The sequence below is a fragment of the Myotis yumanensis genome, unplaced genomic scaffold (genome assembly GCF_028538775.1).
Source record: "Myotis yumanensis isolate MYYU_CA2020_CCGP unplaced genomic scaffold, mMyoYum1.0.hap1 SCAF_17, whole genome shotgun sequence".
NCBI lineage: Eukaryota > Metazoa > Chordata > Mammalia > Chiroptera > Vespertilionidae > Myotis > Myotis yumanensis.
The window spans coordinates 7,469,197-7,613,375 of record NW_027223768.1 but is presented as its reverse complement, the minus strand read 5'-3'; the positions used below and the strand labels follow the sequence as shown (position 1 = coordinate 7,613,375).

General features: G+C 47.0%; 1 protein-coding gene across 5 annotated transcripts; it reads right to left on the bottom strand.

Annotated features, from left to right (window-relative positions):
- Nucleotides 1-89,687: 89,687 nt before the first annotated feature.
- LRIG2 (leucine rich repeats and immunoglobulin like domains 2) lies at nt 89,688-131,188 on the bottom strand. Of its 5 annotated transcripts, XM_070397455.1 has the most exons (19): nt 130,774-131,188; nt 111,584-111,649; nt 109,608-109,682; nt 109,300-109,434; nt 108,636-108,779; nt 108,375-108,518; nt 107,723-107,866; nt 107,374-107,517; nt 106,192-106,272; nt 105,201-105,272; nt 104,995-105,063; nt 98,828-98,991; nt 98,049-98,369; nt 96,792-97,073; nt 95,012-95,461; nt 94,240-94,389; nt 92,382-92,672; nt 92,242-92,290; nt 90,911-90,960 (listed from the first exon to the last, which is right to left on the bottom strand). In XM_070397455.1, coding segments are annotated over exons 1-19 (3,018 nt in total). In that variant the 5' UTR covers nt 131,010-131,188; the 3' UTR covers nt 90,911-90,959. The 5 variants fall into 5 exon arrangements, with proteins under 5 accessions (XP_070253554.1, XP_070253555.1, XP_070253558.1 ...); XM_070397453.1 differs by lacking the exon at nt 92,242-92,290 and having other exon boundaries at nt 89,688-90,960; XM_070397454.1 differs by lacking the exons at nt 92,242-92,290; nt 130,774-131,188 and adding an exon at nt 127,019-127,283 and having other exon boundaries at nt 89,688-90,960.
- Nucleotides 131,189-144,179: the final 12,991 nt, after the last annotated feature.

Here is a 144,179-nt window from a genome sequence, read left to right as displayed (position 1 = left end):
TGCAGGCTTCTATACCAAGTCCTATGCTAGTCTACAGAGCCTGCAAACTCTGATTTAGATGGGGCGGGGGAAGGGGTGGCAGGGGAGGGGTCAGTCACATAACCTTCAAGCACCACCACATTTCAGGACTAGGTTTTGATGTAAGGTTCTTATTGCCACAATGATAATCCTACTTGAAATACACCAAAGCTATCAAGTCCAGGGAAGAACAATAAATTCTTAAAGGAGGGGGTCCTTTAAGGTTATTTTTTTTAAATATATTTTTATTGATTTCAAAGAGGAAGGGAGAGATGGAGAGAGATAGAAACATCAATAATGAGAGAGAATCATCAACCGGCTGCCTCCTGCACATCCCTCCCTGGGGATCAAGACCGCAACCTGAGCATGTGCCCTGACTGGGAATCGAACCTTGACCTTCTGGTTCATAGGTCAACGTTCAACCACTGAGCCAGGCCGGTTGGGCTCAGGCTATTTAGTCTCTGCCAAGTGTTTGTCTAATGTAGGTCCTTCAGTGCCCACTTCACCCCACCAGCCTTCTCAGGCTCCGGTATAAACTCAGAGACGGGTTCTCTCCACTAATTTAGAACACAGACTACTAACAACAGCCCACTGCCTGTCAGCAAGAATCTCACCTGGCCGGAACAGCTGCCCATAAATCTCCCCTTTCATGTGATTCCTCCAACATTAAGAAGATGGGAAATGGTGTTGAAGAGGAAATTGACTGTGAGGTTCTCCCTGGCGGTGGTGCAGAGGGTTCTTGCTGGCCCTTCTGTCTCTGAATTACTGCTTCGCTTTCTGCCTGGACACCTGGAAAGGAGCAGCCTTTGGGGACACGGCCAGAGAGCGCTGGCTCACCCCGGATTCCTGACCGATGCTTTGCCCAAGAATAGACTCCAAGGGGGGGATGCTAGAGAGCGGAGTGGAACTCTAAGTGGGCATTTTGCTCACTTTCTCCAATAAACTCCTCTGATTTAAGAAGTGAATCAAGTTCTGGCGTGAGGCCATACAGGACGGAGAGTAAAGAGTGCTGGAGGAATGACAGGCACTTCTGAGAAAGCTCTGCTATTAAAGGAATGTGAGGAACGAGATGGCCAAATCTCATTCCTCCACCAAGGCATCAGGGTGGGAGGCCGGTCAGCTGCTCTTATGGAAGATGGAGACAGGGAAATGTCAAATTCAAATCCTCTCTTGGAATGCTGATCCCATCATGGCCAAGGGCATTTTCCACTTCATCTCCACGTCTCTTTTCCCACCTCCATAAAGAGGAGGTAATCAAGGGTGTTGCTGGGGTTTCATTAGGTCATACTTGTAAAGTGCTTTGAAGAGGAAGATTATTACATATCCACGGGAAAGCCCTCTTTTAAGAACTGTGGGTGGAAGTCAAGGCTTAACAAATCTTTGTCCCAAAATCGTGTGGGGCAAACGGAGGTGCTTTAGTTCTGGTGGGTGACCTTCCCTGACATTTCATTACTCAGATACTGAACCCCGGGGGCGGGGGGGTGGGGCCCTCTTCTAGGGCTTCTCAGAATTACATTGAGAGGAACTAGTTTGTCTCCAGCAGGATAAGGAATCAGGGACTCTAAAGAACAGCAAAAGTGGATACAAATCTTCCAATGAGTCTCCACACGCCCTGACCTGCAGCTGGGTTTTCCCAGACCCTCGGACCAAAGGGCTGTGCGTGGTGTCATCAAACAGACAGCGGAGAGCAGTGGAGAGAGACGGTGGGTCCCGGGTTCACCGCGGCACCTTGTAGCTGTGGGAGGCTGAGCGAGGTACTGCACTTCCCGTGACCTTGGTCTCTTCCTCAGCCAAATGAGGACCATTCCTTCCTCCCAGGGAGGAGAGCCTGGGAGAGCTGGTAGGAAGTGCCTGGCCTAGGGTTTCTCTCTTTCTATGATTATGTTCCTCCTATTTCTCCTCCTTCAGCGCAGGTCGTCCTTCTCAGAAGCTTCTCAGATGCCATCGCGTTGGATGATCGTCTTCGCTTCGGAGCTGCGGGGCGCTCTGTGTACTTCCCTCGCTTTCACGGGAGGATCCCAAAGGCTCAGTTCCACCAGGAAGCCCATTCCAGGGAAGGAGGCTGCTTCCTGCCACGGTCGTCTCAGGGGGGAGCTCAAGTTTACAACAGACATCTGTACCTCGGTCATTCCGTAAGTCCCAGATCTCCACGCAGCTGCCTTTCCATCCCACTGTCTTGCAACTGCCATCCTGGTGTGACATTCCTGAGCGTGAAAGCCCTCCGAACACGCATAGCTCACCGAGGGGGGAGGCCTGGGACGGCGACGTGCGTGCGGTTTAGTCTGTGTCTGTTGTCAAGGTGACCGAGGGCCTCTTTCCCGGGGAGCTTTCGGGAGGCAGCATTCTGTTCCCAACGAATCCCAGCCACAGCCCTCGCAGAGATTCACAGGGACCCAGGATGGTTAGCGTTGGGGGAGTTTAGAGATGGTGAAGTGGCCCCCCTGCCCCCATCACTGATGGAGAGACAGAGTTCCAGGCTCCCCAGAGATGTACATACACCATACATCAGGGTCATTCACCGGCAGATAAATATCACTCGGCCCTACCCACCCACGAGCCAGTTTGTCAATGTGGGACCACGGCTGTAGGAAAATGTCACCAGGATAGACGGGTAGAGCTACTGATGTCTGAAAAGCATGCATGAACCAACACCTTCCGGAATGGATGGGACAGGTGTCAGGGAGGGACCGTGAGTGTGATACCTGGACAGTTGAGAGATGAGCATGGAATGGCTGCTCTCCCCGCTCCTCTCCTGGCTCCTCGTTTATACTATGAATGCTGGCAGCACTGGCATCTCTGAGCGCAGAGGACAAAGAGGGAACGCCATGCAGAGATAGAACTGGACACATTTTGTGCGTTGGCTATGCCGTCGGTGTCTGCCCACACACCAGCTCTGCCGGTGGCGCACCTGCTGCAGCCTGGTTCATAAAGGAATTCGTTGTAGAGGGAAGAGGTTTGCTGGCGTCCTTGGTACCAGGCTCCCAGTTTGAGTTACAGGGATGGGCAGGAGGGAGAGAACAAGCAAGGAAGCTTGTACCACGCCACACACCCCAGATGTCCTGCCTGTCTCCAGGATGCGTCACCGTGGGTGGACTGAGACAGCTCCGCTCCTAAGCCTTGGGCTGTCAGCGAGTAAAGAGCATCCCTGCCGTTCATTCACCAGTGAGATGGGGTCTGGGCTGTCATCAAGGACGTGCTGCAGCCCGAGCCGTCACGGGGGCAGGAGACCTGGCCTTGATTCCTCTGCATGGCTCGGCATCACATGTTTTTTTTTTGTTTTGTTTTGTTTTTTTAGAAAACAACCTTCTTAAAAATATATATTTTTATTGATTTTTTACAGAGAGGAAGGGAGAGGGATAGAGAGTTAGAAACATCGATGAGAGAGAAACATCGACCAGCTGCCTCCTGCACACCTCCTACTGGGGATGTGCCCACAACCAAGGTATATGCTCTTGACCGGAATCGAACCTGGGACCTTTCAGTCCGCAGGCCGACGCTCTATCCACTGAGCCAAACCGGTTTTGGCGGCATCCCATGTTTTTTACATAATGCTCTTCACTTCGGATCTGTTCCAACCCGAGTTATATTATTTCTTATTGTCATCTGACCCTGCTGTCACCTGTCATCCCACCTCAGGAGTAGCCTACACAAGGCCAAGGACGTTTCCTGAAGTCTCTCGTGCTGGTAACGGGATGCTGTGAGCTCGGGTTCACTCTCGCGTCACCAGCCACCACCTCCAAGGCCCTCGACCCCTCCTGGGGGCTCCACTCACCGGATATTGCATCAGAGGGAAACGGTTAAATGAGCCTTTTCGAGGGCAGGAAATTTGGGTATGTGTCTTAGGGAAAAAAACAGGGCATAATTGCATTTAATGAGGAGAGTAATTCATTGCACCCGGATAAAATGGAAACAATGGAAATAAATTATTTCATCCATACACAATCCACACACACACACACCGGCGTAAAGGATGCCGTTCGGTTAACAGTATTAAGGCCATAAAGCACATTTCATAGAGTGTGGTTTCTCCACAAAGCCACTTGACAAGGTACTCTGGGATTCACGTCACACGAGGGAAGGGGTGACGAAGGGGAAGACGAGGTGAGGGAAGGTGGGGTGGCAGCAGATAAGACCCAGGGACAAGGGTGACAACAACCTCTGTAGCACTTGGCCTGAGGGGCCCCTACCCTCGATCTCATGACAACACCCACTTAGCAAAAAAACAGCACACACACGAAACTAAACTAGAGCCATTACCCAGCGCTTCAGAAAAGCCTTGCCCTCCGCCCTGCGCCTCGCTGACATTCATTATGGATCAGCGCCATCTCACTAAATAGAGAATCGATAGATGAAAACAGAAAAGACCTGCGGGAATGACCATGCCAAGCCAAGGGACAGCTTCTCCTGGAACTGCCCACGAGGCCTGGATCTGTGTCTGGCTTCCCGCTCGCCCCTATTGATTCCGCCCGGGAGAGAGAGGCTCGCCTCCCTCACAACGCAATTTGCAACCATCTGCCTCATTCGAACCCTTACCTCTGGAGTCTTTATTCTGATCGGAGAAGCCATGAAGGAATTGGGCTTTGCTCTCAGAAGTCTGCCTCTAATTACTTTTCGTGTCAAATGGTTCCAAAAGCCAGAACATAATGATGTGGCGGGATAAAAACCTCGGATAATAGGTTTGAATACAGAGCACAACCGGCCGTGCTTGGAGGCGGAGAAAGGAGGGCCCGGGATACAAGGAAGAGAAAGGAAGGCGGCCTGGCCCGATCAGCCTCTGCTGGGCGTGCCTCCCAGTCTGGCTCTTTATTCTCCCTCCTGGCTTACTGGCCCGTCTTCCATGAGGAAGGACCATTCTTTGGGATATGGCTTCATCTCCAGCCGCTTTTCATTTGATAAAGGAGGTCATTGTGGGTGGGATAAAGACCGTTTTTCTAGTGTAATTCAACAAGCATCTGTAGAGAGATCAAGCGCCACCACCAGACACTGGAGGGTCCAAGTTCATCCGTCAAATGTTTACTGAGCGCCTGCTCTTTGCGAGGCAGTGGGCTAGGTGCTGGCGACGTAATGATGAGTGAGGCAACCTTCCTGTCTTAGTCCAGTCGGGCTGCTATAAGAAAAACACCATCGATTGGGCGGCTTATAAACAGCAGAAGTGCATTTCTCATGGTTCTGGAGATAAAAGTCTAAGATCAAGGTGCTGGCTGATTTGGTGCCTGGGGAAGGGGGATGGGGCAGCTTCCTGGTTCATAGCTGTCCATCTTCTCCTTGTATCTTGGCATGGCTGAAGGGAGCTCTCCAGAGTCTCTGTTATAAGGGCACTAATCCCATTCATGAGGGCTCCACCCTTACGACCTCATGACCTCCCAAAGGTCCCGCCTCCTTTCCCATTCCATTGGGGGGGAGGGCAGGGTTTCGACACAACCATTCCATCGATAGCACCTTCCTTATGGAGGTTATAGCCTGGCACGGAAGACAGTGAAGTAATTCAATGACATTGTGGAAATCGATGGAGATGTCCAGGTGGTATGGAAAAGCATGAGGAGGGTCCGGTCTGAGTGCTGAGGAAGGTTTCCCAGAGGAGGTGATGATTAAGCTGAGAACTAAAGGAGTCAGCTCGGTGAGGGAGGGGCACCTTGGGAGGTGGGAGGTTGCATGGATTCTCTCTCCCAAAGCTCCCAATAGAGTGAGCGGCGAGCCAGAAGCATGAGTGAGTAGTTCTGGTCCCATCTAGACTGAGTGCCATCCTGGAGATGCAGTGGGTGGGGTGGTCTGTGAATGGACTGCTGCAGGGTGAGCCTGCTTGAGTCTCACCCGAACCCCTGGCTGCAGTGTGGGAGCGGGGAAATGAATGAGGGGATCCATGGGCCAAGGTGACACCATCCAACAAAAACCAGACAGAGATATATTCCCCTTGTCTTATCGGCTGAAGTGCTGTCGATGCTCAGTAAATGGAAAATAATATGATCACCCTTGTTACCATTTCCTCACTTGGATAAGCACTTCAGCTTTTAATCTCCTTTTGAAAGATGAAAATGAGGACTTGGCAAAGATGCCACATATTTTAGATCTGAAACATTTAAAAATTCTCCTCCTTTAGCTCAACTGTAACAAAATATGCCACGGTGACTGTTATTATTTTTTTAAGCAGGATGGTTTTATGAGGTAATGGAATGTGTGACTGAAAGGCCAAATGTGTGGGTTGATTCTGTGAGCTTTTCTTTTTTTATTTTATTTTATTGATTTCAGAAAGGAAGGGAGAGGGAGAGAGAAAGAGAAACATCAATGATGAGAGAGAATCATTGATCAGCTGCCTCCTGCACGCCCCACACTGGGGATCGAGCCCACAATCTGGCAGGTGCCCTGACCAGGAATCAAACCGTGACTGCCTGGTTTATAGATCGATGTTCAACCACTGAGCCATGCCAGCTGGGCGCCATCTTAAAATTTTTTAATACTATTTTTTGAGTTGTGATTCCTAAGTGATGGGACAATGTGTTGTGGCCTTGAAGCCTGAGCTCTCATGTGACCCCACCCCCTGCCACCCCCATTGGGTTCTCGGCTGCCCACACCCCCAGGACCCATGCCACTCCGGCCACCCTCTGCCCAGTGGGAGCTGGGCGCAGGCACAGGGAGTCAGGGTGCGGCATCTATGAATGTTAGCCCAGGAGTGTCCCTGTGCCCAGAGGAGCATGACATTCAGTGGCCAATCAAATACCCCATGGTGGACAAGAAAGACCGTGGAAGGAAGGAAAGTTTTGCTCTCTGCTTTTGGAACAGGGCCCTGCCCTGCATTTTCACGTGTCCACAGCCTGCACATTACATGGCTATTGCTGCCTCTCGGGGAGGGGTCATCTGAGCAGAGACCTGAAGCGAGGGGCGATGTGGGTGTCAGCACCCCAAGCCGAGGAGACCTTAAGTGCTAAGGCCCTCGGCCTGGGCCAAGCATGACAGTGCGGTGTTCTTAATTTGCTAGCCCCTGCCGGCCCATGCCTCTCTCCCTACCTCTCTGACCACCACAGTCTTTATCTTTGCAGCTTTCTCCTTCCCTCAGTCCCTCACCATGGGCACTGACTGACACGCACTCTGGCTCATTGCCCAGCCCAGTCACCTCGTCAGGGAGCTCATCTACTGTCCTGCCATCAACTGTTCCAACTAACATGGCCTCCCGGCTGAGTGGAGGTAGATGACTTCCAAACACACCTTTAGCCCAAGCTTTCTCTCCCATTCCAACCTTAAATCACCATGTCTAAGAAGAGCTCAGAAACTTTTTATAAAGATATCTTTTCATGTTTCTCAAAAAAATTAAAACTAGAATTACCACAGGATCCAGCAATTCCCACTTCTGAGTATAGACCCCCCAAAGAGTTGAAAGCAGGGACTCGAAGAAATATTTGTACACCCTTGTCCATAGCAGCATTATTCACAGCAGCCCAAGCTGCTTCCCGTTGAGGGATGAATGGATAACTAAAAGGTGATGTATCCATAGAATGGAATAGTATTGGGCCTTAAACAGGCAGGAGGTTCTGACACATGCTATAACATGGATGAACCTTGGGGACAGTGTGCCGAATAAAATCAGCCAGCCACAAAATGACAAATACTGTATGACTTCATCTATGTTAGATATCTAGAATAGTCAAATTCATAGAGACAGAAAGTATAACGGCGGTTGCCAGGGGCTCTGGGAAGGGGAGGATGGGGGGTCAGCAGTTGATGGGTACAGAGATTCAGTTCGCGAGGTGGAAAGAGCTCTGTGAATGGATGTGGTGATGTTTGCCCAACAATGTGAATGTACTGAATCCACTGAGCTGTACACTGTATGATGGTCAAGATGGTAAAACATTCATTTTACCATAATTTTTAAAAATCACTTTTCAGTTTCTAAACTTCTACCAGTCATCACTCCCTGAAACGATTATATTTATTTATTTGTTTCTAGCTGGACTCCACCATGCTCTCAACTGTGGAGCTAATTTTTACGGGGCCCCACCCTTATCCTCTCATGCATGTGTCTCACCCATTTTGTCCTCGTAGCCATCACAGATATTTCCTTCTTCATTCCTATCAACTCATCCACCTAAGGTGCAGTCTTTGCAGTGACCTCAGAGGTCTAGCCTCCCCTTCCTCCTTAGACTGGAAGCCTCTTTAATGTCCCTGCCCAAGATGATCCAGTCACTTAGTCATTCAACAAATATTTGAGTCCCTATTAGATATATTGGGACTACAGTGCTGGACAAAGAAGGCAAGATTCGGGCCATCATAAAGTGTGGTTATAGTTAAGCAGGTCGACAATAAATAAGTAAATACGTATCATCATTTTAGACAGCGATAACTGGTAGAGAAAACAAAACTGTAATGTAGGAAGCGATGGTGGAGGAGGTGGGATGGAATTCTTCCAATCGAGTGGTCAGGGAAGTCCCTTCTGAGAAAGTGACATTTCCGTTCTCCCAGATGAACTGAAGGAGAGAATCATGTGAGCTCCAGGGGAGCCGGGCAGAAGACATCTGGCGTGAAGGCCCTTGGCAATGAACCTGGCTCGTTTGGGAAACCAATCAAGGCTGGTGTGGTGTGAGTGCAGTGAGCTAAGTGGGGAACCATAAAAGATGAGTCTGACTCAGCTGGGATGGCTCAGTTGGTTGAACATCATCTCATGCACCAAGAGATCGCTGGTTCAATTCCTGGTCAGGGTACATGCCCGGGTTGTAGGCTCGATCCCTGGTAGGGGGTGTTTAGGAGGCAGCCAATGGATGGTTCTCTCTCTCTCTCTCTCTCCCCCCCCCCCCCTCTTTTCCTTTCCTCCTCCCTTCTTCCCTCTCTCCCTAAAAACTCAATAAAAACATTTTTTAAAAGATGGGTCTGAAGAGGCAGCCATGGCCAAGCCATATGGGGCTTCCTAGGCTAGCCTGAGGGGTTGGAGCTTGACTCTAAGTTCAAGGTAAAGCCCTAGGAGGGTTTTAAGCAAGGCAGGGATGTGATTTGTTTGGCTTTTTCCTGTAAGATCACTCTGGCTACTTCCTGAACGGAGAATGGATTGTGAGGCTCATGAAAGAAAAAGCAATTAGGAGGCAGTGGCAGGAGTCCAGCTGACAGACGAGGTGGCCTGGCCGGGGTGAGGGCAGTGGGGTGAGGGCAAGTAGACAAATATATCTTGAAAATAATCTGGAGGTAGAAATGACAGGATTTGCTGAAAAAATCAGATATGGGGATAAAGGAAAGGGAGGAATCAAGGGTGACTCCTGGGTTTTGGCTTAAGTAATGGGTGGAGAGGGATGTCATTTCCCGAGATGGGGAAGTCTGGGTAATCCAATATCTAATTGCATACTCCTAACAGTGGGACACTCATTGCTCAGATATTAGAATAGCCATATATGGAGCCCAAATCTGTTTCCCTGAAAATTTACTCATTCATCCTAATTCTTCTTCCGTAAAATGAATCGTCTTTCCTACATGACAGTCCTTGTCTTTACCCATGTTAGGGAGAAATGCTATCGCCTTCTAAGTCTTCTCTCCTCCGAGCTCAATATCCCCAACTTACTCCAATTCTTTTCTTCTACAGACTCCAACTAGTCTTCCTTCTCCCTCATCCCAGTCCATCCTGCCGACTCCAGCTAAGTCCACCTTCCCCCAGCACCAGTCATTCATCCCGAGGGCCAGGCCCTGTCCTGGGGAGAGACGGCAGTCGGTGCTGAAACTGGATTCTCCTGCCTCCGTGTTGCCAGGGCAGGAAGACAACAGGGCCATCTCTTCAAAACACCACCATGCAAGCATTTCAGTTAGCGGCCAGGCAGACGCTGAAGCGCTGCCCACATCTTTAAGGTAGGAGTTGAGAATGGGGATGGAGAGATCTGTGTGAAGGACAACGTGTGGCCTGGCTGGGAATCCCATTTCTCCCAAGGGTGGGGGGAGCGCTGCTGCCCCTTCCCCTCAGGTCAAGAGAAGGGGGCCTCGGGCGATCATTGGCGAGCTTGACGTGAGACCCCAGGGTTAGGGGGCCCCACAGACCGGTGTCTGACTCCTGCCTGGAAAGTCTAAGAGTACAGGTGGGCTGGCTGTCTAGCCGCTCTGAAGGCCAAGGTGAAGGCGTAGATGTTGCCCGGGCCGCCTGCCCTGCAGAGTGTGTGGGGCACAGACCGTGAGGATGTTTCTCGTGGAACTCACGTGCACCACGTGGGGCTGGGGATGCCTTCTAGACTAAATCTCAGCTCCTGAGCAAGAGCCTGATGCCCTCCACGACCCGCTCTCATGCCTATTTCCCAACGAAACCTCCCACGGTTCCACATAGAACATTCGCCTTCGGTCCAGTGGCCCTCAGTGTTTTGTGACCCAGGTACTGTTGGGGGGAAGTTTATATCATTTCATCCTCACAACAACTCTTGAGGTAGGTATTATCATTCTTACCACCTTTTACGGATGAAGAATCTGAAGTCGCTCATCAAGGGTGTGTCCGGGATTGGAACCCAGCAGTCTGACTCCTGAGTCACCTAATGGCTAAGACATTGCGTCCTCTGTCTACATGCGTGTTTCCTTCGCTCCCAACCTGCTTTGGTCCTGTCTCCCTGTCCGTCCGCCCCCGCCCCCCCCCCCGCCCCCCGCCTCTCTGCTTATGCCATCCCAGGCATCTTGCAAATCTCCGCTCTAACTCCTCCCCTGTGAGGCCTTCCCTGACTCCTGCACAGTTATCCGGCCCCTCTGGACTCCCCAGACATGTCATCCCTGTGCAAGGACTTTAAAACTTGAACTTGCGCCGTGTGTTTCTCTATTTGTTGTTTCGGGCAAGTCACCTGCGTCAGCCCCTTCCAGGATGAGGCCTGCCTGGGCTCCGTGCTGCTCTTGTACGCACCAGAGCGGTGGCCCTCCAACCTCAGTACAGAAAGCTATCCACAGACAGCCGGCAGAATAAGAAATGTAAATGACATTTAAATGTATGGAAAGATGCCGGGCCTCATTATCATAAGAGACAGGCAAAGTCCCACTGGGTTACTCTTTATCATCTGTCAGACAAAAATTTTAGAGTATGACAACATATTCCGGTGACAAGACTGGGGAAATGAGATCTCTCTCCTGCATTGCTGGTGGGAATGCAAAATGTTTTCCCTCTCGTAGCAAGGAATTTGGCAGCGCCTCCCAATGTTACGTGTGCATTCCTTTTGACCCAGTAATCCCACTTTTGGGACTCCGTCCTAAAGATACACTGGCAAAGAAGTCTGCAGTGCTGGATGTTCAAAGCTATTCTTGGCAATATAATTCATAACAGCAACGGCTGGAGGAAAGCCCCAGTGCCGATCACTGAGGCCCAGCTGAGCAAGGGGGTACTTCCGTGTGGAAGAGCGTGTGCAGGACTGAGGAAGGCGTGCCACAGGCTCCCTGCATCTCGCCAGGATCTATTGTTCAGTGCACAAAGCGGAGTGAAGAGGAAGGTGTGCCGTATTCCATCACTCGCGTAAGAAAGGCAGGAAAGTGGCTATCGATATATTCACTGACTTTTCTCAAGGAAACAATGGACAAAGAAAGTAGTCGCTGATGAAAATCGTTACCTCCGATGGGAAGAAATCAGTGGGAGGCAACTGGGATAAGGCCGCTCTCCCTGAAGGTGCCTTGCTTTATGGTTTTGACTTTTGGGACTCAGTATTGTATATAATTCCAAAACAAGTCAACCAAAACAAAACGTTGGAAACAAACTACAACAGCTCTACGTAGCTACTGAAATGAAACCATGAAGGAAATAGCTGGGAGCCGGGTGTCTGGCTGCTGGAATGGGAGGTTACAGAAGAGCAAGAGGAGGAAGCCAGCATGATCCGTGTGGTAATGAACTAAAGTTGGCGACATTAGTATGAACTCATATTTAGCTTAATATTAGCTATTCTGTTGGTCAACATAGACACAGCTGATTATACATAAAATATTTATAGATATGTACGCATACACAGTTAGTATGCATGCCCAGGTTCATACACAAACACAGGTTAGTACACATACACAGATTAGTCTACACACAGGTTAGTATACATACACAGGTTAGTACACACACACAGGTTAGTACACACACACAAGTTAGTACACACACACAGGTTAGTACATATACACAGGTTAGTACACACACACAGATAAGCATAGATTCACAGGTTAGTACACACACACAGATAAGTATAGATTCACAGGTTAGTACACACACACAGGTTAATACACACACACAGGTTAGTACATATACACAGGTTAGTACACACACACAGATTAATATAGATTCACAGGTTAGTACACACACACAAGTTAGTACACACACACAGGTTAGTACATATACACAGGTTAGTACACACACACAGATTAATATAGATTCACAGGTTAGTACACACACACACAGGTTAGTAAATATACACAGGTTAGTACACACACAGATTAGTATAGATTCACAGGTTAGTACACATACAGGTTAGTTCACACACACAGGTTAGTATACATACACAATTAGTACACATTCACAGGTCAGCATTATTTCCTTGGTCTGTCAGCTGAGAGGGCCTGAAAGAATGACACCCCAAGAGCAACCAGCATACCCAACACTGAGACCCATTGTCCAACGAAAGGAGCCAGGCCCCTTGCAGAGATGTTGGGTTCTAGACCTGAGGCAGAGAATATACAAGCTAAGCCTGGAGAATCTTGTGGTGCCAGAAAGCAAGCAAGTGCTCCAAAAAAATCGTGCGGTTGTATCAAAGGGACACAAAAGCCAACTCAAGAACCCCCAATGGCCAAAACTGGACCAATTTGAGCAACAAAATAAAGTAGAATTGGATTACAACCCAAAGTATAAATATCTACGCATTCATAGTGTCACAAAACAATTGACTTAATCAACTGACCAATCAACGGAGGAGAGACAAATCACTCATGTAAAAGAATTCCAAGTGATTTATGTAGATGTCCACCCTCAAGGAGATGGAGCATAACTCCCCACTCCTTCAGGGTGGGCTGCACGGTGACTCCTTCCAAGGAGTACAGTACGGAAAGGAGGGGAAAGGAGTACGTATACTGTAGAGAAACCTGACACACCTGACCTTGGCCAGGCGACCAAGGTTAATGTCAGCAGTGACAAGTCAGGATGATAGTATGTGTCCTTGATACGACGTGATGAGAATGGCACTTCTGTAGTCTTCCTCCCCAAAACACATAATCCCACCCTCAGCATGAGAAGACTGTCAGACAAATCGCAATTGAGGGATGTTCTACAAAATAGCTGACCAGTACTTTTCAAAATTATCAAGGTTATCAAAGCCAGGGGGAGTCTGAGAAACTATGGTGACTGAACATACTGTGCTGTCCTACAGAGGGTTCCAGAACAGAAACAGGATGTTAGGTAAAAAGCAAAGAAGTTTGAATCAAGTGTGGACTTCAGAAATGTATCGATATGGGTTCATTAATTGTGACAAATGCACCACATCAATATATGATTTAATTATAGTGGAAACGGGATGTGGGATAGATGGGAACTCTTTGTACTATCTTTAGAATTTTCTTGTAAATCTAAGACTGTACTAAAGTTAAAAGTTGATTGAAAAAAATCTAAGACAAATAAACCTAGCTGTATAAGATTTGGAAACAGCCTAAGTGCCCATCAGCAGATGAGTGGATTAGAAAACTGTGGTACATCTACACAAGGGAATACTATACTGCCATAAAAAAAAGAAGGAACCCTGCTGAAACCGGTTTGGCTCAGTGGATAGAGCGTCGGCCTGCGGACTGAAAGGTCCCAGGTTCGATTCCGGTCAGGGGCATGTACCTTGGTTGCGGGCACATCCCCAGTAGGGGGTGTGCAGGAGGCAGCTGGTCGATGTCTTCTCTCTCATAGATGTTTCTAACTCTCTATCTCTCTCCCTTCCTCTCTGTAAAAAATCAATAAAATATATATTTTTTTAAATATTTTTTTCTTGAAAAAAATAATAAATAAACTTAGCTGTATATCAAGTTGATTATACAAACATAAAGAAAAGAATTATTTTAAGTAACTTTAAAACACAATATCAGAGTACAAACTTACATACAAGAAAATATTAGCTTGCCTTCAATGTTATTAGTGCTGGTTACTGTATAGGTTTCCCATAGTGGCTGCACCAATTCATATTTCACCACAGTCCGCAAGGATTCCTTTACCCTAATCCTTACCAACATGTTATTTCTTGTCCTTGTGATAACTGTTAGTCCTCCTAACAGGTGTGAGGTGATGGCTCATTGTGGTTTTGATTTGCATGTCTCCAATGATTACTTATGTTGAACGTCTTTTCATGCACCTGTCGGCCATTTGTATGTCTTATTGGGGAAAATATCTATTCAGATCTTCTGCCCATTTTTCGTTAGGATTGTGGTGTGTGTTGTTGTTGTTGTTTTTCCTATTGAGTTGTATGGATTCTTTATATATTTTGGATATTAGTTCCTTCTCAGATATATGATCCGCAAATGTTTTCCCCCATTCATTTTGTTGATGTTCCTTTATCGTGCAGAGCTTCTTAGTTTGATGTAGTCCCATGTGGTCCCCACAAATACGTGGAGAAAAGGAACCGTTGTGCACTGTTGGTGCGATTGTAAACTGGTGCAGCCACTATGGAATACAGTATGAAAGTTCCTCAAAAAATAAAAGTAGAACTACACTGTGACCTAGCAATTCCATCAGTGATGAAAGCAAGAATTCAAAAGATGTACACACCCCCATGTTCACTGCAGCATTGCTTACAATAACCAGGGTATGGAAACAATCTAAGTATGCATCAGTGGATGAGTGGATAAAGAAATTGTGGTATAGAGATGCACAATTGAATATTACCTATAATAATAAAAGCGTAATATGCTAATTAGACTGAATGTCCTTCCGGATGTCCTTCCGGGCGACCTTCTGGACAAAGCCACGGTGGTGGCAGGGGGGGTGAAGCAGAGGCAGCTGCCGCGGCGAGTAGGGGCTGAGGCAGCCACCGCAGTGGTGGGGGCCGAGCCCCTCGCACGAATTTCGTACATCGGGCCTCTAGTTCATCCATAAAAGGAAGAAAATCTTGCCATTGGCAACCACACGATGGACCTAGCGAGCATGTGCTCAGTGAAATAAGTGAGACGGAGAAAGACAGCTACCACATGATCTTCCTCAGATGTGGAATCTAAAAACATACATTAAAAAAAAAACACCTTAAAACTCACAGATACAAAGAGTTAGTTGGTGGTTGCCAGAGGTGGGTGGAAATAGGAGAAATGGGTGTTTTTGTTTTGTTTGTTTGTTTATGTTAAATAAACTAAATTCTTAAGAAACAAAAAATTAAAATATAGTTTTATATACTTTTCTTTCTTAAAAATATTAAGTCATATGACATAGATGTTTCTTAAAGCGTCACTGTAGTGTTGGAGAAGAGAAATGTAGAAAGCATAATAAATTAATTTTTTTCAAGAAATATATTTGCTATTATTTTTACCAATCAATCAATAAGTGAATCATTCTCTGGGGGGAAAAAAAAAAAAGAATTATCTAGAGAACTTGGAAATATTTAACCCAGAGAAGCAAATGAACTATACTAAAAACATGCTTATTTCTTCCCATCTCCCCTACATCTTACTACTATATTTGAATGTTCCCAGAATTCATTCTTTGTCCTTCTCTCTTTTCCGTGTATCCTAATTCCCTCGGTCATTGAACCTGGTCTCATGGCTTTAAATACCATCAATAGGCTGAGAACATATAAATCTCCACCCCTGACCCTTCGCAAGAACTCAGGCGCTCTCCTATTCAACTATTTACTTGATGTCCCCACGTGGCTACATCGTAGATGTTTCGAACCCACTATGACCAAAACTGGACTCCTGCTTGGCTGCGCTCACTCCCTTCGTGGGCAGTCTCCCCACCTAAGTCAGCGACAGCTGCATCCTTCGCTTGGTTGGGTCAAAACTCCTGGAGCCAGGCTTGATTCCACACAGCAAAGGGGACGTGATGTCCCACAGGTGAGCGGGAGAAAGAGAGAGGACACAGAGAGATCCAGTGGGAGTCAATCTCCTCTCAGCACGGCCGCAGGAAGCCTTTAAAGTGTGTGTTCGGAGCGACATGTGACAGTGACGGCTCAGCCCTGGCTGTGCATGTTGAGGAGGATCCTGCCGTCTGGGCCCCTGCTGCTCTGGCAGGGGCTGTGGATGAGGGAGATCACGCGGGATGAAGTTAGATTCTAAAATGGCTAGCCTCCCAGAGAGGCTGTTCCCTGAGGTTTGGGAAGTCTCATCCTCTGAACGCACTCCAGCCACGGGGAGCCTACCGTGAGGCCTGTTGGTGAGACTGAGAACGAAGCTTCTCACAGCCGTTTCATCCTCAGTGTGCAATGCAAAACCCAGCACGCGTGGCTGCTCGGTCTTCGGTTATTGTGGAAGGAGCTGCCTTAGTCACGGGACACGATCATCCACAACATTTCTCAGCAGAAAAAAGAAACCAAGCCTGCCTTCTCTTGGTTCAATTTCCGGAGCAAAATTCAACAGATTTACTGTTCTACAAAAACACACACACCAAAAAAACTCAGTAACTGAAATGACAACTCAGATGCATGGGAAATGCCTACGGATCTCACTGAAGATATTTATTTTTAATTTTCCCTCTCGTTTGTCTTTTTTATAGATATAGCGAATTTTAAAAGCTAGCATTCAACTTACTATAATTGTTCATTGTTCTGAGTATTTGATGATCATTCATTTCCCATGTGCTGACAATGCCTTTTTATAAACATGCTATCATCAATTGGAACATAATTGGAGTTTTCAATGCCCTGAGATTCAGTAGTAAGGCCCCACTGCTTTCAATGAATACAAGATGCACTCAAGTTTACTTGTGCCTAAAAAAAATAAAAATAAAAGACATACCAACAAAACACAATGTATGGATCTTTTTGGATCCTTCTATAGAAAACTGAAAATGGACACAGAATTTGATAATATTAAAACATTATAGTTAATGTTGAGTGTGATGATGGCATTGTGGTTATGTTTTAAAAAAAATTTTCAAGACCTTTTCTGTTAGAAAAACATACTAAAGAACTGATGGGTGAAAGGATAAGATGTCTGAGATTCACTTTAAAATATTCCAGCCCTCTCCCCCCCAACAAAAAAAATGGTATAGGAGAAATAAGAACAATGGAATGTTGATAGTTATTGAAGCTGAATAATGAGTACCTGGGGTCTAATATATTATTCTATGTTGCATATGTTTAAACATGTTCCTGATAGTTTTTAAATTTTTTTAAACTTAAAAATTGTGCAGGTTTGAGCACCAATGAGATTTTTATTCTAGATTGGGGGTCTTTCAAACAAGCAGCCCAGGTCATTCTGACCCCGACCGTCCAAGACGAGGTGGAGAGAATCTGCTCTGGGTGGTGAGCAAACCTCAACGGGTGCTGACTGATGGAAGATGGAGACGGCGTTGCGATCAGGAATTGACGCTGGAAAATTCTTTCCCAGTGGAGACACCTGGGGAAGATCAAATGTGCTAAGAACTGGCGAAGAGAGGCATCTCGGGGCCTGGCTGGAATGCCCAGCTCCCGGGGGTTGCATAATGCCGCCGTCGCTGTCGGAGCCCATTTCACAACAGGGCATCTGGCTTCTGCAAACTCATTAATTGAAAGGATCGGTTGGGTTCCCAAAGAATTCCGCAGTGCATGCCAACTCCATAATTCCCTTTCCTGCAGCTACTGGGCTGGGCCTGTGGACAGTGTCTGCAGTCTGGTCTGTGTCATGGCCCAGCGGTCTCCCATTCCCTTCTACCCAGATGCCAAGAAAAGCGTGTTTTCTGAGGTCTGTGGCCCTTCCATCCCCTCCATTTGCTTAGAGGCATATATTAGCTCAGTTACCGACAGCAATAAAGAAGGTGCGTCTGTACGGCGGTGCCCTGAGACCCCCGCGAAGGCAGATCTGTTTCGATAAACCAGGGCGAGAATCCTCCCGAGGCACCTGAGCTACTGAGTTTAATTGAGCCGCAGCTGCTTCCTCTCCTCCCGCACGCATCCCGGGTGCAGCCTGCACACAACAGGGATTTGCCGGTTAATGGGCTGTTCCTATGATTGTCATTCACTTAGGCACTCTTCCCTGTTCCTTGTTGCTACAAAATGCTTCTTTCAAAACCCTTTGCTCTCCTGTGGATCCTGGAGGGAAATGTACAACGCGAAGATCTTTCGGATTTGTTAGAGAGAGGCGGGCCTATCTGGGAGATGGTGCGTGTCATGGGATTTGGGTGTTGCTGCAAACAAAGAGTGGATTGGACCGGGACTGGCATCCCGGGTTATACATTATATAAAGGAGCTGGACACGTTTCAAATCCCAGAACCTGTTGGGCAGGTTGAGGGAGTTTCTTTTTATTTCTCCCCGCTCAGGTGAACAGAGGCAACTTTCAACTTCATCAGGCGAATGGTTTACTTGGAATTGTTGGGAAAGGTGAGCACGCCGGCGCTTAGGTTTCATGGCACTCTCATCCTTTCGGCGAGATCCAGGCTCCCCAAAGCAGAGGCAAGGCAGCAGAACTGAGCAAGAGGTCTCTGGGCCCACCAGCAATCAGTTCCACTTTACACCTAGACTGCCCATGGTTTTCCCACTTGGCTGGTCTCTGATATATATCTAAAAAAAAAGAAAAAAAGTGGGGGGAACCATCGCCAGAATCAATCCATCATGTTTGTCTGTGTGTCTGCCGGCCAAGGTTTGCATCGTGGTATTGGGTTTTGGTGGTCACCCCATCTCCTCTTCTTATTGCTTAGCACTCAACTGCTGCCCAACTTTTTGCCAAATGGACCCAGCACCTCGCTCCCTAACTTCTCCGATGGAAAGTTCCAGAGTAATTCTAAGGGTGCCTCTTTGGAGTGCTTTGCCATTTTTGTTTTTTAACAGGAGTCTTGCCATTCGGGAATCCGAATTGGTCCCTAGGAGATGAGATGGTCCTTTTGGCTTCCGCAACTTCTGCATTTCTGCGAACCATTCTCTGTTTACCAAATGAATACCCCAGTCCCGCAGCCAAGTGTCAGTCAGTTCTCGGCGCTCTCCACTTAAAGAAGAAAAGGTACACGTTGTAAATCGAAAAGGAAGACTGAGGGTTGGGTTTCAGTAAGAGCCTCTTTTAACTCAGGAGTATGTCTCAGTGACAGGTGAGGTCAAATGAAGTAAATATCTTGCAAATATAGTACTAGACGCCCTATGCACGAAATTTGTGCAAAGGGGCTCGGCCCTCCCAGCCCCTCCCAGCCTCGGCCAGCCCTCACAGCCCCAGCTTCGTCCAGAGGATCGTCCGTTCTGCTGTTTGGTCTAATTAGCATATTAGCTCTTTATTGTATAGGATGATCCTTACCTTTTCCTTCCTTCCACTACCAGAGTGGGAAAAGGGAGAGAAACTCCAGCGCCCAGATTGCTGCCCGGCCAATTAAAGCTCTACCTCTGGGGAAGCTTTTGTTGTTGTTGGGTTTTTCTGTTTGTTTTTTTTTTGCTTTAACTCCCCAGATGATTCCAGTGTGCTCTGGAAGAAAGACCAATGGGCTGGGAATAAATGATCAACATTCAAATCCTGCCTTTGTCATTAATGAGTGTATTGGCCCATAAAATTATGGGGACTCTCTTATAAGATGATTTGAGCTCTAACATTGTATGATTCTTGCCCAGCTGGTGTGGCTCAGTGGGTTGGAGCATCGTCCTCTGCACCAAAAGGTGGTAGGTTTAATTCCCGGTCAGGGCACATACCCAGGTTTCGGGTTTGTTCCCCCATTGGGGCATATGTGGGAGGCAACTGACCAATGTTTCTCTCAAAAAAAAAAAAAAAAAATCAAGTAAAAAAATTCAGTTATCTATACTAATAAAAGAGAAAGATGCAAATTGACCATAACTTCGTGACACCCACCAGCCAATCAGGCATGAGTATGCAAATTGACCCAACAAAGATGGTGGGTTAATTTGCATATGCAAGTGCCAAGCGGCTGGGGGTGGGGCATTCCGCACAACCCCATCTGCTCTGGGCCTCTGGGCAGCGTGGGAAGGCGGAAAGGAGGCTCCGGCCGGAGCGAAGGCGGTGCTGGCAGCCAGGGGAAGGAAAGCCCATTCTTGCACAAATCTTTGTGCATTGGGCCTCTAGTGTGTGAGTATGTGTATGTGTGTGTGTGTGTGTGTGTGTGTGTGTGTGTATATATATATATATATATATATATATGTTTATATTTGTATGATTCTATTTCAAAGGGTCTCTCTCCTAGAAACAAAGAGCACACCCAGGCCAGCTCTCTTCCTGTAACACCTGGACCTTCTGTAAAGCTGTCCACAGGGTAAAAGATCTGCCTAATTGGGTCAGAGTGTTGGTGCATTCGGGTTGCCTTACAGGCTTAAGTAAATCAGCGGTGTGGTTTACACAGGAAAAACACAGGTGCCATAGTGTTTCTGATACCTATGGGCCTACCGACCCGTTTCAGGTGCGTCGTGGAAATTTTTCTTCATGCATATTTGAGTCCTCTCACCCTGCTAGTTTCCAGTTCCTCCCTCTGATAGTCAGTTAACAGGAAATACACCCTTCTCGAGAATGCCTGAAATAAAAATGGACCCCCTACTTTCCCCTGCCGGTAGAAATTTAAATACTGAGAAAGCTAAAGAGACTATGTTACCCAAAATATGCATTTTTGTCTGGCCTGGATTTTAATTAGATATTCCTCTAGGTGCCGCAATGGGTAGAGAGAAGCTCTAACTCTTGAGCTAAGGCAGCTAGTAGGGCCCGAAGGAACTGTAAAGGGACACTACAGTTGTCCACAATGTTGCTTTTCACCGTTTCCATTACCCTCAGTCAACAAAGGCCTAAAATATTAAATGGAACATTCCAGAAATACAGGAGTCATACATTTTAAATTGCGTACCATCCAGAGTAGCGTGAAGAACTCTCGCGCTGTCCCGCTCCATCCCACCCGGGTCGGGATCATCCCCCTGTCCAGCTCGCCCGCGGTGTACAGGCCGACCTCGGAGACACACGAGGTGGGTTCCAGACCAGCACAAGACAGCAGGTGGCCCAGGGAAGCCAGCTGTGATCCTTTGGCTGGTGGCGGGTCTGGCCTCCAATGTGTGAAAAATGAAACATCCATGAAGCTCAAGGAAATGATATGCCTGTATATACCCGGCCCCCCCGTCAATCACTCCGTAGCCGCCTTGGTTATCCAATCGACTGTCAAGGTATCACAACCCTTGTGGTCAAGGAAACCTTATTACTTACAGCAAGAGCACTGGCAGCCCGGACGTGCCAAAGGGAAGCCATAAAGTGTACGTACAGGGGAAAGCATAGTATAGACAGGGTCCCATACTCTCTGGGGTCTCCGGCATTCACTGGGGGTCTTGAAACATATCACCCGCGGAGTAGGGGGGATGACTGTAATTGCCTTTGAAAAGGTGAGATTGAAAAAGGTAAGTGAGAAGAGAAGCAGAAAACTGCTTGGCTGTTTGAGCAAGGGAGCGCTTGTGAAATTAGGACTAACAGACGCGGCTGACAGGAGCCCCTCACCACTTTCTCCTCCAAACAGAAATCCCACAGGCAGAGGCGGCAAGCTCCAAGGCCACCCAGCGCAGGCCAGGCTGTCTCCCAGACCCGGTGACCTGCGGGCTCGCCTTCAACCCGTGCAGCCACCCTTTGCCAGCTTACAGCGGGAACCCCGATGCTGTTAGCCAAGGTTCTCTCGGAGGGCGTCTCGTGAAACTGTCCCAACGAAGGCAGTTCAAGTTCAGTTTCATTTTTAAGTGAACCTTCAGGGCAGAGGCCAGGGGTGCCCCCTCTGGGACCTGCGTGGCCCTTCAGGGTGCGTGAGGCTCAGGATGAGCCCCATGTGTGTAGAGACCGCCCATCTATGGCTCTGGAGCAGCTGAACATGGTGTGTCACAGCCACAAAAACGTGGGGAGCCCTGACCTCGGGGCGCAGCCAGCCATGCTCTTTCGAGCAGGAGGCATTTAGAGAAATCAGCCGTCCTGCCCCCGGGAATCTTACGGCGGCTGAGCACGCGTTTGGTTTATCCGGGACTGTGTGCAAATGGCCCTCGGTTTTACCCTCACACAGCATAGCAAAACTGGGAAATATTTATCTAACACCATCCCCGGGTGACCCCCGGACATCGGCCTGCCCTAGTCGCCCTCCACCTCTCACAGCATCGGCACAGCCTGCAGCCCTGCCTTCACCGGCCCCCTCTCCCGGCTCCAACCTCAGGGCCGGCCTTCTTCCCAGACTCCTCTCTGCTGGAAAGTTGGTCCTCCTCCTCCCTGTCACTCTCCCCTTGGGCACCGCACCCCTGGCCTGGCTTTCAATGCCAGCTCCATGCTGACACCTCCCCCATCCGCATCTTCTGCTCGGACCTGGCCCTCAGCTGCACTCACACATCACTGCCTGTTCCCTGTGTCTGCTTGGGGGCCTAACAGGCATCTCTTCCCTGACTCCTGCCCCCCCCCCCCCCACCCCGTGCTCTCCATTAAGTGAAGTGGGACCAGCTGGCAGCTCCCACCAAACCTCATAGTCACCCTCACTTCTCCCCTTTCCCTCCTCCCCACATTTAATCCATCAGCCAGTTCTGCCGGTTTTCTCTGCAAAATATAGTATCCCTAATCCTCCCGCTCATGGCCATTTCCACACTCCCATCATCTCTCGCCCCGGATTACCGTAACAGCCTCCCCCCCGGCTGACCTGCCGGCCTCACTCTCACTCCTCTGCGAGGCATTCTCCACAGACCAGCCCGGCCGAACTTCTCAAAACAAAAATCAGATCGTGTTCTTGACGCCATCAGAGCCCTGCGATGCTACCCCGGGAATGCCAGGCTCTCTGGTTCTGTAAAACGCCAAGGACGGGGTTAAAGGACCCACACTGCACCATCACGCATGAACTCATACGCGTATATGCATAGCCCACAGGCACAGACAATAGGGTGGTGAAGGCTTGGGTCGGGGGGAGGGCAATGGGGGGACAAGCGGGGCATACATAATACTTTCAACAATAAAGATTTATTTTTAAAAGAAATCACAAAACACTCAGGTTTTCTCGTGGCTAAAACTCTTGGCAACCCAGAAATAGAAGAGAACTCCCTTTGTCTGGTAGAGGGTACGCCTATTGAAATGCTGAGACAAACAATCCTATTTAATGGTCAGGCTTGAGAACCACGTCCCCTGGAGTCAGAAAGAAAAGAAACGTAACTTCTACCACGGCTTCCAGTAGGCACTGTCTTGGAGGTCCTGGTCAAGGTTAAACGATTCAACAAATACTTCTTTTTTCAATTCAACAAATATTTATCAAGTGCTTACTATGGGCAAAGCAGTGCGAGGCGCTGAAGATTCACCAGTGGCTGAAACAGACAAGAACAACACCAAGCACGCGGCAGTGGAGGGAGGCAGAAAACAACAACAGATATTGCCGCGGCCTAAGCTGCGCTCCCTCCACTTTAATTTCTCCCCCAGAACTTTAGAATATGACTTGGTGACAAGGTCTTTAAAGAGATTAAAGAGACAATTAAGTGAAAATGAGACCATTAGGATGGGTCCTAATAAAATCTGACTGGGGTCCTTATCAGAAGGGGAAATTGGGGCACACAGGAGACCCCAGGGATGTGTGCAGAGGAAAGACCACGTGAGGACAGAGAGAGGCACTACCTACAGGCCATGGCGGGAGACCTCAGGAGAAGCCAGGCCTGCCCACACCTAGTCCTTGGATGGCTCAGCCTCCGGAATTGCGAGAAAATAGACATGTGTTGTTCAAGCCACCAAGGCAATGGCATTTGGTGATGGCAGTCCTAGCGAGCTTGGCAACTGGACATGGGTGGGTTTATCATTTCAAGAGCCCATGAGCTTTGTGAGAATAAGACATGGACCCCAGTGAGGAATTCCTGGGCGGGGACAATGCGTGGCATATACACACTCACCATGGACTGAATATTTTATGCCCCCAAATGCATCTGTGGGAATCCTAGCCCCCCATGTGATGGTATTAGGAGGGGCCTTTGGGAGCTAATTAGGTCAGGAGGGTGAGGCCCTGGTGAATGGGATTAGTGCCCTTCTAAAAGGACCCCAGGGAGCCCTCTCTAGCCCAGACACCTTGAGCTACCTGCAGGCCCAGACCCTTGCAGCCTCTTTCTTCGGGCCCCCAATGTTTTATACATTTTCCTCTCCTTGGAACATCATGGGGCCTTGTCCTCCAGGCCTCCTCTTAAAAGTCACCCCCTGCTGTGGACACCGGCCTGTCACCGCTCTGCCACTGGCTCCCCTGGCCCACATTTCGGTGTGTGGTTGCCTCTACCGCGGAGCTCCCTGGCAGGAATTGGGTCTGATTCACAGCCTCGGTCCCACTGCCTACTGACCCCTCCCTCCCCCCCACCCCGGGACGCCAGTCACCCCGGTTTATTTTGTATTAAATGGGCAGGTAGGTGGGAAGGAAAAGGCTGAGGCTCCGCTGAGGTCAGATCCTGTTTGCTCCCGCAGACTCCTGTGTGGGGAATTTCCAAGAATCTGAGCTGCCAGGGGGTCGAGAGCAGCAGGAAATGCAAGTGCAAGGACAGGGGTGAGTCAGAGAGGCCCCGAGTCCACTGAGGAGCAAGCAGGTGGGTGGGGCCGGGAGAACGGGTCTGGCCTCTCCTTGCCTTTACAGCCTGGCTGTGCGGGGGCCGGGCCCCAGCTCCTGCCCCCGGGGCACCTGAAAGGAACCTCAGGAACTCTGAGTCCAGGTTCAAAGGTGGGAAAGTACAAGGTGTGTTTGGGGCGTGGGAAAGAACTGTGACTACAGTGTTGCCTGAGAGTGAATAGAGAAGGGGCCCGAGGGGCAGGTGGGGGCAGGGGGCAGGGGGCAGGAAGGCCAGCTGGGAGGCAGGTTTTATCTGAGGCCGTGGGAGATCGAACCCACCGGGGAGGGTGGCTGCAGCCATGGCCCCATGGGAGTGTGCACATTCTGGTATGTTTTTCTAGAAGGAAGACCATAGCTTTTATCAGATTCTCAAGAATGCTGTGCCCACGGCCGGTGAGCAAACACTGTCGGAGGCTTTGGGGAGCACAGCCTGGCAGCGTGTGCGCGGTGGAATGGAGTCCTGCTGGTTCCGGGGTGGAACCAGGCTCCATGGCAGGACACTGAGCAAATATTTGAGGTCTGACATTTGCTTGTTTCATAAGCTTGCCTGCCGCTCCACATTCGAGCTGCAATTTTTATTTTCTCCTAGAAGCAGCCCCCGACGTAACACACACGCCTGTTCTGTTCCCGGGGACCTAGCCGCCCAGCTGTCTCGGACAGGGACACCCTTCCCTCTGTCCCTCACCCCCTCGGACTTGGACGCTGCCTGGGGCTCCCAGCCGACCCTGCTGCTCATCTCCCTCCAGGCTGGTCCCAGCTAAGTCACTTATTTGTTTGTCCAACAAATATTTTTTTTTCTTTTGGGCGCTGATTAGGTGCTAAGCGCGGTGCTAGGTGATAAGTCCTGCTCCTTGACCTCGAGGGACCCGCAAAGCAGCGAGGGAGGTGGGTGGGGAGGCGGGGAATTACAGTGTGGGGTGAGGGGGGAGTGCAGGGTCCACTCCAGCTCTAGCCGCCTGGGCCTCCGAGGCAGGACCCACGCCAGTGAGGGGGAGGGGATGCCACCCCGGTGAGCCTGGCCCTCTCTGTGCCAAGGTGCCCAGTGGGCCCCTGAGTTTGACTCTCCTCGAACATGAATTGGATCCCATGGCAGCCCCCTGCGTGGTCTAAGACCAGCCACTGCTGGCGTCTGCACGTCTTGGGTTTTCCTTTCCTTTTCCTGAGAGGTGCTGGGAGGTAGCGAGAGAAAGAAGCTGACCTGCTGTGCTGCCGTGCCATCGGGTTCACTGCTTTGGAGAATGAAGGCCTGCGCCTCCCTCCCTCCCTCCCAGGATCGTCCAGCGGCCTCTGCTCGCACCTGCACCGCTGCTGACATCTGTGCCCTGGTCACCCGGGGCCATGGTGAGGCAGCTGCCCCCCCACCCCCCACCCCGTCCTGATGCTCCACCCGACACGATGGCACCCACGGCCTTGATGTGTCAGACTCATCCCTGTGCTCGGGGGTAGCGGGGGGATTGTGACATCAGGGGGAAACCGTAAACTGTCCGCATCATGTGATTTCCTGGCTCCGAGAGGAAGGCACAGAGCGTCCCACGCTCCTAAGGCAGCCCGAGATCTCACATTTCTCATCTTATTCTCTGGTCCTCGGTCCCCCTCCTCCAGGCCCACAGCACAGATACCCCCCCTCCCCTCTAGGGAGTCCCTTTCTCTACACACAGCGCTGGTTTCACCCTAGAATACATCCTCCTCCTCTCTCGGGTGATTCCCAGCAGTGGACTTGACCCTGATACACTCAGACCAAAGCCGGATGGGTGTGGGCCTCAGCGGACAGCGTCTGCGTCTGCGTCTGCGAGCTCCTGTCCCGTGGCTGGTTCAGACCTGTTGGCCCACTGGTACCCATCATTCAGATACAGAGAACGCCTCCTACAGACCCTTCTCGCCCGTGACCTCTGGGATAGCTCACCTGATAGCGAACCTGGAGGGTACCATTGCGTAAGGTCACTTCCTGTACTGAATGCCCCATGGCCTGGCCTCAGCTTTGCAAAGACACTGCCTGGCACCTGACGACACATTCCTTCTTTTTTTTTTTTCTTTTTTTAAAATATATTTTATTGATTTTTTACAGAGAGGAAGGGAGAGGGATAGAGAGTTAGGAACATCGATGAGAGAGAAACATTGATCAGCTGCCTCCTGCACACTCCTTACTGGGGATGTGCCCGCAACCAAGGTACATGCCCTTGACCGGAATCGAACCTGGGACCCTTGAGTCCGCAGGCCGACGCTCTATCCACTGAGCCAAACCGGTTAGGGCGACACATTCCTTCTTACTCTCTGTGGGCGCGGCTCTGAAGGAGCTCAGGAGGCTTTTGTCAGCTCGTGTGGGGGCAGAACTAGCACATATAACACGGCTTTCCTGCGGGACATGCACGACGAATCTGAACTAATCTGCTCTCAGTCTCATCCTCACCTGCACCGCCACGGCCCCGGAATTCACACGCGTCCATACACTCCGTGTGTGTGGAAAGGGCCCCGCTGCCTCCTAACCTGCCCGCCCCCTCCACACAAGGTGCACGCGGCGAGGTGGCACCTAGTAGCTGAGATGCCGCGAGTCCCCGGGGCAGAATCGACGCCTCGTCTTCACGCCTTCTTCTCCATGTACCCTTGCGACACCCAGTAAGCTGGGAGTGCGAGAAACAGCATAATCACCTCTCACTTCCCACTCACACCTTCTCCCTGGAGCGGGGGAGGGGCGGTTGTGGAGGGTGGGTGCTGGGGAAGAGTGTGGGCGGCTGTGCACACAGCCACCCGCCCACGGTACCCCACTCACCCTCACGGAGGGCGAGCCAGGACGTAATTATCCTCCTGCTCCTTTCACTGACATTATCCTGCCTGGCTTCGTTCTCTCGTCTTCACGGTAGAGGAGGGCTTTCTGCCCTTCAGAAGGAATGTTGTAACAGGGAAAAGAGCCCGTTTACTAGAGTCTAAACGTCTTGAATGACCAGAACATGCTCCACGATTGTGAACTACAGCGGTTCCGACAGCATACGCTATGCAAACCTTCTAAGAATAGCCTGGGAGGTTCTGGAAAATACTTCTGCGGCTCCATATATTAGAATTCGACCGTGGTTCTCAGCTGGGGACAATTCTGCCCCCCAGGGGACATCTGTCAATGTTTGGAGACATGCTGGGATTTTATGACTGGCGGGAAGGGGCCAGAAATGCTGTTAAATACCCTACTATGCACAGGACCCCCCACCACAAAGAATTATCTGGCCCAGATGTCAGTGGTGGCGAGATTCACAAACCCTAAGTTAGACGGATATATGTGTTCTGTCAATATGATGCCATTATTTAGGGAAACATCCAGAGACCATTAGCAAACTGCATATTTATGAAGATTAAAATGTATAGAAAGACCAGTCACTTTTTTCTTTTACTATGTATTGGTTTTGGGCGTACAGCTTAGTGGTTAGACCATCAGATACTTTATCTAGTGTTCCCCTTGATATTTCTAGTACCCATCTGGCACCATATACTTATCACAGTTTTATTGACTATACAATGACTTTGTTCTGAATTTTATTTCCTTAGCATTAGTTGACTGTACATGTTTCTAAACCATGATTTAAGAATTTTTAAGTTTTCTTAAAATTTTATTTTTCATTGTGAACTATTTTTCCCAAATAAGTTTGTATTACTCTATGCAAGAAATTATTGAGGGAACAGAAGAAACTATAAAGTATTGAGATAAAGTGACTTGCTCATTCACCAACTAAGATTACATTTTTGAAAATGACTGCATCAGTGTCTCCCATTCTACAAACTCTTCTATAACATGGCATTAGTATTCTTCCTATCGATGGGTGGGGCCTAGAATCTGGGAGGGTTTATGACCATGGTACAAGTTCCACTATAGGACTTCTGAGGCCGGCTCATGCAGAGAATACAGCTTCCTCGGGTTCTCTAGGAACCTAGCCACCATGCTGTGAGGAAGCTCAAGCAGCCACATATCGACGTGTCCTGGCCGACAGCCCCTGCTGAGGAGTTGAGATCCCAGCTGACGGCCAGCGTTAACCACCAGACATGTGACTGAGCAAGCAGGCCATTAGATGACCTCTGCCCTCAGCCACTGAGTCACCTCAGTCTTCGAGTCTTCTCAACGAAAGCCCCAGGCTTTGTGGGGACAGAGACAAGCTATCCCCATCATGCCCTTTCCAACTTCCCAACCCACAGCATCCACAAGTATAGTAAAGTGGTGTTTCAAATCATGAACTTTCAGGAAAGCTGATTAGTGGCCAAAACGACAAATTCTAAATTTTCAGTGTCAGAGAGGTTCAGCCAAAAAGGTAAATAATTGGCACGCATACTAACACTCTCCTATGCGTATCTCTGGCAGGCATCACTAATCAATCATAGAACATTTTCATGATGAGCAGGGATCCAGCCTGAAATCCCTTCTCCACAAAGCACATCGGCAATCACGTGACTGGGGCTGGCACACCATGGGACCCTCCCTGCCATCAATGTTCCTGTCGGAGCTGAGGCCGGTTCCCACTGGCTGATTCCCAGGCAGAAGGATTTACTCTTGTTTGACTAAGGCTGGAAGGCTGTGCAGCACCTGTTTGCAAAAATTCTGTTATATTCGCTGAGGACAAGAATATGGGGGGATCTTCTTATCATGATTTTTGAGAATTTGGCCAGAATCCAACAATAGCAATCTACCGATGCCAAGAGCCACTTTTATTAAAAACAACAAGCCCAAATCCCTAGTTCAGCAGAAAAATATTTTACTGCTTAAAAAAAAAGTAGAAGAATCCCTTTAAAAAAAAAAAAAAAAAAAAAAGACTAATGTAATAAGAAGGACCCGTCTGTCTGGTCTGTGATTGCAGATTGTCAACTCTATAGGATAATTCAGAGGTAAAAGCTTTCATTTCAGTTTGATGAGCCGAGCCCGTGGTGAAGGGGCATCGGTACATGTATTATTTTGATGTTTGCTCAGTACACATTATTAGACCAGGTCCGGGGAAGAGCACGAAGTGAGTATGCCCTCTCTTTTTCAATTTTCTTTTCGTGAATTTGATGTCTTCACCTTACCACTGACAGCTGAATTGCTCTCTCTCTTCTATCAGGGATTCTGGGAAGCCTAAAGTTGTTTATTTTTTTCAAAGAAATGTCATAACCGTTATTTGAAGAAAATGACCAAGGTGATTGGGTTCCTGGGCAGGCAGTCAAGCCGAGTGTCTGGGCTACTTTTTAACCCAAGATTTCAAGGATTCTGGAGGCGCCAGGGCACTCTTTATCTCTGCTGCTGGCTTTCTGAACTCGGAATCAAGTCCCCTGTAAAAGTCGGTGGGAGCAGGGGCAGAAAGGAGGTCACATCGATGGAAATTCTCTAATTGTCCTCTGGAGAACATGTTTGCTTTTTTCGTTTGTTTTTTTATTGATTTCAGAGAGGAATGGAGAGAGAGAGAGAGAAACATTAATGATGAGAGAGAATCATTGATAGGCTGCTGGCTCCTGCACACCCCCTACTGGGAATCGAGCTCACAACCTGGGCATGTGCCCTTGACCGGGAATTGACTCCTGACCTCCTGGTTCATAGGTCGACACTCAACCACTGAGCCACACCGGCCGGGAATAAAAACAACATGTTTTAAAGTCATAATGTAACCAAGGCGATAACCCTGGGAATATTTTAGAAACGATTAAAACTTATCTCCCGCACCTGTCTGCCTGCTTGCCGTGTCCCCTCTCACTTTCAAACACCCCACTCTCCCCCCATCCCCGTTCCAAACAAACAAGCGAACCCCTGTCTTCATGCCACTTGGACACCCGGTCTGTCCTTCTCCTCCCCCGTTCCTTTTGGGGGTCCCATGTCTGTCCCACCCCCTCCCGAAAACTGCGTGAGTCCTTGGCGAATGTGATAAACTGAGCCAAGCTGAGGTGTCATTGTGATCTTTTTCTGTCAAGAGCCACTGCCCTACAGGAAAAAAAAAAGAATCTTTTTTAAAAATTGAGAGCCATAAACATTAAAAGCATATTGATTTCCTTGTTTTACTTAAAGACTAGAAATTCCAAACCAGGTAAAAATGTCTATGGACATTACACTTTACATTCTCACAATTCTTTAAGCTATATCTGATTGGGCCCATTTTCCTGATGTGGAAATGGAGGCTTGGGCATCTCAAGAGATGGCTCCAGGTCCCAGGATTCAAACCCAGATGGACTAGACTGCAAAGCACATGCTCTTACCTCCTGTGCCTCCCAGCCTCCTGCCTCCCGTCATCCATCTTGGCTTTGAGAGCGTGAACGGGATAACCTTCCCTGGGCAACTTGGAGGAGCAAGGGCATTTCAGCATCCCCGTTCCTCACAGCGGATGTTAAAAACCACACAAGTGTATGCCTGTGGCTATGCTGGGAGCCTTAGCAAGGGGCTTGCTTTGGGCAGCTGAGGGTTTCCTAACTTAAACACCAGCTGTTAAATGTGCATGGAAATTTTTCTTAAGTATATTAAGTGTAATTTCTTGCCTTCTTAGGCTGAATATCCTAAACGTGATGTTGCCTTTAGCCTTTCCTTCTGCACTCCACGTGCTCCAATGTGAACATTAGCTACAGTTAACAAGGCTCTAAGACAGCAATGCTCCGGGGACAAGCGAAGCGCACCGGGCTATTTTAACCTACATTTTAAGTGGTCCCAGGCTACTGTGCTATTTGAGTTCTGTGTCTGCTTTTCATAGATTTCCTGCCATGCGTCGGCCTCTTGGTTGACTCTGGGAGCTATTATCTGTCTGCATTAGTCCTTCTTTGCCCTCGTAGATTTGCTATTTATAATCTGTGGCGGATGTGAAAGCAAGGTATTTAGGCATATTTTGTTAGAAAAAAAAACAACGAGCAAATACTCATTGAATGGTCAAAGGGATTTCTCGTGAGTAGGAACCATGAATTTTCATGAATGGAATTTGTAACATCTATTGGAAATTCCTGATTCTCTGAGTCAATAGTGGATGAGCTTGTTAGTTAACCAATGTACTAGACATACCCACAGCTACTTGCCTGCCCACAACCCTCTTTGAGGCGAAAGTGTTGACCTACCACAGCCCCTGCTTCATCACACTCCGCGTGAGACTGGATGAATGCAATCCGGGGCCCGAGGGCAACCAGACCACAAGCTGCCATCCATGAGGAAAAGACAGCTGCGCTGCGCTGCGCTGAGCTGAGCCATCACAGCTCTGGGGCGTTCGAGCCGGGAAGCACACGGAGGCAGGTTGCTTAGGGTGGTGTTTGAAACCAAGGTCATGAGGTAGAGTTGTGGCCTGTGAGGCCACGACATATCCAGAGCCATCAGAAGGGATACAGCAGCGGGATGTCTAAGAGAATCAGTTGAAAGAAAGAGGAAAGGTAGCAGAGAGAGAGAGAGAGAAATGGAGATGGAGATGGAGATGGAGATGATGGAGAGACAGACAGACAGACAGAGGAGCTTCTGTCCCTGTGTGTCACTTCAAACACCAGTTCTTGAGGCAACTCATGTGAGTGTCTGTATCTCCCACCCCCAAAGAAGCTAATTATAAAAATCAATGTCTCGGGAACTGAGCTGTGTGTGTAACTTCCTATGTTTTCTGGACCCTGTGGATGCAGAAAAACACAAACCTTTTAACTCTACAGGAAAAGTAACAGAATTTGAAATGGGGACACAAAGTCAGAATTCGCACAGAAGTGTGTGTGAAGAAAGAGATGATAGCTAATAATGATGCCAAAATACAGGCCCAGCACCCTGTGGCCCCTCCAACACAGAGGCCAGGCTGAAAAGTGAAGCAATCAAAAGAAAGCCCTCGAGTCCTGCTAAGGTTCCTTCTTAATTAATAAAGCAATTACAACCCGCGTGCGACTCTCGGTTACCTCTGTGTGTGCATGTGTGTGTGGGTGTGCGTGTGTGCGCGCCCGTGTGTAAGGAGAGCATCGTATTGGGGGGAAGCAGGGATGAGACGTCCCCATGAGGCCCTACAACAGCTGTGCAGAGAGGCACGGCTAGACAGGGACTCCCGTGGGAAATCCATGGGGAAGGAGGCAGCCAGAGGCAGACAGCTGCAGAAATGAGCCAAGCAAGAGGCCAAGACCCGCCGCTCACTCACTCTTGGTGGGTCTGGAGAATGTGGCTCGGTGCAGCTTTAGAACCTCGGCCGAGGTCAGTGAGGCGCCTGGAGGTGCTCTGAACTCCGGCCCTACACCCTGAGGCAGTCGACCTAAGATCAGAAAACGGTGGGCACTCATCATTCCCAGACAGCACACGGCACTCAAGCCCTCTGGCCCCACGCACAAGGCTGAGGAGAGGCAGGTGGCTGCCGTCCATCCAGGGGATGGCCAGTTCCGGAGGGTATGGGGGGGAGGTCTGGCTGGAGCAGAGAGATAGAGGCCAGGCTGAAAGGGAGCCAGGGTTGCTCCCTGGGAACGCTAGAGAATGGATCAAGTCAGGGGGCTGGGGGAGACGAGAAGCAAAAATGAGCAAGACAGCGATGGGGAGGTGAGGCATCCAGGGCCCAGTTCCTCAGGTCTGTATCTGAAAAACAGGAAGGGCGGCAGAGAGGCTGTGAGGCTGTGAGGCTGGGAGGCTGGGAGGCTGGGAGGCTGGGAGGCTGTCACCTAAAGGAGCCAGGGTGGGGATGGGCAGAAAACCATAACTTCCAGACACATTTTCTCTGCCCACAGCAGGTAGTTAAAGGAGAGGATTAAGGGGAGGAGAAAGAGAGAAGAAGTGGGGTGGGGGGTACAGAGATGGGGGGAGAGAGGGGGAGTGAAAGAGAGAGAAACCATTGAAGAGAGGACAACCAGAGCTGACAACATGGCCCAGGCTGTTACTATCTCCCCGACAAAATTCCCTTCCTTCTGACAACAAGACAACATCACCACCAAAACCTAAAACTGCCTGAGCTAATCCTCAAATAAAATGAAGCAAATAAGAGGGTTTGATGGGATCCTAATTAACCAGTCAGCGACCTTTGGTCTCGATTCTGGGAGGGAAATTTGCTTGGCCGTGGTGGCTTCACTAATCCCCCCTTGAGCCCAGTGTCAACAGAGCCGTTAGAAGTGAAACCTACGGGGCTTCAATCAGAGAGGGGGCCGTGTAACCTGCATACCTGCCCCGGGGACGCGAGTCCTACACACAGGACAGCTAAGTGCTCTCGGGTAAAGAAGGACGAGGCCCGGGAGGGGGACACTAAGGGGAACGCTGCCCCTGGACCCCCTGACATGAGAGTGGACAGAGGTGGGTGGGCTCTTTCCCCAGAGACACCGGGCATCACCCTTGGGGCTCAGCTACTGACCCATCGATGACACCTGCCCGCCTGCCCACCTGCCCTCCCTCCATTTCCCTTCCTAGATGCTTGGGTATTACACCTCCTCTGTTTTCTCTCTTCTTCCTTTGTTCATGGCTATACTTCCTCAAAGTCCTTTTCTTTTGACTTTTATTGGAAAACTGCAGATATTTATAAAAGTGCAGAGAAGAGTGCGAAGAAGGCCCCTGGGTCCCTCATGCGCCCACGGGTCTGAGCTCCATCAGTGAGGCTTTGCCCTGGACCCGCCCGCTCCCCTGCTCCGAGGGTTCCTTTGAAATAAACCCTCGTCATCACATTGGAACATGCACCTCCGAAGACCCCCTGGGAAATCATAACCTCGCTTCCACCCATCATGCTCCCCAGGCATCAACAACTCCTCCTCCACAGCGTCAGGTAGCCAGGCACTCACATCTCCCCCGTTGCCCAATGAGCGGTCCTTTCTTTTACGGTTTGAATGGAGATACAAGTGAGAGCCGCACACCGCGGCTGCTTGATATGGCTTTTAAGTGTCTTTCAACGTGGAGTCTGCCACCGCGTCTTTTTCTCCTTTTCTTACCATTTTCCTGTTGAAGAAACTAGGTTGTTTATCCTATAGAACAGTGGTTCTCAACCTTCTGGCCCTTTCAATACAGTTCCTCATGTTGTGACCCAAGCATAAAATTATTTTCGTTGCTACGTCATAACTGTAATGTTGCTACTGTTATGAATCGTCATGTAAATATCTGATATGCAGGATGGTCTGAGGCGACCCCTGTGAAAGGGCCGTTCGACCGCCAAAGGGCTCGCGACCCACAGGCTGAGAACCGCTGCTATAGAGTGTCCCACTATCTGGAGCTGGCTGGTTACATCCTGTGGTTTCTTTAACCTGTGACGCTGCCCCTTTTATGTCCTGCAAATTGGTCATTAGATCTAGAGGTTTAATTAGACTCAATTTCTCCTTGTTGGCAACACGTCATAGGCAGCGTCGGGAGAAGGTAATATGCGGTCGAGTCTTTTTAAAACGTCAGGACCCATGGACAATCACTCAGTGGTCCCGTCCATTAATTCAACAGGGACTTGCACATGGTGGCGCCCTCCCTCGCCCACTGACTGGCTGAAATGCTTCAATAAAGGAAACTCCCCGTCAGCTCTTTGGCGACTTGGAGGTATATCCCCTGCCTGGCTCGCCCAGCGCCCCTGCCCCTGGCTCAGTGACCCCTGTCATCGCGTCTCCGGGAACTCTGTTCCGCTCACAACGTGAACATGCGCCGCTGCCTGACTCTAGAACTGCTGTCAAGGCTAAAGGAAACCGTACATGCACAGGGTCTGACATGCGAGCATTTCACGGCCGGGAACTGCTGTCTTGATGTCATTGTTTGAACGAGGACGTCCTGACCCGCAGCCAGAGCACACGGGTGCCGAGCAGGTTGGGTTTCATCCCTTGCAGCCATCGGTAGACTTGTTCGCAAGGAGGAGAGCCATCCCTTCGCCTGGCGCTGCTTCCTGGTGCTGGTGACGGTATGAGCAGCCTGCTCTGCAGAGAGGGCCGCCAGGAGCCCAGCCTCCACCCAGGCGGGAGCAAGGCCAGCGGGCCAACGGGTCAGCAGGTCCTGGGGGGCCGGGCAGTCCTGCCCCTCCCCGGGGAGCGCTCCAGGAGGCAGGAAGGGTGCCCTGGTCCTCAGCGAGCTCTCTAGCCTGAGACAGACACGCTGTCTTTGGAAACTCGTGTGAGGAACTATTTACTCTGCCTCTGGTGTGGGCAAGTCTGTAAATTCATGTCACCCTTTGTTTTTATTTTCCAGAGCAGCCGGCTGCTCCTGTATAAGGATGATGATGTTAAGGATGATGCTAAAAGCCTTTGGGAAAGTCACTCGGGCATAGGCAGGGCCTAAAGGCACTCGTCTCAGCATTGACTCAGGGTCTGACTCCTGCATTTCTGTGCATATTGACTCTTTACGTGGCCACTGGCTTCCTCTTAATGGTCTGCACTTAGTGGAGGATCCTGGCGTCTTTGGGAGGAGCTATAAAAATAAGAAGCCGTTGGGAAGTCGATCGGCAGCGTCTGTTGTGAAGGTAAATCTAATTCTAGCGGCTGAACCCCAGGAGCCGAGTTCCTGAGTCTCTAAGCAGAGGCCACTCTCCAGCCTTGGGCTGGAAGAGGGCGGACTGTGTGGGCTGAGGGAGGTAACGTCCCTGAGGACACAGCCTGGGGTCCCCCCTCCTGAGGCCGAGGGAGGGAATGCTGTCCTCTCTCCTCTGTTACGAGCTGGACTTTGCATCAGACTGACCTCGCCAGCTGCTTGCCCTCTCTGAGCCTCGGTGTCCTTGTCTGTAAGGCAAGAGGAGAGATTTGCTGGGAGGCTGAAATGCGCTCAGGAGATGAGGCGCTGAGCACAGGGTCGGGAAAATTTTAATAAATCAATAACTGTTAGATGCCATTACTATTATTGCTATCACAGTTATTAAGGCTGTGGCCCTGGCTGGCCCGGCATGTCACAATTTGTGTTTAAAACCATATTTAGTTGGAATATTACTCAACAGCCCAGAGGAACAAACCCTTGCTGCATGCAACGTGGAGGGGTCCCCAGGGCATTATGCTGGGAGTGAAAAAAGCCAAGCTCAAAGTTGCTTTTGATTCTGTTTATATAACAACCTTGACATGGTAAAACTATAAAGACGGAGACCAGATGGGTGGTTGCCAGGGGAACGTTCGGGATGATGGGGGGTGGGGTGACCGTAAAGGGACATCTTTGTGGTGATGGACGAGTACTGTATCTTGGCGGCAGCAGTGGTCACGTGAATCTACACGCGTGATCAAATGGCGTGGCGCTCTGCAGACCCCATGCTCCAACGCCACTTCCTAACGGATACCGGTGTACAGCTGCGCAAGATACAACTCCTGGGGAAGACAAGGGGAAGGCTATGCGGGACCTCTGCCCTCCTTATCTTAGCAACTTCTCGTGCAGTGTAATTATTTTAAGATGTACAGCTTTAGCAAAGGATCTTTAGTATCTACACTGTAGAGTCTAAATAGAGCTCGTGGCTGAGCCACACAGTATACTCCGATGGCTTCTCTTTCCTTGTGTGATCTTTTCCCTCTAGATGTAAAAAGTGCCTATTTCATTTGCTTTTGATTGCCATTGACCTTGTACCAATTCCTCCCAAACTCTGTCGGAACTGTGAGACCCCCGTCGGTGTGGTCAAATACATTAGGAGACACAACGGTTCCGCGTTTCTCTTGGGGACATCCTCTGGGAACGCTCTACCTGCTCCAATCCAGCTCCCCAATGGCCTGCTGCGCTCCAGGCTGACTCCGGGCCTGTCTGCACAGAAAACACCGGGTGGCCTCCAGATTAGGTCTCATACTGTGGTTTTTACAAGGTGCTGAGATTTCAGATCATGTCATCTTTTGGGGGCGGTGGGGGGAGGGGGGGAATTACCTGTATTTTCTGACTTTGCTCCAATACCTCTCGCTCTGCCATCATTCTATCCCTTACCACAGAACAAGGGAGAGGGGCATACAGTCCAAAAATTAAAAAAGCAAAAGGTCTAGTTTAGCGGAGTGAGCACATACCTGGATGCAGGGACATAGTCACCCAGGCCTGCACCCCCTCCAACCGATTCCAACCCATGCGGCGAGGGGGGCCTAGGAAGGTGCTCATCTGCGTCTTAATCTTGACCCTCCCTTGCGGGTGAGGACAAGGCTCCAGTCCCGGTCTCCGGGCAGGTGCCGCGAGATCACCCCGTTCATAGCAAACCCCCCCCCCCCCCCCCCCCCCGACAACACGCTTGCATTCCTACCCTCTCATTTCCCTCCTCCAAATCCCTTAACACTGTCAGGCCCTTTGCTTCCCACCCTGCCCAGGCTCTACCCCAGCTCTAGGTCTTTTTCCGCTTTTTCTAATCCTGCAGCTGGACGGGAGGGGGAACACAAAGGAGCTGCAGACCCTGCAGCTGGAAGAAGAGGGGCGGGGCGCGGGGCGGGGGGGGGGGGGGGGCCTGGGCACGCAGAGGTCTGGCCTCAGAATGGAGGGTTTCATACGCGCAGACCTACTCCATTGCTAAACTTAACCTCCTGTGACTCTCACACCCTATCAGACCCCAGAAGTTTCACCTCAAAGATGCTCGCTCGCTCCCTACAAGCTCAGGTGGGTGGGTGCGGAGTCCGAAGCATGTGTGTGCGCTGGGAATCCTCAAGAAAAAGAGCTGTAACATTCAGGGCTCAGGTGGAAATGAGCCTCGTCGCCTCCAAATTCCGGAAGCAAAACCAGAGAGAAATCTCAGGGGCTGTCTGGGGGCAGATCTGCCGCCTCTGACACCAACACACGGGGAGCCGGCCTCAAAGGCCCCGCCGGATTTGTGCTGCGTTCATGAGCCGAGTCATTAAGGGTTTCAGGATAAGCCCCCCATTCTCCACCTCCTCTCATCTCTCAAGGTTCCTGAGTGTATTAAACCCCTTCCCAGGGACATTATAAAAAAATGATCTTCCAAAGACCAGCTCTCCGTATAACAGGATTGTTTTCTGTCCGTCCCACGGTTCCTTCTAACAAAATGTCACGACTCCAGTGCGGCGTCCCTGGGCCCCCTCCACGTGTCAGAGCGTTTTGAATTTGCTCATTTGATTTAAGAAGCCGGCCGGGTAACCTCTGCGGGAGACATATCCACTCACTAGGTCATGTTTCCTTAAGTACATGGAAGATCTTGGAACCTTCATTTAATCAGGAATGTTCCCCTCGGCCAGGGTCCCCTGCGCAGGTCGCCAGCAGTGACGGCGGGAAGACAACCTGCGCCTCTGCTTAAGCAACTAGAGCTGCGGTTCTACGGGGAGGCAGGACAAGGGCTGGTACCAGCCCGCATCCCAGTACTCAAAGTGGAGACAGAGAGCAGATCTCTGCCATAGATTGAAACGGTGTAGAGTTTCTATTAGTGTATTAGATTAGTAGCTTTCTCTCTCTTCTTCTTCTTCTCTCTCTCTCTCTTCCTCTCCTAAACCCCCACCCTTGGCATTGAGCCATTTGTATAAACACACTTTTAATAACAACAATGATTCTGCTGAAACTTTTAGAGTTTTTATTCAAAATCCCAGAAAGTCAGAGCCTTATGGGCAAAGGCATGAATCACAGGGAAGAGATGAGCTGCCCAGTGGGTGTGGCTCAGTGGTTGCCTGTGGACTCACGAACCAGGAGCTCACAGTTCAATTCCCGGTCAAGGGCACATGCCGGGGTTGTGGGCTCGGTCCCCAGTAGGGGGCGTGCAGGAGGAAGTCGATCCATGATTCTCATCATTGATGTTTCTCTTTCTCTCTCTCTCTCTCTCTCTCTCTGTCTCTCTCTTTCTCTCCCTTTCCCTCTCTGAAATCAATAAAAACATATTTGGAAAAGAAACAAACAAGACCAAAAAGTAATTTTTTAAAAAGAGATGAGCTATTCATTAATTTTATTTTTGTGCCTACGGTTGTTTCTTTAATGATGGAATAATATGGCTAAATCAAGGCCCCCTTACCTTGTCCAACATCCTTGAAAACAAGACAGAATTCCATTTCCTCTCTCCGTCCCTCCTCTCCTTCCTTCAAGCTCCGGAGCCTCTTAAAGTCTCCAGATAAGGGCTCATCTCTGTATGTGCTCATTTTCTCCCTATGCACACACGCCTGTTCACTTAAAGGAAGCCCTTTCCAGCTTCTCTTGGGCACATCCCAATCGCCAGCATCACTGCCCTTGCACATTGGGCCGTTATTGTATAAAATAGGGTCCCTTGAACACAAGCACCACAACACTATGAGGATGGACCTGCTGAGGGAGATGGCTACTAAGGGACTGTCCTCCCTCGCACTGGAAGGTTTTGTATTCCTCCGGGGGTGACGGACGGCCCCTCTCTGTTCCGTTCCCAGGAGCTGGCCCTCTCCCCGATGCTCCCTCCACTTCCTCCTATGTTGCTTCTCCTTGAAGAGTGGGCTTCGATTCTGCTTGATTCACATCTGTTTGGCTGCTGTCCCCTCCACACTACGCCTCTGGGCCTCGGGGAGTCGGCTCCTTGCGCTGAGCTCACCTAACCAGGATCAGAATGTGCTCCTGAGTCCCCCTCCCAATAGCATTTAGCCCGAATTTCCATTTTGGCTCCTCTGTATAGGAAGCTGCATTGGGATGCTGGGCCTTTGCCTTTCAGCCCTGTGAGCCCTGCAGCTTGCGCTGTGGTGTCCTCTCCGGTCACCTCCCGGGCGGGGGAAGGAGTATCTGTGTCTTCGTCTTGTTAGGCTGTGTCTCGGGGTCTCATTGGCAACGGCGAGACTAAATCTGCCTGTGATTTCACTGGTCTACTCTCAGGAAGCCGACAGCTTGCTTGAAAACGGGACGAGAACTGTGTGTGGACACAGCGCCCGGAAGCATGCAGGGTGAGACGCTCACGCGCCGCGTTTCTCACTGTCTGCTGGAGCGAACGGGTGGGCTCGAGTGGATCTCGGGGCTGGAGGAGGAGGTCCTGGCAGGCGGGCGGCCCAGCCCCCGTTGGGCTCACCCTCTCCGGGCTCCAGGCAGCGTGTGGAATCCCTGAGAACATTCTAGCACATTCTAAAGCCTGACTCCAAGTAAGCCTGAGTCTTCCTCAGGGGTAGGGGCCCCTTTGCCCTCAATTCCATTTATTTTTCCAGCACAGGAATCACCACCAATACTGCACCCATTCATACCTGAAGTCACAGAAACACAAAATTGTATTTATTTTACTGATTTCAGAGAGGAAGGGAGAGGGGGAGAGAGAGAGAAACATCAATGATGAGAGATAATCATCTATCGGCTGCCTCTTGCACGCCCCCTACTGGGGATTGAACCCACAACCCGAGCATGTGCCCTGACTGGGAATTGAACCGTGACCTCCTGGTTCAGAGGTTTGACACTCAACCACTGAGCCACGCTGGCCGGGCACAAAATTTTAGTTTTTAATGATAACATCAGAAAAGCCAAAGGATGGGCTTGGGCTCCATAAAATTCTCTCTATGCCTTTTTCTCCCTCTTTTCGTCATTTCGTGTTTTCTTTCTCGGCCTATTTTTGGATGTGGGTCAGCTTGTCCCTCTCTATTGTTCATTCTCTATATTTCATTCTTCCCACTCATTCGTGTTCCCACCCCCTCTCCCTCTTCTTAACACGCTGTCATATAGGATTCTTTCGCCTTTTACATTTCTGTTCTGGACATGGGAGAGCTGTCTGTTTCCAATTCTATAGCTTCAATTTGCTGTTCCCAATTTTAAAAGGCGATCGCTGAGATCTTTTTATGTTTTTCTCTTTAAACTATAAATGACTTTGAGTCCGTTGTTTTCTGGCTGAATTTTTCCCCTCTCTGGGCCAGAAGCTTCTGGAGGCCGGGTTTCTTGCCACAACCAAGCCTCCTTGACAAATGTTTCCAGAACGCTGCGAGGATTCCACCGTTTGCTCCGGTCTTTTCTATGTGTCCATATAGCCTTGTTCGTGGTCATTTGGAAAGTTTTATTATTAACATAAAAGTCAGATACATTTCAGCTGCAGATAAGAGAAATAGCCGCTACCATTCCCCAGGACTCGGATCCCGTCCTCTGAGCTTGGCTCCCAAGTCCCCTTTCAGCGAGCCCTCGGCCTCGCCTCTCTCCTTTGCTCTATTTTCCTCCATGATCACCTCTGTCTCACACGCTGCACTTTCCACATTCAGCTTCTTGTTTCTCCCTCTCCCGAGAATGTGCTTTGACCATCGCTGGGTCCCCTGGGACAGGCTGGCACACAGTAGGCCCTCAGGAAGTACTTATTGAATGAAGAGATGAACTCATTCGGTCTTCGTCCCATAGTCTGTCTGCTGTGACTATCCGATTACAAAGGTGAGAAAACGCAGGCACGGACCAGTTAGGCAACTGGCTATGGCTGGTAACTTCTCACGGAAAAGCTGCTATTCTGACCCGAGAAGCCTAGTTCTACAGTCCTTGTTAGCAACCAACAGTAGTCAGGTACCCACTAATCCCCACTAATCATATATATATGTTTATATATATGTTTATATGTATGTTTATATATATATGTATTTTTTAAGAAAAAAATTAAGGAAAAATACATTATAGAAACCATTGAAGGCCCCTCTCACCCCCTCCCAGTGCTGCCCCCCAGCCCTCGGCAGGTAACGCTGGCCGCAGCGGGCACGCGGCCGGAGTGTCCGTTTCACTTGGGAGCCTGGGCGAGAACAGCGCCGAGGCAGCGAGGATCCATCTACATAATTGAAAACTCCCGAGTCCATCTCTCAAGTCAAGTATCGACTGCTTTTGTTCCTCCCGCTCTCCTGTTATTTTTTTTCCTTTCCTCCTTACAGACACTCATTTTTCTCGCCGAAAATAGAAAGCCTTATCAGATTGGAATAACAGTCCTTCGTGCTGCAGTGTATTTTCCCCAAAGACGGGATGAATTTGAGCCTCGTCAGAAAGCCATCTGCTGTGTGCGCGCAGCCCTATTCAGAGCCAGGAAAAGCACACGAGGGAGGAGGAGGAAAGCCCTGGCTCGCTCTTTCCTAAAACAAAGAGCTGTGGCTTGCGAACTCGATGCCCTTGACAAAGGCTGACCACGGGACAGTGCGCACGGACTGAGTGCTGCGCCGCCCGGGGTGACCTTGCCGGACTTGGCTGCCCCTGGAGAAAAGACGGTCATGACCAGGGACGAAGGCCCCGGGCCTGGCCCTCCGGGTCTGTGCCACTTCTCCACGGAAAAGGGCCACAGGTTTGGGGCCCGCTGCCCCTCTGGTCATGGCCACCCCCACCCCCCAAGGGCTGTATGAACTCATTGTTGTTCCTGCTAGCTCAGGCCTTGCCAGGCCTGGCCGGGGACCATCATGGAGAGATGCTGAGAGGACATGGGACTGCACAGCGGCCAGGGGCCGCTCACCTGTGCTCGGAGACCAGCAGGTCCTAAGCTGAGGGCTGCCCACTCCTGGTTTCGGCTGAAGGACTTCCCTTTCTCTCCCTTGAGTCCCTTCAGCAAAAAAATAAATGGCAGCGCGGGAGCCCAGATCCCAAATCAAATATTCGCATATTCTCGAAATGCTATTCTACTTTTTCCAATTTAATTTGTAATGTCTTTGTCTTTTATAAATACAAAAGTAATACGGGCTGGTTGTAACACATTTAAATAATTTATAAACATATATGATTTAATCTAGAAAGTAGAAAGCACATATGTTTTTTGTTTTTTAACTTAGAAAGTTAAAGACCTGTGTTATCCCGCCTCAAAGGAAATGGGTGTCTATTCTTCCAGCCTTCCCCACACTGGCACAGTTTCCCTTAGGTGAGGGCTATGCTTTGTGGCACTCTGTTCTTCTCCCGGTTCACCTCTGGGCACTCCTTCGACACGTCTTTCCTGCCAGACCGCGGTCTCCATGAGCACCGGGAGCCTGTGCCTTGCTTGGCTATGGTGCCCCGTGCCCACCGCCGTGCCTGCGCACAGTGGGCACTCAGTATAAGCCACAGAAGGAACGGCCCTCCCTCTGGCCACGCGAAGCAGACAGAACAGGCCCCCTGGTGCCTTCCGCCCATAAGGACACAGACTCAGAAAGGCTTCGTGACTTGTCGCCGGTCGCAGCCATTAAGTGACTCTCAAGCCCAGCTCTCAGGTGCCTGAGCGAGAGCTCTTTCCCTCAAGTACACCTTCCGGGAACAACTGCCAGAAAACCAGGGCTCGGCTGTGCCCCCGCCCCAGCCCCCACTCCCAAGTCTCCATCTCACACAGAGGGAAATGCACCCAGTTTTGAGACTTTGGAGTTAGAAGTAAATGCGTCCCAGAGCGAAGATCACCCATCATTACTTCAGAAGGTAAAGCCGTGTTCAGGGAGCGCCTTGTACGGCTGCTTGCTGAGCAAATGACACAAACACAGAGCGCAGGTCGGTTTGGCCAGAACTGGGGGGCTCTCTTAACTCCTGGCTGGCCCCCAGCACAGCCCTGGCTGCACACAGGCACCCAGGCAAGGGTGGGTCTCCAGGTGTCCGCCAGGCGAGGACCTGCAGGCGTCCCTGCGGCACAGGGGCTCTCCACAGCCAGTGGGCGGCGGAGGACATTTCATCCCAACGCCATGGAGCTGCAATCGTCCCAGCGACTCCCTTTTGTGGTGCAATTGTGTGTGTGCGCGCGAGCGTGTGCACGCGTGTGCATGCATATGTGTGCATGTGTGTGCATGTGCGTGTGCGTATGCGTGCGCTCGGGGGTGTGCATGTGTGTGCATGCATGTGTGTGTGCGCGTGAGGTGTGCATGTGCGGGTGTGTGTGCATGTGCGTGTGCATATGTGCGCGCGCGCGGGGGTGTGCGCGGGTGTGTGCATGTGTGTGCGTGTGTGTGTGTGCGCGCGTGTGTGTGTGTGTGTGTGTGCCAATTTTACACAGAACTTAGCTCCTTTCTTTTCAGAGGGAACAATTTTCTTTGGGAGGAATTGTGCCAACTCTTCAACATTAAACTGCAACTTGGAGGACATTTGTCTTGCTTCCCCTGTTTTGATTTTGCTTTAAGCCAGTTTCAGTTAGCGATTCTGATCTAGAATAGCTAAAGGCAGTCTTTTCAACACTCCTGCTTTCATCACAGGGAAAGACAGCCTCTTCCCTCCCCACTTCCTTCCTCCCTCCGGCTCTTCCTTTCTTCCCTCCAACAGAAGGTATTTTTAAAATACTGTTTTGTAAAATGTTTTCTTCATACAAGACATTAAGCTTTTTTTTTTCCTTCAAAATTACTATGCACAACTGACTTAATCAGATATTTTTAAATCCCAGTCATTAAAGCAATGGGATTAGATGGTTTCAATCATGGACAGATCAAGACTGTAAAACTCATATGTAATTCCAAGTATACATGGGAATTAAGTACAGTATGAAAATAACATTTTTCAAATCAATAGAGAAAAGATGGACTATTCAGAAAATGGTGGTGAAAAACACTGGCTAGCCATTTGGGAAAAGCAAGCCTAAGTCCAAACCTCATTTTTTACATCAAAATAAAATCCAGAATTATCATCAAAAACTCATGTAAAAAAATGAAATCATAAAAATAGTAGAAAATGATTGAGCATTGTCATCATGTGGGGAGGAGAGAACTCTATAACATTGAAAACTTCAGAAGAGAAATAATTGGTAGATTTTTGCAGTATACAAATTAAATCTCACCAAAAGAAATGCGCATGTAAAGGAATGAAGGATAAAGGACAAATTATGAAAAATATATGCGATCTACATAAGGTTAATGTCTTCAATATACAAAATGCTTGTTTAAATCAATAAAATTTGGTTATCAATCCTGCTATCTGCGTAGTAAGATTTGGGACAATTTTTATTTTCTTCTTTACAGTTTTCTGTACTTTTGAGTTTCTGTACTATTTTCAAAACATTAAATCCATTATCAGTTTGAAAAAGCACTTTTAAAAAAATGTAGATGGGCATCTCTTTAAAAAGTACTTCAATCTAAAGCCCCAATTAATTTTTCCAACATTTTCCACTGGTTCTGCTTTGTAACCTTAATAATTACACTTAACCTTCAATGTGCAAGCTAAGAACAACTGAAAAAAAATAAGATACATAAGAAGTAGAGGAAAAACTCATAAGACAAAATAATTTTAATATGAAACAGCAGACTCCACATTGAGAACATTTGTTCTTTCAAAACCTGATTTGAATCTAAATCTTTGTATTAAAATTTGGCTTTTTGTTTGTTTGTTTAGAAAAGAGTCCATTGAACAAAAGCTCTTTCACCCCTCAAATAGCTACTTTTCTTCTTTATTTTAGAGAGAGAAGAAGGGAGAGAGAAAGAAAGAAACATCGACGTGAGAGAGAAACATCGATCAGTTGCCTCCCTGTACGCCCCAGACCAGGGATCGAACCCACAACCTGGCTATGTGCCCTGACTGGGAATCGAACCTCGACCCTTCGGTGCACAGGTCGACACTCCAACCAAGTGGACCACACCAGCCAAGGCAGTATTTTTCCTCTTAATATGGGGTAGTTCTCTCCTCTCTGCTTTTTTCTCCCTGCAATCTAAGTTGTACCATCAAATAAAATGCATGATTTAAATTTCAATTTTACTGAGGCTGTAGGTAGAATTAAAGGGATCACACAGATGAACGATTTCATTGAATGTCACTTTACATAAAGTTATGTAAAGCTGCAAAAATCTGCCCAGCCTCTAAAAATGCCTCCGAGGGAGAAAAGTGTGTGTTCACTGAGCGCTGACAGCTCGGCCCAGCCCCCGTCACACTGCTCCGTGCCCATCCCATCGGCCCTCATCCTCCTGCTCCTGTCACAGAGGTGGGCCAGGCTCTGAGACACGCAGTGATTGGCTGGATGGAAATCACACCCACCTGGTCCGAGCACCCAGGCAGGACCTCTTCCCTGCACCCAGGAGCGTTCTCCAGGCTGTCTCTTCTATGATCTAAAACAACTGGCACAGATAAGGCCCCACATGGTCCGAGGGGTCCTGGGCTGGTGTCTCGAATGGTCTGCAGACCACACACGCTGCCTCCCATGTCCAGGCTCCCTGTCCAGTTACTGGGCCCACAGCCAGAGTCCAGGGTGGGCATCTCTGGCCTCGGCCAAGGCCCCGGGGGTCCGGGCTCCCCTCAGGGCAAAATCTCACCACTAGCAGCTGCTGGCTTCAGGGACACTCGGGTTCTGTGCTTTAGTCCTTTATGTTGTATTTGCCAGGACTTAGGCCTGACACCCAGGGCCTGGCAGAAAGGCCCAGGCACTGGCCTGGCCTGCTGGTTCCTAGCTGTGTGCCCCGTGCAAGCGACAACCTCTTAAGGAGAAATGTGCCTTGTATATTACCCGGCCGAGATGCGTGAAAGTGCCCCCCACGGTGCCCGCTGCTACCTACGCGCGTCGTAAACGTGAGCTGTTGCTCCCACACCCTGGGTGACAGCCCCTCGGCCTGGTCTCTGAGACCGGCTTGATGTCAGACCTCAGAATCGCCCTTTCCCACTGATCAGGCCATTATGTCTGAACCAAACTTGTGAGCCTGGGTCCTTCCGGGCTCGCCTGGGTGCTAGGAACAAGCCTCACCTGCAGGAAGACCCCGGGCTGCCCTGGGGCCTACAGTCACCCGGGCTGATGTGCTCACGGACTCGATGTTGAGTGACATCTTTCCCTCCGACGTGCTCCAGCGGAAGGACGGTGGCTAGTTGGTGAGCATCGCCAACCAAGGGCGGGCCAGCTGCCGATGGGGCTCCTTCTACCTCTGCACCCAGCTGTCCCCCGGGGGAGGAACAGGGGTGCTGCCAGGCACCCTCTTCCCAGGTCTCTCCCGCCTCCCTCACGCCCGCTGGCTCTTCTGAACTTCCTTAGTGGTCGCTGCTAAGCGGTGGGTGCTCAGGGCTCCCTCCCATTACCAGCCTGAGAGACGGACGGGTAATTCACTACGAATTCGGTCCCCAGCTGTGACTGACCAGGACGCTAAGGCACAGAGAGGACCCGGTCCAGTCCGAGGGCTGTGTTTCCCACCCACGTGCTTCATCAATTTCTTTCCTTCACACGCCCACACCCCTTGGTTTCCAAAGGCTTGCGTGTGCTGTTCCCTCTGCGCCCAATGCTGTTCCCACCTGTGTCCTTGGAAGCCCTAGTGCCCCATCCACAGTCTCCACACCCCCACCCCTGCGAGCTGCTCGCCCTGCCGTATCAGCAACAATGCACCCCTGCGTGTGCGTGAGACCCCGTATGCTCAGCCTCCGTGCCTTCCTTTATCTTTTTTTCATTTCACACAGTTGAAAAGATTGTTCTGAGAAAAGGCCCGCGTTTCCCAGTTCAGGTGAAGCGTGTCAGGGGTGGGGGGGAGCCACGTCCGACACTGCCCAGCACAGCAGGCCTTCGGCCTGACTGGGGATCTGAGCTGGGCTGGTGTGGGCGACTGTCCCCATGGCCCTGGGACTCCAGGGCCGCTGACCCGGCCGAGACCACGCCAGGCTGGGGTCCAGCTGTGAGCCTGAACGCATCGCATCACATCGCAGCGCCTCGGGCCCCACAGAAGTTCCAACCTGGGGCTCAGCAGCTGAAGTACTGAAACACAGAGTCAGCAGGATCGCCTTTGGGCTAATTTGTCTTCCTTAGACTCCAAGGAGGAAAACCGGCCTCGTTGCTCAGCCCTTAATAAACATAAAATTCAATCTGGAGAAGCAGAAGCAGCGGCCCTGTCTGCCCAGCTCTCTGCCTGCTTCTCACGGGACCTGATGGGTGGCTGCTCGAGCAAACGGAAACCATAGCACTTCATGGCCCTCGAAAGGCCTCGTTCCGCGCTTTACCCCTCCCTGGGGATGGTCAGCAGCGAGCGGTTCATCGCCAGGGATGGAGAGGAGAACCGCAGAGACATGGCTGACGAAAGGCAAGGAGACGGAGGGGCGGGGAGGGACCAGCTGTCCGAGTCCACGGCATCCCCGACCCTGCAGTTCTCACTCGTTCTCATAGCTCCCAGCCCTCGGGCCAAGCAGGATGCTCCTCACTCACAAGGCAGGAAGCTGCGGTTCAGAGAGGGTAACCAACGTGTCCAGGCCGCACAGCTAGAGAGGAGCAGGGCCGCGTTCCGCTCGGCTTTGTCCCCGAACGACCAAGCCTGGGCGCTTCCCAATCTGTCAGGCAGCCCAGGGCGAGGGCAGCTCTGAGCTTGACCTGGATCCGAGTGACAGATGTTTGGGTCTGTCTGCCTGCCCGTGGCCCCTGGCGCTGGCTGACCCAGCCACAGTCCTTGCGGAATGGGCGAAGGAAACACCCACTCCTGCTGACAGTCAGCCGAGCAGCAGGCAAAGCAAATGCACAGACGCCCAAGCCGGCGGCCGCGCCCAGCCCGTCTCCCCCTGAATCATGAAGACAGAGCGTGGCTTTCCTGAAACCCCCCGACTCCTGGCTCGTCTTTGCTCCTCGGTGCTGCTGTCCCTCCAGCCACCGCCTTTTCTACTCTTTCCTTTCAACATTTTCACAGTGGCCGCCTCCTTTCCTATTTTCTTTTTTTTTAATCTATTTTTATTAATATGTTATTAATATGCTTTAAATGTATTTTTATTGATTTGAGAGAGCGGCAGGGAGGGAAAAAGAGAGAAACATTGATCAGCTGCCTCCTGCACGCCCACTACCAGAAATTGAACCCGCAACCCGGGCATGTGCCCTGACCGGGAATTGAACCCGTGACCTCTCGGTGCACAGGTCAACGCTCAACAAACTGAGCCACACAGTTTCTTTTCCCTCTGCCCCAGCAGAGGACTTGCTAGACGAACTCTCCCCAACTCTGCTAAGCCCTAGAGTTACCCCCTCCTCCAAGACACTTCTGTTTCCCAGGAAACAAAAAGGGCTTCCGCACAGAAATGAACTTATAACTGAGGAGTCTGGAGACGATAGGGTAGGGAATCAGAGAGAACGTCTTCCCTGGGAAGCCCTGCAGGTGCCAACAGGAAAACTAGTCCCCAGACGGGCACCCTGGGCTTGTTCTAACCACTGGCCCAGGCTCCCCTGAACTCTGCCCCGTGTCCTTCAAATCCCCGCAGGGTGCGCACGCAGCCATGTGTCCCCTCGGTGCTGAGCTTTGCCTCTGCGGCAGCTGCCGATCTGGCTGTGACCTGCAAAGGGACATGGTACCAGGCAGCGGGGGTGCGTGCTGAGCTGGTGCAGGATGTGCCTGTGTCCCGTCCCGGCCGGGACCACCTGGGAGTCAGGCTGGGTCTTCAGGGAACAGAGGCCACGCCTAGTCCCGTCCTGGGGGCTTCCCGTCCCAGGGCACGTGCCTGGCGACTCTCAAACACGTCCACATGTTTGGTCCCTGGAAGCGGGGTTCTGCCATAACAAACCCTGAAATGTGAGCCTGGCTTTGGAGCTGGGCCTCTGGAGTGACTGCATGAACAGATAGATGGCTGGTGCATGAACACTGATTTTAGAAAGAGCGTGGCACGTCCTGGGAGCTGACATGATGCTGGAATTGCTGCAGCACAGGGTCCGTGTGGATGGGCTTGCAGGAACTCCCTTCACTCAAGAGTATTTATGGGCTGTTGGCTCCTGATTCGACGCTGCCAGCGGAGGCTGTGGGCAGGGGCCCGGACCAGTCACTGAGGCTGGGCGGGTAGCTGACAGGACCCGGCACAGAAGCGCTGCCTTCCTCAGGGATCCCCCAGCTCCCCTCCTCACTCTTCAGTGTTTCGCAGGGTGTCGCTCCAAGCTCTCTGACTCTACCTCCTCATCCGTGCCATGGCCCCCAAATCTGTATTTCCGGCCCAACCCTGCCTGAGAGCTGGTCCCACACAGACAAGACCTGAGCCTGCTGGGTGGCTTGTTACACTCGCTGGGTGTGCGGCCTGATGAATAGCTCCATTCATGGGAGGGCGGAGGGGCCTCCTGGGGAAAGAGAACGGGGAGGCGGAGGGGAAAATATTTATGTTTCCACTAGCTGGTGGGCAGTGTCATTATGATTCCCTGGCTCCCCTTGAAATCTTTGGCATACTATCTGTTAATCTATATATAATACCTATTTATCATGACCGTACTATCTAATCTATTCATGTATTATTAATGATTAATGAGTAGATTATTAATAATGAATGAGGGAATGCATATATTCATTGATACTAGTGATAATACATTAATATACTATCTAGTTATAATAGAATATCCTATGTGACCGGCACAATGGTGGGGGTGGCAGAGTGTGCAATGCAGGGCTACGTACAGCATCAGGGTGGATGTGGGCAACGGCCGAGGCCTTCCATGGGGAACCCCCCATCAGAGGGTACCCCCACTCATTCCACAGATACGCATTGAGCACTGCCCTGTGCTGGTGCTCCTGTGGGTACCGGGGCTGCTGGTTGGGCCGAGGAGGCAGAAAGCCCTGCCCTCCTGGCCTGTCCGTCTACTGGCCATCTCTGGGGGTCCCTGCCCAAAGGCAAGGCACCCCATGCTGACCTCGCATACCTGCATCACCCAACATGCTGCGTTTGTGTTTTTCGTCTCTGTTTGTGGCACCTGTGCCCCAAGTCTTAGCAAAGAGCGCTCTGCGCATCACCCGCTTTTCCTCATTAACTCCGAAGGACTCGAGCTGCCGCGGCGTCATCCATCAGAGCAGCAGTAACTGCTGCCTGGCACAGAGGAGACGCTCGGTAAATGTTTACCCAGTGGAGGAGGGAAGGGATGGCAGTGAAGTCGGCCTGGATGCAACGGATGCCCCAGACCTTGGGGACCGTGCTGTCATTATCCTCCTCCTTTCATCCCTCTCCACCCCTCCTCCCTCTTCCTTTCCTTCCATCCCTCTCCCTCCTCCCTCCTCCCTCCTCCCTCCTCCTTTCCTTCCATCCCTCTCCCTCCTCCATCCTCCATTCTCCCTCCTCCCTCCTCCTTTCCTTCCATCCCTCTCCCTCCTCCCTCCTCCATCCTCCCTCCTCCCTCCTCCTTTCCTTCCATCCCTCTTCCTCCTCCCTCCTCCCGCCTGCCTCCTCCCTCCTCCCTCCCCCCTCCTCCCTCCTGCCTTTCCTAAGGTCCTGGCTCTGGTCAGTTTGCGTCCGTTACACCTGCCATTTGGCAGCATCAACCACATCACTGTCCCTGCCCCTAAAGGTCCCATCCAGCCTCTCGAACCCACGCTGCACCCCACCTTGGCTGCCTTGGCCCGGCTCCCCCTCACTCTGGGGGCACCTGCTCAGCATAAAGGAGTTTCTCAAGCAGCCGCCCCCCCCGCCATGACACTCCCCCTCCCTCCAGCAGGGGTGCAGGACGCTCTCACCAGAACCGCCAGCTCCTCTCAACTTAGCAGTGGGACGCCTCCTCCGACATCATTCATTCCTTCCCTCATTCACCCATCCATCCATTCTACTCCTCGCCTCGCTCTGGAACGCGTTTCCACAGAAATGACAAGCTGACGGAGCCACCACTCTCAGTTGTGTAAGGTGCTCACTGCACGCGAGCACACGCCGAGGGGGAAACGGGGCTGAGGCCAGCCTGCCGTCTGCTCACCGACACCTGCCTGGAGGGGCTGCTCTTTCCAGTTTGCACAGAGTCTTCCATAGCCAGGGTGAAAGGGCAGCCGGGTCATTAAGATGTAAAAGCCCCCCTCCCTCCCTATCCGCCCCCCTCCCCCCGTTGGACATGTGTCCCAATCCCTGCCCGAGTGTGTCCCCAGGGAAAAGAGAGCCATCGGTGACTTCCGAGACACATCCGTGAGCGAAGAACAACGGGAAAGGGCGAGCATGGCTGCTCTGTGGGGAGAGAGGAGGATTTCCGAGAGCGCCTGCCGCACTGCCTCGCTCTCTGGCCGCCTTGGCCTCGTTTCCCGCGACACTGGGACTGGAGAGGACAATCAGGTGCGGCAAACGCTCAGGAAGGTAGAGGCGGCGCCCTCTCCTCCTCGCGTGTTGAAACGTCAGCATCCCCGGTTCACGTGACTAGATTGACACTGGCCAGTGCTTGGGCCTGGGCGCTGGCCCCGTCCTGCCAGCCTGGCTCCCAGGCGGGCGTGGGACTGCGGTGCTTGCTGGCGACTTCCCTTGCCCGTTCCTGTTTCTGGCTCTGGTGTGGTCTGTGGGAGGGGAGAGCAGGAACTGGACCGATCCCATAAGCTACAAGGCTCTCAAGGCTGAAAGAGCGAGGTCCGTGGCAGGTCCCCGCCCGCCCAGGCCCGATCCCTCCCGACTGGCTGCCCCGCACTCGGCCGAACAATTCCAAAGAGCTTTTGCTTGAGGATCTAAGAGTCGATACCGCGGCGTGCATCTCATCCCAGCTGACCTCGTTTTATTGACATGATGATAACTCAGAGCCGGTCGAGATTTAACTCACCGATGGGTCTCAGAAAGGATTGGAACCGTCTTACTGGCACAAGCAGCTCAGATTAAGAATTGTATAAATATCTCGCTTTGTTCAGTGTGTGTAATGCCTGGGGGTAGCTATTACGATAAACCAAACGATGCTTTTGACCTAAGCCCGCATCTTGAAAGACCGATGGGCACAAGAATGTATGAACAAATGTAATCCACAACAATGACAGTCTGCCATGAACTCAGCAGGTGTTTCTGGAAGGCGACACAGCCCCTCCCCTGCCTCCCCACCGGCGAACGTGGCTGGCTTTGTGGGTGAGCTGCCTACCCCCACAGAGAGCTGGGATGAGGGAGGTTCCCACACGGCCACCTTCCTGGAGCCGATGCCAGGATCTCTAACTTCTGGGGGGTCCCCACCCAGCACCCCCACCTGCGTGCTGGCCGCCTGCCAGCCCTCAGAAGCCCGGGGCCACCTCTGCTTCTACAGCAGCTTCACCATTTCCTTCAGGTATTTTCGCAACATCTCTGAGTCTGTTCGCTTACACGGTGAGGCTAATACTCCCTCCCCGATACAAATTCTTTTGAGGGCTTTTTGGTTTGGGTTTTGAGTTCACATATGCCGAGCACTTACGGTACCTGGCATATGAACGGATCCTCAAGAAATTATAACCGTTATCAATCTCAGCAGAAACACAAGGGTAGAGGGCAGGGGTTAGGATCTGGTCCTCTCCTGAGCTCCTTCCCTGGGTTGGCTGGCACTCAGAAGCTACAGCAGAAAGCGGCATCTGCCTGCTGCACGCTGTGCGCTGCACGCAGTGAAGACCTGTGTGCGGGACTCGGGCAGGGCAGGCTGCGTGTATTCATGTTGCCGAGGGGCTAGAACAGTGATGGTGAACCTATGACACACGTGTCAGAGGTGACACTCGAACTCATTTTTTGGGTTGATTTTTCTTTGTTAAATGGCATTTAAATATATAAAATAAATATCAAAAATATAAGCCTTTTTTTACTATGGTTACAAATATCAAAAAATTTCTATATGTGACACGGCACCAGAGTTAAGTTAGGGTTTTTCAAAATGCTGACACGCCGAGCTCAAGAGGTTCGCCATCACTGGGCTAGAGGTTGAACACGCCTGGAGAAAGGTGTCCGGCTCTGACCTGCATGAGCAGGCGAGGCTCCGGGAAGAGTGATCTTCCTCGGTAATAAAAGGCTTTTTATGCAGATGGGGCAGAAGACACACCACCACGTTTTTTTCCATCCGCGCCAAAGAAAGGAAGTAACCTCACAGAGAGCAACTCAGTGACAACACAGCAAACACAGGAAGGGAAGAAGAGCAGGCCCCTGCCGGGCCCATCGCAGGGACAGACTCCCACGGGGCCGGGCCTAGAGGAGGAGAGTCTGTGCAAAAGGAAGGAGGATGCTGGGCCCGAATGTTCTGGGGTGACTCCCGGCACCACCTCTGGAAACTGAGTCAGAAAGGCTGCGTGAAGGCCTTGGAGTCAGACGGGCCCTCCATGTGCAAGTCGAGACAAACGTGAAAGTCGGAAGAGGAGCCACGCCCCTCAGCGGATGGGAAGCCCACACCCCAAAGTCGAACCCCCATCTATACCTCCCTTGTCACTGGTGAGAGAATCCCTGAGTGAGTCCGGTCCCCAGACTCTGCCCATCATTAGCTTTATAAGGGCCAGGGATCCAGCCAGGAGGACACGCGACAGGCTGGCAGGAGGAGGTCGAGGAGCCTTGGTGCAAACCCTGCTGCAAACGTCAAGATTGCTCCCATCCGGATGGAAACCCAGCTCAGAGGAGCGTGAACAGACTGGGAGATGAACGGGCTCCTGAGAAGAGATGGACTTGGGCGCAAACACCGTCTTTCAGGTTCCCTGGAGCTTCCCACCGCTCAGCGCTGCTTCCCTTTGCACACTGGCTTCAAGCTCTCCAGTGAGATGTGCCCGGCGCCTCTACACGGGAGAAGACGGCTGCTCGCAGCTCCAAGATTCTCCAGGGCCTCCTTAGCCAACACAGGGCAGAGCCGCTCTACCCGGCTCCCACATCAATGCCTGAAGCAGATTCGGACTGGCTGGGCTTGAGTCATGTGCCCAACTCTATGCCAATCACTATGTCAAGGGCAAGAGGGCTGCTCTCACTGGCCAGTCTGAGGACAGGTACCCTCCCCGCCTGAACCACGTGGAATGGGTTCCCCAAAGGAAAGTGCGGTTTTATTTCCAGGAGAAGCAGGAGGTAAGCTGAGCAGGCAAAAACAACCAAAGTCCTCTACTTCCGGTCAACTGGCAAGTTCCATTTCGGAGGGGGACAGATTGATACAATAGATCCTCTCTCTGCTGGAGTAAGTCCTAGGTATTCAGCAGAGGGCCAAGCTGTTGGCCTTGAACTGGAATCCAGGCTTCCATGAAGACTGCAGAACCCTCTCCCCACCCACTGCCTGTAGGACCTGGGACCTAGCGTGAGGCTGTGTGCAGGGAACAGGCCCCGTGCCCCTCAGGGACAGCTTGTGGGTAATCTGGGCCGCCTCCGCCTTACGTTCATACAGAACCTAAATAAGGTAGCAGGCCCAGAGAGCCTGACTTCCTGACAGGGCTTTCTGCGCCCCCACCCACACCCGCAAGCAAATTCCCAGCTCCCCAGGCTGCCCTGGGCCCTCTCTCCTCCTTAAGGGTCAAAAAATGTCTGTTTACTAAACAGACTAGACGTTCCTTCCACTCCCAGACAGCGCAGCTCGAGGAGGTCCTGGAAAGATGTTGGTGAGGCCTTCCCCAGCAGGCAGAAGTCAGTACTTTGGGAAGAATCTGAAGGAAAGGTGCCTCCCTCTTGGTGGTCTGTCCTTCAGCCAAGGAGAGCTTCTGATGGGACCTGGATGGGGTGTTCCAGAGACACTTCCGTGTAAACACACACCCACAGCCCATGCACACCTGTTTCCCCCTGAGCTGTTAAGTATTGACACTTCCTCTTCTACAAAAAAATAAAAAAACAAAATAGGAAAATTCCAAAGCCAAAGGAAGCCAGCTCACTTATTTGCTGAACAAGACTGGAGACAGCAGGCCTCGGAGATTCCGGCCCCACAGTAGCAAGGAATGAGCTCAGTTGGTCGCCTACCCTCTCCTACCGTGATGCTACGATGGCAAACATTCAGCAAGGTATTCCCTATTGTGTCCTAGATGCCCAGGGTGGGCAGCCCTGGGGAATTCCAGAAAAATAGAGTGTGCTGTTACCGCCGAGTCACGGCCACACCCAGCTCATATGTTGAAGTCCTAACCCCGGTAACTCAGAATGCGGCTGTGCTTGGAGATGGGGTCTCTAAAGAGGCAATTAAGATGAACTGGGGGCGAAGCCGGTTTGGCTCAGTGGATAGAGCGTCGGCCTGCGGACTGAAAGGTCCCAGGTTCGATTCCAGTCAAGGGCATGTACCTGGGTTGCGGGCATATCCCCAGTAGGAGGTGTGCAGAAGGCAGCTGATCGATGTTTCTCTCTCATCGATGTTTCTAACTATCTCTCTCCCTTCCTCTCTGTAAAAAATCAATAAAATATATTTTTTTAAAAAAAAGATGAACTGGGGTCACCAGGGTGTCCTTATAAGAAGAGATTGGACACAGACAACACAGACAGAGGGAAGACCTGTGACCACACAGAGAGAAGGTGGCGCGCTACATAAGCCGAGGAGAGAAGAAGCCAATGCTTGATCTGACACCTTCATCTCAGACCCGTAGCCTGCAGACTTAGAGAAAATACATGTCTGCTGATTAGGCCACCCGCCTAGGGTAGCTTGTTATGGCAGCCCTCGCAAACTAAGACATGTGCTTTACCACCAACAAAGCCTTTTTTCACTTAACGTTCACAACGATCCAGTTGAGTGGAGACTGTTCATTTTACTGAGGAGGAAACTGAGAAGCTATTGGCTGAAGTCACACTGCTCCTGCGCCGCAGAGCCCGGGCTGAGTCCAGCCTTTCTGGCTTCCGGCCCCACCTTCACTCCAACGGACTTCCTGTCTGCAAAGTGCTCGGTGCCGTTGTTGCCGTTTGTTTTCCTGCCCATCGGCCATGCAGGGGCGGGTTGCAGTGGGACCGCTCATCTGGAGAGCGGCTGTGACCGGCTCTGGCTCACACAATGAGTTGGTGGCAGGAATGGTATCACAGGGACTCCTGGAATTCTGGGTCATGGCTAAGCGATGATGTCTTATATCTCCTGCTCACTCAGCCAAATCCATCGGGTCAAGAGCTTCCATGGGGCGGCTTTGTTCCCTGCTCCGAGCAGCCACCGGCCACACCTCTAAGGCAGCCGCGCACCTGAAGGGTCCCCGTGTGTGACAGGCCTCAGTGCAGAGGGGGGTGGGGGTGGGGTGCTTGGTCCCTGAAGGGGCTGCTTTCATCAGTCACCCCTCCTGGGAGGAGAATGAAACAGGGAACCCGCTTCATCTGGGGTTTGCTTTCGACTTAAATTAGTCACATCGTTTCCTGAAAATATTGATTGAAAAGTTGCAATCAAAGCAAGCGAAGGAGCCAGACCAGCAAATTCCAGTGGTTCGGGCTCTTTGTCCTTTTTGGGAGCAGGGTGGGTGTGTATGATACAGTAGTGAGTGAGATTTTTTCTTTATATATATATTATTGATTTCAGAGAGGAAGTCAAAGAGCGAGAGACAGAAACATCAGTGATGAGAATCCTTGACTGGCTGCCTCCTGCACGCCCCCTATTGAAACGGAACACAAAACCCAGTCATGTACTCCAACCGGGAATTGAACTGTGGCCTCCTAGCTCACAGGTCAACGCTCAACCTCTAGCGCTCAACAATCCTATTACCCATTTCTCTCCTTTGGCGTTCCTTCCTTGCCCATACGCACATATTGTATTATCATTTAGCATCAGAATATAAGCATGTTTCCGAGTCGCCGCACCACCTTCATGCTAATCCTTTGAGTGGCCTCGTAACATCCCTTGGAGTGAGAGAACCATCCTTTGCACGACATCCTTTCCGCAGTCATTTAGGCTGTTCTAACGTTTCGCTTCCAGTGAAACATCCCATGTAGTCTGCAGGGTGGTGGCAGATGCCTGACTCCGCTGGGACTCTCTGGTCTCAAGCAGTGTCTCCATTTACAGGTGAGCACCCAGGGGTCGCCCCCCGGCCTCGATGACTGATGGAGCGGTCAGCCTGGAGGAAAGGTGAGTGGAAGGGAGCCAGCGAGCAGAGCCGGGCGTGGCCATCCATTTCCTCACCATCTGTGCTGCCTCTCGGGGACCTCGGGCAGCTGCTCAGAGGCACTGAGGTGGGGAGCAGCCTATGAACACGGAGGGTGACAGAGGGTCCAGAATCACCTCCTGCAAGAAGCAGAACCAGCAGCAAGCTACCTGGAGGAGGCTCCATGTCCTCAACTCCTCCCTCCCCCTGGCACTGGGCTCCTGAGAATAAACACCCAGGATAGTGGGGGACCTACCAGCTAATCCCAGGATCCCGAGCAGAAGAAAAACGGTGTGTTGTGCTCATTTCGTCAAGCTCCCGTCTCTCCTGGCATAGTCTCTGCTTCTCTGCAATTCTGCCCGAGGGGACAGAAGTCCCAACACAAACACAGCCCAGGTACCGCCCCCCAGGCCCTGCTGAGGCCAGAGATTCCTTGTGGCTCTGGGGACTCCTCACCCTGGACCTTCTCGCCTGACCCTTTGGGAAAGGCACCCCGTGGAGAACTGCTGACAGCTTTGGGAAATGGAGACAAGCAGGAAGGCAGAGGATGTTCCCGCTGCATCGAAAGTCAGCTCCATTTGGACGCCATTCAAAACACAAGCGTGCTAATGCAGTCACTGAAGGCCAAGTTCCTTCACTGCCTGCTGGTTGCTGCATCGGCCCCGCCCTCTTAGGATGACTTGGGTTTTGGAGCCTAGTGGCTGCGAAGAATCCACCTTTTCCCCCCTTCTCTTCATGGTCAGTGCCAAGGTCACTCGGGGCTGGCCTTGACTGGTAATAATGGAAGAATCCAACACTGACAGAGTATTTATTGTTGGATACTAAGCTAAATGCTTTACATAAAATATCTCAATAATACCACAACCCTATGTAGAAGGGATTATTAACCCTGCTCTGTAGATGAGAAAATTAAGGCTCAGAAAGGTCAAGTAACTAACCCAGGGGTGGGCAAACTTTCTGACTCGAGGGCCACAATGGGTTCTTAAACTGGACCGGAGGGCCGGAACAAAAGCATGGATGGAGTGTTTGTGTGAACTAATATAAATTCAAAGTAAACATCATTACATAAAAGGGTACCGTCTTTTTTTTTTTTAGTTTTATTCATTTCAAACAGGCCGTAGTTTGCCCACGGCTGAACTAACCCCAAGTCACAGCAGGTGAGTGGCACTAGCTAAGACTCAGATTCAGGCCGGTCGACTTAAGCACATGGGCGTCCGGCTAGGGACACCTCCTCCTGGCAGCCTCGCCACACCAAAGTAATGATAGTAATAACCGATCCCTTAGTACGTGCCAGGCAGTTTGCTAAGGCATTTAATTACATTCCTTTACGTCTTGAGTGAGGGAACTGAGGATCAGAGAGGTTAATTCACTTCTCCAAAGTCACACAGTAAGTAAATATGACGGAGACTGTTTTCCTCTAGAGCCCAGTTTCTCCTTTTTTAAAAAAATTATTTATTGTTTAAAGTATTACAAAGAATATTACATATGTCTCCTTTTTCCCCCCACCCTTGACAATCCCCTGGCCTCCCCTACCCCCCAGTGTCTTATGTCCATTGGTTATGCTTATATGCATCAGTTTCTCCTTCTTATAGAATAAAAGACTCTCCTTATTAACCAAACATGGGGCTTTCTAGAATTAAGACTACATTCTGCAGGATTTGTGGAAGCGAGGTGTGTCAACGGGACTAGATTGTGGGTAGTAAGATGTAAGCAGAAATAGTACACGCAACTTCCTTCTCTCCTTTCCTCCTTCCTGCTGGTAGAATGCTACGTGACAACTGGAGCTGCAGGAGGGCCAGCCTGAGCTCTGGCATGGCCAAGGCCACAAACGGCAGAGCCACAAGGTAGAAGGAGCCTGGGTCCCCAAGGAGGCCACGGAACCAAGTCAACTCAGCACTCAGAGTGACCTCCTCTGCACTTTTACAGGAAAGAGACATGAACGCCTAGCTCACTTAATCCATTGTTGTTTGGGTTCTCTGGCATTTACAGCCAAACCTAATCCTCATTAACATAGTGGTGGAGCTGGAATTTAAACCAGTTCGACTCCAAAGGCCACACTTAACCCCCGTGAGGTGACGTGTGGTTCTACTGTAAAAACCCTCTGCCCACATTGGTTCATCTCAGTCATTTCCCTCCCTACTTGGGGAGAGTCATTCAGTAAGTACCTTTCAAGTGCCAGGCTCGGTGCTGGGGCACAAACCGAGAATATAAATATGAATAAAAGTCGGCCAGTGCCCTCCGGGAGTTGGCAGTCCGTCTTGGAAGACAGATGGCTAAGCTAATAAATAAAATACAGCGCAGCGAGCCCTGTGAGAGAGACAGGAGCCAGATGCTGTGGGAGCACTGAAGGGGCGTGACTCACTGCCCGGGGCTCAGGGAAGGCTTCAGGAAGTGCAGCAGCTGATCTGGACGTGCCCAATGGCTGCGAGAAAGTGTGAAGTGTGCTTGGTGCTCAGGTACTGGCCATTTAACCCGCTGGCCTCCAGTGACCACCTTTTGTATTTCAGAGAGGAAGGGAGAGGGCGAGAGAGAAAGAAACATCAACGATGAGAGAGAATCATTGATCGGCTGCCTCTTGCACGCCCCACACTGGGGATCAAGCCTGCAACCCAGGCATGTGCCCTGACTGGGAATTGAACCGTGACCTTCTGGTTCATAGGTCAATGCTCAACCACTGAGCCACGCTGGCTGGGCTCCAGTGACCACCTCTTGCCTGGAAAATCAACCCACAGACGTCATTCTGAACTTCAGACTCGAATCTGCAGCACTGAGGCCTCCCTAACCCCTTTGGGAGTCTAGACCAGCGGTCGCCAACCTTTCGGACCTCACGACCCCTGGTCTAGACTGTTTCTGCTTCCTGGGCCCCAGCCCATGTGGGACCAAGACCCACCCCCCTCCCAGCGACAGGGCTGGATAAATAAAGACTCTCAGCAGGGCTGTGGAAGCCAGAATGAGTTTCGTCCATAATTACTCTGCACTTGGAAGTGGTGTCTCCAATGTGACCTTTTTACCTGCAGTTCTCACGGTGAGGCTGCTGTCACTGTTAATAACGCCCGGACCCGCTCTCTCTGATTGGAGACAATTAGAATCACCGGAGATGGCAGCCGGGGCAGCCGCGCCGCTAATGAGGGCAGCTGGCATGTTGGCGCTGGCTTACTCACCCCTCGGTGGAGGGGCTGGGACAGTCTATCCCCCCAAGCGCTCCCCCACCCCTCCCACTGCCTCCAATAGCTCTACTCCGCTTTAGACCAAGGCAAGGAATCTGCTGGGGAAGAGAATATCTCCTGATAATGAGGCCAAGCAGCACTTCCCCACACTCAGCATGTGTTTATGAAGCAACTACTATGCGCCAGATGTGGTGCCAGGAGCAGCACGTAATAATGGACGAGACACGGAGGGAGGCGAGTTTACCATGAAGTGAATGAAGCTTAAGTTGCAGCCGCCCCCCCAACCCCACCCCACCCCCCACCCTTCGCACAAGTTCTGGAAGGCGCCCTAGCCACACGCTCACCGGGTCCCATGTTTTTGTAAACATTTCGGTCAAGTCTCTTGCCTCTCAGACTGGGTCCCACTTTCCCTAGGGTAGGCGGCTCTGAAGAGACCACAGGCATGTGTGGAATCTGGCTGAGGGGAAGTTCAGTTGGGTTACAACTGGGTTTGTGTCTGGCAGCCCCTCTGTGTAGAGTAAGCGCTTGCTAGCCACCTCGGTGTGGAAACGACTTCCAGGAATCCTCCCACCGCCCCTGGTTCGACTCACCCGGCCTTGTGCCAAGGAGCAGGGCCAAGGATCCTACCAGATGGGAGAGTGCCCCGGGGAACCCGGCCCTGGAAGCGGGTGGGGAGCGGAGGAGAAACAAGGTTTGGATTGTCCAGAGCCAAGAGCTGGCCTGTGGGGGATTCCTCCCATCGGCACGCGTGTCGGACGCTAAGGGCAGGACTCCGTTCGCGCAGACGGGCTGTATACGGGGGATACCCAATCATACAGTGACACCTCTCACGCTGTGCTTCTCTTTCCTTTTCTGGTGGGAATGGTGCCAACCACGCCACGGGGCTTGTCCGACAGAACGCGTAGGTTTGAGGGTACAAACGGCCGCAGTCCCAGCACAGCAAGCGTGTCTGGTGGCGAAGTCACATGTCTTGTGCATCCATCCCAACCATCAATAATGAATATAATTTTTTATGATGCGGAGGAAAGGCTTCGTTCTCTTTCCTTTCTCGATATAAAAAAATATTACAAAGCTGTCATATGAAGGTAGTGAAGGGATATTCAGCCCCAAAAAGATGCAGAGGAGGAAAGTATTATCGCAGTGTGCGAGGTCATCAATTAATTCTACTATTATTTTTCTATATTTTGTGACATTTGTGGTATTTTTCCGCTTTAAAAATTTGTATAGTTTGTTGCCATTTCTTTTCTCAATCTAAATAAAGGTCCGCTTTCAATACCTACGCTTGTTTTTGTCATGTCGTATTTCCCTCAAAGAGGGCCCTTCAAAATGGCTGCGGTTCTGTTCCCACAAAACCTGGCTCAGCCCTGGCGCACACCCACAGTCCTTTATTCCTTGTTGTGGTCTAATGGGAGAACTCTGCTGCCTCCCTCCCTTTACCACATCCGTGGCCAGTGCCCACTGCATACCAGGCCCCGAGCCAGGGGTGGGCACACAGCAGTGGATGAAGCAGATCTGAGACCTTCCCATGGGAACACAGACATCAAATAAACCAAATCATAGAGGTTGCTCTGGGGAGAGAACAGGAGAGGGACTTTCTTATAGGAAATAATATTTCAGCTGAGACACACAGAATAAGAAGAAGAGGAAGAACAGGCTATGCAGAAAGAGCAGCATGAGTGAAGGCCCCGAGGTGGGAAAGGCTTGGTGCATTACAGGTATTCAGTAAATATCTATTGAATTAATTTAAAAGGTAAATATTAGGATTTGGGCTGGGCCACGGTGCATACAGGAGAGGCACTGAACCCTGGCCGGAGGCAGTCAGGAATGAAGGAATGAGGAATAAGAACAAGCTGGTCAGGTTAGAATTGACTCCCTGAATTTCAGGAGGAGGAAGAGCATGTGCAAAGGCCCTGGGGTCAGAGGGAGACTGGAAAGCAGTGCTGCAGGGCTGGACCCTCGGGGGCTGGGTTGGGGGAGAAAGGTGTGGCTGAGGGGAGGTTGAGAGTAGGAAGAGAAAAGAGCTGGGGTACAGAATTGATCATTGATAAGGCTGGATAGTAAAACCACGGCCAGAACATGAGAAGCCTTATAAGCCATGGCAAGATCTTGGGCCTTATGTTGGATACTATGGTGGGGTGGTTTTAGGTAAGGAAATAACATGCTCTGATCTTATCTTTTTGAAAGACCTGGTTGAAGTCAAGAGAGGACTGGATGAGGGGGCAAAGCAGGAAGACCAGGCAGGGAGCTGTTAAGAGAAATGTGGGCAAGAGAAGGCAGTGGCCAGAGGTAGTGGCAGTGGGGGTGGGGAGAGGTGGACCAATCCAGAGAGTTCTTGTGTACAAGAGGGTTTCTTCCCAGGAACGGGACTGCCTGTGGCCTTGGCTGTTGGTCACCCTTGGCTGCCTGTCTGCTGACCCCGCAGACCCTGCCTCTCTCCTGACTTCTCATAGGGTTTGGCCCTTCAGCCTCGTAACCAATCAGGATCTTTCTGCACCCCTTCTCCCGGGTCCAGTCCCTTCCCAGCTCTGCCCCTGGGGCTTTCCTCTGCCCTGTGAGACCTGGAGAGCCCGTCAAATGACCAGTGACCCAGCTCCCCGCCGGCCTCTCCTGGGAGGGCGGGACAATCTTGCCAAATTGCTGTTCTCAGACTCACCATCCTCTAGGCTCCCTGCTGCCCCGTAATCATCTTCCTTGTGTCTGTCTGGGTCCACGCGTGTGTGTCCCATGTGGGTAGTATGTGTGTGGCATGTTATGTGTCTCCACCCCCACCCCAGGGGCAGGGACATCCATCTGTCCCTGCTGAACCCCAGTGCCCAGCCCAGTGCCTGGGACGTAGCAGTTACCGGGTAACTATTTGTGGACCAACCGACTGACTGACTGACCTCCCACCATCTGTTTCTAGGCTCCCCCTCAGACAGCACCAGGGTGAGGCTTCCGGTTTTCTGATCACAATCCTTTCCCGTCTTGCCTCCCTGGCGCCAGCCTCATGCAGCATGAATATTAATTGCCAGCGACTCCTCAGTCCCACATCTGGGGTGTATGCTTTAGGGACACCCACCAGGCCCCGCTAATGCCTGCAGCCGCCCTGAGCCTTGACAAGTCTGCAGGGGCTGACGTCACATGAAATTCAAAGTAAACATTTACTTGTTTTATCTAAGGATAAACATTAGTTTATGCTAAAATTCAAAAAAAGCTGCTGTCTGGGTTTTCCGCCTGCAAAATTGTGAGCAAGCTCATCCCAGCTGAGCATACCCTTCTCCCTCCCTGCTGGCCGCCCCCGGGCAGTGCTGAGTGTCTGCTGGGCCCGGAGGCACAGCACCAGGGCAGTCCGTTCACCGCTTGCGGACTTCACTGGTCAACTTGGCAAAGGCGAGCCCAGGGCGGGTGGGGAAGTAGAATCCTTTTTTTTCCCCCTCAGTTTCCTGTCGGGAGGGTGAAGGTGGCAAGAGGGAATCAGCGAGCCATTGTCCCCCAGGCGCTTCTCATCCCTGGTGCTACTGTCGGGACAGTGCTTTGCACCAGCCGGACCCACTCACTGCAAGACATTCATCATCCCCATTTCCAGGTGCTGAGTGCTAATAGCACCCCTCCGTCATTGTGACAATAAAAAAGAAAAAGCCTCCAAAATCTCCCCAGGAAGCAACGCCACCTCAGGTCAAGAAGCTCCGAGACCTGTGTGGTTGAAGGCAGGTTGGGAAAAGTCCCTGAATGGTCCTGCTTCCCCTGTTCTTCTTTTTTTTTTTTTTACTTTTGTTTTGCATATATATTTTTATTGATTTCAGAGAGGAAGGGAGGGAGAGAGAGAGAGAGAGAGAGAGAGAGATATCAATGATGAGAGAGAATCATTGAGCAGCTGCCTCCTGCAGGACCCACACTGGGGATCGAGCCCACAATCCAGGCCTGTGCCCTGACCGGGAATCGAACCGTGACCTCCTGGTTCACAGGTTGACGCTCAACCACTGAGCCCTGCCAGTCAGGACCCCTGTTCTTTCCGTCTGGGGTAAACGCCCCTTTCTGTCCCTCATTCTTGCTGAGCCACATCCAACAAGACCTTCCCTGGGCAATACAGACAACAGCCTCTCCATGCATCATAAATACGTCCTCAGTCAAAAATACCACTGACAAGCAGGCAGAGGGTCTCAGCAGCACCATTCACTGAACACTTTGCCATGTGTTACGTCTCATCATAGCACCACCTTTAATATGATTGACTCTCAGAGCTGTTACAGGACATTTCAAATCTGCGTGTGTGTCTCTGCTGGTATTACAGACTCCTAGAGGGCAGAGCCGTGTGGGGGACCCCTTTCCTTGGGGGAGAAGATAAGGTGGGTGTGGGTGTAAGGTCAGAGACCGTGTTGGAATGTGGGCTGAGGATGAGAGGCAGTGAGAGCCAGACCCGGGCGGAGGGGGCAGCTGCCCACGGGCAGAGCTGACAGGTGGGAGAAGGTGCCGTGGGTCCCAAGACACCGCTCAGAGGAATGAACGCCCCTGAGGCGTGGGAGGAAAAATAAAGCCCGATGAAGGGAAAGGCGCCGTGTCAGGGCTGTAGGAGGCGATGGCGATGATGCCGAGTCATGGCACCCACAGGGAGGGAACGGCCACTGGGCCCAGGAGGCAGGGCTGAGCGGAGGCTCCCGTGCCTGCTGGGAAGCCTGCGGGGACCTGCACCCTCCAGGACGGCGAGGCGGCCACACTGCAGGGCCCAGGGAGCCAGGGAGCCAAGGCGAGAGCACAGCTCACTACAGTCTCACTCTGGCAGGTATGGTGGTCTCACCACATCCTGTACACATGAAACTAATACAGAATCATGCTGCATGCACACTGTAATTCTTTTTTAAAAAGAAAAAATCAAAGTCAAGAATATGTAAATAATTCAGCAGGCCTCAGAGCTTGAATGGAAATAAAATTGCATCATCAAAAAAAAAAGGGAATTTCAGAAGGGAAGGGAGGGGAAGGGGAAGGGGAAGGGGAAGGGGAGGGAAGGGAAGGGAAGGGAAGGGGAGAGGAGAGGGGTGGTGACAAGAAGGGACGGCGTGGCACAGGAAGCATTCCGTAAACCTATCTACTCACATACGTGTGTCATCAGTCCATTTGGTTTTTTTCTGACTATGTCTGCATGTTACAGGAGAGGCAGAAACCGTGCTGGGGTGGCCCTAGAAGAGCCATTGGTGATGGAGTGTTTGAAGGCAGAACCAAGCCCGGTCTGGGTGGCAGAGCACGGGACCCAGGGGAGGCCTTAGACTGGTACACAGGGAGCGGGGAGGGGGGAGGGGAGAGACTGCTCTCCTGGCAATTTCACCCAAAATGTGAACTAGCTCTGACCCTTTCGCATCCACAGAGAGGCAGGCGGTGGGTCCCAGCCCCTCCTGAGCCTCTTGCAGAAGGCAGACCGTCTCCATTGCTTCCCACGCCTTCCCCTCCAGTGATGGTGAACCTTTTGAGCCCGGCGTGTCAGCATTTTGAAAAACCCTAACTTAACTCTGGTGCCGTGTCACATATAGAAATTTTTTTATATTTGAAACCATAGTAAAACAAAGACTTATATTTTTGATATTTATTTTATATATTTAAATGCCATTTAACAAAGAACAATCAACCCAAAAAATGAGTTCGAGTGTCACCTCTGACACGCGTGTCATAGGTTCGCCATCACTGCCCTAGAGCCACAGCTCCAGCCTCACGGGCATCTGAGGGCAGGCTCAGGAGAAGGAGGCAACAGCACCGAAGTGTCCAGAAAACCAAAACAAAGTCTCCTTCATTCTAAGCACGGAGGTCAGTAATAAAAAAGCGTTTATCGCCGATTAATCTACAGCAGAGGTGAGATGTTGGGGGGGGGGCCTTAAACTCCGCGGCGAGCACTCTTCCTTTTTACAACCTTGGCAACAACAAGCAGGAGACAGAGCCCATTTACAAGGACGGCGAAAGCTCGTCTCCTCGCTGACCCGAGTCCTCGCCATGCATCGAGAAGATTCCCATCGTCATAAATATCCCTGATGAGCAAGCAGAAGGCTCTTAATTGGTTCCGACTCATTTCATGGTGGAGGAAGCCGGAGGAAATGCCCTGAATAAGAATAAGAGGGTGAGGGATCTCCCAGGAGGGGATTAACATCGAGTCTTCTATCAAAATGATGCTCCATGTCCGTGCTGACCTGAGCCGGGAAAGCGCTGGCCAAAGGCCACTGTGAGCATGGTCTCCCACCGGCCCAGGGCCTGTCCTAGCTCAGAGGTGACAACCCCTTGCAGTGGAGTTTTGTGGTGGTTGATATTGTTGAGGAAACACTACCATAAGGAGATAAGGGAGACGACTGGCATTTATTAAAAATTAGTTGCAGTGCTAACCGGTTTGGCTCAGTAGATAGAGCGTCGGCCCATGGAGTAAAGCCGTGGTCAGCAAACTGCGGCTCGCGAGCCACATGCGGCTCTTTGGCCCCTTGAGTGTGGCTCTTCCTAAGCCTTAGGAGTACCCTAATTAAGTTCATAACAATGTACCTACCTTTATAGTTTAAGTTTAAAAAATTTGGCTCTCAAAAGAAATTTCAATCGTTGTACTGTTGATATTTGGCTCTGTTGACTAATGAGTTTGCCGACCACTGGACTAAAGGGTCCCAGGTTCAATTCCGGTCGAGGGCATGTACCTTAATTCCCTCTCAAGCAGGGAGCATGTGGGAGGCAACCAATCGATGCGTCTCTCTCACATTGATGTCTCTCTCTCTCTCTACTCTCCCCTTCCCTCCCAGTCTCTCTAAAACTCAATGGAAAAATTCCCGGGTGAGGATTAACAACAACGACAATTAATTGCAGAAACCCACGCATATATGGTCAATTAATTTACAACAAAAGAGCCAGGGATACACGATGTGAAAGGACCGTCCCTACAATAAATGGTGCTGGGAAAACTGGACCGCCCCACGCAACACAATGAAACCGGGCCCTACGTTCCACCAAGCATGGGAATCAACTCGAGGTGGATTAAAGACTTAAACGTAAGACCTGAAAGCATATGGCTCCTGGAAGGAGGCGCAAGTGATAAGCTCCTTAACATCTGTCTTGGCAATGAGTTTGGGATTTGACACCAAAAATGCAAAACGAAACAAGTGGAACTACATCAAACCAAGAAGCTTCTCCGAGGGGAAGCATCCACAAAATAGAAAGCAGCCTCCTGACTGGGAGACGGTCTGTGCAAACCATTTCTCTCTCTGATACGGGCTTAACGTCCAAAACATAGAAAGAACCCAAACGACGCCACAGCAAACAACCCGATTAGTTTAAAAGCGGGAGGAGATCGGAATGAACATTTCTCCACAGACATGCACATGGCCAACAGGTGTACATCATTAATCACCAGGGGATGCAAATCAGAAGACAAGGGATAGCAGGTGTTGGAGAGGCCGTGGGGAGAAGCAAGCCCTCGAGCACGGCTGGTGGGAATGGAAATCGGTGCAGCCGTTCTAGAAAGCGGGATGGAGGTCTCTCGAGGCATTAAAAATAAAACCGCCCCAGGACCCCGCAATTCCACGTCTGGGTACTTCTCCAAAGAAAACAAGAACACTATCTCGAAAACCCACACGCACCCCCGTGTTCACTGCTGCACTATTTACAGTAGCCAAGGCGTGGAAACAACCTAAGTGTCCATCGACGGATGGCGGCGAAAAGAAATTGGGATACAAATGCGCAGTGAAATATTATCGAGCCATAACAACAAATGAGATCTTGCCATTTACCACAACGCAGACAGACCCCGAAGGCATCATGCTACGTGAAATAAATCAGAGAAAGACAAATACCATATGGTCTCCCGTATATGTGAAATCTAAAAATAACAGCAACAAGACACAGGCAAGCTCACAGATCCAGACAACGGTGGGAACTGAACAAGGGACACCCCAATCAGAGGAGCGACGCGGAGGATCACTCACCGAACGAAGCGCGCGGACCCCAGCAGCAAGAATGAGGCTCTGCTTCCCCCCCTGCACCCAGCAGCCGCCTGCTCCCAGCCAATAAAACCCGCCACAGCTTTCCCCAATTTTCTCCTAACGCCTAATAAAAACCGACCTCGCCTCTGTCTCCCGGACTTGTCTCGGGTTTGCCATAGTGGGCTGGTCCCGTATTGCAGTTCCTCTGCTCTACCTGAATAAACTCAGGTTGGCTAAGCTAAAGACTGTTATTTCATTTTTAAGGTCGACAGCAGATTGGTGGTTGCCAGGGGCGGGGGTGGAGGGTGGGCAAGAGGATGAAGGGAGTTGAAAGTTACAAACTTCCAGTTATAAAATAAGTAAGTTATGAGGTTACAGTGTACAGCATGGGGACTACAGTTAATAATACTGTATAGTGCAGATCTGAAAACCGCTGAGAGAGTACATCTTAAATGACCTCATTATGAGAAGAAAAAAATTTCTGTGACCATGGCCATCATTTCCCAACATATACAGCTACTGAATCATTACGTTGTACAACGGAAACTAGGATGATGCTTCGTGTCAGCGATACCTCAATAAAAACACAAGCTTTACTGAATACTCAGTAAAACCCTGTGCGTGTCTTTGCAGCACTACTGGGCACGTGGTTGGCCACGTGCAGATTCCTAGCTGCACGCACCGTGCCACACAAGGAGACCTTGTATGGGGCAATATGAAGAGCGCGCCTCTATGGGAAAAAGGTCGGTAGCAGGATAACCATGCACAAACGGTGGTATATTCGTACAGTGGGATACTATTCAGCAATAAAAAAAAAAAGATGGACCACTGATCACATAACATCGTGGATGAGTTTCCAAAACATCCCGCTGAGTGGGAGGAGCCTTACGTAAGAGAACACGTCCGCCGGTATATGGTTCCTTTCCTATGACGTTCTGCACTAGGGAAGCTGGAGTGGGGGGACGCTCCACGGGGGTTACCTCTGTGGTCGGGGAGCGGGAGGGAACTTTCTGGAGTGAGGGGAACGGTCTGTGTATCTGGGTGGGGGTTTGGATTACACAGGTGTTTGCACTTGTCCAAACTCAGCAAACCTACGCGTAAGACGCGTGCATGTTATTGTATCTAAATCTTAATCAGATGGAAAAACTAAACAAATATTGAACTCCAGCTAACGATGTGCGTGCTGAAGTCTTTAGGAGAAAGTGTGCTGATGTCTACAATTTACTCTGAAGTGCGTCGCTAAAACAAAACAGATTCGAGGATGGATAAAGGGATAGAGAGATGGAGAGGTACGTGGAAAAGCGGTTTTAGTAGGTAAGGCCTTAATGGGAGGACCTAGGTGGCTAGTAGACAGGTGTTCGTTGTAAAAATCTTTCTAATTTGCTGTGCGTTGGAAATTTTTCACTCTAAAATGGAAGAAATAAGAGTGATGTGAAACCTTCCCCCCCAAAAAAATGCAACCATTTATTGGGTGCCTAGCTGTAGTCGGTGTTTTACATGTTTTCCTAACTCTCATATTATCCTGATTTTACTGACCAGGAGGTTAACACGCAGGAAACCGGGCCCAGGGTGGAGAAGTGCTCCTTGGCCCTTCTTCTCGAGCACCCTCTGGAGGCTGGGTCTGGGGCGGGCAGGCCCCGGCGCTTGTATTTTGGGTAACGAAAGTATTCTTCCGAAGCTGCCCTTCTCAGCCTTCATTTTCCGCGCTGGCTTCCGCTTAACCTCAACAATGAAGAAAAGTCTTCAACCACCGGTTCATCACCACCACCACAGAGATTAACTGAACACCTACTATGTCCAGGGGATTCAAAGACATATACACACAGTCTCTGCCTCCAGAAGCAACCAGGGGGCGTTTGAGATCTTGCTTCCCAACAATGTTGTCAGTTCCGCTCAAACTCATAAAAAAAAAAAAAAATTTTTTTTTTAAAGCAGCAACCAGAGTATCCAACCCAGCCTGGGGGACTGGACGCTCTGTGTGACTTGGGCGCTAACCTTGGGCAAGTGACTCAGTCCTCAGGCTTCGTCTATGAAATAAGGGCCTGAACTAGGCCACCCCTCAGGTCCCCGGCAACCCTCCTGTCCCTGTGACTCGAGACCCACAGTGACTCTGCAGGTCAGCAGCTGGTCTGGATGGTGTCACACCTTGGGCTGGAACTGGGGGTGTTGTCTCACAGAGAGTGGGGTCTCCGCAGTGCCTGGGCTGATCTGGGGGTGGGGAGGTGCAAACTCGGGGCCTGGAGGGGGGACACAAGGGGACAGCGAGGAAGGAGAGGGCCTGCGGAGGGGGTTAGTGTCCAGGAGCAGAGACAACACCGAGAAAACAGTGTGACTTTAGCTCCTGGGAAGCGGGGGTGCTACGCAGGGGCAGCGTGTGACGAGACGCTACCGAAGGAAGGTTCATCCACGTATTTGCAGTCGTGGAAGAAAACAGCAGCACAAATAACCACTGACGGCGACACGCTGCTATAAAACTGTGGCGGACTCCAGGGTTCCCTGCGTCTGCGGTTTCAGGCAGCGTACTGAGAATATGAGGGTCCTGGGAAGGGCCTCGGGACACTCGGGGGGCAAGGGGAACTGAGGGGAGCAGGGCTCCGCTCCCTCTCATACCTGAGAGTTTCAGATTTATCTTGAAATGAGAACTTAGACCTCAATTGAATGACATCAATTAATCACAGAAATGAGCAGCCAGGCAAAGGGCGTCAGGGGCGGGTGTTGGAGGATAAATAATGTGCGGCACACGCCTCCCGCAGCTCAGTGAGATGCTGCACACTCACCGGTGAGGTGCCAGCTCGGACAAAAGCCCAGAGTCTCGGGAAGAGGGCAGATTTTGGGGACGGCTGTGCCTCAGCCCCAGGAAATCACCGAAATGGTCTCACTTGGTGCAACACGCGTGCGCAATGCACTTGGTGCTCTTAGGCCCCGGGCCTGAGTCCGGCCCAGTGGGGCTCTCGGTCCAGACCTGCTTCCCTCGGCGGGTCCCAGGCCCCACCTGCTTGCCCCCATCCTGGTGGCTGCCTCCAGGGAGCATGGAGTGGGACAGCATCCCTCCCCACTTTTGTGACCGGGTACCCTAAACACTCAAGGACTCTTCTCCCTAAAACTGGACCAGGATCACAAAACCACAAACTTGGGGAAGTCACACAGATGATGGGGATTCTTGCAGACACTGGGTTTTGGTTGGATCCCCTGGCTTTGGTCTCCTTCATGGGAGATCGATAATAAATCCTGCCCTCCACATTTAATCCTAAATGGTCGCATTAATGTTCTCTTCATCCCCACCTGATCCTAGATGCCCTTGAGCAGGGGTAGGGAACAACGGCCTGTATAAAGCCCGAGAAATCATTGGTCTGGCCCTGCCACGGCGTTAGGGGTGAGTTAATTAAATGTTTGAATAAACATAGTAGGCTCATTTGTAAGCTGATAATTGTGTATGGCCTGCAAATGATGTTATAAATATCCAAATGGCGCTTGGCAGAGAAACGGTTCCCCATCCCTGCCCTAGAGGCACAGCTCTAGCCCAGCCCTCGTCTCAGGTGTCCCCTGACCTCTGTCCCACCTGACCAGGGCTCCCTTTGGGACTTCCTCATAGCTGTGCTTCACCCACGGCTGCGGGCGTGACCTCACACTGTGCCTTCTGGTCACCTAGCCCTGCCTAACAAACCACCCAAAACCTAAAGGCTGAAATAAACCATCACTCACTGCCTCTGGTTCCTGTGGTTGGGGATTTGGGAAGGACTGGGCTGGGTGGTTCTGGCCCAGCGTCTCTCCTGGGGTTGCAGTCACATGTCAGCTGGGACTAGACTCATCGGAAGGCTCGGCTGCGGACCCACTTCCAGGCGGCCACTCACATGGCCGGCTCTTGACCGTGCACTCAGTTCCTCTCCGTGGGGTCCTCTCCACGTTGCTGCTCAGTGCCATCCTGGCAGGTGCCCTCCCCCAGAGCAAGAAACCCAGAGACCAAGCCAGACGCCGTGACGACTTCGGGGCTTAGCCTTGAATGTCCTACACTGTGCCTCCTCCCTTATCGTCCTGGTCACACGGCCAGCCCTGATTTAGTGGGCAAGGGGCCACCCAAGGAAGCAAAGATGGCTGGAGGTCGCCTTGGCAACTGGCCCACCACACTCTAAAGCAGTGGTTCTCAACCTGTGGGTCACGACCCCTTTGGCAGTCCAACGACCCTTTCACAGGGGTCGCCCAAGACCGCCCTGCATATCAGATATTTACATGACGATTCATAACAGTAGCAACATTACAGTTATGAAGTAGCAACGAAAATACTTTTATGGTTGGGTCACAACATGAGGAACTGTATTTAAAGGGCCAGAAGGTTGAGAACCACTGCTCTAAAGGCTTAGAAGAAAAGGACCAGGCTCAAGCATGAAGTCGCTTACAACTTAACTGAGTGGGGGGGGGTTGGGGGGGGGCAGAAATCTTGCATACCTGTACGTATAATACAAAGAGGCTGAATAATAACAATAATGATGATGACAAGACAGCACATGCCCCGGGGTGCAAACTAGGTATTGAAAGAACAAGACAGATAGAGGCTCTGCCCTTTTGAAGCTTGTCATCTAGTGAGAAGGACAGGTTTCATATGCATAATTGCACTTGGAATAAAAGCCCATCTCCTTACCCTTGCCATTCTTTTCTGCTGCTGCTCACCACCTTTCTCCCTGGGCTCCAACCACTCTGGCCTGTCTCCATCCCGCCAGCAGACCACGCTCCCGCCTCCCTTGGGGCCTTTGCCCTGGCCGTTCCCTGGAATGTTCTCCAGGTCTTCCCAGCGCCAGCTCTTCCTCACCATTCAGGTCCCTGCACTTGGCTGCCACCTGGTCTTTCCTGAGCGTTTCTCCTTCTCCTCCCCCAACTCGAATGCAAAAGCTGCGTGAGAACAGAGACGGGGGATGCCCTCACTGCGTCTCCCGACCTGCAAGGTGAGTGATGAGTGAACGGGAGGATGAAGTGCCCGCTCTCTGACCAGGCTGTAAACTGTATAAGGTCTCCCTTCTGGAATGTGGTCAACGGGAGCTCCAGGCCTGTGGCTTCGCCGCCTTGCAGTCCGAACCTCGGCTGGTGCATCGCAGACGCAGTGTGAGATCGAGCCGAGCTGACTCCTGGATGCCGAGCGACGAGCACATGTCTGCCTCCCAGGATGGTCCACATTCGTGATCCCGCCCAGGCTGACTATGTGACTTGTATCTGTTCCCTGGACGGGCCTCGGCTCCCCACCGCCTCGGCTTGGCTCCCCGGCTTCTCCCGCCGCCGAGGGAGGGGCCCTTCCGGCCTGTTTTGCTGCACTTGCTTTTTCAGCTTTCCTGGCCTGAAATATGGAAAACAGTTTTTTATTAACACCCCGGCTTTCCTGCTTTTCAGGAGAAACAGCACGACAAACAGAGGCCGCACGCGTATTTATTTTGAAAATATGTTTTTTCATCTGGGAGCAAATGGACGCTGCCAGCCTGCCGGTCATTTCACCTGCTGTGGCGTGTGATGAGCGAGGCCTTTCTCTCTGGGTGGTGGTGTCAGCTAATGGACTCGCGCTCCCCATGTATGTTTGTCTTCAGTTAATTAAAACGTTGCCAAGTCTTCCGTGCGGCCCTCGTGCACAGCAAGGCGGAGCCGTGGCCTGTGGCACTGATCCGGGCTGGCAGGCGGAGTGGGGGCGGTCACCCTATTAAATATTAATCTAAGAGGGCATCAGGCCTGTGGGCTTCCACCCCCGAGGCCCCGCTGGGAGGTCACAAATCAATGCCAGAGCAACTCTCCCTGCCGGGCCGCAGTCAGCATCAGGCGCAATCTTTCAGAACTGTTATTTGTCAGTAAATCTGAGCAGAATTGTGGGAGATCGCCCTTAAAACCTGGGATGAATTACCCGCACATCTACCATAGGACGGGGTGCTACCCACCATGTGAAACGGAGTCTTATAAATGATGAATGGGCCAGGGCCAGGCTGCCAGCATTTATTTCAAAGCTATGGGCCAGGTTAACACAAGCACAGCATCCTGCACTTCTGATGTTTTGAAAATCTGCCTCCACCAGGGATGGGGATGAGGACTGAGTTGGCGCGCAAGGCTCCATGCCTCCATTTTGGGGGGAATGTGGAAGCTGCTGCCCACATACTCACCTTCCCACACCCTGCCCGCTTCTGTCACTGTTAGCTGTGTCTTGATAACTAAGTCGTTTTAGCAGATGGCCTTGCTTGGCAGACTTTGAAGCTAGGGGGAGCACTCTGCTGTGTGTTGAAATGTGTACCCCCAAATCAGTTGAAGCCCTAACCCCTGCGACCTGTGACTGTGACCTTACTTGCAAAGAGGGTCTTGCAGATGTGATTAGCTAAGGTGAGGCCATACTGATTGGGTGGCCCTGCACCAAGGACTGGTGTTCTTGGGAGAAGCGGTGAGAGACATGAAGACACACGGGTGCTCCCTGGGATGTGGGAGGCGGAGGTTGGAGTAATGTGTCTACCAGCCAAGGAAGTCAAGGATTGCCGGCAACCCCGAGCTAGGAGGCCAGAAGGGACCCTCCCCTGGACCTGTCAGAGAGGCCTGATGACACTTTCATGTGGATTTCAGCCTCCCGAACCGGGAGGACACGTCTATTGTTGTGAGGCACCCATGGGTGGTACTTTGCTATGGGCGCCCTGGGAAACGGATGCACACTCTACTCCTGGCCCTTCTGCTGACCCTCCTCGCGGGTTCCGTCACCCTGATTCCTTTCCTTTTGGGGGAGGTCACATACAGTGAAACCCCAACTTGCTAGAAGGCTTAAAAAGTGGGGAGTCAGGCTGGGAAACAAACCTTATCGTATGTCAAACCTTGCATATGATTTTCGAAACATCTCAGTCCCCGTTCTTCCTTAGCAGAGGTCAGTGAACATGGTAAGATGGCTCTTCAATGATGGAGATGTCACTCTGCCTCCAGGGTCATCACTGGGAATTCAAGTGTCCCTGGCTGGCTCCACCGAGGCAGAGAGGACACGATGTTGGCATGAGTTTGTACTGACCCCAGCACATACCCGGGAAATTGAATTTTTATTTTCATATTCCTAACCTTTTGTCACTTCTAAAAGTTGAATGTAATCAATAAATAATAATGAAGTTAACTTGAGGGTTCCAGCTAGGTGAGTTTCTATTCATTGAGATGCTACACCATTCTGTTGTCTTGAGATAGCTATGGGAAGAGATACTGAACTCCAGGTCGGGAAGCCTGGGCCTGAATTCCAACTCTGCTCATCCTCACTACAGGCTTGGAAGGTGGGTATAATTAACCCCCCTGTATAATTAGCCATCTCCTGTGCCACCTCCAAAGAGACCCATTCAGGGAACAAAAAAAGATGGTTTATGCTTGGCCTTTGTTTTGCTGAGTGGAGCACAGCAGCCGAGGGTAGAGATGAACAGCTCAGGGTAGCCCAGGGAGTTTCGGGATGTTGTGCAAGTTAAAGAGGAGGAGGAACAAGTTGATGATTGGCCAGGAAGAGGCACTGGGAAGGGGAGGTGGTGGCGAAGACAGGAGTCCTGTGCAGGATGGGATTTGGTTTCTATTGTGGGGAGTGCGGTCTGTGTCTTCTTCCCCATCTCCCCCTCTGAGCAATGGAGGCAAACATCCCAACCTCCCAGGCCTGCTGGGTGGATCTTAGAAGAGGATACAGGTAAGACATCTGGCACATCTGGCCTCCTCCTTCCTTCCCCTGTTGAACGAGAGCCTACTGTGCTTTTTTAAGAAGACAAGAAAAAGGAAGAGCAAACTCCCAAATCCACACGCTGTTTAATGATCAGCTTTGACCTAATTCCACTTCAAAGCGTTTCCTTCCTACCTCCCACCACCTCCCACCAGGCTGCCAAGCACAGAGACGACATGAAAACTTGGGCCCGATGGGTGCCAGGAACGTTAAAGCCTTTGAGAAAACAGCTGTTTGTTTGTTCCTGTACCATGTTTCTGCCCCTGTCTCTTTGGATGACAAGAGCCTGTGGGGAAGAAGAAGAATGTTTGCACTTTTTCTAATCGTCTACCCACGGCTCTGGCACCCTCGTTTCATGCCGCAACAACGCTGAAAAAAGCAAAACTGTGTTCCAGAGACAAAGTGCTCTGGCCAAGAGGCACATGGCAGAAATGGGGCTAGAACCCAGGTCTTCTCAGCAATTTCCTTGCCTTTCGCTGTCTCTGGTAGTTTATATGTGGAACCACTATGGCCTCGGTTAGGATGCATTTGGCTGCAAGCAACAGGAAGCCCAAGTGCCCAGCGTGAGCCCCCGCTCTGGGCTTTCGCTGCCCCTCCCTGGCTGTTCTCCTCCGTGCGGTGACTTCACTGTCAGCCTGGCTTGGCTCGTGCCAAAATGATTCACTGCACTTCCAACTCAGCATCAACACATCCAGGGAGCAGAGGCAGGGTCTCGTTCTGCACCTCTTTTACGAATTAGGAAGAGTCTCTATACGCAGCCCCAATGAACACCCCCGTGTGCCTCACTCGCTCGAACGGGAGCAAACTTGTGGTCGGCATCTGTCATATTTGTGGTCACTCTGGCTCTTTTGAACGCTCATCCTTTGTTGGGACAAGTTTGAAATTATAAGTTCCACCTTTCCAAGGTGGAAGCCAGATTTGGCTCTCCCTCTGTTAGGACAAGTCTGGTCATAAGCCCCACCTCCCCAAAGTGGAAGAGAGACTTTGCTCTCCTGGCACAGAAATGGGGCTTCTACTCCGGAGTTGGTGACGCAAGGACAAAAGTACAGCGAGGCGGCCCCTCCTCTCCCGCTCACACAGCCCAGTTCTCCGTGGTTGTGGTGGTCAGCCTCCCGGCACAGGAGCAGCGGGAAGACAGCCCACAGCACCAGAACTTGGTGGCGGGGTGGTTTTCCTGTCACCTCTGACCTGTGGAATGGTTTGGGCCAGCCCGGCTCCCGGCAATCCCCATGTCCTTTCAATAAACCTCTGAAGGGCTGAATCACCCAGAGGTGGCCTGTTTTTGCAGCTGAGAACCTGACTGATGGACACACCCTCCCTGAGCACAAGGCTGGACCCGTGCCCTCTGCTGACCTGTGCACACCTGAGCTCCCAGCCAATGGGTGGCAAGAGAGTTGGGGTTACACCAATCAAGACCAGCTCTGAAGATCAGGGGGAGGTCGGCTTCCCAGAAAGCATAGGGGAACCTGTGGGAAACCTAAATAACACTTAGACAAGCCCGCAGGCAAGGGACAGGGTTCACCGCTGGGCGCAGGCACCCTGCGGCTGGCAGGAGGAGGCTGTGAGCCTTCAGCCGTGGACCTGACATGGACGGACATGAATCCCGCAGCCTCGGCCTAGCCAAGTTGTCTCTCTCCTATAACCCTGCTGGCAAAGAGCCACCTTGGGCTACCGTTAACTTTCTTAAATTTTTTTGACAGGGGGTTTCCCAAACTTGAATACCACGAACCCCCCCGCCCTTCATTCATGGGACTCGGTTTGGGAAAAACACTTTCTATGCTCTTCTGTCTACTTGCCAATGGCTTGACTTTCTGTTTGGGGATCTGGCCAGGTCTTGAGCTCCAACTCAGAACCACCATCTGAGGTTCTGGCGCCAGCTCTCTCTCCATCTGACTGGACAACTGTCAGGTTCTACAGAGACATGGAACCAGAACAGAACTCTGTCCCCACCCTTTCTCCTCTTCACCTTCCTTCCTGAGCTGGTACATTCCCCCAAGAGGAGACTCATGGACCATCTTGGTTTGCTTAAATGAGCATAGTTAAGCATTCCACCATCTCTTTCCTCAACTTCCGAATAAACAGCTTCCTCTTTTCATTAGCAACTCAAGCAGGAAAATGCCTACCCGTCCCGGGGCTATTTCCCTTCCCTGCACCTGTGACAGACCCTGCTCGCCCCAGATGTGATCCTGTAGACTCGGGATCCTTCTCAACACAATTCCCCGGGCAGCTATTATCCATCAATCAGAGCTGGCGTGCCAGGTGAGACAGTCCTACTTACCATCAATGACCTAGTTGATTAAATAGCTAATGTGTTTACTAGAAAAGCTCTGTTAGGTTTCAATTTCAGCTCCCTTATGGAACCTTAAACTAGAGTAGTCTCTAGTTACATCCTATCTACCTCAGGCCTTTCAGGGGGGAGAATCTGGGTTGTGGGGAAGGATCTATTAGAAGTCTACTTTGGCATAAGAACTGGAATAAGACTGCCAAGGTCAGCAAAGCTTCTACCAAGAATTGTTCTAGAGCATTGCCCACTTCCCATTTTTCTCTGACCCAAACCCACAGAGGTATCTGGTGAGCTGACTCGGCCATAGAGAAGAGCATCTGAGGCTACCAAATAAATGGCAAACTACCCCCAGGAAGATGCATCTCCAGGCAGACAGCAATTGGAGATGCCCATGATGTCCCCAGCAGCGGCAGGGTTTTCAACTTGGCCTGAGCCAATGGAACCATGTGCAATGGAACCATGGGCCGTGGACAGACTGATACCTTCAGTCAGATAACAGGCTGCTCCAGTTTCTTCCCTCTCCTCCCCCTCCGTCCCCTCCACGCTGATCACATTTCCTTGGTGATTTTCATGCTTAGTCAGTAGGTCTTAGGGGACAAGTGCGTATTCCAGAGGGACCTTGTCCGCATACACTGCTCTGTGCTAATGTACTGTACTCTGTACAGTATCTTCCTGCCTGCCTGCCATAAGCACTTATTAAACACCTACGATGTGCTATGTGGTGAGTCCTACTGTGGAGAAGAAAGCCCTTGAACTCTGGAGCCACGGGGGAAGGTTGTCTATTAAACAAAGATTATAGACAGAAAACTGTATTTCTGACCAGCAGAAAACTGTATTTCCGGTTGCTTCCTCTCTTCCTTGGGTCTTAAAAGAGCTGAAACTGAGTTTGGAGAAAATGGAGAGCCAGGCAGCTAAAATGCAGGGATTCCAGGGAATTCTGCAAAATAATGAAAAGCCCCCATAGGGTGAACATAAACCAGTTCTCCATCCAGGACACTATAAAGAGGGTGCAGCAGAATACTTCCTAGCCTCCGCTGATCGCCAAGGACTGTTTAGTTTTATATACATTAACTCCCTAAGTCCCCACAATAACGCTATGAGTTAAACGCTCTTATTATCATCATTCAAAAGATGAGAAACAGAGGCACAAAGAGGTTAAATGAGACCTGACCAGGTAGCTCAGTTGGTTAGAGCATCATCCTGACACGCCAAGGTGGTGGACTCCATCCCTGGTCAGGGCACATACAAGAAGCAACCAGTAAATGCATAAATAAGTGGAACAACAAATCGGTCCCTCTCTCTAAATTTTTAAAAAAGAGAAGTAAAATGACTTGCCCAAGGCCAGCAGCTAAAAGTGGTGGAGGTGGGATTTGAACCTATGTAATCTCCCAGCAGAGTCCTAAGCTACCTGAAATACATACAACAAACCAATATATACAGATCATGGATTGGAGTGGGGTGAGTTGAGTAATACCTGGATGGAGTTTTTTGTTTTTCTTTTTTTACCCCCAGACTTCTATCAGATAAAATAGAAAGGTTATAAATGGGAAGCTCAGAGTGCCAACCCTCCCCCCTTCCCCCTTACAGGCCAGCCACTCCTCCAGACACACCTCTCTCGTGCCCCTGACACAGCAGACCAGAGCCTCAGGGCCTGACCGACAGTTTTCAAGGCATGAGTGCCAGATGTGGAGATGCATCGGCAGGGGTCCCTCCGTCACTAGCAAGCTGTGCCTTTGACGGGGAAACCACATGATGTACTTAGTACCTATTGCAGCATTGCTGCTGGTCCTAGAAGCCTGAAGCCCAACTCTTAGACTGACCCTTCTGTCCCTTCATTGTTTTTGCATCAGTAAATATTTACTCATTCACCAAACAATTGTGAGCACCCTTCCTGGCCAAGTGCCAAGTAAAAGCCCTGAACACACTAATTTGAATTCAAGAGCTGCCCCCAAGGAACTGGCTGTTTGCGGGTAAAGACAGACAGATGGGGAGAGTGGGTTTTAGGATGCAGTGCCCCAGGAGCAAGCCAGGGAGGGCAGCCCGCCCTGTCCCTCCTCCCACCCTGCCCTTCCTTCCCCTGGGGGTTGATGAGCAGCAAATGAGATCACACTGGGAAAGTGCTTTGTAAACAGCTGAGGGTGAGAATGGGGTGTGTAGGGAGGAGGGGGGGGATTTACACCCAGGAGCTGTCCTCCAGGTCTGGAGACCTGTGCAGGCAGAGGGCCAAGCTGAGTGCCCAGTCCGGCCGTGAGCCTGGGCGAGGCCTCCTGGGCAGGACAAAGCCCGAAGCTCTGGGCTCACCCTCCCAGCAGGCCAGGCCCACACCTCGCTGCCCTGGCCACACTGCTCTGGGCTTGGTGGTGGCAGGAGCCTGAGCCTGTGTTAAGTTGCTTGGAACTAAGTGCTTGTGCAGCCCTGCACCGACCCCTGACCTCTTCCCATTGTCCCACTGAAGTGACAAAGGCCAGTCTTCCCCCTATTGAGAAGCCCGAATCCCGTGAATTCCCTTATATAATGAGATCCCCAAGACATGGTGGCCCGGTGACGCCGACCACTGCCATTCTCTGTGCTGAGGCGCCACCTTGAGGCCAGTTCTAGCTCAAACGAAGGTGTAGGGATATTTCACAATTTGCCTGGCAGGTGGAAACAAAGAGGAAAAGATGTTCAAAGAACTAAACGACAAGAAAATGGCAGAGGAGCCTTAAGAGGACCCCAGCAGTCCTTTCACCAACTCCCCTGATGCTCGCTGACCAGACAGTAAGAGCTGAAATGTCTCAGCTTCTTGGGGGCAGGATTTCCTCCACGTCCAGGGACCAGAGTGAGAATGGCACCTTCTCACAAACTGAAAATCTAGACCTGAAGAGCAAACATGCCAAGAAAACCCTCGCTTGCCCTGCCGCTCAGACCCCAACCCATCTGCTCTTTACCCCAGAGTTCAGCCGCCCTGGCCAGCTTGGGAAAAAGGGGTTTTCTGTGGATAAGGCCTCCTTTGGGGGAGAGTTTGCAGATTCTGCTTACAGTTCTGGAACTGGCTGCCCTATGCTGGGCATGAACACACATTTTCATGCGCCATTTATTTAGAAGTAGCTGGAATGGTTCTACAACGGCATCAAAGATACGCCAATGGTTCAAATCAGCATGGAGTTATTTTTGCCTGAAGAAAATCCAAGCCAGATGGTAGCAGCGCATCAAGAAGAATACGCCAAGCTCCCAAACTGAGCAAGGAGGGTTTTTTATACATCCTCTTACTTTAGGTTTTTCTGTGCAACCCTTTGCCAGGCCGGCAATTTAGCTTCCTCCTCCGAGGCTTAGTGAATTGTTATGTGTAACTGGAAAACAAGGTCCATAAAATATCCAAGCTCTCACTGCCCACCCAGCACCCTCGTTCACACTGCTGGGGGGCGGCAGCTGTGTGCAGTACCCAGGGAGTGACCAGAGGTGACAAGTCTTTGCCTGCAAGCAGCTGCTGGCTCCTCCTCAGACCAACGACAATTCAGACAAGGGCTCCCTTTACGGGGACCCTGAGGAGCCTCGGGGAAAGTAGAGTGCTGGTTGGATCTATTAAGAAGCTACAGCCGTTCCTTACGCATGAAGTGCAGTCCGCTGACTGGCCAGAGGGCCCAGACAGTGAGTTGCCGTTTCCTTTGCCCATACTCCCAGATAAGTTAGGTTTACTGAAACGGAAGTGTTTGCTCCTCCAGTAGGAACAACTCCGCTGATGCTCACAGCAGTCTTCCCAGGAGATCTGTACGTGGGCATTAGCATCACTGTGGTCTTGCAGAGGAGACAGAGTCTAAAGCAGCGGTTCTCAACCTTCCTAACGCCGCGACCCTTTAATACAGTTCCTCATGTTGTGGTGACCCCCAACCATAAAATTATTTTCGTTGCTACTTCATAACTGTAATTTTGCTACTGTTATGAATCGTAAATATCTGATATGCAGGATGTATTTTCATTGTTACAAATTGAACATTATTAAAGCATAGTGATTAATCACAAAAACAATATGTAATTATATATGTGTTTTCCAGTGGTCTTAGGCAACCCCTGTGTAAGGGTTGTTCGACCCCCAAAGGGGTCGCGACCCACAGGTTGAGAACCACTGGAGAGATTGAGTAATTGTTCTGTGCGCAGAATAGCCAGGATTTGATCTCATGTTCCAGTTCCAGTTTTCCAATGCCACCATCTCTCTCGGCATGAAGCCAACATGGGAAGTACGGAAAGAGTATTCTGAAAAGCCATTCAGTTTGCTACAACCTTCTGCATGAATTCTTACACAATCATTAGGACTACACTGTAATGGTGGAATCTGTGGGCCAAGGTGGACCCTCAATCAGGAACAATGCTCATTGGAAGTCAGTTCACACAATACACATTTGGAGATTTCCCCTGACTTTGCTTCTTAGCTTCACTCCTTTCCTTCAGGTCCCTGTAAAACCCCACGCCAGTGTTTGGGGGTGGGGGGCGGGGGGGGCGGGGGTGAGGATGGCTCCCTGTCTGGAAAAGCCACGGCACCTCAGAGCTGGAAGGGCCTCCTCGAGCCTCTGATGACAGTACAAACGCTCTCTTAGGAGAGGACACCAAGACCCAGCAGCCAAGAGCACATGGTCAGTGAGTGCAGCTGGTCAGAATCCCTGTCCCTGATTCAGAGCTGAACTGAAGGCACTTTTCACTTAATCATAGTTTCAGGAGATTGTATCTTGGTTCTAAATAAAGCCCAGCTGGGAACAAAATCTCCAGGGCCACTCCTAAAGTGACTTTGGGAAAACTGCTGACATTCCTGTCTTGAGATGTGCTGGGGAGGGGAGGGGGGCAGGGGAGGGCAGGGGACAGCAGGGGAGGAAGGTGCAAGGCTCTATTCCAAGTGCCCATAACAGCAGCCAGTAGCAGCCAAAAGTCACCTAGTGCTGAACTGGGCACTGTGCTTAGCACTTACTCTGCAGGCATTAGCGCATCTAATCCTTTCACCAACCGTGTACGGTGGACATGAGTGTTTCCACTTTACAGATGAGGAGACTGAGGCACAAAGCTCCTACGGAGCTGGCCTAAGTGCCCCACAACTGGTAAGAGGTCCAGGTAGGAGTGGAGCCCAGCGGTGCTCTAAGGCAGTGCTCTGGCCCACTGACTTTTAATCACCGTGCGGTGTGTGCAGGGCCCAAGGAAACTCAAATTCAATTCTGGCTGAGCATAGGGAACCCTCAGACACCAGCCAGCTGTCCCAGCACAAAACTGCAGCCAGGCTACCAAAAGGGGAGGTCCACCACGGAGGACAGGTTGGGGACCTGGGAGTTTAGTTTCTTGATTCTCCTGCCAAAACTCTTAGGCGGGGGCGGGGGCGGGGGGGGGGGGGCAGTAAGGGGGAAGGGTATGAAAGGAGGAAGGACAGCAATAAGGAAGTAAACAGGACTGTTTAGTGGGGACAAAACAGGTTTGTTTTCTAAACCAAAGGTATTCTAAAAGGCACACCCTGCCTTCCAGAGCTACTGGGAAAATTCTACACATTCTCACATTCTTCCACCTCCCTCGGTAACCATTTCACTAACAAGTCTTGCATCTGCTAGGACTTAAATTAGATGCAAGAAAGGACTTCTGGGCAAAATGAACCAGTCATCTCTGTAAAATGGGAGCCCTTTTGTAAAGGAAAGGAGGAAAAGGAGGGAGAAAAATGAGCCAGCCAGCTCTTGGGCCTCCTCTACATGAAAGCTGTGCAGAGGAAGGAACATGGGCCAGAGACCTTCAATGGGGAGACAGGAGGGAGTCTTCACACTTCTTACCTCCCTAGGAACCAAAGGCTTTTGTTCTCAAGGACCCTCAGGGACTGGCACACACTTGGCAGGTGGGGCAGGCGACTAGAAAAGGAAAGAGAAAAAGCTGGTGCCTCTGGAGGAGTGGTGCCCTGGAGGCAAAACTCGTGCCAGCAGGCTGCTGCCTTCCCCCCAAATCCGCAATTTACGGTGAGTCTGTACTTCTCCACGTCAAGTTCTCCACCCTGCACTCGAATCTTAGCTGTGAGCTCCATCTCAGTAAGAGTGTGTCTGGATGGTCCCTGAAGCACTCACCCCAGGTTACATGCATGAGCAGGGGGGTTACATGCATGAGCAGGGGGGTTACATGCATGAGCAGGGCCTGGACGACGATCCTAGTGCTCTGCACTGTTTCTGGGCTGGAACAGACCCGAGCACTTGTCTCTGGAGCTTGACCAGAATAAATAATTCAAGCTAGGCTCCATCACGGCCGACCTCAACCACACGCCCATTGTATCTGAGACGGAGGAATTCACATTGGCCTTGATGGAGGATTTTAAAAGGACACAAAATTAAACGACTTGATCCAAAGAACTCAGAATAGCCAGTGATTCCACATATGGGATTCTACTTATTGATTTAAAAACCTGTTTTCTCCTTGGAAGAGAACAAAACAGGAGCTTAAAAGCACTTGCTCCAAACACCTTGCCCCTCTGTTCCCAGATGCACTCAACCTCCGGGCACTTATGTTGCAGGCGCACATTAGCTTCTTGCTTTCTGGGCAGCATCCTTCAGTGCTGCGGCCGCCTTTCGTTTAAACTTCTGTGCAGCTGGGGCTGTGCAGTGTCAGAACTGCAAGCACACCAGCCAATGTGTTCATCTCTGCAGTGCTTTTCAGTATAAAAGGCTCCGGCTGGGGCCAGAAGACAGTATGACTCCGTCCAAAGAGCATGGGCTTTGGAGCCTCTGACCTTAGGCAAATCCCACAGTCTGGGGTATAAGAAAACTACCAACGTGGCTCGGTTATCAGAAGACTGTATTACTTGCTCAGGCTGCCATAACAAAACCTCACAGACGGGGGCGTAGACAACAGGGGGTTACTTTTTCACATTTCCGGATGCTCAAGTCCACGGCAATGTCGGCAGGTTTTTCCGAGGCCTCTCTTGCTGGCCTGCAGATGGCTGTCTACTCACTGTCCTCTGTGCAAATGCAGGTCTGGGGTCTAAGCTCTCCCTTCTTACTGGGGGCACACAAGTCAGGCCGTAACAAAGACTACGTGACAAAGGAAGGGGCAAGAAGCTGTGCTTTGGAATCATAAAGCGTAATGCACCATTTCGTCCTGTACTTGAGGCAAGAAAAGACCAGAAAATGATAATGTAGTTTAGCTTTATTGAAGACATATCACAGTAGACAAACAAGTAGACAAACACATGCTTTATAAAATATACATTCTCATGTGTGAGAAAATATAAATAGATACGAGGAAAGGGCCACACTGAACAACTTGGCTTACAACTCTCTTCAGGGACATCTAGTACCAGGGCTGCTCAGACTGACATCCTCTGATGGGGGTGGGGGAATCACAGGGGGAGCATAGTGGGAACATAGAAATAGTCTACGGATCAAGAGGCCACTTCCAGTAGCTAAGGAAAATTCTAAGAGCAGTTGACCACATGATGACCAATTTCTCTTTCAAGACAGTTACAGCTGATAACTATACTCCTTACACGTTTTTCAGCTTCACCCCGCCCGTTGGTGAAGATTATTAGGACTGATAAACAATACAAACTTGAGGGAACAGGTCCAAATATTACTCTTAACACACACACACATACACTCACACACACACACACACCCTTTAGTACCCATAAAACCTTCAGATGACTCATGGGCTTTCAGGTGTTTTGATAAGAGCAGCTTATAATAGATCTCTCAATTCAGAACTTGTTATTTTTGCAACAAACAAGGCAGTGTCCAAAACAGAAAGAAAATGAAAGCTGACTGATATTGGTGTAGCTTGTACTCCCAAAAAAAGGTTAGAAGAGCAGGAGGGGGAAACATCTGCCAAACTGAACTGGAAAGAGACCATGTAATAGAAAAATGAAACATTCCTTGCAGATTGCCAAAAACCTTAGCTCGACTGTTTCACAATTACCTGTCATCTGCATCAAGAAGTAAAATATGAAATGGAAGACGTAGCATAAAATGACAGCAAATTTACCTCTGTAGCTCCATTACCCTCTTGGCATTTCTGTGGATAGTCAAGTGATTAGAACAGGCCACCACACACTTGAGTGAAATACTCGGTATAAAATTAAACACTACAATTCCAACCCCATTCTATATGGAGCCTACTGATAAGAATAGGGATCAAAATTAAATAAAGAGTAAAAGGGAGGGATATAATACATGATAGGCTTTAAACTTTTTATTATGGTAGTGCTGTCTGTGTTAATTACTAGTTACAGATTTCCTCAGAATAAGCCCAGACTTTCATGTTTTCAGCCATTAACACAGAATAGGCCAAAACACAAAATTCTTTAGTTTAAAAAAAATTCTTAAGTGCTCTATACTTTATATAAAGGATTCTGAAGGGCACGGTTTTTCTGGAGATTTCCAATGATAAAATGAAAGTCATCTTGCCCATATTCCATCTCAAGGCAGAAATTTCCTCAAAGTTATTAGCAAATGATTATTCAGCTTCCGTGTGTACTTTTCCCCCAAAGGCTGATTATTCCAATTGTCAGATAAATCTAACAGTTAGGTTAGCAAGTGAGCTTATATAGAACTAGAGGCCTGATGCACGAAATTCGTGCAAGGGGCTTGGCCCTCGCAGCCCTGGCTTCATCCAGAAGGTCCTTCGGCTGTCAGGTCTAATTAGCATATTACACTTTTATTATTATAGATTACTGGCCAGTGTATTCTGCACCTCCTGTAGCTGTTGCCCCACTGATATGACCCAGGTCCTCTGGAATCAAAACAGAGAATCTCATAGGACAACCATTTAAAGTAATTAAAGACTTTTATCATATCTCCCTTTTCTTAGGAAAATGGCTCAGTCTAAGTTGCTTAACACTTAGTGTTTCTTTTACAACCTCCAAATGGGTAATGTGAAGGCAACTGTTTTTAAACATGAAAGTTACCTTACAGAGAAACATGCATCCTAAGCATTCTGAGATGGCACCTGGAGGGAAGTGCACGTGGCTGAGTCCTCGGAGTACTGTGCCTTCTAGGGAAAGCACTTCAGAAGCTGCCAAGGACAGAAAGCCAATGGCTTAGGTGTGGAGCCTGTGCCAGTGAGGCTGGAGTTCAAGGACAAGGCTAGTTCTTCCAGGCAGGCCTGAAGAATCGGTCTGAGGGGTACCAACACATGAGAGGATTTATGCATCGCTCCTGAGAGGAAGTGGTAATTGGGTCCCAGCATTTTCGTTTGCCTGCGTCAGCCACATCCCTTGTTAAATTGGCAACAGGCAGCCATTATGATGCTGGAAAGAAACACTGCTGAGCCACTAATCCGGGTTATAGTAGAGAGTTAAATGCTGCTTGGTCAAGAACAGATGCAATAATGAAAAGTTTCGGGTATTCCTCCTAAGATTAGAATTTATTAAATTCATTATCTTCTTTAAAGACCAGGGGTAGGCTATTCATATTTAAACAAATTCCTGACTAGTATTTAGGTAAGTTTTTTAGTTATGTACCAGTAGACAAGCTAGGGATATCTGAGAGTTGACAAAACGGAATCCCTGGCCATCAGGAGACAGACTGATACTGCATGAACGGCCACTGCCAACACCACGGCAGCACCATGTAGCCATGTTTCCTAGGGCACTGGTCTAGCCTGTTTTGTCCTCTCACACATGACAGCGAATGCTCACTTGCAGTCTAGCTCTATCTCCACCTTTTTCACTCAAGAAAGTCTATCAGAATATGAGAAAGAGTACTATCATTATTGGGATAACCTTGAACACAGCAGAAAGGTCACAAACTAGTTACAAATTAGCGGTGGCACACCCTCCAACTGATTCAGATTCTGTGGAGTATTCCAACACCAGCGCTCAGACCTGCTGTGCTAGAGTGCACTGGTGCTTGTCAATGCAGTCCAGTGTCCTTGTTTCCTGACACTGTTTAGAAGCAGAATATTTCTTCCCAGGAGTGTAGCTTATACCATTTCTCCTGCTATAGAGGAAGTAAGTCTGGCTCAAGTCAGAGTAAGCAGCATCGCTCTTGTTCTACTTAACAAACATCTCATGAAAGCAGCTTTTTATTAGAGTAGCATAACCCTCCTTGGTTCCTGGAGGGATCACAGGTTCATAGAATGTTACAGCTGGAAAGGGCTTCAGAGCATCCATAAAGCGCCCTCATTTCATAAACAGGCTGAGATGTAAAGGGACTGGGCCCTGATTACACAACTAGTAAGTACAGGGCAGGGAATGCAATCAGGTCTCTTGATTCTAAGTCAGTACAAATTATACTACAACCTAGTAAGCAGGAAGAGGGATCACAAATTGAAGGGTGGGGCGGGGGGGAGATATTTAAGAAGTTCAAAGTGAAAATGAAGAAAGGCTGATAGTTTAAAAAGGAAAAAGAGAAAGGCATGATGGTACGAAACAGCTCAAGAGGTGCTGCTGCCTTTGGGAGATTTAGGATTGAAAACAAGCATGAAATTCTAGCAAAAAGCTAAGAAATTATGTGAGTTTAGAACCCCTGAAATGCACGACTTATTTTCACTGAAGTGACAGGTTGTGTAGTACACAGCTAGCTAGCACTTACAATATGTAGAGGACAGAGTCTGACCGCCTGCCTGCCTATGTAAGGAAATCTGAAAGCACAAACAACTTCAGCCCATTCCATTCCATTAGTGTTAAGTCCTTTGTTTACGTAACGCTATCAGAAATTCAGGAAAACTTTTTGGCTTAAATAATCACTTGTACTAAACAAGGACCACTCCAAAGCTTTATAGTGTAAACATTTCTGCATGTCCTTCAACTTCCAAAAGCCCTTTTCCCTTCTTAAGATGCACTGTGCATTGGTAGAAGAGACACTATAAAAAACAAACAGAAAAGAAACAATCTTTGGTTTCCTCGTCAACTAAATCCTTTGTTGAAAGAAGATATTCCCCAAACGAGTTTTCCTTTATTTACGTACATATGGCGATGACAGGACTGCTAGTGTTTTCAAAGAGCCTTTCTACCCTAGAAAGGTAATAGTGTCTGGCACTTGTAAACAGGTGGCAAATGAGTAGATGTATGAACCTTTAGGTACGAAGTAAGTGGTTAATTACACCAAGACTGTGTTTGTGAGCACCCAATCACTGGGTACCCTGCCTCTATACATAGACTTCTTAACAAATACATTTTTAAAACTTTAAACAGCCTTTAAAATCACTAAACCAAGATATACAAAATCTGTCTGTGGTCTGAGAAGCTGCTGTCAACATTATAACTAGATGTCATATATAATTTTGGCATATCAAAAATATTTACATTGCAGCCAACACTTATGGTCAATGAATACAAAAAATTATTTATAAATGCACATATATTTACAATGAGATTCCAGGGTGATAGGGATCCCCTTCTCCCCCGCCCCCCAAGGGAAAAAAAAAATGATTCACATGAATACAAAACTCCTTGACCTGGTAACAGCTGGTCAAGCCTGGGATACTTGCCAAAGACTTTGAATATCAAAGCCTCAACGACTGGCTCGCTAAAACCTGCTAAAACCACTGACAAATCCCCGAACACGTCCAAGCAAGGACCAGAGTTATTTTTTGTTCTTTGGAAGGCAAAATAGATTCTGTTTTCTCAGAATCATCCTGCGGGTTGAAACAATCAGCATGGTAAGCAGCAATGAGACTCTTCCCAATATGCAATGGACCCGGGCACACTGCCCCGGACCCTCAGGAAGCACATCTGTCCTGTACCGTCCTCTGCCCCTGCGGCACACTGTTTAGTACATGTACCCAGGTCTGTCAGCCATTATCTTTTTCTTTGTCAGGTGTAAGCCCAAACAAATGCCTAGCCCACTTTGGGGTGGTCAAATGTAATTGTAGACAAAGCGTGAAGCAAATGCTGACTTTGGGGTTTCTTCTGAACTCTGAGGTAGTAAATACAAAATTAATGAATTTGGGTCTTTGCCCAGATTGCATCCTAGAATATTTCATGTGCCCTCGCTTCCCTCTTGAATGTTCCGAGTCCTACTAAAATCAAAAGCGTGGTCGTGCAACCTGTGACAGGGCGTGGGGGAAGCGGAGCAAGCGGCACCACTCTCCGCCAGGCCCTGGTGCTGATGGGGCTGTGGTGCTGCAGGGCCGGGCTGCTGGGAAAAGGGAGCGGGAGGCAGGCCCAGTTCTCCGCTCACGTTCCACAGAGGCCGCTGCAATGTTTCTGAGAATCAAAGACAAGAATTGTCAGTGGCAAATACAAGTTCAAAATTAATTTCCTAAAACTTAATTTTCTTTTACCCAAATCCTCAAAGAAATAAAGATACCCAATATTCCTGTATAAGGACGCTGAGATCAAATATATACTTGCTATCTTCTTAGCAACACTAAAAAAAGAAACAAGACGAAAACTGGAACTATGGTCATGCAAACCCTTCTATTCAAACTTAATCAATTATTTGCTGAATCCATGCGATATGTCTCCTACTTTTGCCTCTTGTTAATGATTCTGCTGCTACAAAATTTGAGAATAAAACTCTTTAGACACATGGAAACAGACTAAGGGATTAATAGTATTCACACTGTAATGGAATGTGTAATAAAAATTCAGAGAAGCCATACAGGGTGGGGCAAAAGTAGGCTTACAGTTGTGAGTACACAAAACCCAGAATTTATTCTTGTTTTATTATTTATTAATTATTGTATTACTTTCATTAGGAACAACTGTAAGCCTACTTTTGCCCCACCCTGTATGTTTTTAAATAACAATTAAATGCCTATGTTTTAAAAAACTATCTTAAAAATAAACGATTTCCCTCTAGCTTCTAGCATTCTAATAATTCCAACAATAAGATAACCAAAAGCAGCGATTTTAAATCAGATTGTTCGTACTCTGAGTTCAAAAGTGTGCATTTCTCATTCTCCTTATTTACTGCAAGGTAAGCTCTCTCCCCAAAGATCATTTACTGAAAGTTAAGTTAACTTCATGGGGATGCATTTTGGAAAAAGCTTTTTCAAATATTCTGGAAACAAATGCTCAGAAATAAAATTTTTAAAAAACCCACGTGAAGAGTAAACGCCAGCAGGGTTTCTCAAGCTTTATATGCATACAAATATGCTGGGGTCCAGTTAAACTAGACTCTGATTCACTGCTTTCCCACTGATGGCCCTGACCATCATACCTCACAGACAAAAGCAAACACCTGCCAAGTGATGCTGGCATTCAATGCTTACCTGATAGTACAGCAACCAAATAAAGCATTTAAAAGTTTTCTCAGTAAAAACTTTCATCAAATTATATCCTTAGCACTTCAGATCTCCATCATTTAAGTAAGATGAAAGGAGAAAAGTAACACCTATGTGAAACTTTTTAAAAACTGTTGCTATATGGCTTCTGAATTTTTAGAGGCGTGATCTTGCTATTTCCACAAAAGCTATTTTCATCCAAAAGATACAGACTTCTCTGTAACTCTAGTCTCTCAAAATCTCTTGCTCTAGTTCATACCATGTAATAGCAGCTAAGGACTCCATTACACCAACTGGACTGCTGCTTCCTGTCAAATAAGAGTGCGAACTACATGACAGAGAAAAATCAAGTAGGTGAAAGTGAAAACAAAATGAACAAAAAAACACTGTGCCCTTTACCACTGCTCATCTGTGTGGAGGCGGGTGTCTTCTCATTCACCCTCTCGTGGTTGGTGGGAAAGGCAGACGTCTCTCTATCTGCTGGTAATACCAGGCTCTCCAGCGTTGTGGCATCTTGGGAAGGGTGTGCCAGATAAGTCTCTCTGGGCATCTGGACCATGAGGCTGGACAGTGTCTGATCTAGAACATCCTCCTCAGCAATGTAGGTGTACGGACAGTATTCTCGCGTCCTGGAGTAGATGTTGGCATTGTCGTAACAATCTGAGCAGATAACCCGGGTTCCAGAGCCACCTAGGTCAACAGGGGATAGAAGCCGAACAGCCTCCAGTTAAGGAACCAGCTTTACCATCATCAGTTTTCTCCAACAGTTGCCGTCATTATCATCAGAGCTGGCAATTATTCCACACTTACTCTATAGACCAGGTGAAGTTCGAAGGTCTTCTGTAAATTAACTGTGTAATCCTCACAACATCCCTGTAAGGTAGGTACTATTATTTCCCCCATCTTCCAGATGGAGTAACTACAACACAGGGAAGTTAAGTAATTGGCCCAAGCATACTGCCAGAGTGAGGAGTTGAAATCTGGACTCGGCACTCTGGCTCCAGCTCGTGCTCTTGACTAAGCCATCTTTGTCCAACCTGGATAAGGTCATGCTCAAATCAAGGGAGCCAAAATAAGGCTGGCACTGTGCTACAAGACATGTTTGGCTTAAGCAAACTGAAGCAGAGAACAAGGAGTTATGATCGCTTCACTTCACAAAAGCCCATATTACTTTCATGAGTCAAGAGGTTAAGCAACACTAGCTGCGGAAAGTACCCCTGAGAAAGCCAAGAGTCCTGCCCAACAAATATGTGTTTGGCAGAAGTAAAAGTAACAGTGAGCTCCCTGGGCTGTTATGTGCTTTGAAAACTGAATGATGAAAGAGAGTGAGGAATAAAGCGCAAGGCACTTAATTCACGATCAAGCAACAAAATTTTAGAACTGGAAGAAATCGAAATGTAATTTTGTTTAACCCAGAAAGCAGTGTTATTTCCCACAAATTTCAGAGTGAAGGCTTTACGTATTTTTTTAAAAGCTAAAAATACCCCCTTTTTCATGGAGAACCAAAAAATCCAACTTGTCAATTACATAGAGAAGTTCTGTCAACACCCAGCATAAAAAATCTCTAGAAATGAAATAGACCTTTCATTTGTATAGGACTTGAAGTACTACACAGATTTGTTGAAAGAATCTGCTAAAACTCGAGGAAAGTGCTTTATAAAATAGTTTATTTTAGCTACGAGGAAATTAAAGCTCAGATGTTAACTTGTTCATGGCCACAGAGCTGGAAAGAGGGACTAGGAATCAAACCCGATTCTATCCCTTCATTGATCTTCCTGTGGGAAGGACGGAATGGGAAGAATAGCTATGTTGAGAAGGTGGGTTCAATTAGGGAACATTTCATCTCTCTCTGATATATGCTGAAAAACATCATCACAGTTTAAACTTCAGTGACTATATACCTGTCAGCAGGAGAAACAAACCTCCCCTGAACATGGTCTGAAGGATGTTCATGCCTGAGATCAGATAAAAGACACCGAAAAAACATTTCCAGAGCTTCTCCTTCCCATAGTAACACTGGTGTGGGAGACTGTGCTGGGTAGTACTCTCAATCCCGTTAGGATGTGTTTCTCCTATCTGTCAGGTGACTTTCTTCTCTGTTTAAGACTTTAGTCAATTTTTATCCTATTTTGCATGGGGCCAAATGTTTTGAGTATCTCTTTTAAAATACTGCTTCAGGTTAAAGGGCAAAACTAGATACTAAAAAATAAACTCAAGCGGGTAGGGCTGCAATGTAAGCATAACGAAGAGTCATTACCATCAGTGCCTTTGTGTAAATATCCATTGGCAGGAGGCATGAGCTGCTGATGACTGCCTGCCTCAGAGTTGCTGTAGCCTTCCTGTGGCTCAGACAGAGTTCCTTGGGAAGACAAGTAGCTGGGAATGTCTGCAGGCAGGTTAAGCTCCTCTGCAAAAGAGAAATCTGTATGTAACTCACAAATAAAGTTAGGCAATTTAAGCCAACGCTCAGAAGACCACTTTATAAATGTGTTCCACTTGGACTCTATTGGCCAGGAAAATGTTTTATGTATACCTAGGAACTTAAAATTTCCCCTAAAATCATTTCTCACTAGAATTTCCCCTAAAATCATCTCACTAGACTTCTTCTCAAAGCTTCATTGTAACAGTATTACCAAGAGAAACAAAACCTAAAGTCGGAAATCTTATCTGTGGGTACTTTCACAGTCTATGGCTGCAACTCCTCTCACAGAATTTCAGAGTGAGGAGTATGAAAGACTGATCAGTCATAAGGGCTCCTCTTCCCCACAGAGGAACTACAATGGAAATGAGCTGTAGGCATTAGAAAAAGGAGAGTAAACTTTTAAGGGAGTGTCCACAAATTCTTAAAACTATTTATTAGAGAGGTTCTGTTATATCAAGGAAATTGGATATTTTAACAGAAAAACTCTTCCTTCTACCACATACTAGTATAAAGTAACAAAGTTCCCCAATTTTTATATTTTACAGTAAATACTATACTACATTCCCGATTCAAGTACAAGCCAAAGGTGTCAACTGGTGCCACTCACCTGTGTTCGTAATACTGTAGTCTTCATTTTTCCTTCTCATGTGGTAAATAACAATGACCCAGATCAAAGAGGTGCCCACAACACAGCAGACCACAACGATGATGACAATGCCAACTGTGGTCCAGCCATCGTCTTCATGCCCAATGCTACTCTGGGAAGAGTCACAATTGGGGGATGAGATGACATTTAGGTAAATGTGACCACGTTCTGTTCCAAGAGTGTTAGACATAATGCAGGTATATTTCCCAGCATCTTCTAGCCCAGCATCTACAATGATGAGAAGCTGGTTGGCTGCAGCAAAGAAGTGCCGTTCTGTCACCAGCAGTGGTCCATCATCTTTGGTCCAATTGAGGCGAGGGGCAGGGCTCCCTCCAGCTATGCACTGTAATACTGCAGTTTCACCTCGGGTTACTGTCTTGTCCTCCAGGGGTCTAATAAATGAGGGCGTCTCTAACAGAGAGATTACATTAAAATCATATTAAGCAATTTTATTCCTTAAATCCTATTGGATTAATGAGGTGAAAATGAAATAGGCAATTTCATATACTCATGGAAGGATTACAAGTTAGTATTTCAGAAAAGCAAAAGTCTCAAAAAAATCTAAATCTTATCTCAGTAATTCCACCTTGGGCAAGCTATCCTAAGCTAAGGAATTCAAAAATTTCTACACAAAGATATTTATTATAAAATTAGTTGTAATTTTAAAAATAAAGGGAAAAATCTAAAAACCTAGCAGGAAAATGATTAATTAAATTACAGTACACAGCAACGTGATATTCTATGAAGACCAATAACAGGGTAACCCTGTGATAAATATTAAGTAGAAAAAAGCAGGTATATATAACTACATAAAAATGAGTTTAAAAAAAAGTCCAGAATATGACAAAACCTTTAACAACTGTTTGAGTGACTTTCCCTCCTTTATTCTAATTTTCTGTGTAGCTAATGTTTTTAAACACAATAAACTTATTTTTTTATTATACAAGTAAATAACACAAACCAATAAACTTTTAAAAACCTTAACATCTAGGGGAATCGAGAACTAAAATAGAATTCCCGGGGAGTAAAGTCCATGAAGAAAAGCATTGTCATAAGAAGAAACAGGCCTGTCAGGAGAAATCTTTAGGCGAGAGACATTTTACAAGAGCATAAAATTAAAAGGAGCACACTGGATGGAAAACGGGAAATCTAACTAGAGGACAGGTCATTCTGTCTGTATTTAAAAAAATTTAAATGACAGGGAGGGAAAACAGTTAAACTGTCTCAAGTTCCCTATAAAATAACTGAAACTCATGTGTATGAAGCAGGCACCGTACAGAGGGAGATATAATAGGATACACTTAGGGCCTTGAATTTTCATCTCATGTGATAAACCTCTCTAAATCCGCCCTCAGCATTCCCCCAGATTTCAGCTACCTGATCCACTAATGCCCTAGGCCAGTGGTCGGCAAACCGCGGCTCGCGAGCCACATGTGGCTCTTTGGCCCCTTGAGTGTGGCTTTTCCACAAAATACCGGCTCTTCCACAAAATACCGACTTCTGCACATGGGCCATGAAGTTTCAATCGCACTGTACGTGCGCACCCGCACACGGGCCTCACGAGCTGCGGTTTGCCGACCACAGCCCTAGGCTGACATAACCCTGCATAAACTGACAAAACAAGGTGATGAGATGTAAGGAGCACAGCTGAAATATCAGACTTTTCTTGTCATTAAGACCGAGATTAGGTCCCTAATAAAAAGGCTCCTACAAAAGCTGGGACCCACGGCAATAAACATACCTAACACTGTGAGTGAGGCATTTGCTGAGAGGCCTCCTGCTATGTTTTGTGCCATGCAGCTGTAGATCCCCATGTCTTCTATCTTCACGTTTGCGATGAAGAAGACATCGTCCTCGGGCATGACATGCATTCGTCTTTCTCGGGCTGCAGGAAAGTCAGTCCCGCCATCTTTCTGCCAGGAAATCTGAGGTGCAGGGTGCCCTTCTGCAGCACATTCTAATCTGGCCATGGCACCGGTGCGAATAGTTAGATCCATTGGGGTTTTCAGAAATGAAGGCATCTCTGTTCCAAGAAAGATCACCAAGAAAAAGTGGGTGAGGGAAAACACACACAAACAGGGAGAACCTGTTAGGCCAAATGACAACTGTCATCAGGCTGCATTTCTCAGAGAGACATGCTCTCTGGACTGACAGTAAATGCAACTTCAGAGGCCATCTTTTCTCTCAACCTGAATATCTGCAGCACAGTGATGACTCACCCTTCTAGAGTACATGACACACCTCCCTGACCCCATCAGGGGACAGATGGCCACAAACCTTTCTGAACTCCGTATTTTAGAACCTGGTATTTACTGACGTCCTTACTTAAGAGACTAAATGGTGCTTCTCACACTAACCTCTACAGTGCTGTCAAAGGAACTGTATGATAAAAAAAATTATGCCTTCGAAAGTCTCATAAAACAACACACAAGCAAAACGTAAGTATATCTTTTGAGTGCACAGTCTAAAATGTTGTAGTTATTCAATCTAATGGGCAATAAATAGATCAAGCTATTTTGAAGAAGTTTTTTATAGCCACAGTGAAGACAGCATTAATTTCAACAATGGTTGTTGTGTGACTAATATTAAGACAATGAAGATGATCATTGGACCTAGAAATGTGCTGAATACTCCGCTATTGAAAGGCCCTGTGAACAATGCCAGGAATAAATTTCATAGTTCTCAGAAAAGAATTATGGTCTGGAAAGAAAATGGAGAATTTCAAAAGGATTTTTTCAAAAGCATAAATAACAGTGAAAGCAGCTTCTCTCCTGGGGACATGGAATTCACATTTACCCCTCAACCAATGACCAATTAGGGATAGGAAGTGGACAAACTGACAATCCAGTCTATACATGATCACAACCCTAAAGATAGAAACAGTAAGATCCTCCTCAAATGTCAGGTTTCGCCTAATTTTCTTGAGTCAAATGGTTCAAAATGGAATGTGGAAAATCCTCCCAACTACAGAAAACTATTAGGGTACATAATTCCTTACCATTCACAGTCAGTTTGGCTTTATAAGAATAATTAGAACCAAAGTGATTAGTAACGATGCACTGGTATTTTCCTTCATCTGTGAAATTCACATTGAAAAGATGTAAGACACTAGTATATTCCAGAGCTTCTCCAGCTTGCTGTTGAAAACGAACAAAATTCTCAATGTCAGCATCATACAGGATTTCACTGTCTTTGCGCCACACAGTAGACATGGGTGAATCACTGCTGCTCACTGCAGCGCACGTCAGAGTCACGTTCACACCTCTGAGAGCAACTGTGGTTTCAGGATGTCTTCTTATCTGTGGCTTGAGAAAATCATCTAAGGGAAAATAATAGGGCAGGAGACAAGTCAGCTGTTTATTTCTGCTTCTACAAATTCAATTTTAAAACAAATAATGTAAAATTGTGTGTTCTGTTTACAAGATGGCGTATTAAGATTGAAAGAGACTACAGAGCTAGAATCCAATGCCTCGTTAAAGATGGAAGAATGAGGCCCAAGAAGTCAAATGACTTGCTCAGAGACATGTAAGTCAGTAACAGAGCCTGGACCAGAACCCAGGTTTTCAAACTTCAGGGTTTAGCACTCTTCCCACTATCCCTTACTGACACTTATGCCTAGAATGTACTTCCTAAGCATTAGCAGTTAACGGGAATAAAAGAAAAACATATATTAAAATTTCAAGACAAGTTCTTAATCCTATAACCATCTTTATAAAAAATTCTATTGTTAAGATATAAGTGTGTAATATAGAAAATTTAAAAGACAAAAATACGAACCACAGACAAAATCCTTCAGATCCACATTCAGGATGCTCTGCCCTGCTAGCCACTCCGGGTGTGCACAAGTTGCATTCACGGAATGTTGAAAGTTATTATCAACGAGCCATTGAAGCAGCCACTTCAAATGGCAGTCACAGAGCAAACTGTTTGTGTTCAGAATCCTGTAGGAACAAAGAGGGAAAAAAGTGCTTTTTACTTTTCATTCTAAGTTTCTTCAACCATTAAAAGCTGACTACGTACCTATGCATTTTTCTTGCCAAAATAATGTTTAACCTGAGTCTAACCATGAGAAAACAAATTGAGACTGTCAGCCTGAATTCCTCAAATACTGTCAGTGTCATGAAAGATACTAATGGGGAGGAGGGGGGAATGGACAGGGGCCGTTTTAGACTAAAGGAGACTACAGAACCATCACAACAAAATAAAACGAGTGATCCTTGAGTGGAAAAATAAATCTACAAAGAACATTTTTTGACACTGGGGAAATTTGAGTATGAACTGCATATTAGATAAGATTATTTTATCGATGTTAATTTCACTGGGTGTGACAACAGTGCTGTGGTAATGTGGGAAAAGATCCTTGTTTTTAGGAAATACATGCTGAATGATATTTAGAAGTGAACTGTCATGTTTCCAACTTACTTTCAAATGGTTTAGCAAAATTGCAGTGTGTATGTATATGTATCTATCTCTGTGTGTGTAGAGAGATAGACAGACAAAGATGTAATGGGAGAGAAAGAGAGAAGGAGGGGGTGAGAGAGAGAAATAGATAACAAATTTAGCAAAAAGTTAATAATTGGTGAATCTAGGTAAAGGGTATTTGAATGTTCCTTTACCTTTCTTTAAATGTTTAAGGTTTAAAATTCCCCCAGAAAAGTTTAGGGAAAAAAGCTTTATATGCTGGAGCATAAACACATCTTTGTTGTGGAGGATATAATTTTTTCAAATTACTTCGAGACTGAACACACTTCAGCCTGTGGCAATGTGTGCTATAACTTAAACTAAGAACCCTTGAAAAATCATTTTTGGCCGAAACCGGTTTGGCTCAGTGGATGGAGTGTCGGCCTGCGGACTGAAAGGTCTCAGGTTCGATTCCAGTCAAGGGCATGTACCTGGGTTGCGGGCATATCCCCAGTGGGGGGCGTGCAGGAGGCAGCTGATCAATATTTCTCTCTCATCGATGTTTCTAACTCTCTATCTCTCTCCCTTCCTCTCTGTAAAAAATCAATAAAATATATTTAAAAAAAAAAAAAAAAAAGAAAAATCATTTTTGGTCTGTAATAGGCCTATAAAACATACAGAGTGGGGCAAAAGTAGCTAAAGTTTTGAGTGTATGAAACAAAATTTATTCTTATATTATTTATTAATTATTATTTATTTGTACTATAACTGTTAACCTACTTTTGCCCCACCCTGTATATTAAAAAAATCAGTGTTTTCTTTTAATGGTCCCTCATTTACTTTTAAAGTTTGGTGTAAAGTACCAAAGATCTGATTCCAAAGAAGTTTCAGTCTTTAAGGATATAACAAAAGCCATGTTTTATCAAGGATAATTTTAATTAAGCAGGCCAAAAGTTACCTTATGCATTAAAGAATTCTTATGTTACATTCATTCATTCATTCAATCATAGAGAAATACTGAAGTCTACAACATGCCAGATATTGTAGGCTGTGGGAATATATCCTTCACAGAGCTTTTGTATTTAAGCAAAAAACAAATAAATGCAAGTATAATGTCAGATAGTAAGTGCTATCAAGAAAAACAAAGCTAGGCAATGACCCTGAGATAGCAGCTACCAGTTTAGGTAGAGTGGTCAGGGAAAGGTTCTTTGAAGAGATGACATTTGGACGACGACCCAAGAAAAGTGACAGCAAATAGCAAAAAGACTTGTGGTTAAGTGTGTGGCAGACAGAGGAAACTGAGGGATGGTGACAGAATGAGGTCAGAGAGCTGGGCAGGGAGAGCCAGTCCACGCAAGTGCTTTATAAACTAAGAACTGAGTTGTTGTTTTCCTTATGTGTGATGGGAAGCCACTGGACGGTTAAGAACAGAGGAACGATGTCTGATTTACGGTTTCTTAGGTATAAACTGGACCCATGAGGCCTGGACTAATTCCGCTACTTACATTAGGCAAGATACTGAATGTCTCCAAAATCTGTTTCTATCTCTGGAAAACGGGACTGAAAGTGCCTACCTCAAAAACAATTTTAAATAAAGTATTTAGCACAGTGCCTGGCCACAGAAACCACTGAATTCACTTTAGTTCCCTTCACTTCTCTTTCTCTGCATCTTTCTATCCTTTGCATGCTAACGGACCCTGCCCACAAGTGCCTAAGAGAGTACCCGGCATTCTCTCAGTATGTGGATAGATAGATACCAAAACATTAACAGTCCTTGTCTTTAAGTAGTAGGGATTTGGGATCTTTCTCTCCCTTTTGATTTAACGGTACTTTCTAATTTTTCTACCATGATAATTTCAATGCAAAATATTTTCAATTTATATGCAACTCTCCCCTCAAATTTTCACAAAGTATTGTAAACAATACCAAAAAAAATGTAGCATTTTAAATAAGTGTTGATGTAAAAAGTATTATAAATATGACTTAGATTTAAAGTAACCATACACCAAAAGGTGGCAGGTTCAATTCCCGGTCAAGGCACATACCCAGGTTGCAGGTTCCATCCCTGGTCTGGGCATGTACAGGAGGCAATAGAGCGATTTCTCTCTCTTTCTCCCCGCTTCCCTTCTTCCCCATCCCCCACCCCTTCCTCTCTCTAAAATCAATTTTTTTTTTTAATATATTTTATTGATTTTTTACAGAGAGGAAGGGAGAGAGATAGATAGTTAGAAACATCGATGAGAGAGAAACACCGATCAGCTGCCTCCTGCACATCTCCCACTGGGGATGTGCTCGCAACCCAGGTACATGCCCTTGACCGGAATCGAACCTGGGACCTTTCAGTCCGCAAGCCGACGCTCTATCCACTGAGCCAAACCGGTTTCGGCTCTAAAATCAATTTTAAAAAATTAAATAAAGTAACCAAAACTTCTCAGTAAAAAAGGCTGTATTATAGTTCCTGCATTAGCAATTTGTTCAAATCAATTCCCGTATTACTAAAATGACTCTCTGAAGAATGAACTATAATATGTGCTTTCATCTACTACCTAAATTACATTTTGAACTGAGGTCATATACAAGAATTTAAAAAAAAAAAAAAAAGGCCACTTAAAAATTCTGGCAGAAAATAACTAATGATAATTACCGTAACATTTTATTTTTAATATTATTTATTCAATCTTTTCAATGTGCCAGGCTCTGTGCTGAGCATCTCAAAACTCTCCCAAGTTTACTAATGTTTTGGGGGGCGAGAGGAGAGGGGTCCTAATTCCTCATGACCTATAAGGTGCTACATCCTACATGCCCTGGCTCTTGCTTATTAACTCCCTGTCCTCAACTCCTCCCACTCCTCCCCTGCTCTTGTTGTCCAGCCACACCAGTGTCAAGCACAAGAAGCATGCTCCTAACTTAGGGCCATTTCAATTGCTCTTCCCTGTGCCTGGATGCCCTCTGGCCAGTATTCAATGGTTTGCCATTTCATCCCTGGCTCAAATGCTGTTATCTTCAGAAAGCCTTTTCTCTCTGCTTCATATAAAATAGCAATCCCTGCCACTCTACATACCTTTGACCCAGCTTTGCTTTTCATCAGAACATTTATTACCTGATAATATAATACACTAGAGGCCTGGTGTACGAGATTCATGCACTGGGGGTGGGGAGGTCCCTCAGCCTGGCCTGAGCCCTCTCTCATAGTCCAGCCCGAGGGATGTCCACCTGCTGGCTTAGGCCCGGTCCCCCTGGGGCTAAGCTGACAGTCAGAAATCCCTCTTGCAGTCCAGGGCTCTCACAGTCCAGGACCCATCGCTCCTTACTGCCTGCCTGCCTGCAGCAGAAGCGTGAGAGGCTCCCGCCACTGACACTATGCGTGCCAGCCATGAGCCTGGCTTATGGCTGAGTGGCGCTCCCCCAGTGGGAGCACACTGACCACCAGGGAGCAGCTCCTGTATTGAGCGTCTGCCCCCTGGTGGTCAGTGCGTGTCATAGCAACTAGTCTTCCCCCATTCAGTTGATTTGCATATTAGGCTTTTATTAGATAGGACTAGAGGCCCGGTGCACAAAATTCATGCACAGTGTGTGTGTGTGTGTGTGTGTGTGTGTGTGTCCCCCTCAGCCCAGCCTGCACCCTCTCCCATCTGGGACCCCTCGAGGGATGTCCGACTGCCCGTTTAGGCCCGATACCAGTGGGATCGGGCCTAAACGGGCAGTCGGACATCCCTCTCACAATCCAGGACTGCTAGCTCCCAACCGCTTGCCTGCCTGCCTAATCACCCCCTAACCACTCTCCTGCCAGCCTGATCGACACCTAACTGCTCCCCTGCTGACCCAACTGCCCCTAAGTGCCCTCCCCTGCCAGCCTGGTTCCCCCCCAACTGCCCTCCCCTGCCAGCCTGGTCCACCCAAATGCCCTCCCCTGCCAGCCTGATCGCCCACAACTGCCCTCCCCTGCCGGCCATCTTGTGTCAACATGGGAGCGGCAATCTTTGACCACATGGGGGCGGCCATCTTGTGTGTTGGAGTGATGGTCAATTTGCTTATTACCTCTTTATTAGACAGGATACTGTTTATTCAAAATTCTGAATGTGTATTCCTGTAGGATAATATAATGCACTATAGTTGGCAAAAGCCACTTATGACCTTATATGAATACTAGAGGCCGGATGCACCAAGATTCGTGCAAGAATGGGCCTTCCTTCCCCTGGCTGCTGGCACTGCCTTTGCACCAGCCGGAGCCACCTTTTAGCCTTCCCACGCTGCCCAGAGGCCCAGGGCAGCGCGGAACGCCTGTGTCGTCGCCATGGTGACGACGCAAGCATCCTGTCCTGTCCCGCCCCTGGCCACTGAGTGCTTGTGTATGCAAATTAACCTGCCATCATTGTTGGGTTAATTTACATACTCACTCCTCTTTTGGCTAGTGGGTGTCATGAAGGTATGGTCAATTTGCATGTCTCTTTTATTAGTGTAGATATCCATTGATTCATTACCTATCTTCCTTACTAAAATTTATTGTAATATACTATGAAACAGAGACTTTGTCTTGAACAATGCTTTACATAGAAGATGACAATAAACTCCTTGAGTGACTAAATTAATCTCATATTAAACTCACCAGCCCTGAGGAGGGTGCTATTGTCATTTTAAGTAGGAAAACAGTCTTAGGCTAATCAGTTTACCTGATGTCACATAGTTGTGAGTAATGGAGCAAGAATTTGAACGCAGGCAGTTTGAACTAGCACACTTCCAGTGCATCTCAAACTACCTGGTGAAGAACGGGTTCATAAAATTTCCTGTCTGTTATAGATCAACATTTTTATAAAGTTGAACAAGTGTCACAGTAATGTCAAACTCTTTTAAAGGTTTTACAACACATTTCTATCCATATCCCATCATGAACCAGTTCTGGTCTACAGACATTCCTTTAAACAGCTTTCAGGTAGGGCAAGATAAATGTTATTGGCCCTTGATTCTAACCACTGGCCGAATAGTCGAATTTGTTACCACTCCACTCCACCCCATCCCAATGAAATCTCGAAACCATTAAAAGCAATTTTTTTTAAAATCATGAATGAAAAAAAGGTATAATATGTATTTTTCTATAACAACTATATGCAGTTTTGAACATTTCAGTAGCTTGAACAGATCAGAGACATCCTTTCTGACCATTATATTGAAAGTGCTAGATCATCTCCAAAAAATGACATAATCCCTAAGTGTAACCCACCCCAAGGTGTAAGAATTGAATACATGTTTCTAATAATCCAAAAAGAAAGGGGGAAAGGGAGGAAAGGAACAGTCAGGTATACATAAAGCACAAGAATCAGTGCCAACTATAAGCACAGGCAAATAGAGGTCCTGGTGCCACACTGCGCTTTTCAATGTTGGGTTATTTTTAAATTATATCCAGCCACTAAAATAATTGCATATTGACACTTTTTTTTCCTGCCTGAATTGTGTGCTTTTGAAAACATCTGGGTCACATTCATCTCACTTTAAGTACAAGCATGGATAATGATCTAATTGATAAAAAAAATACTTCAGTTACATACAGTTCTTTCAAGCGAGTCTGAGAAAAAGCATTTTCTTGGATAGACATTATAGCATTGTTGTTCAAATCTCTGAAATGAAGAGAAACAAAACATTATTAGTCACCATTTCTATAATTAAGTTCTATAAAGACTTTAAATAGTCATGAAAACCTCTGCTAATAGCAAAAATTATTTATACAGTAGAAAAACATATGCAAAATACTTACAGATGCTCAAGGGATTCAAGACCAATGAATGCTTTCTTTGTAATTGACTTAATCTGATTTCCTTGTAAGATTCTGAAATACAAACAGACCTTTCTAATAAAGTGCTCCACTAAACAAAATTAAATTCATTAAATCAAACATTTACCTATAAAAGGTGAAAATAAGCTAAACATGCATTTTTATGAAAGCTGCAAACATTTATGACTAACCAATGCAAAGCAGAGAATGAAGGTCTCTATTAAGATGTGAGAACTCAATGAGGTACCTGTGAACGACCCTCCTGACCACTGACACACAGGCAGTTTTCATGTAAGAAACTGAATGACAGTCCCCGTTTCTGCCTTCTTAGGGAAAGGTCACCAGGTCAAAGAAATTCAGACAGGTGTGAAGCCTTGAAAAAATTCTCATGGGAGAATAGCTAAAATCTTACTTGAGAGAATCCTCTCTTGTTAAATTACCCATCAATCTCACATGATTAAGTAGATTACTGGTTCAGCTCTTGTTTCTCAGTGCATTTTTTCACTTAAACAGAAATTCTAGTTCCATAAACAACTTTTCTTTATGTGCCCATAGGAATGCTCTTTTGTTAGAAAGTGCCCCACCACAAAAAACAAAATTAAAAAAAAAAAAAAAAAAAAACACCTCAAAACAAAGAAACTTAATAATCAACCAAGTTTCTTCCTTTAGCCCTTGCCAGGTGGCTCAGTTGGTTGGAGCATCGTCCCGTACATAGAAAAGGTTGCAGGTTTGATCCCCGGTTGGGGTGCATATTGGAGCCAACTGATTGATATTTCTCTCTCACACCAATGTTTTTCTCTTTAAAAATCAATAAAATCATATTGGATTTTTTTAAAAAAGCTTCTTCCTTTAGTGAATAAATCAAAAGGCTCAGACCTCCCAGCCACAGCAAACAGATATAGTCCAATCACATTTACAATGGGTTCCTGACAATATACCCTTATCGATATACATAAATATTTTAAATACATACAATTTAGTGAGACTTGTGAGTCCAGCAAAGGCTTCACTAGCATCTTCTATGGCCCATGAAATTTCATTGTTTCTTAAGTTTCTAAAAAAATGTCAGGGAAAAACAGGCTATATTAGTCAACGTGACCATTATAACACCAAGCACCATTCTGGCATGGCAATGATAATTTTTATCTTTATTTTACCAGTTAAGTTATGATGAATAACTCTTTTTTTAAAAAAGAATATCTCTGATAAGCATATAAAAACTGATTCTCATAAGCTAATAAGAATTAAGCTGGCCTTAATAAATTAAGCAACCTGCTAAGAGTATCAATCACACTAGCTAATAGCCACTAAATGTGTTAGCATATTAAAAGTTATAGTCAGGATCCTGCAAAAAGCAGGAGGATTTCAAGATACAGGAGATATAGCCTACAAATCTGATACAGACTAATGGGATTTCTGGGCGATTCAAGCCTTCCCCTGGGCCCTTAACCTAAAATGGCTGACAAAGAGTCATGTCCATATAGTTTCACCTCTCCTCGGCAATTAAACATGTCCCCTGGGAAGCAAGTATGATATACCCATGTGCTTAGGGGGAATCACTGTTTTCTTTAAAAGGAAAAGTATGGATCTTTTAAAATCCCCTGCTCAATTCTCAGAGGAAATGCAACTGCACCACACCATGTCCTGATGGAAGAAATACCAGTTAAAGGTGATTACTTGCTTCCTTAAGTCGTCTCATATTAAAGCATAAAGCTTTTCTCTTTACAAGACATACATAATATCACTAAGGAGATAGGAAATCACTCTTCCCATTTAGCTATATCTTTACTTGAGGTGAAAGCTAACAAAGCTCATTTTAATTTTCTAAGAAATAACACGGCTCAAGGTCAGAGGAAGAAGAAAATGTGCATTCCTGACACTAGCAACTGTGTTTTGTTCCACAGTAACGGGCACAAGAGATGCTTTGTTGTTTAGTTGGTTAATTCAGAATTAAAGTACAGACAGAACTGACTAGAGATAAGTAAGATTTAGGCGTGGAGATAGAGACAAGTAAGACTATCTTCCACTGAGGCATAGAACAGAAGAACCACAAAATATTACCATGTATAAATTTGCAACTGATTCATTGTTTTATTTGCTTTACTACTTTAAAAAAAATTAGCAAAAAAGAAAAAAAGAGGACAGGTGTACTTACAGTGTCTGAAGATTGGAGAGAAACCTAAATACACCGTCGGCAATGTGAGTGACTCTGTTGTCCCCTAAATTTAATCTCTCCAGTAAGCTCAGACCCACAAAGGCAGATTCATCCAGGCGGGTCAACTGGTTATAGGACAAATCACTGAAAACAGGATACATGAAAGGTAAGGAATTCACTCTATTTTAATTCAACTTTCATAGGCTAATTCTATTTACATGATAAATTTAGAGCTTTCAACAAACTTCTAATAAAGAGGGATGTCAGATTTTATTACTGGCCGTGGGAATGATTTATTCCAACCTGCTCTAGCCTCAGAGACTCCGCTGAAATGCCAACCAACACTTACAGTTCAGACAGTCTTTGGCAGAACTCCCATGCATCAGGGCTGATCCTTTCAACAGCATTCTGATTCACATAGAGCTGTTGTAACATTCGCAAGCCATACAACCACCCCTTGTTCACTTCTGTAAGGTTATTATGCTCCAGTTCTCTGCAGAATTAGAGAAATAAAGGAGAAAGTACGTTTCATAACAAGCAGTGCAATAGGAAGATTCCAAAACTCATTAAGTCTTACTCAAAGAAACATATACCTTTCTTCAACCCAAGTGAGCCAACGAGTTCTATTCAATTAATATTTAGATCTTACTTAAGATTTAGTGCTAGAAGGTAATAAGACTGTCTAAAATATCAGATCTATAAAATCAAGACACCAAGAGGTATAGTATACCTATTCTGGGTAAATTCTAATGAATTTCATCAGCCAAAACAGTAAAGGAACATGAACTATTTAGAGAAAATGTTTATGAGAATGACGGCAAAAATGCCAGTTATTTAATAAAACTTACAGAGCTTTGTGTATACTTATTTCACATCAGAGAAGGGAAAAAGAACTAATGTACCTAAGTACAACTATCGCAGCTATCCTAGCTGTTTGACACTAAAAAGTCCCAGTCAGACCCCATTCCTAACAATCTCCTATGCTAGTTCATAGTACTTACAATTCTTCCATGTTATCCAAGCCAAAAAAAGCGCCATCCTTAAGTTTGCTAATTCCATTCCGCTGCATTTTTAAAGACTTTAAGGAATCCAGACCTTGGAATGTTAGACCTTCCACAACTTTAATCCGGTTTCTTTTAAGCTCCCTTTAACAAAAACAGTTTTACAATTACAAAACTTGTTTGCTGATTTGTTCCAATAATAATTAAAAAGGAAAAGACACTGTAAGAAAAAATGATCTCATAATCTATTTAGTTACTCACAAGAATTGGAGGTGAGGTAGCTTGAAGATCTTGGGTGGAATCATGCTAATTCTGTTACGGTTTAACTTTACCACTAATAAGGAACTCGATAAATTATCAAAGCAACCAGCCTCCAAAATGGTTATCCTATTATTACTCAAATTCCTAAAATGAAAAATGATTAACAAAAAATTAGTGGAACAAAAATTCTAACAGAGGAAAGCTGCCCAAAGTCTATGACTGAGCCCCAGCTCTACCACTAGGCAGCTGAGCACAACTTTACAAATCATTTAACTGCTTTGTTTCTTCGACTGCAAAATAAGGATAATAACTACTTCATTTGGATTAAAACAGTATGTGTGAATATGCTTGTAAACTGTAAAACACTAATGCACATGCAAATTATCATCATCATTATATAGGTTAAGCTGCCGTTTAACAAGCTACTCCTAGCTATCTTTTACAAAGCTGTTAATAAACACAATCCAGAATTTAAAATTATCCTGGATACTTACCAATATTTTCTGAAAATAATGCACTCTTTCTTTAAGGGGAGAGAGGGAAAAAAAACATTCTCCCTAACCCCAAAAAACTGACCGTAGGTTTGATTCACGTAAGCATATCATAATCACAGTAACAGAAATGCACTTTAAAGTAAATCCAGTTTAAACTCTATTTCACTTACAGGTATTTAAGCTGCATTCGAGGAAATGAAGCTGTCTTGATTTCTGATATTATGTTTGAACTGAGATCTAAACTCTCGAGAGCAGGGTAAAACTGGAAGTCCTCTGCATTTATTTCTGCGATTATATTATGGACTCTACAAAACAAAGATTATATTGAAGCTACTGCCAGTGATCCACCCAAGGCCACAAGAATGTTAAATAATTGGGATCAACAATAAGGGTACTTACAACAACAAAACCCAACAAACAAAAAAATCTGTGTACTATTTATAATTTAAGTAAAAGATCTGAAATCTTATTTACTTACAATGACAATGCAGTAATATTGGAGGTTGGTTCTCCAAAATATGGGATTTCTGTTAGTTCATTATAATTCATTTTCCTAGTCAGAAGGAAAATAAGATTTCAAAGTTTAGTGAGAGAAATGTCTTCAGTTCTGGTTTATTGCCTAATACAGAGGTTCTCAACCTTCCTAATGTCACAAAATACAGTTCCTCATGTTGTGGTGACCCCCAAATTTCATTGTTACAAACTGAACATAATTAAAGCATAGTGATTAATCACAAAAACAATATGTAATTATATATGTGTTTTCCGATGGTCTTAGGCAATCCCTGTGAAATGGTCGTTTGACCCCAAAGGGGTCGCAACCCACAGGTTGAGAACCGCTGCCCTGATACATATTCTTTAGGACGGGTGCCACATCTGAAAGAAGCCTGTATGACTCAGAATGAGTTAGACTAAATGTCTTATACTGAGAAATTAGAGGTTTTAATAAGAAATGCTTTTTCATGGTATAGATCTATGATTGATCTCAGTATTTAAAAGGTTAGGAAATATTCTGCACATTAAATATTTTTAATCCCACCAAGAGTCTTTGAATAGTTATGTTTATGACAGTTGATCTGGGTCCTTCTTAAACAAAGAAAGAATAATTAACACAGCCATATCCATTTTATATATTTATAATGGAATTATAAATTTTAAAAATACAAACACATGCACATATATGAAAAAATACATATATATTTTAAAGTTATTCTAAGTAGGGAGAATTGCTTGAGAAAGATGAAATTAACCAACCCCGAGAGAGACTGTGATTAAATTTTACATGTCACCATCTGATCCCAGCAGCTCTTTAGACCAGATCGTCTCAAATGTTTTTGTAGCAAATCTAATATAATCACACTCCATTAACCTAGTTTTCAATCAATGAACAACCTCAACAATAAAAAATACAGGAAAAAACCTGAAGTAAAAGGCCTCCAAAGAACCCACTGAAGTTACAAAGCCCATGTAATGAAAGCTCATGCACTTCCTACTGAAGCATTTTCACATCTTTCCTCAGTGCTGCTCTCAGCTAATAAGTCTATTAATTGTCTATTCACTCTGCAGCAGAACAGAAGCAGTCACCTCGAGACAGGCAAGGAGAGAACGCAGGAACAATGAGTGCACGACTTACCCTGTCAGCAGGAAACTAAAAAGAAAATAAATCTGAGGGTTCCAGGGGTGTTTAAGGTAAAGGTACAATAGGCTCGATACTTGTGCCTCTGGGAACATTACAATGCAATAACTGATATTAATAATACCTATTTTAGAAAATTTCCTCCAAAGAATACATAGTAATACATCTCAGTATTAAAGGAAGCACTTCAGTAAAGTGGAAAGTTGAATTATTAACCATCACATTCCAAATGATACCAACAGTATTATATTTCATGTAAATCTACTTTCGACATGATGCTCCCATTTTAGATGAGTCAAGACATAAAAAAAAAAAAAGCCCTGGTCGGTGTGGCTCAATTGATAGCGCGTGATCCCATGCACCGAAAGGTTGCTGGTTCGATTCCAAGTCAGGGCTCAATCCTCAGTAGGGGGCGTGCAGGAGGCAGCCGATCAATGTTCCGCTCTCACATTGATGTTTCTCTCTCTCCCTTCCTCTCTCTCTAAAAATCAATAAACTATTAAAACAAAAAAAGACATAAAAAAGAGTTTATACAACAGAGTTTTAATGGCAAAATACAAACCCAGCATATTTACTCTCAAAAGAGGAAAAATCTTACTTTTGGCCCCAAGGAAGACTGTTTCTACAGTTTGCAATTTAGGGTTGGTGATCCCTACCCAACCCAACGGCACAATGCCGAGAGTTTGTGACAATAAAGCTAAAGATGTCAGTTTATATTTCTAAACAATGTCTTTTAATGTAAATGTTTTTCCTTCAAGTTTTTGACAGTATTTCTAAATCACCTCGAATTTAATGTAAATTTAAGTAAAATAACTTACACTTCTTGTAATGTCTGAGATTCCAAGCTGATGTTCCAGTTAGACAACCGATTATGACTCAAATCCCTAATAGAGGACAAAAAAAATTCTTAAGTTAGTGTTGGAAAGCAGACTTAAAGAAAAAAACTAAAATAGGAATCTGAAAGCCCTTCAAATGTAAATTTGAGTAGGAAAGACAAAAAGAATGTTTATAAAGGATGAATAAAAATTTACCTTGTCTCCAGCCATCCAATTTCCCTCCCCCACACCAACAAATGAAAACATCACATTTCTGTGTAACCTGACGGACATTTATGTATGTACCAGAAAATTTTTACGTAAGTGGTAGAATAATTTGTACCCTACTTTGCCCTTGCTCTTTTCTCTTAACAATACATTTTGTAGATCACTTCACAGAATGTTATAAATTTCTTCATCCATTTTAGTGATAGTATACTTTATTATAATATACTATACTTTATGTACTTTTTAAAGTAATATAATATAAAGTAATATGTACTTTTTAAAGTAATATTTACATAATATATAGTATAATATATAACACTGTACTATATTATATCACACTTTAGCTGAAGATAAACTTGTAGATTTCACAAGTCAAGACAGTGAGCTTCTATATTAGAATTGGGGTTGACCACATCCTTGATAGAGAAGTGGTCTTCCTTTAAAAAAAAAGACAGCCGAAACCGGTTTGGCTCAGTGGATAGAGCGTCGGCCTGTGGACTGAAAGGTCCCAGGTTCGACTCCGGTCAAGGGCATGTACCTGGGTTGCGGACACATCCCCAGTGGGAGATGTGCAGGAGGCAGCTGATCGATGTTTCTCTCTCATCGATGGTTCTAACTCTCTATCCCTCTCCCTTCCTCTCTGTAAGAAATCAATAAAATATATTTTTTTAAAAAAATAATAATTAAATAAATAAATAAATAAATAAACAATCTAGCTTCAGGGAAGGTAAATTTATCTCACTCCCAATTATGTAGATGATGATGGCAGTGGCGGCAGCTAATGTTTAAGTGCCAGAAACTCACTCTTCTATACACTTTATACATATGAACTGCCTAATTCCACACAACTTTATGAGGCAAATACTCTTATAATCTTCCCTTCCTGGTACAGAATGGGCAGAGATTAATAATTTGTCAATCCAAGGTCACATAGCAGATAAGTGAGGAAGCCATAAACTTGAAATCTCACTTCTAGCAAATAGTTTATTAAATATAGCAGAGATTTCACTAAAATTAGCCATTAGTCTAAATATTTAAATAGGCTTTAAAAAATTCGCCTTGATGCTTCCAGGCATCTTTACAAGACTGAGGTGGAATCCAGCCCACACAAGCTGTCTGCCCAAGAGATTCATTACATATTACAATATGGCTAGTAATAGCGGCACACCAGAGAAACATTACAGATCACTTTATCTCACTCTGCCACCCAGGCAGTTGACAGATGCATGCAGGTTTGAACAATGTCTTTATCATGGAATAATTTGTTCTCCGCTAGATTCATGTCTGCCCATCTATAAAACCAGTCACCTTCATTTAAGAGCTTAACTTACACCATAACATAACTAAGACTAGACCAAACCATCACTTTTCCACAACTGTTCTAAAACCTTTATCCCAAGATATCTGGCACCAGGTATCAGCTGAAAAACACTCATGAATGGAAAAGAGTGTTGAGAAATATAAGGGAAAAATATATGAATTCGTCCCACATAAAAATCTTATATTCAGAAACTTGATCCAAATCATATTTGCTACTAAACAGCAAACACACAATTTCATACAACTGAAAGATGTTTACTTATTACAATGTTTCAACTGAAGGAGAAATACAACTGTTCTAATTTAAGTTAGATATTCCATATTCTGCTACAAGGTGGCTGGTCTGGTAAACAGAACTAATATTATCTGTATAGAAGACTAGCATACTATGACTTAATTTTACATCACATGCTTGCTGAAATTTAATTTTTTTCCTTTTACAGATTAAGGGCTGTCATTTTAATGACAGTGCTTCTAATGCCTTTCTAAACTCTAATCTCCCTGGCAGTGTAACTCTTGACTGTACCCATCACTGACATCTGGACGTCAAGGATGACTAAATAATCAGTTTTAAAGAAAACCATTATTACAGAAATAGAAAGCAATCAAATTAAAACTCAACTTGGTATAAGTTGGTAAACTCAACATGGTATAAACCACTTTGAATTTAGTACCAGCAAAAACCATCCAGTGTCTCTACTGGGGGAAGAGCAATTTTCTCAGTATCTTTAATGAACTCCTAAGGCATTTCAATGGAACCCAAAGGATACCTGAAACACTTTGGAGCCTCTCTACAGAACAATATTGTCTTAAAAATATATGCTTCATAGGTCAGAACCCCATGTAATGAGGTTCTCTGGACCCTTCTGCAACGAATCCACATTACATAAATTAAAAAAACACTAAAAGTGAACAGGAATATACTCCCAAAGTAGTATTATCGTAGAAAGCAACTAGTATAAATCGGTGTAGCTATTTAACTTATCAAAACACCAGATTTCTAACTAGAATTATATGGGGTGATTTCAGCATCATGTATTTATGCAAACTTGTACTGACCCATGTGCCAGGCACTGTGCTAAGTGCTAGGATTACAAACACTGTCAATGTTTCTAACCTTTATGACTTTTTTGAAAGCAGTATTTATAGTACTAAGAAGTGTTGTCACTCCAAAACTGTAAACATAAATTCAACATCAACTCCACTATTACCCTTCACTGGAAACGTGATTAACTTTCTTTTATAGCTAAATTTCACCCTGGAATTTAATTATATGACATGTGCATATATGAGTGTACAAACACACTCCTGCTCTCTATGGCATGCCTTTCCTATTTCTTTTTCTTTCTATTTTTTAAATAAATTTTATTTACTGATTGATTTGAGAGAAGTGAGAGGGAGAAGTGGGTGAGAGAGGGAAGGAGAGGAGTGGGGAGATGAAGAGAGGGGGGGAGTAGGGGGAGAGAGAGAAAGAGAGAAACATCAATCTGTTGTTCCACTTATTTATGCATTCATTGGTTGCTTCTTGAATATGCCCTGACCAGAAAGAGATCAAACCTGCAACCTTGGTGCACTGGGTCCTATTTCTTTTTTTAAAAGTACTCCCAAAAGGCTGAAGAAGACTGATTCAAAGACTTCAAATATCAGATATAAAACTCTTAGATTAAGAATTTGGATAATTTTGGAAAAAAATAAAGAGAGAAAAGAATTTAGGTAATTTTTTTAAAGTCTCTCACTATTCTTCCCAGTGGCCAATCATTAATTCCATTTACTTTGGATAATTTAATGCTAGTTTGCCTGTTTGTTTTTAAAGCAAGAGTTCTGAAATGGAAAACTGTCTTTCAAAGATTTTTTCCCCTTTGACATATCCCTAAAATATACTAAAAAACTTGAAGTAATCTATGCTTGATAAACATCACCTAAAGAGCCCTAGCTGGTTTTGCTCAGTGAATAGAGCGTCAGCCTGCAGACTGACGGGTCCCAGGTTCGATTCTGGTCAAGGGCACATACGCGGACTATAGGCTCGATCTCTGGTAGGGGGCGTGCAGAAGGCAGCCAATCAATGATTCTCTCTCATCATTGATGTTTCTCTCTCTCTCTCCCCCCCCCTTCTCCCTTCCTCTCTGAAATCAATAATATATATATATATATATATATATATATATATATATATATATAAAATCACCTAAAGAGTCTAAAGCTGTGTAAGAGTCAATAGTCTTTCCCTTATTTTTTAAATACGACTAAATATTTACGGATATAATGTTTGGAAAGTAAAAGTTTCAGAGAAGGCCTTATCTCAGTGTTGTAAACTCAGCTCCCACTCATGTTAACCTACAGGGATGTATCTGTAATAAATGATGAATTATTAAGGTTCTTGATATCATGTGGAGCCAGAGGTGCCATTAATGTAGTCATTTAGAACCATCAGGGCGTAAATAATTTATAGGATGTACAGAGCAATCCCCACAGTCTGAGGAGAATCGGTTCTGCAAGCTAATTGCAAAATCCAGCAGCAAGGAGATGTAAGGGTTTTCTTCTCCCCAGTCACATAGATACACTTTTGAGTCATCTGCAGCACTGATAGGCCAAACTGTGAACTTCAACAATAGCAAAACTTCTTTAAAGGAGCCCTTTGTAAAGTTAAAAGATAAGGACATATTGTACCCAACTGAGTATGATAATGCTTCATGCATTTATCCAGGATAATCTGCCTTCTTTTGTAAATGAAAACCCATCTCATTAGAGTCTATCTAGCATAATTTACTTTCAAAAGAAATACTCAGGATTATCATTCTGATCAATTACAGTACTGTGATTTAATCAGCTGATGATCATGAGTACTACTCCTGGAGTGCACTAAAGGTAAGGATTGCAAAACAACTCTTAAAATTGTCTGCTTTTAGGTTTGCTTTTTCTTTACCACTAAGAGCTTTATACCAAAAGTCAGCCCTTCTATCTGTAACAGCACTGCTTGGTACTGTCCTAGATTTGTTGCTTCTAATCAATTGTCATAGCTAGGAACCCCCAGTGCCTGTTGAAATAGGAGTAAATGAAATCTGAGTCTGAGAGGCTCCTTTATGAATAAATGCTTCCTGGAAACATACTTGTTTTTTGGGTGAACTAGAGATGGCTGGAAACATTAAGTAAATATATTTAGGATAAATAAGATTTTATTAAAGCATAATGCTATTCCAAATTAAACTTTCTACCCTTCATCTGTACTACTTATTTGTAATACACTGTATAACACTTCTATGAATCCAAAAAGTTGAAGGTGGTAGGAAGATGAGAGCATTCATTTCAAGAATAAGAGGCATGTTTTATTTTCTTCCATTATCTTTCCTGAGTTCTTAATGATTGAAAATATACAACCACAAAACAGGAAATATAAATTCTACAATTACATTTAAGAATAGAGTTTTGCATGCCCAATTCTGGGACCTTGGGCAAGTCACTTAACCTCTCTAAACTTCAGTCTCCTCTACTGTTAAAAGAGAATAGCAAACCTCACTGGATAGCTTAGAAAATTAAAAGGTATAAGCAAAATGCTTAGCATACAGGTCAGTGTGTAAATAGTAAGTTATTGTATAATACTAGATTTCAAATAGGATGATGGCCCAGTACAATCACCATTTCTGAGTATTTATCTATTGTACATGCAGCCATAATCCACTTCCAAAGGTAAAATCTTAATTGATTGGAACTACTCCTCTACAATATATTAAAGTAGTAAGCTAAATATTGCTTCTGGATTCCAATTTCATGAGCTTACTTCTTCTGTTTACCATTTCCCCAGACAGACCAGGATAAAGAAGAAATATGTTAACATCTTTAATGCAATGAAAGAAAAGCACATTGTACATGCTTTGAGATGATTATTGGAAGTGAAACAGTTTATTAGAACAGTACGCAAGTCCAGCACAACAGACATTAGATCCTGCAAACACGGTAGTGCATCTCCCTTCCCCCCAAATGTGCTTTAGACATTTACCAGTAGGTCTGTCTATTTTAAAGAAAACTGGTGTTTCTGCTAGTGCTTAGAAAGATGGGTATGTGAAAGCCATCCACAATGCCTTTGAAGTATCCCAACTTTAGAAATGCATGTCTGGTATACAGGCTGGAACGAAGTCGTAGACTATTAAAAACTCCTCAAACTACAGCTCTAAGCCATAATGACACTGAAGTCAACTGATTATTCAATAATACTTAGTAAATACCTAATAGATGCTGCAAAGCCCTGTTAAAAACAAAGATGATCAGCCCTAGCTGGTTTGGCTCAGTGGATAGAGCACTGGCCTGTGGACTGGAGGGTCCCGGATTTGATTCCAGTCAAGGGCACATGCCCTGGGGGCATGTAGGAGGCAGTGATTAATGATTCTATCTCATCATCGATATTTCTATCTCGCTCTCCCTTCCTCTCTGAAATCAATAGAAGTATATTTTAAAAAACAAAAACAAAAAAACAAAGATGATCAGAATAATGAAAAATTATTTGTGCATGCAAAAGTTTTTGTGAATTTTGGTGCAATTAGACAAAACATTCCAGATAGTGTGAGATGGGAACTAGAGTAAGTAACTTAATGTGCCCATATTTCGAGAAATTTTTAAAGATGATTTTAAAATAGCCTAGCTAGTTTGGCTCAGTGGATAGAGCCTCCAGACTGAAGGGTCCCAGGTTTGATTCCGGTCAAGGGTACATGCCCGGGTTGTGGGCTCGATCCCCAGTAGGGGGCGTGTGGGAGGCAGCTGATCAATGATCCTCATCATGTTTCTATCTCTCCCTCTCCCTTCCTCTCTGATATCAATAAGAATATATTTTAAAAAGAAAGATGGGGGGGAGAAATCAACCAAAGGACTTGTATGCATGCATATAAGCCTAACCAATGAACACAGACACGGGGGGGGGGGGGGGGGGGTGTGAGGGCATGAGTGGGGGGGGGGGAGGGGGCAATGGGGAGGATAAGGACACATATGTAATACCTTAATCAATAAAGAAAAAAAAAAAAGATGATCTTAAAATACAAATAATTACCTAAGATAATGCTCAGATTCATTCACAATGTTACTACGGAGAATGAGGTAACCTAAAAAAAAAAAATCACTTAATAAGATATGAGAGCCCATCCGGGTTGAGCATCGACCCAGCAACCAAGAAGTTGTCAGTTCCCGGTCAGGGCACATGCCAGGATTGTCAGCTCAATCCTCAATAGGGGCTGTGCAGGAGGCAGCCGATCGATGATGTTCCTCTCTCATTGATGTTTGAATCTATCCCTCTTCCTTCCTCTCTCTAAAAATCAATAAAACATTTTTTTGAGTTTAAAATATATATTAGAGAAGCAAATGAGAAAGAACTGCTTTAATTGCTTTGAGAGTTTCTCCTCATTTCCCTCAAAAGACATAGCCACATACTTTCTGTAATTAATTTACTGCATTCATTCAACTAATATTTTTTAGTATCTACTGCTGGTCACCATTCATATACAGCAGCAATTTTCAACCTTTTTCATCTCATGGCACACATTAACTAATTACTAAAATTCTGCAGCACACCAAATAACATGTTGTATTTTTTGCCGATCTGACAAAAAAAAGTGTAATTTTGATTCATTCACACCGGACAGCTATTGTGTTGACTGTTGTCATTTTTTTATTTGACAATCTAAGGGAAAAGAGGTCAGTGCCCCTGGCTAAACAGTCAGGTATTTCATGTTTTAGAAATTCTTGGGGCACACTGGTTGAGAATAGCTGATCTACAGCAATGAATAAACATAAAAAAAAATCCATGCTTTTAAGCTATATTATAACCTACTGAAAAGAAGACAAAGTAAAATATGTAGCATATCAAAAGATGATGCCTACTAATGACAAAAATAAAGCCACAAAGAGGGTCGGGGATTTCTCTGGGAGAGACAGATAAGCGGCAAGTCCTGAGATTCTTGGGGAGCCTGTTAGAGAAGAATAGAGGGCATAATGAGACCGGTGCTCATAGTCTCATGGCAGATACTGGTTGGTACTGAGCATCTGAGGGTTAAGAGGAAAGAGGGGGTGAGGAATCTTTCCAGGAATAAGCACGGTTCTTTACTCTGGAGTACAGACTTGGAACAGGGTAGCATTATCCAAAGCAAGAAGTTTCTCTTGATTTCTGCTTATGGAGGCCTAGAGGCCAAGAGAGAAGAGGCCTACCCCATGCTGAGCAGAGTGAACCGGCTTCTAACCCCTGTACTAGTATGCTCAGCCCCATGGCCAATCTCACCTCTCTGTGAGAAGTATGGTGAAAATATGACATTTTGAAAGGAGGAAATGGAAAATAAAGGTAGGTACTAACAATTGAGGTAAACATGAGGGACCTTAAGTGGAAGGAAAATTTAATCTGTACCTTTTTTAAAAGGACTCATTTTCAGTTCACCACCTTGTGGTTTGAAGCAATTAAAGAAAAATTTCAAAGACCAAATATTAGAACAAAAGATGCTCCTATAGTGCTCTTATCACTTAGGAAATTACAAGGCTTTCAGGAGCTCTGTGCCAGGAACCCGGGGCAGAGACCACAGTGTACCCTCTCTTGGTGTGTGGCCATATGCTCCCTTACAGCAAAACAATATACAGGCAAGGCCACTCAGGTTTGCAGGCTTCCTTCTACTCAATCTTGTCAAGTTCCAAAGCAGTAGTGGTCTAAGCAAACACATGGTTTCACCCTTTCAGTCAACTGGTATAAGTGAATTAACAGACAATACCATCTCTTACTCTGAGCCTCTCTCGAGGGATTAGTATTGAATTTCCCTCATTACAAAACCATTTACCCATTCCTTTACCCTCAGCTGCTATTGCTCCTTCTCTCCATTTACACCCAAACTCTTCCACCTTTGGATAGGACCTCAGGTATAGGTGCTGGTCTAGATTACAAACAGCAATACCAATAGCAAGTATCTCCCCCTCAATTCACTCTATTCAGTTAGTGTAAGGTTACAGAGGTTCAGAACTACTGAGCTATTTTTACCACCAGGCAATATATTGGTATTCATTATTAACCTCAATTTTGGTAGATGGGGTGCAGGCACAATCTACCCCATTAGGCATTTAGGAATTCTGACCCAAAGTTTAAAAATATAGTTTCTTGCCCTAGCTGGTTTGGCTCGATGGCTAGAGCGTCTGCCTACGGACTGAAGGGTCCCAGGTTCGATTCCGGTCAAGGGCACATGCCTGGGTTGCGGGCTCGATCCCCAGTGTGGGGCATGCAGGAGGCAGCCAATGATTCTCTCTCATCATTAATGTTTCTCTCTCTCTCTCTCTCCTTTCCTCTCTGAAATCAATAAAAAAATATATTTAAAAAAAAAAATATATATATATATATATAGTTTCTTGCTTAGGAATCATTACTGTTTCCGGCACCTGTATTTGCAGCCATAATGCTATAACCACTTCAACAAGTAGGGGAAAAACAGTTGAGGTGTACAGAGAAGAACAAAGTAGTCATTATGCCAGCATACTCCTCCCTTGGTAAGAACTGCATTGTCATTCCAGCATCCTTCCCCACTTCCTCTTCCCCATATCCACCAGAAAAAGAGGCCTCTATCTAGTGGGGTCACTTCTTTAGCACCACCTGACAATGAATGTGAGCACACTAACAGGAAGGTATGTAAGCCAGTCCTTCCCATATCTATCTCTTCCCTTTAAGACAACCAATGTTTTAACTGCCCAGTCCAATTCTCTATCAAACTGACCATCATTTATGCAGACCAGGGAATACACTTTTGCAGCTTGGCCAGTGTGGCTCAGTGGTTGAGCGTCGCCTGTTAGATTCCCGGTCAAAGCATATGCCTGTGTTGCTGCCTGATCCCCAGTAGAGGGTGTGCAGAGGCAGCCAACTGATGATGTTTCTCTCTCATTGATGTTTCTCTCTCTCTCTATCCCTCTCATTTTCTCCCTCTCCAAAAATTAATAAAAACATGTATTTAAATTAAAAAAAAAAACAACTAGTAGAGCAGGTCCTCAAAAAACATCATTTCTTTATAGCATTGATGAAGTGCCATTTATATCAACTAACCTACAGTAAAATTGGTTTTATCATGCGTTACTTCACCATGTTCCAAGAACCTATCGATGACATTAACTGAGGACTTAATATACTCTAAGGAGGATACCTGTCTGCCCACTATTGAGCATTATGGGCTGTAAAGTGTATTCCCTGGTCTGCATAAATGATGGTCAGCCATCCAAATTGGTACAATTATCTTCTGTTCTGGTTCTTTTATAGCACTCTGAGCATTTGCATCTACCATCAGACAAGCAAAGACAGTCCACAGTCAGTAACTATTCCTGCCAGGACCCATTTGTAGCCGCCTAGGGCTACATCAGTATCACATGCCAGTTATGTTCAGGGCCTTCACACCTGGGAATGTGACACATAGCCATCTGCAGTGTATCTTTCCCCAGCAGACAGAAGAGAGCTTACTGGCATTTTGAGCTCAAAGGGTGCAAGAGGAGCACGTGTAGATGCGGCCCATCTTGCACTGCTGCAGTGCCTCCATATCCACCCATTTCACAGACCCAGGTGGCCATCTCAAGCAAGTACACAGGGATATTTACTTGTTGAATCCAATCATCTTCTGAACCTGGAAAGGGTCTGATGGTAACCAACATGTCCTACTTTAATGCACCCCTCAAAGTCTCACAGTGATTTCCACAGGACTATCTGTGCCCCATATGGGCAGCCCTTTAATAAGCCAGGTTTTCATTGCTTTTCTGCCTGACCACACAGTCAGGCCATTGGCCAATGCCCATGAGTCAGTAAAAACCCAAACATTGCCCTGGTGGGTGTGGCTCAGTTGGCTGAGCCTTGTTCCATGCACCAAAGGGTCACTGGTTCAATTCCCAGTCAGGACACATGCCCAGGATGAGGCTCGATCCCCAAAAGGTGGTGTGCAGGAGGCAGCCAAGGGATGTTTCTCTTTCATATGGATGTTTCTCTCTCCCTCTCTCTCAAACAGGATGTTGTCTAGTCATCTTGGAACTGCCATCCACAAACCAAGCAGCTCCTTGTTGGTCACTTAGGAGCTGTTTGTAGGACAATGCCCAAGGGAAGATAGAATTTAGCAGCTCCTCACACAGTTCCAAAGTCAGTCGAGGGGAAAAGGCTCTCTGCTCGTGAGCATCTCCTCCTTGTGTTCCCCAGGTGGCATGATCCTGCATAAACCATTTCCGTTTTAATATGGAAATTCCTGGCACTGTCCTCCCTACTGGAGTGTTATCTGACATTATTATGCAAGACGTCATGAGTATTTCAGGTCTCAAGATTATTTTATGACTTTTAGTCACGATGGTGGTTTCAATTAATGTCCAATAGCAAGCCAATAACTGCCCTTCAAATGGAAATGCTCTAGTTCAAAGTCCTAGGAGTCGTTGCCAATAGGCACTCACAGGCTTTTGCCCTAAGCCCAGCCTACCGTATGCATAGAGTTATCCCACAGAGAATTTGTCTATACCAGCACTCCAGTTTCTACTCTACACTGTGTAGGCTGGAGCAATCTTACTGGTTCCCATTTAGAATGTCCAACCAATATTGCCTGAAGAGTAGATTTACATACCTTCTGTTTTACAATATTGAGTAGAGAAAACATTCCCCAGTCAGATACAGTGTCCATCTCCATAACCACTTCCACAAACTTGTACCTTACATTCCTCACTGCAACCTCCTTTAGGACATTATTAACAGGCTTTAGTTTTACAATACCAGGTAAGGGTAATGTTCCCCAGCCAGACTTAATGTCCATTCCCACAATATATTCAGATAAAGGAGACATAACTTCTTTAAATAAAGTCTATTTACATTCCAACTTTTGCCCAGCTGGCATGGCTCAGTGGTTGAGAATTGACCTATGAACCAGGAAGTCACGGTTTGATTCCCAATTAGTGCACATGCCCAGGTAGCAGGCTCAATCCCCAGTGTGGGGCACATGAGAGGCAGCCAATCAATGATTCTTTCTCATCATTGATGTTTCTGTCTCTCTCCCTCTCCCTTCCTCTCTGATATCAATAATATATTATGAAAATTTGAATGTTTAATTTATATGTATATATACATACATATAAACATTCCAACTTTCATAATGTTCTCTCAATTATATCATGGTTTCACCAATGGGTTTGGTACCACGGTATAAGAGGTTCCCATATAAAGGAATCCTGAAAACTTCTCCAATTCCTGACCATTGTACCCACTCTTGTGCAAGAAGCTTTGGATCACCACCACCACCACCACCACTCTCATGAGCTGAACCAAGGGACCCTGGCCCTTTAGTCAATTTTTATCTAATTTAATGTGCCTTACCAATGCCTCAAGAAATTGCTGGTCAGGTTTCTCATGGTAACCTCTGCCTTTGGATTTTTAAATTTCTCCAAACTGAAGTAAATACAGCAGATTTATCCAGGGCTCTGTAATGTTGGAGAGCCTCTTGGCCTGCTCAAACTTAGGTAGTCTTATATGAAAACCTGTTTTTACCCTCTCAATGTCCGCTTTATTCACCCCATTTTTCTTTTTTTAGAAACTGTTTATTTGCTATCAATTTTATTTCCATTCTGTTACGAGTCCATGGAAGAACAGCTTAAGACCACTCAGTGGTTATTCCTACCCATTGGGTGGCCTGAGCATGGGGGCTGCCGACAAGTCTTCAGTGGCAGGCTAAACACGCTTCTTCAGTAGGAAACTGCGCACCTTCAGACCAATCTGTGACCTCAGTCTGCAACCTCAGGCTGAGCAGCAGTGAACTCGGGAGCTGGAGCCATCCGTTCACCCTGAAATTCCTCCTTGGTCACAGCCTTTCAATCTCTTCACGATCTCTGTAAAGGTCAAGATCAGGCATGACCTCCCATGGGTGTTCACAGATGGTGCCATGCATGTGCAGTACTTCCTAGGGCAGCATCCACCACATCAGACCCACTGAGGGAGCCCCCGTGTGTTGCAATGTCCTTCAGTGGAGAGGAGAGTCGGTTACACAGACCAATGGTAGGCAAGTTAACATAAGACGCCTCTGTGAGAGGCTGGTGGTCAGCCCTGGGATCAGTAACAACCAGAAGTCTCAGCTTCCAAAGGCTGCCTGGATCTGGTTGGTGAAGGTTCCAGGAGTGAAGTGGCCAGCAAGAGGAGCAGCTCCAGTGGCAGCAGCAAACTTCAGCGCAGCTCACGGACCAGTATTCCTGGACCATATGACACTGACATCAGCGAAGTTTTCAATGGCAACAGTGGCACCAGCAGCTGACAGCAGAAGCTTCTCCCAGGTTCCCTTCAGATTGATGATGCAGATGCCATCACTCTTCCTTTGTGGATGTACTGTTCCATCTAGAACTCAAGGTTGATGCCACCAAAGTGGGTTCCTGCTGCAAGCAATTTGCAGGACATCAAGGGGTCTGAGCATTGTGAAAGTTTCCCTTTAAGTTACCTGGGAACCAAGACCAAAGCCAAATGGGCCCTTCCCTGGGTAGCACAAAAAGACCGCCGCATTTTAAAAAATGATTTTTATTGATTTTTGGACAGAGAGGAAGGGAGAAGAGGAAACATCGATGTGAGAGTGAACATCAATCAGTTGCCTCCTACATGCCCCTCCAGGGGATCAAACCTGCAAGCAACCCGGACATGTGCCCTGACTGGGAATTGAACTGGCCACCTTTTGGTGCATAGGATGACGCCCAACCAAGCAAGCCACACCGGCTAGTGCCTACCATGGCTTTTAAGGAAGAGAGAGAGGGAAAGTGAGAAACATCAATGATGAGAGAGAATCATCAATCAGCTGCTACTACTAGAGATAGAGCCTAAAATCCAGGCATATGCCCTGACTGCGAATTGAACCCTGACCTCCTGGTTCATGGGTGGACGCTCCACCACTGATCCACACTGGATGGGCTCACCTTCTTTCTTAATAACCATTTAAACTTTTCTGCCTTGCTAAGACCAGTCTACTGACTCTGTCCTTTGCTTTCCTTCATTCTCCTATTAATTAACCTAATATTTTTATTAGCATCTATGAAACCAAGAAGCAAAGCTGAGAGAGCAAATTCACAAGGCTTCCCCAACTATCCCTTGGTTGGGACTCTTTTTCACGGGGTGTCCATGTAAAAGAGTTCCCCTTAACCACAGCATTTACCATGAACTCAGTAACAGGCACATTCAGCAAGTGCCTATGGGATTATCATAAAAATCCAACAAGGTTTATACAGAAAACATATTATCTACTTCATCTGGGGTGTTCCACTTGACATTTATGGGGGAAATGGGCAGTTAGTCCCCTTTCTCAGGGTAAACAGATCTTACAGTGGCTTTTATGCAGTCCACCAGGCTGGCTGTTCCCTTGGGAATGACCTGCTCTGTGTCTGGATCACATATAGCCATCTGTGATTGTTCCATAACGAGCTATAAATCCTGCATCAACCCAAACATGCTCTTCCCCTGTTGTGGCATTTAAAACCAGATACTGCTCCTAAATTAATTACTCTCACAGAACATCTTACTAAAGGATGTTCTTCAGAAAGCTATTATTGATCCACAATATGAAACAACTTCTTCACACTATACTCCCTGGTTTCAAACAGTTTCTTGGTTTTGCCCTTACCTCACACCAAGTGCCTTCTTAGTGACCAGAAGTCTAGAGGTACTTTCTGTTGTCCTTACCTGATTTTTCCCTTGGGGTTAGTGGCCAAAGCTCAGACTCACTGAAATGTGAGTTTGGTCTAGGATCAAGGTCTGACTCAGCACACTCTTTTAGTTTCATTTTAGCTATTGCAGATAATAGCCAAGGGACTGAACCAATGTCCTGGTAATTGGATCCATCTCTAATCTCCATTGGTGACTTTTATCTTTAGTACCTAAGAGCAGCACAGCTACTGCTCCATACCATGGGCAACCAAATGGCCACCGAGGAATCAAAGGTCCCACATTCCCCACTCTTATATCCTTTTTTTTCCCCCCAAACTACGTTTCCATGAGCCAGGGTCATTCTAGCAAATCTCACTTATGTGACACCAAATGTCCAGAAAAAATTCCATGTTAAAAGAAAAAAATATCATTTGTTAAAACCCAGTAAGGGAGACCTTATTCAAAGTGGTGCCCTGTTATGTAATCTAATGAAAGCTGTGGGCCACATTTTAGGTGAGTGACCAAGGAGATATCTAGCAGCTATCTGGATGTCTCCAAAGCCCATCTAACCAAAACATCCAGTCTGTTCCAGGTTTTTCAGCCTTCTGAGGGTCCCTAAGTCCCTAGACAGCCCCCAGTGAGGGCAAGGAGCCCAAAGTTTAAGTGACAATAGAGATGGGCAGGGAAAAAGGTCTGGTCTGGTGGACAGAGGGATGGAGGAGAAAGGGTTTGGAGGGAGACATATCAAAGGACTCAAGAGAACTGGAGGGAAGACTGAAGGTGGTATGAGGAGAAAGGAACAGCTTCTACAATGGGAAGGGAGAGGTCTTAGAGGAGCCAGCTTGAGATGGCAAGTTTCCCCAAGAGGCCAATGAAGTTTCATATTATTCTCAGCAAAAGCATGCCAACAAAAATGGAGGTAGACAGAGTTGGTGGAACAGGGGTTCAACCAGAGAGAGAGCCAGGAAGAAGAGTCTCCCAGCCCAGTTGTTACTTTTCAAGCAAAGAAGCCTAGGACTCTAAGCCATCTTTTTCCAAACAGCTGCTTGCTTGGGACTCTAACCCAGCCTGTGTTTATCTAGGACTCCATCCCATCATCTGGAGCAGCGGTTGCCAACCTTTCGGACCTCACGGACCACAGTGGTCCGCAGACCACCGGTTGGCGGCTGCTGTTCTGGAGTACACACAGAATCTAAGAATCCAATCTGTCCTTACCAGCTTCCACGGACGTTTGTCCGGAGCAATGGTTCAGGAGTCGGACTCACCAATGGATCCCCGATCCATCAGTCAGGAGGAGGATAAAGGCTTCAAAGGTATGCACTTTTAGGGTCCTGGGTGAGAGGTCCGGGGGTCCAATGATGAATCTGATCCTATGGGTGTTGTGGCACATAACTGTTAAAAGGAAAATAATATTCAATGATACTTGTTAATGCATGGTAAGAAAGACCTTGGGGGATGGGGAGCTAGGCATAGGGACCACTGCAATGTAATTTTTTAATGTAGGTAAGAGACTGGGCTCAATGCCGAATGCTGCCTGTGTATATGAGAATTTAAAGGTAAGGGGCAGAGTTGTGTCAGTGGATAAAAAATACTAAGAGAAAACATCAGAAGTAAGAAGGCTTTAACTAAACAGACCTAACAGGATTCTTGCTAAAAAAAAAAAAAAAAAAAAAAAAAAAAAAAAAAAGGTCAGAGTGATCAGACATCACCTGGGACATGGTATAGGGAAGGAACCCAATCCAATATCGATAGGGGCTTCTTGCTAACCTGACATGGCAGGGTTCTTGCTAAAATTGCATTTTACAAGGGCGTGCATAGATGGCCAAGGAGAAGGTTCGGGAACCTGGCTAAACTCTGATCAAGCAAAAAATGTTTATCACCTGTTTCTTCCTTTACTCACACACATAATACTTCTGATGCCAGATGTGTGAGTTTTTTCTCTTCCCCACACCAATCATTTCTCCAACACCAGCCAGGTGTCCTGCAAGTCAATGCAATTCCAACACTAACTACAGTTAGTGCAGACCTCACTGAGTAAAGAGTCAGTCCCACAAGACTGCACCCCCAGCTCAGGCACTAATCACAGGTAGTAAGACCCCATTACCCAGAATTCCCATGACCCCATCATTAGATTCCATCACCTGCACAGCTCACAGAACTCAGAGAAACACTTACATTTACTGGTTTATTATATAATAAAAGATACGACAAAGGACACAAACGGCAGGTGAAGAGATACATAGGGTGAGACCTATAAGGGTCCAGTAAAGGCGCTCCTGTCCCTGTGGAGGTGGGGTGCACCACCCTCCTGGCACATTGATCTGTTCACCAACCCCAGAGATTTGGGGATTTTTAAAAAAAATATATTTCTTTATTGATTTCCGAGAGCAAGGGAGGAGAGATACAAACATCAATGATGAGAGAGAATCATTGATTGGCTGCCTCTTGCAAGCCCCCTACTGGGGATCGAGCCTGCAACCCAGGCATGTGCCCTTGGCTGGAATCGAACCTGGTACCCTTCAGCCCGCAGGCTGACGCTCCATCCACTGAGCCAAGCCGGCTAGGGCGAGATTTGGGGATTTTTATGGCGACTTCATCACATAGGCACATTCAACTATTAACTCAATCTCTAACCCTTTTCCCCTTCCAGGATGAAGGGGAGAGGGGCTGAAAGTCCCAAGCTGCTTATGACAGATCGGTCTTTCTGGTGACCAGACCCCATCCTGAAGCTATCTATCCAGGAGCCAACCAAGAGGTGTCTCTTTAGATCAAAAGACACTCCTATCACCCAGGAAATTTCAAAGGATTTAAGAGCCTTGTGTCAGAAAACAAGTTCAAAGACCAAATATTAAAAAGAAAGAAGCTTCTGGTACTCTTGTCTCTCAGGAAATTACAAGGGTTTCAGGAGCTCTGTGCCAGGAACCAGGGGCAGACATATTTCAAAAACCAGGATTAATAAATTTTGTCCACGATCTTTTTGATAATGGCCACAAATTTGAGCACTGGAGTTTGAATCACTAATATATTTAAGCACTGCATGTGTTTGAAAATTACATCAAGAAACCCATGTGTATCGGGTGGTTTTATAGCTGAAGGTAACTTATGAAGACTGTTACGTTTCTCAGTTTAAACCAGCACAAGCCCACCTTTTAAAATGTTAAGAGTTGTTCTGCTTTTGTAAGACTTCCCTCCAATTACATTTCTACAACAGAATTGCTCTCCAAGGCATTTCACTTCAACTGAAAAATGTCAATTTCATTCTAGAACATTTAAAAATTTTGAATGTCATCTGGCTTTAGGAAATTTATCTCAATTAAACAAAAATCATACCTAGACACAAAACACATGTTTCTTACATAAAACTATTTCTAATTATTGTTTATCTACCAATGGCTCATCTTAAAAAGTGGGGCATATTTATTTCTTTTTTTTTTAAATATATTTTATTGAATTTTTACAGAGAGGAAGGGAGAGAGATAGAGAGTTAGAAACATCGATGAGAGAGAAACATCAATCAACTGCCTCCTGCACATCTCCCACTGGGGATGTGCCGGCAACCCAGGTACATGCCCTTGACCGGAATCGAACCTGGGACCCTTGAGTCCGCAGGCCGACGCTCTATCCACTGAGCCAAACCGGTTTCGGCCATATTTATTTCAATTACAGCTAAATGAAGTTGTGTTGTTTTGAAACCTGCACCAAAGTTATTCTATCATAATCAGTTAGCTGTTCCAAGAATTTTTTAGAAAAAGGCACTTGCTGCATTACAACGATGCTGTGCTAGGTTTAAAAAGACTATGCTGAACATTGATATAAATGTTTAAATTTTATTTGCATCAAGAGAACCAAACTAGCTACCGGTGTCACATCTTAAAGCAACAAAAAGCATTTTATTATATTGCACACCTATGCTATTACAGCATTTGGTTTTTTAAATTACTTCATTTTCTCAAGGAATTTATGAGGAAGCTGTCTTTTCCATCTATCCTAACCTATTTGCAAATGTGTAAATAACCTCCGTGGCAGAGAGAGACCTTCAATTTGCACACTACTTTCCACTGAAAATCCAAACAGACCCTCACATTTTAATTGCAACTCAAGCTATTCTTTCTTGTGACTCTTTTTTGGAGACAGCTGTACCGGAAGCCCGCCAATTAATAAATGAATGACTCAGTTAGTGGCAGAGAAATAACTGTACGCTGGAGGTTAAGAAGGCCCATCTGTTTCAGCATTTAGTAGCGGCTGTGGCTCCTAATGCCCCAGGCTGACTCGGACCCATGAGCTCCCCAGTCAGTGCCACTACACAGGCCTGTCAAAAGCAGCGCAGGCAGGGAGTCTCCGCAAGAATTCAACCAATCACTGCACTTGCTTCTCATACATAAACAACAAGGGCTGCTTTTTAGATTCTCTGCCACGAGAAATGCACCTGAAAACAATTAAAACACATGATTTTGGAAAGAATACTCCTTTCCTAAATGAGACCAAGAATGCTACTAATAAAGGTATTTGTTCGGGGTAGGACTGGCTCTCCGAACACATTTAGTTTTAACCTTGTAACGTATCAAAACTGCAGCACAGAAGGAGCCAAAACGCGAACTAGGGACAAAAGGCAGCTGGGGTCTTCGGCGGCCGTGTTTATAAAACCCACACGCCCGGGACCATCCGAGCTGAGCACACACTGGATGAGGCAGCCCAAAGTGTGCGAGGGCCCCCCGCCCCCGCGTCCACAGTCAATGCCGGTGCCCAGGCCCGTGGAGCCCTAACACCCCCGCCCCAGCTCCACCCACCCGGGCCCACAGCCTCCCGGGGCCCCGGGAACCTTAACGCCGGTCTCCATGAGTCTCCAGAACCCCAGCTGCAGGTTTCTGAGCCCCGTCGCCAAAGTTCACAGCATCCTAATGGCGTTTCTCTTCAGAACCTGGGCTCCCGACCGCGCCCTCCGACCAGGCCTGTCCCCACCTTGGAAGGGGAGCGCCCCTCTCCTGAGACGCCCCCACCCCGGTTCGGCCACTCTACTCACAGGCTGGCGGCGTCGGGGGGCAGGGGGCTCGACAGCGCCCTCCAGCTCGGCGCCGGCAGTTTCCTGCGACTGCAGTCCAGCAGAGGGCTGCGGCAGGAGCAGGGCGCGGGGCAGAGGCCCGCCCGGGCGGCCGGCAGCAGGAGGAAGGCCTGGGCGAGGAGAAGGAGCCGGCAAAGGGGTCCGCACCGACACTGCAGCAGCGGCGCCTCCCGGACGCCTCGGGGCGCCGGCGCCATTTTCCTCCCCGACCTGGACTCGGCCGAGAAGAGCCGCCAGCTGGAAAGGACGGCTTCGCGGAGACGTTTGTCGGCTGCACGACCACCCCGAGCCCTGCTGTCGCCCGTATCCTCTAGGCAGGCGAGGGGCGGACACAGCGAGGCAACGGGGGCGGCGACCCAGGACACACGGCAGCAGCCTTACAGACAACGCTCCCCCCCCCGCCCCGCGACGCAACGTCTTCACGCACAGGAGCCGACCAATCGGTGCCAGAGGAAGGGATCGCGTCGGAGGCGGGACTCCGTGGAGGGGGCGGGACTCCGTGGAAGGGGCGGGGCCGGAAGCAAGGAGGTCCTTAAGGAGGACTTCAGGTGTCTGGCACTGTGGGGCGCCCTTCCGTGGTTCCCGCACCGTTCCTCCGCAGGAGGGCGCAGTTGCTCCTTAAGAGGGAGCAAGGAGCGCCCGAGCGCTGGGAGTTGGAAGTCCCGACTTGGAGTTTATCTGCTACAGCAGCGGTTTCAACCCGTGTGCCACAAGAATTTTTAAAACGTGGAATACCTATTTAGCCAGGGGCATTGACCTCTTTTCCCTTAGATTGCCAAATGACAGCAACCAACACAACAGCGCTCCAGTGTGACTGCCCAGTCTTGAACCTTAAATATATAGGTCATATAAGAGAGTCGCATCTTATTGGTCACCCCGCATAAGCTTGCGTCTGATTGGTTAATTCTTTGGTACCAGAAATCCTTGTAGACAAGTATAGGCACTTGATTTTCTTTTTAAGTCATTTTGGAGCAAAATGGGTAGGTAATTACAATTATAACTATTTGTTGTATACCAATCAAAATTATACCTATTTTTTGTCAGATTGTCATATATATATGTGTGTGTGTGTGTGTGTGTGTGTATATATATATATATATATATATATTGGTATGCCGCAGAATTTTAGCAATTAGTTGATGTGTGCCATGAGCTGTAAAAGGTTGAAAATTGCTATACTAGCCCTAGCCAATTTTGCTCAGTGGATAGAGCCTCGGCCTGGGGACTAAAGGGTCCCGGGTTCATTTCTGGTCAAGGGCATATGCCTGAGTTGCGGGCTTATCACCAGTAGCGGGTGTGCAGGAGGTAGCCAATCAATTATTCTCTCTCATCATTGATGTTTCTTTCTCCCTCTCCCTTCCTCTCAGAAATCAATAAAAATATTTTCTTAAAAAAGAAAGAAAATTGCTATACTATATAGTTATAGAAAATAGTCTTTTATCTTCTCTGGGTTCTAAGAAAGGGAAATGGCAGAGGGACTACCTTCCAAGTCACAGACACAAAAAGGATTCTGGGGCCTCCATCTGGCCCCTAAGCCTCCAGAGCCCAGCTGGGGCCTCCTCTGCATGCTCCTACTTGTCTTCAGCTGCTATAGTCCTGCAGGTGCGTGATGACTCCACTCTAACAGGAATCATGTCGTCACTATGGGTAGATGGACCACGGACCATCCTGAAGGCAGAGGCCCTGTTCATTCATTCATCTGTGTACCTCCAGTTTCTATTCTAGCTTCAAGTTCAATAAATGATGGGACAGCACCTGAAAGACACGTCTCTAAGGAAAATACTCTTCTTTCCTCTGTTTTGGAGAATGCTGTCTTATATACACACTCACAGAAAAGCAAACAGAACATGTAGATAAAGAGAGTGTTGAACAGTCAACAAAGTGAAGGCTGGGTATGAGGACATTTTTTCTTTATCCTGAAGCAGAGGCTATGGAAAACCTACTAGGAACAGTGATGATCAACCACCTTATGCTCACTCAGCTATGTATTATATCCAAGATTATGAATAAGACTTTAGCTTTTATACTTTTCAATGAGCCTTTGCATCTGTTACTTTGTTTATTCCCTCAATGACTGTGAAATTGGCAAGATAGTTATTGCTGATGAGGAAACAAATTCACCCAAGACAGGCTGGCTGACATGACTATGGGTTTCCTGACTCTTCGAATTAAAAACCTGCAGGTTAAAGAGACTGGCAATGCCTAGGTCACAGGATTGTCCTAGAAAGTAACTGAAATCAATCTTTCCATGGTAGGTTTGGAGTCACAATTATACTTTTAAAACTCTTTTTCTGAAAAAAAGCCAAAAGAATCTTCAGGTAAATGATTGGAACCAGTAAAAAGGTTCACCAAGGTTATGACTACAAGATCAACATACATCAATATTATTCTAATAAATCATCAACTATAATATATATTTTTTCAAAGCTAGCATATGCAATAGCAATAAAATCTAAGATACCTAGATCAAACAAGAAGAGCAAGAGAAAAAGTATATGGAGAACACTACAAAATGTTATTTAAAAGTATTTTAGCCCAACCGGTGTGGCTCAGTGGTTGAGCATCCACCTATGAACCAAAAGGTCACGTTTCGATTCCCTTTCAGGCCACATGCTTCAATTGCAGGCTCGATCCCCAGTGTGGGGTGTGCAGAATGCAGCCAATTAATGATTCTCTCATCATTGATGTTTCTATCTCTCTCTCTCCCTCTCCCTTCCTCTCTGAAATCAATAAAAATCTATTTTAAAAAATAAAAACATATTTTTTAGAAAGTATTTTTAAAAGACCTAAGTAGATGGAGAGCTATACTATGCTTTTAGGCTGAAAGAATTGTTATTATAAAGGTATCAATTCTTTCAGGTTGCTTTGTAGATTTATACAATTCCAATAAAAATTTCCAATGCACATGGCAGTGCAAGGACAAAATAGTAACCAAGATACTCTTGGGTTGTTGCGGGGGAGGGCGGTGCAGGGGGGGGGGGGGGCGAGGGGGCGGGGAATGTAGAAGAACTTGCTTCACCAAATATCGAGGTAGGTTTTGAAAGCTATAGTAATTAAAAAGTGTAGTGTCGCCAGAGCATAAGTTTAATAGACTTTGGGTGCATATCAGAGACTTCATGGGACATCTGATTTATGGCGCAGGTGGAACTTCAGAGCAGGGGAGAAAGGACAGGCTTTTCAATAAATGGGGCTGAGATCATTAGATAATCATATGGAAAGAAATGAAACTGGATCCTTTCTCACATCACATTCAAAAATCAATTCAAGACCTAAACATGAGAGGCAAAACCATGCAGCTTTTAGAGGAGAATAGTAAAGACTATCTTTTTCACTTTGGAGTAGCAAAGGATATCTGAAAAGAGAAAAAAAAATCATTAACCATAAAAGAAAAGGATAAATTTGAACAGATTAAAATAAAATTTCACTCACAAAAGACACCACAAAAAGATATTTGCAATGTACATAACCAACAAATTACCCAGAATTTGGGGAAAAAAAAAAAAAAAAGGCCTACAAATCAATGAGATAAAGGCACACAACCCACATTCACCTGGGAATGAGGCCAGCATTGGAGCTCATAATTCTAGGTGGTGAACAGGAGTGCTGACAGTGCAGCAAGGAGCCGCCAGGTGTGAGCAGAACGAGTTTGATATGAACCCCCTTTTGCCTAAATATAAGCCTGAACAGGTATGTACAATGTAACTGATTGCGGGAATAACTGGGCTGATTTCCCAACAAACCATGATCGCATGACACACCTCTCTCTCTCTCTCTCTCTCTCTCACACACACACACACACACACACACACACACACACACACCTGGCTCCCTCCCCAGCCTCAGCATAATCTCGTTTTGGGGTTGAAAATGCTGACTCCATTGTGCACCCAACAAACCAGCCTGTCCCTGGGCGGCCTGAGCTTCTGAGCTAACTTGTTAGTCCCATTATCCTTTATCCTTCTAAGACTGGGAGAGAACGAGCTGTCACTCTGGATGAGGCATTGTGACGGTTTAATAAGCTCTTGGGAACCTCGGGGTTTGATTATTCTCAGCAATCAGCAGAAGCAGTCGTGCGTTTCTGGGCCCTCCAAGCTCATCCTGTTTGCCACCTTCCAGGCCTGGAATGTACCCACAAACTCTTTAGCTGAGTGAAAGCCCAGGGAACTGGCGCGCATGCCGGCACATGCACGTGTGTGTATGCGCATGCCCAAGACAGAGCTGAAGGCCAGAGGCCTCAGGGTTGTCATTATCTCCAGGGCAGAATCTTCCAGTCCCTGAAAGGGACCCTGGTGCTCTGCCAAACTGCCAGACTCTCATTCTGAATGATGAAGCTCTCTCTGATTATCCTGATGATGTCCCAGGAGACCCTGCCCAGGGAGGCCCATCTGCTGCCAATCCTGGTTCCTTATTCCACTCCCCAGTGGAAATGAGGGTGTCCCTGCTGCAGCTCCCCCACCTCACTTCCCCAGCATAATGCACATCCCCAAGGGACCCTGCTCTTGGGACTAAACTGAGATGACAGTAGCGGTTTATTAATTGGACTAATGAGAGGCCTCCTGGCAGGGAGGGAAAGAGAAGCCGGAGGAGTGAGAAGGAAGCGATTGAGACAGGAACATCCTGAAACACAGGAGCTTAAGACACCTTCAGACTGGAATCAGCAGCTCATTTTCTGAGAGTCTGGGGCCAGGGCAGGCAGGGATTTGGAAGATGGTTTTATGAAACTTGTATTTTTTATAGGAAACATGCTAATATTTCATCAGCAAATTCTAACAGTCTAATTCCTGCATGCCTACATTCCAGGCATTTCACTGTTATATGTACCTATCTCCGTTAATCTTCACAAGGGTCATGAGATGGGAATCCTTACGCTCATATTGCCCATGAGAAAACTGAGGCCCAAAGGGGTCCGTCCAAAATCACACTTGTGATAAATAACAGAGCCCAAATTCTCAACCACAGCCACTGCGGGGAGTGGTAGGAAATGAGGCTCCAAGCAAACATAACTGTGGCATTAATTGAGCATCTTCTATATCAGGCGGAGAGAGCTAAGCCCTTTAGAGGTAGCAGCACCTCCAACCCTATAATACAAGTCCGCTGGTTTTCCCTATCCTACAGGTAAGGAAATGTAGGTTCAGAGAGGTGAAATAATTTGCCTGAGGCCACCCAATTAGAAAGTGTCAGAGCAAGGATCTGCAGTCCACCTACCTGAGTCTTACCCTATTGTATTGCCTCCCCTAATCTCTCTTTGCCCTGAGGTCCTGCAGGCCTCTTGCATAAGAGGAGAGAGCTGCACCAGACCTCTGGTCTTGCATAAGAGGAGAGAGCTCCAGTTAAACCTCAGGGATCAGGACCCAGTGAGACTTCGCCTGTGGACCCGCAGCCTCACTAAGTGCGGAGGACCTGAGGCTGGAAGCTGGTCATACCCGCAAATGCAAGGCTTCCTTCAGGGCCACCTCTGTCTGGCTCACGCCCCTCTCCAGGCAGAGGCAGGAAGTTTTCCTTAATGTTTTAAGATTTAAATTATTTTCCTGTCAGTGAGGCCACTGACAGCTGCGTCCTTCCTGTTTGTCTTCCAGGAGCAGGTTCCAGCTGACCAGCCACCGGGAACCTGCTGCTTAAGCAGCTGGTAATGGACTGCAAAACAGCACGCGGAGGGCCTGCCCGGCAGGGGTCAGCGCCCTCCTGGGACTGTGGGCCAGGGAGTAAGGACACCGGAGCACAGCTGATCCGCGCACATCCACTGGGCTCTGCTCTGGGCTTCTTTTGTCTTTTTGCAAAAAATAATAATAATAATAAATGCTTGTCTGCAAGTTCAAACTGTGCAGAAGAATATAAAGTAAAAAGTGGAACTTCTCCCAGGGTTAGCCACCATTAACTATCTGTTGTCTATCTTCTCATACCTTTTTCTCTACTAAATCTTGGTAGAAATATGAGTTTACACTTTTTAATTTTTTATTATCTAGTACAAATGGGATTGATATGTTGGTCTTTAAATTTGATAACTAGCTCTCCAAAAGTGTAGACCAATGAACACTCCCACCAACAGTGCATAAAAGGGCCCAGTTCTCCCATCCCAGCCAACAGTGACTTGTTTTGTAGTAAAAAATTAAAAGTAAAAATGCTAGTCTGTAAGTTGTAAAATGCCTCTCCCACTCTTTCCTTCTGTTCTTTCCCCTGCTTTCTATTTAAATTCGCAACGCCTGACCCACGCACGTTACACAGAACTCCAGGGGTTTGTCCGTAAACAAGGGGAGGGAAATTTATGGCTCATCAACTGGGATGCACAGAGATGCAACGTTATCTCTAAAAGGTGAGGAAGACACGTCATCCACATTTACTAGAGTTCACATGGACAGCTCATTAGCCGGCAAAAAAAAAATGTATGGTCGAGACTCCTTGCTGGGTTTGGGATCTCATTCAAACCTCAGATAGTCACAGTTAGAAAAAGCAAGCATTGTCTCCCCATTTTAGAGATTATAAAAAGCAGACTAACAAATATGGGTGTTTGTCTAAGGTCACAGTGCTAGTCAAAAGCGGAACTCTAAATCAACGTTCTGTCCCTTGTACTACATCCATAACTTTTATATGTGTTTAAATACAGGGGGTGAGTATAGATATAAACGCTAAGTGTAATTTGTGAACGCATACTTGGATCACACCCCATTTTCTACCTATAGATAAATACTAGGCGTGATTACCTTGAGTACAATACAATGTGTATAAAAGGTGGTAGATGGTGCAGGAGACTCTAAGAGGTCGTTTAAAAACAAAACCTCAGTGAATATCATCTTGCAGGCCCTGACAGATCCCTTACAAAAGTGTCAGAGACCAGAAAGGATTGGGAAATGAACTATAAATTAATCTCTTATAGTTACGATTCTGGGACAAACACTGTGTAAAATGAGTTAAGTGCAAGGGATTTGGGAGTCAGAAACACCTGGGTTCGAGTCCTATCTTAGGCACACACTAGATCCACGACCTTGGACAATTAAATTAAGTTCTTTGGGTCTCAGTTTTCTTACCTGTGAAAAAGATAATATTCTCTACGTCATAAGATTGCTGAATGGATGAAATGAGATAATGTATGTAAAACACCTTGCAATGTGCCTGGAATATATATGTCTCCATAGTGTTAGTTACTGTTAATTTTAAGTATATTGTGGGGGATAAAAAAAATATTAATATTTTCCCTCCCACCTTCTAAATTCTGGCTGGACTGATAATCAAAATAACAGATTAACAGGAGAAAATCAACGTTTTAATGCATGTGCATGGGGAATTCACATGGGAATGAAAATTCCAAAGACAGTGAGATAACACTGGGTATATAAGACAGTTTGGGACAAAGGAGGAAGAGGAAGGGAATGAGGGTATTAGATTTCAGAAGTGAGAATGTGCGATTCACAGGAAGTAGAGGAAGAGCACACAGGGCAGGAAAATCCCTGCTGGGTGACTCAGGAACAATGGGACACAAGGGGTGTCTAGCTAATGGGCCCCCTTCTGAAGCCCTCTATTTACCAAACTCAGTTCAAATTAAGCTGAGTTGACATCCTAAGATCTCCTTCCTGAAGCAGTTTCTCTTTCCAAATCTCTTGGGCAGGAAAGGGGAGAGGGTCAAAGGTTCTTTCTGAGTCTCATTTCTTAATAAACAGCTTAAATCAATGTCCCCCAAAGCAGCCTTAGGTGGCAGAACTTTGGTCCCTTCGATATGTTGGCCAAATTCTTCCTATTTGTTTCCATTCAACATACTTCAGCTACATAAACTCGTAACCATGACTGAAGAAGTGGCAATAATGAGAGTAAAGCAACGGTCCTCAGCCCGGCTGCCCAAGGAATCACTGGGTGAGCTGAAATCAGAACACTGAAGTCTAGGCCACTGAAATCACAATCTCTGAGGAGCTGAGAATCACAGGATTAAATAGAGGCTGCCATGAGTGTGAAGTTTGGGGGCTACTAAGAACCAATGAGCCTGGCTGATGTGGCTCAGTGATTGAGCATCGACCTATGAACCAGGAGGTCACATTTCGATTCCCAGTCAGGGCACATGCCCATGTTGCAGGCTTGTTCCCTAGTGTGGGGTGTGCAGGAGGCAGCCGATCAATGGCTCTCTCTCATCATTGATCTTTCTCTCTCTCCCTCTCTCTCCCTTCTCTTCCCTTCCCTCTGAAATCAATACAAATATATGAAGCCCTAGCTGGTTTGGCTCAGTGGCTAGAGTGGACTGAAGGGTCCTGGGTTTGATTCCAGTTAAGGGCACATACCCAGGTTTCAGGCTCTATCCCCAGTGTGGGGTGTGCAGGAGGCAGCCAATCAATGATTCTTTCTCATCTCCTGCAGCCGATGAATGATTCTCTAAGTTCTAAGTGCTAATTACTCATTGTTGAACTTGAACAATGACCAGGTTTCTTAACCCCCAAACCTCTAAGCAATCCCAGAGAGGCAGGAGGCTATTCTCTCATTGCAGCCGAGTCCCAAAGACTTTGCTCCAAGGGAAGAGGACCGAGAGGAGACCTTTGAAAGAGCTTCCAGCTCAGCCTTTGCAGTCTCGGTAACTAGGTCATCTCTGAACAGATCTTATAGCAGCTTTTCTGTTCTACATGCAACCATTTTGAAGTTTTTCCAAATCCATTAACTTCTGGGCTCCAAACAGCCTGATTTTTATTTATTTATTTTTGCTTGTGTAAATAGTTTTATTTTTAAACTTTTCATTTTTTACTTATTTTTCCCATAAAAATTTAAACAGCATAAAAAGGGAAAATTAAGTAATTCTTTCCCCAGTCCTAACTTCAGAGGTCATTGTTGCTTACAGTGTCCTATATTGTCCCTTTCCACATTTTCCTTTTTAAATTTCAGCTTTATTGAGCTGTAATTGACATATCATTAACTGCCTACATATTTAAAGTTTACAACTTGGTGAGTTTTGACACATGCATATACACCTGTGAAACCATAACCATGATCAAGATAATGTTCCGCCCAGCCAGTGTGGCTCCGTGGTTGAGCACTGGCCCATGAACCAGAAGGTCAGGACTCAATCCCCAGTAGGACGCGTGCAGGAGGCAGCTGATTGATGTTTCACTCGTCGATGTTTCATCTCCCTTCCTCTCTCTAAAATCAATAAAAATATACATTAAAAAGATAATGTACCTTTCCTTACTCCCCAAAGTGTCCTTGTGCTCCTTGTAATCCATTCCCAACACCCACCAACTCTGTCCACAGGCAACCTCTGATCTGCCTTCTGTCACTATAGATTAGTTTACATAGTCTAGAGTTTTATGTAAATTAAATAGCACAACATGTACTTTTTTTTTTGCCTGCCTTCTCTCATGTGATATAATTATTTTGCGGTCCATCATGCTATTGTGTGCATCAATATTTCATTCCTTTTTATTGCTGAGTAATATTCCATGGTATGGGATGTACCTCAATATGTTTATTTATCATTGATGGACATTTGAGCATTTCCAGTTTTTGTCTATTACAAATAAAACTGCTCTGAATGTTTGTGTACAAGACTATGTAGGGGAGGTGGGGGAGGTGGGGGAGGTCTGCATAGGGGGGATAAAGGTGATGGAAGAAGATTTGACTTAGGGAGGTGAACACACGACACAGTGTACAGATGATGTGTTGTGGAATTATGCACCTAAACCTTTATAATTTTGTTGACCAGCGTCACTCCAATAAATTCAATAAAAACGATAACAAATACATAAATAAATAATCTTTAAAAAAGATCATGTAGACATATAGGCCAATCTTATTTGAATAACTGTTAAACAAAAACAGCAACAACTGTGAATGACTAAAGAGCGAATGTGGCTAGAGTGATAGTGGTAACATGTGAGCTAACATTTGCATAAAACCTTAAAATATCAAATTATCTAACTATTTACAAAGAAGAATCATAGAATTCACCAGTCCAAGTTTCCACCTAGTACAGACCCAACTCAAATGTCATCACTCCTGGGAGGAATCCAGAGTGAGTCACCAGCTACCTTAAATACGCTTTGTAAGAAACTCTGAAACACTGTCAAGAAACTCCCTGAGGGCGGGGACTTTGGTCACCGCCACATCCCAGCACACAGAGCCTGGACACATGCACACACACTTTTTTCCTAAGCAGCTCAGTCCATTCTGGGACAGTTCTATGTATCAAGTCTTTGCTGATACTGATCAACATTTTTGTCCTAATTATACCCTCTAGCCTAGAGCCATATTTTCCACATGACACTAAAAATATTTTTAAATGCATATCCTGACTCTTAACCATTTGTGTTAAGGCACAGTTTAATTTAGGACTAAGGAGGAAGAGAGTTTGCCACCCCAAAAGAAGCCTCTTTGGGATAGCGATTATTTTAAACTGGCTATTTTTAAGAAACAAAAGACTCAGAAAAGCCTTTGACCTCTCCCCTAAATGCCTAAAAGAATTTAGATAGAGGACCTGTTCCAGGACCATACAGAGCCATAGTCATTCTTCTAAGCATATGGGTGGGAACATCTGCCAGATCTGTGTACAAATCTTAATTGTAATTGTATGATTTAGGACAAAGGCTTAATCTTATGCCCCAGTTTCTTTGCTTGTGAAATGATAGGGAGAGCTATCACACAAAATTATTGTAAGACTTATATGAGAGCCAGGCCAGTGTGGCTAAGTGGTTGAGTGTCAATCCATGAACCAAGAAGTTACAGGTTCGATTCTTGGTCAGGGCACATGCCAGGCTTGTGGGCTCAATCCCCAGTATGGGGGTGTATGGGAGGCAGCCAATCGATGATGTTTCTATCTCTCTATCCCCTCTCCTTTCCTCTCTCTAGAAATAAATAAAAACTTTTTTTAAAAAAGAAATTATATGAGAAAATGTATTCTAAAGCCCCTTGCACAGTGTTATCATCATTGAATATCCCACAATTTTTAAGGATCTTCCTAAAGAATGGCACATCAATCCATATACAGGGCTCCAGAGTGGCCACCCAGGGGAGAGTTCTTTCCTTTTTTTTGTTTGTTTGTTTGTTTGTTTGCTTGCTTGTTTTTAGCAGTTACACTGGAAATAATGAAGCCCCACCTCAGAGATTGCCATAGGTTTTTCTTTTGAACCATCATCCAAAAGCTCCTACTTGTTCAGTTTGTTTCTAGATTTAATTCCAGGATACAATAATATTCTTATTGGTTCGGAGTAATTATTCCAAAATAACAAGACTTTTTAAAATCTTAACCCTACTATGTAATTCATTAAATTTTGCTCCCAAGTTTGTCATCTACAAATTTAATTAAAATGCTTTCTTAAGTCCTTGATAAAAACACCAAGTAGAATAGGGCCAAAGGCCCTGAATCAGTTCACATTGACACAAGCTATTCAACCCATAAGCCCAGCAAACAATATTAGAACCTCGTCACATCTTTTATCATTTCCTCAATGATGTCAACTTACTCTGTAAATGTCTTGCTAAAATCAAGACAGAATGTAACTACGGCATTGCTCTAATTCACACTCCTAGCAACTTTATCATAAAATAAAATATAGATAACTTGACATGAAATAGTTCCAGAAAACTCATACTCATTTCAAGTGTCAACATCTTTCTTTTTGAAGGGTCCACAAAACAACTATTTAAATCACTGGAATTCCGCCCCCCCCCCCCCCCCCCCCCGTGATCAATATCCTACTTCCTGGTATGAGGTTCTAGAATCTGTCATTTTCCCATTTATGACATTTATAATGTTTTAATGTTTCCGTCTGACACCCTTATATTTTTACCACAACTTCTCAAGAAATTTTTAAATATATTTTTATTGATTTCAGAGAGGAAGGGAGAAAAAAAATGGAATTATCAGTGATGAGAGAGAATCATTGATCGGCTGCCTGCTATACCCTCTTTTACTGGGGATAGAGCTTGCAACCTGGGCATGTGCCCTGAATAGGAATCGAACCATGACCTCCTGGTTTATAGGTCAATGCTCAAATACTGAGCCACGCTGGCTGAGTTAAAGTACTTTGATTTTAATAGAAATAGATAACCAGCATATATCTGGGGGCTTACAGATAAAATTATCCAAATGTGGTTATCTGAAGATACAGATATCAGGTCTCATGTAGACCCAAAACCAACCAAACAACCCAATTTTTATCCAAAGTATCTCTTTCGGTTGTGGGGCTTGGCATCACATAGATTGACTTACTCTGTACATGAGGATGTTTGGGAAGAGCCAGAGGGTCTCACTGCACTCCCATCTTCACCCCACTCCTCATCTCCCCTTCTCCCACCCTCTCCTCCTTCGTTCCTCCACTCCAGCCTAGCTCCTTTGGGGCAGGTTCAGCAATTTTCCAGGTCTGACCCTGAGGGTATCTCCCAGGAGTCCTATGCTCTGCAAGAATTCAAAGGGTGAGAGTGCGGGGTGTGGCCCATTGGTGGCCAGCTCCAATCAGAGCTGGGAAGGGGCAGAAGCAAGGACTACAAGGAAATGGGTCACTGCCCCAGGCTGGCAGCAGCAACTGCTGTGCTTGAGCTTTTCTTCTCAAATCTTTGCTCTCTTCCTGACCCACATGAACCAGCGCTCCCAAGAGCAATAAAATGGGGCAATAAAGAAGCGCTGACTCACATCTGTGGGGTAAGAATTCCCTGGCAAGAGAAGAAAGAGGAAAGACCCAGTGCTTTCATGGGGACAAAAGAAACACGCTGAAAATTAGATTTTTTAAAAATATATTTTATTGATTTTTTACAGAGAGGAAGGGAGAGGGATAGAGAGTTAAAAACATCTATGAGAGAGAAACATCAATCAGCTGCCTCCTGCACACCTCCCACTGGGGGTGTGCCCGCAACCAAGGTACATGCCCTTGATCGGAATTGAACCCGGGACCCTTCAGTCCGCAGGCCGACGCTCTATCCACTGAGCCAAACCGGTCAGGGCTGAAAATGAGATTTTTAAAAAGTCTGAGACTTGACCAATTGCCCCTGGATGCCTCCACACCAAAAATTTGCCCCCCCCCCTTTTTTAATCCCTCTTCCTATTTTAAACACCCCTTCTTTTCAAGGTGTGGTAAGAGTAAGAAGGGGGAAATCATGGCTGCAGAGCCAAATCAAATGGGAGCTTGGACTCATGGGAGCTGGTGGAGATGTTGGCTGAACCCACTATTGGGCTGGGTTCTGGAAACACCCACTCAACTGGCTACTTCTTCCTTCCCTGCAAACCAGATCCTAAGAAGAGTCTTCTATTGCCTGAAGTGGTGACTCTGTGACCTCTTGGCCTTGGTCACGTCTTCTCTCCACCCCAGCCCCAGGGACTCTTCCTCTTTCCTGGACAGTTCCCAAGTCCCTAGTGTTATTTATCTGTCGGCAGCAGAGGGCGATCTGGCCCTAGAGAAACACCAGGT

What these genes read in the sequence shown, in the direction of transcription:
- LRIG2 (XM_070397453.1), bottom strand. Translation starts at nt 131,009, where the DNA reads ATGGCGCCGGCGCCCCGAGGCGTCCGGGAGGCGCCGCTGCTGCAGTGT. An exon ending in CTACAGTATTACGAACACAG is followed by an intron (nt 94,390 to 95,011) that starts GTGAGTGGCACC and finishes TCTCTTTTGCAG; the next exon opens with AGGAGCTTAACCTGCCTGCA. An exon ending in CTCCACACAGATGAGCAGTG is followed by an intron (nt 90,961 to 92,381) that starts GTAAAGGGCACA and finishes TTTGATTCTCAG; the next exon opens with AAACATTGCAGCGGCCTCTG.